The sequence below is a fragment of the Triplophysa dalaica genome, chromosome 8, assembly GCF_015846415.1.
Source record: "Triplophysa dalaica isolate WHDGS20190420 chromosome 8, ASM1584641v1, whole genome shotgun sequence".
NCBI classification, from domain to species: Eukaryota; Metazoa; Chordata; class Actinopteri; order Cypriniformes; family Nemacheilidae; genus Triplophysa; species Triplophysa dalaica.
In genome coordinates, this window is record NC_079549.1 from 11,277,150 (window position 1) to 11,394,359 (window position 117,210).

Here is a 117,210-nt window from a genome sequence, read left to right on the forward strand (position 1 = left end):
CGTAAATTAAATGCAAAGATGAACAACACTCTCCACAGGTACAGTTTGGGTAACTGTCTTGCAGTCAAATAAAAGATCGCTACTTTAAAACAAAGTATTTGTTTAGATTCCATATGGATCGTGCATTGATATACAACAAGCTCTTTCAAATGATGTCAGAACTGAGACACATTTAGATGCCTCGAAACGAAGTCTTCTATATTCAACAAAGCTGTCTAGATAGGCAGGTCACTAGGTTTTAAGACACAGTCAGAGTCACGAGTCACGACTCCGGTGAGTACAAAGACCGCATTTTTCTCTGGGTGGGTTAACAGTCGTCAAGATTAAAAAAACCTGCGTGCTATAGTGATTTAATTTTCAAAACTGAATGCTGATAACTGTTAAAATTGCCTCACTATTTAACATATGTTATGATGTTGTGTCTTAATTTATTGCTTTTTTTAGCAGTCCTATCAGGTTTTATTGAAAGGCCTTGATATAAATTATATATATAGATAATAGGGGCCTGTTTTCCTGGGGTTTCTGTCAGTTTTTGGCATACAATTCTAATATTAAGCATGAGAGTCTTTATTTGATATCGCTTTCACAACCTGTATTGTTCACTCATTGTGGCAGATGTGTAACCTTTTTTTTAATGGTTTCATATTCGATTTTGTCGTTATGTTTTTTCATTGTTCGAAATGTGCATTAGGCACACACTTCGAAAACAAACCACACTTGTGTTTTAAAGGCTTGCAGATCCGGTACTTTAAGATTGACTCAGGAATGAGTTGTTTACAGTGCTGGGCAAAGGGGGATCCTGGGAGGTTGCTATTTTTAGCTCTTATTTCATCATTGCTCTGCGCAGTGCTGTAAGCTGCCTGCTGCATTACAATGATTTAGAAGTAGAGCATCATGCTGCAACATCAAGGATCCATTTTCTTTAATAAATCCACAGATATAAGATCAAAGATACAATCAAAGAGGACATAAGCATGTAAGGTCATGGCCCTTTTTACATCTGCTTTATTTTTTGCAGATTTTGGGGGGCTTTTGTATTCTACACACGTGCAGACAATCTCGTGGCATTAATGTTTGACAGAGGGATGTCTCTTGATACTAAACACAATATATACAGGCACGGATCATTTCACAATGTTTCTTTCAAGGTTGTCATAACAGCTTGAGTTAGATTGGTATCTAACAGCATCAGCCTGACCTTAAGTTTGTCCTATGTCTTTAAAGTTTCCATCCCATATGCAATCCATCAGATATTTTTCATCACAATAGACAAAACCTTTCTCTCAGCTGAATAAAGGTTATCTTGCATGCAGGACTGTAGATGAGGAAAGTCTGATGGCAGTGATCTTAACCTGAATATGGAAAAGCATATACATTTTAGAAATTCTTTCAACAGGTCAAATCCCTTGTGCTTGTGAGCACGATTGATAATAAAAGCGTATTCAGATTCTGTATCTTATCATTTACATACGTATTGCTGCATTCAAGTGACATAACAGTTCAACATTTGTCATAGATTCCCTGATTTGAATGTCCATCCAGGGATGGTGGGGTTTCCAATAAGCTTTAATACACAAAAATGAAAAACTGACAAAACATTTTTTGTTTGTTTTATATAGATGAGCCGAAATTTCAAATCTGTGTATTTGTATATACAGAACACTGTAAAAATGATTTGAGTCTAGACAAATCATGACAACGTTAATATTTATAGCCTATTTTGATTTACAGATTGGATTATACTTCAAATTCAGGCAGCAACTATTTTACTGTATACATGGAAAACCAGTTCAGGGAAGAGAGCAATAGTTTAAGTTACAGCTGAAGGAATATATAAAGGAAGTTAATGTATCCAGTTTTATGTAGCTTTTCATCACTTCATGCACCTTCAAAGTCAATTCAGATGCGCCACTTCAAGGTTTTTGTTCTGCTTTAACATTAACACCTTTCTCCCTAGATGTTAAATTAAAGATCTTAGACAGCTGCTTAAGGATAGGGACAGCAGTTTATAATGAGTTCTCATCCAACCATTTTAATAAAAAAGTTCTGAGACATTAGGATGCAATCGGAGGGCAGGGTGCCAGCTCGCCAATACTTTCCAACATTAACACACTGTTTGGGCTAAATCACTGCAAACCCAAATAAAACTGAATTATAAGCAATCACAACAATTTTTTTAAATAATATTACATAGATTAAATATGTGTAGGCTATAATATATAAATAATATTGATTTATTAACATTTAATATTCAGACATTTCTAAAGTGTCAGTAGGGCAGTCCTCATAGTTGAGTTGACTGTACTTTGGGAAAAGGCCATTAACAAAGCATTTGAAAGAATCTCCGGTATTCCAACTTGGAAGCGGAGACTGAAGATCGGGTATGGACAGCGAAAGTGTACCGGGTGGAAGTTGGCTGCAGGGGCTTTGTTTCCAATTCCATTACAAGGCTCCTTAAAAAAAGAGGGGATCAGAGGACAGGCCCAACGGACGGTAGTCAAAGATCTTGCCACTGTCGATGAGAAAAGCAGCCACTGGGTGTGGTTGAAACGGAAGGACGCAATATGGGCTGCCAAGTGACCACGTAATAAAATGGTGTTGGGTGTTGTATTGTTATGCCATACGGGACCGGGGGAACTGAGCTTGCATTAACAAAGCCAGTGGGCTATAAAAACCTTAGCCAACGGGTTGGCGCGAATGGTTGCATTTCAATTTTTGGTAATATTTGTAATGGTATGCCATACGGGACCCGGGGCGCTGAGCTTGCAATAACGGAGCCAGTGGGGCTATAACAGTGTTAGCCAACGGGTTGGCGCGAATGGTTGCATTGATTTTGGGTATGTGTGGTAATGGTATGCCATACGGGAACGGTACAAAGGACATTATCACCAAAAGGCATCTTTCACTTAGGATAATGTGATGAAATTGGGACACACAAAGAGATGTCTCTCTGTAAAATATGTTATGTATTTCTATAATAATTTATGCCCCAAACACAGAGGATGCCTATCCGACGAACCAGTGAAACCTCAGACCTCCTTTCTTCTATTTATATACTTGACTGCTTACCCCTGCATAATGCGTGGTAACCTGTCAAATGTCATTAGAACGTAATTAAAAGATATGAATTAAATAAAGTTGTGATCTGGCTTTAACCCAATGCAAAGAATAATGTTAAAATTTCTTAGCCGACATGCATGATGTGATTCCACTTTTCTCCATTGAGATGTTAACAAGCATTCCAAGTACCTTGTAACATGTAACATTGTACAACGCTTGTAACATTCCCTGGGAGGTTTCCACTGCTATGGTGACAGCAATCTGCTGATGTCATCCAGCCCGTGTCACTGGGGTTGGAAAAAAGTGGGCTTCAGTTTCCCCTGCTTTCATTTCCTCTTCGTTTATATAGGGACCTGGTCGGAATAGATCGATCGGAAGCGTAATTATTACAGAAGACTCAGCCCAAAAGCCCTTAAGTATTTTCTGCATGTCAAATCATGTAAAAGTGTGAGAGTGATAACGGCTTCGATCTTTTGAATCCCTTTTATTCTTTCTTTGACTGGAAATTAAGTCCTTCATAATGAGCCCAGATGCATTCTAATCACATTAGTAGCGTATTTACAGGGAGAAGAGGACACCAAGGTGTGTATTTACACAGGGACAGCTGGAATATATCAATAACAGGGAAGAGAAAGAACAGGAAATGTTTGAAGGAAATGTTCTGTTGATGTACTTTATGCATGTCATTCTCATTAACTTGCTTGAACTTTCACATTTCTCATTACAAATTACTGTGATCTATTCCCGCACGGCCTGGGCTTCATATTATACCAAATGTCGCAGTAATTTTATTATTCAGAAGAAATAATGGATTGAGCACCAGTATTCCAGATTGTAGTTGAGAAGCCACAGCTAGATTTTGGTGCTGGGTTTTAACCCGTTGTAGGGTCATATACAAAGATTTTCTAGGTTGATTTAACTAAACAGTTGGGTTTGTCCATTTTTGACCCAACGTTGGGTTGAAATGACCCAACATTTTTTTTATGTACTTTTATACGGACAGATCAACTTAACTATTTAAAAAGAAATGTTGGTTTGCACAAAAAGGAAAGAGTTTGCACGAAAGTAATTTGTTTAATAAGATTTTTAAGTTGAAAGAAATAAAAAAATTTAGGCAAAATTTAGGCCTACCTAATGTAGGTAACCCAACATTAAGGGTTGGGTTACAGATGGGCCTTCAACCAATGATTTGTATAAAGGTACTTTTCTACTATAAATCTACTCGTTACAGTGTGTTCCAAGCTAATTCCTATGAATTTAATACAATATTATTGTAGTACGATCTGCTGTTGCGCATGTGATGGTCACATATTCGGGGGCTGAGTTTCAGTATTGCTTTTTTCCAATTTGTCGTACCTTTTTGTACGATTCACAACGTACAAATTCATATGAAAAAGCCACCTCGAAAAATAGTTTGATTTCATGTGAGATCAGGCTGGACAGACATTCATAAATTCTGTTTTTATTCTTTTAACCAACTGATGAAACACACACACACACCCACACACACTCACAATTGTAGGATATCAGGCAGTGGAGGACAGATGTTGCTTTTAAATAATAGAAATCATCTTTGTCATGTGTATTGTAAACATCAGCTTCGGACGTGTCTTGTTCTCTTTTTGCAGGCAGCATTTTTTTAGGTTTTGGACACAGCCATGATCTCTAAGGCCAGATATTTATGAAAAGCAGATTTAGCACAATAATTCATCTCCTTTTAAGGACCTTAAAGAAAAACTGCTATATTTACACAGAGTCAGAGCTTAATATACTATCAGGGCATTCATTAAATATACATCATATTTCATGGAAATTAATACATGAAGAACACAGCTTTTTATTCATTCATTTTTAACCTTAGCATCGTAGAGGCATACTGAAAAGAAGAACTAGACAAAACTCACCCAACAGCTCCTCATATGCACCAGTGTTTAACCTTGTGCCCCACAGCTTGTGTTTTACGGGAGGGCAACGACCCAAAGTCAGTGTATTAATCATCATAGGTTTCCCTTTCCTGCTCAACTTTAGAAGGTGATAACAACTACACACCTGCAGGGGAATCGCCTCCGCTGCCACCCCACCACAGGCAAAAGGTAACCTGCACTTCGAAAATGTTATTCCCAAATTGCATTCCTTGACTTTCCGGCTCCACTTAATTACTTCACCCTCAGCAATAACATATCCATCAGGGGTGGGTGTAATGATTAGGTGTCAGTGGTTTTTGTCCCTTCGCACCGTGAGGTCCCGCTAAAAACCATGTTCTTTACACCCACCCTCACAGGCTGAGTCAGTGCACGCCTGCTGCAGTCTCTCAACCCCTTCTCATCCACATCCACATAGGCCTAATTCTATTCTTGCACATTGCTTTATTGCTCATTTACTTAGATTATTCTCAAAGTCGACTCTTAACCCCGCAGATATTTTCCTCGCCCGCACTACAATCTATCTCAATAGACACAAGTTCCTGCAGTCTTCTTATATCCGTCCACATATGGCTCTTTTCTCAAAGTGAAACCAATTATCTGTGGGCCCGTGAGCAAACAGGGAGACAGTGGGTTGGGTGGCAGTAAAAATGACGCAACTGTGGAAAAGTAATAACGTGCGGGATAGTGTCCAAACCGTTTGCTTTGTTGTAAAAGTAAACAGATCTTTTTAGTGAAGGATGATTCTCCATTCATGTATTCATAGAAACTTAATGGGTTGCAAATCTGATTTTCGAGGATACAAATATTAAGAGTTTGCGACCAGTGACTGAGACTGGACTCCATAGAGAAACCATAGAGTAGGATAGCAATTTTTTTTATATTATAAGTTTATTGAAGAAATCTGAGGTTCCACAGATAAAGTGCAGTTTTAAGCTTTAAAGCTTGATTGTAAAAGGGAGAAGTGTCATGCACATCAGTTTTATTCATAGAGCCCCAGCTGCATTCATTTCTCACGTCTTTAAATTTTCAAATGCAATATCTACTTTTTAAATCCAGATTTAATTATTTAAACCACATGTGAATTATTAAAATTGACACATAAGCGTGGCAGCTAGCTATGGTTAAATTATGGTAGAAATTAAAATTTAAATGTAGAATTTTATTACATTTTTGCTCATTTTCCATCCCATATTTTCGCCTTCGGCAAAAGTGAATCATCTTCAAATTCATGAATTTAGAATTCGTTCTTAGCTTTTATAACTTTTAATCATCACTTTACCACATTTTATAGATGAGTTCAGCATTCACATGTGCCTTCACAATATCCATATTAAGTCATTAAGTTAAGGGAAACCTCACATATCTCCAAAAAAAGGGGCATGTGGTTTAGGGGTTTTCCCTTGCATTGTAGGATACTCTGTTTATTTGCATGCTTATAAATGTGGCTGCAAATATATTGTGCACAGCAGACCTACAGTTTACCATTCATCACTGACATATACATTGATTTTCAAGTCAGAGCAAATATGTACTGATAGATTCCCTCTCAGTGTTTGGACTTATGTTATTCCTGGTCCCTTGGGGGGGCAGTGAGATTCAAATAAGTATAAGTTTAACTTTTGACTCATTCTTTAGCTGATCAAGTGATATTAAATGAAAAGTAAAATTGTGTGAAATGAGAAAAAATGTATAATTGCGGTGTTCTTAAGGGATACTTCTAAGTCTGGATTGGTAAACGGGCATACAGGCCATTTTCTCTGGCTTTTTGGTCCTACTCAAGCCCTGGATACTTCTCCCAAAAATAACAATTCTCTCATAATTCACCTGCTTGACTAAATGAAGATGTTTTGAGAAATGTCTCAGTGGTTTTGTGTCTCTACAATGGAAGTTAATGGGGTCTAATATTAGAATTGGTAATTAGTATTAGTGTATATATTGTACATATATATATATATGTAGCTCAGTGTTAAGAGCATTGCGTTAACAACGAAAGGTTGTGGGTACGATCCCAGGGGATTGCAAATGCCTATATAAAATGTATAGGATTAAGCAATGTAATTCGCTTTGGATAAAAGCGTCTGCGAAATGTTATGTATGTAAATGTAAAAAAATAAATCATCTGACTGAATGACAGTCAAAGTATTTTTACTCACGTAAAGCGACCGCTGATGCTTACATTAAAGAAAATACTGAAGTGAGAGCAGGAGCACCCTGCAAAAGAAATCCAAACCTCGATGCAGATGTGTGCATGACTTTGGAAAAAAATATTTTGATTTGTTATTGGTCTGAAGCGAGGGGAATTTCTGTTTTGTCTGTGGTGTGTGAAACAAGAGATTTTGTTTGAAGTTTTTAAAGATGCCCTGAATGTTTGTAGAATGAAATAAAATGGTTTAAATAAAAAGCTGAGAATGCACTTGAGAATAATTAATGCTGCTTTAACTAAATATGTATTTTATAATTGATCCACATGAGATCCGTGGTTTTAAATTTTGAATGTCATCTTGCCTGTGAGAAAATAATTTAAATAATAGAAGAATGTTATAAACACATTCAGTGTGTTGTATGCGTGTGAGCTTTGTGTATGTGAGGGTGGATGTCAGTAAGATGCACTAAATGTAAAGTAAAGGATCTGTATGTAGTGCTATTAAAACAAAGATTTTTTTCTTACTGACAGCGTTAAAAGATGCCAGACATGTACTGCACACAGTACGTAAAACTAAGTCATACATCTGTGTTTTGTAGGCAATCAGCATAATGTACAAAACACAAAGGGATGATGTGATGATGTGTTGCTTGCTCGGGCTGTAGTTCCGTCCCACCCTCCTCACTAGTCCCACCTCTAGAAGCTCGTATTTTTTTGGAAATAATCGTACAGCTGTATCTCACTTTTATAAATTTGATAAAACTAAATACTCTTTGAAGATACGAAGTATACAATGCTGTATAGGCACTCAAGATTAATATAAGATTGGCAGAAACCTCCTGTGATACACAATCTTTAAATATCTTTTAAAAATACACCCATCTGTTACGCTATCCTGTTCCGGGAGTTGTGATTATAATCTCCTTGGATAGGTCTGATGCCTTTTAAAGAAATGTAAGTCAGCTCTGTTATATTTGTTTTGTGTTGTCCCTGTTCGTAATGGTTTCTCAATCTCCCCCCCCCTCTTCCTGTCCTGGGGTCTCTGGGGATGTGCCTGCCAGCTTAGTGATGTGGCTTTGGATCTCATTATAGGGCAGAGATCTATTGGAGACACAGGGGTCCTCTGTCACAATTCAGCAGTGTGCATTTTACACAGAACTATATGTCCACTTCAGCCTCTGCTGGCCATATTACCTGATTATTTTATTCTTATTTCAGACAAATACATAGTCAATGGGAGAAAAAATGAATGAGGTCTGTATTTCATCTTAGCTTAGCCTTCAGGACATTCCTCATTGTTTTAATATTATTATTTGCTCTAGGTTTAATAATTAATACTGCGGAAATGTGGAATAACTGTTTTGTTTACATTTCAGTCAGTTCAGAGTTTGACATTTATATCTTCCTTTTGTTGCAGAAATATTCTATGAAACAAACCATGAATCCTTATTCCAATTTTGTATTTTACTAAATTACAAATCACAAGTTGCTTTAACATAATTAGCTGTCTTCCATCTTTCAGTGTCCCTAAAAATCTTTAATAAAGCTGTAAGAACTGTAAGAAAAAGGTATGCTTGTAATTTTGCTCATTTTGCTTTAACTTCTTACTTTCTCATAATTAACTTGTTTTTTAATACAATCGCATGCATAAAACTTTTCTCAAGTCATCGATGGATCTGTCAGAGGCTCCTGATCTTGTCTTCTGAAGGATTTCTGTTCCAGTTAAGTCGGATAATTAGGACACCATATCATTACTGATATACATCTTTTGACAAACTCATGCAATGTAATGAGTTTATAAAAAGAAATGTCACACAGAAAAAAACAAGAATGGACATTACTCATTCACTTGCATTGGTTTTATATAAAAGTGAATGGGTATCACAGTTGTTCGGTTAATAATATTCTTCAAAACACTATTGTGTTCTGCAGAAAAAAAGAAAGTCAAACAGGTTTGAAATGACAAGAGGGTGAGAAAGTGATGACAGAATTTTCATTTTTGGGTGAACTATCCCTTCGATCACCTCTGCTAAAACAAGTACACCATGTGTCACTTAAAGGCCTTTTGCATAAAAACTTAAGCAATCAAGTCTGCTTTTATCTTAACCATGTGGTGAGGAGTTGCATGCAACGTCTTGCAGTTCACACCCCACCCACACAATCGCACACATGCTGCACATGTTGCTTCGAGTATTTAATAGATGGTGAAAATTCAGGGAAATTGACTTTTACAACAGGGTATCACAGACTGCGTGGTTCATGCATTGTTGTAGAGAAAATGAGAAAAATGTGAAAAGCTGTACATTTTTTCCATGATGAATTTCACCCACCCATTCACCCAGAATGAGGTGACCTGTCCCAGTGGACCCACAGTGGTTAGGCGAGAAGAACAGTGTTTCCGCTCACTGGGGAGACGGGGCGGCCGGAGGGATAAAAATAGAAAATGGATGAACCCTGCAGGCTTTCTCTCGTCTGTCTGTGTGAGGTTCTCTCTCTACCAGCTGTTCTTGCCTCAACAGTTTTAACCCATTTCTGGATAAAAAATCCTGTTTTTAATTTTTCTCCAAATGTACACACAGTAGCTATAGAATACATAAATGGATGGATTGATTCTATGTTATACAAAAAATTCAAAAGGTTTTACACTCGAATATTATATCGCATGAGGTTTTTCATTCATAAAAACATGTGCGTTGGTTCATAACAATGTTTGCTCAAACAAAGGACAATAAGATACAAAAAGACAGGAAGTGAAAGCACTCGCTCTGCTGGCATAAGGCTACGCCTTCATCTCTAACAGTTAAGGGGAAAGTCCCCTCAGGGAAGAGAGAGAAAACTCAAGAGAAACAGACAGCATAGAGAAAGTGCAGATACGTTACGTAGAAATACATCAATTTCCTTTTTGCATTTCTCTCGCCTTGACTGAAATACTGTGCGTAGTGCGAATTTACCAACACAAGATTTATATGTTTAGGTGTGCATTGCACAACTGCATGATTCAAGTAGATGATGCGGTTCTTCGCTGTTACCTGCAGCTCTCTGTTCTTGGAAACACTGATGTCTTCTCATATCAAAACTCCTACACATTTCCTAAATACTGACCACTGTATACAAAAGACAATCAACTCAAACATATTCACGGTAAGGACAGTCTTATCAATCTAACCTCTTTTGAATACTTCCCTTTTTGATATCTGAGCATCCTCTGAACATCACACAAATGTGTTCTATGTTTTTTTTTGTTTTGTTTTTAGTCTTGATTTGTATTGGAGGTAAGAGTGTGTTCTGTTAGTGTCCTTTAAAACCATGTTGAAGGCTTTAGCGTCAGCTAATGCTCTCTGATTTTAAACCACTTTCCTAAAAAGGTCTTCTCGAGCAAATTTGCGATTGTTTTTTCCTCCAAATTAGAAAAGAGGGACGGCTTACCTGTGTGAAATATAGGCCAGACTAAAACAGTCAGCTTTTGAGATGGGGAGGAGCACTTTACAGGCTATTTTTGTCCCTTTGTATGTTCCTCAAATTAAGTGATGGAGAAATGATGCTGGGGCTTAATTCTCTCTGGCTGAGTGAAATTTGGTTGTTGAGCTCTGACACCATCCCATTTGTCCTATACGGGACCATTATATCATCCTAACATGACTTAATAGTATTTACCTTAAAATATTACATTTCTAAATTCCATTCACATTTTCTTTCTGCTTATTAGAAACCAGAATTCAATTTGTTTGATTTTTATTGCTTTTTTTTATTTACATAAAAGCCTTCATGTCGAATTCAATTGGGAAAGCCTGTGTATTATGCACTCAACCCTATCCTTTTATTCCAGTAATGTAGAGCATTGTGTTGTTTAATGCTGTTGTATTGTGAGGTCTCTCTGTTTGGGAGTGTAAACAATAGTTTTGAATTTACTAGAATGGTATGGTGAGTCCTGCTGTACAACACCTGCTCTCCTAGATGATACAGGGTTATGTAAGGCTGTTTTGTACAGGAGTTTCTCGAATTACTTCAGTAAAAAGTTAATTATGTCTTGTGGTTGTGTCTGGCTTTGAGAGTAATAGATAAAGGAAATGAAACGGTATTTGGATGATGTCACGGATTTAGTTATAAATAGAAAAAAAAGATGTTCGGTCTTGTGTCAGCAGAATTTTTGTAGGAACTTTGATATCATATTCGTAGATGTGCAGCGATACTAAGAGCTCTTTTCCACCATCGCGCCGAACCGTTCAAATAGAATGCGTTCAGAGATGTTATAAAACAGCCTCTTGTGTTACAAAGGAAACACGTGACGCGTCTGTTTTTACATTCTAAAGATTCTAAAGATGTTTCTGCGATGGAAAATTATGGCTTGTATCGACCGACAATGAATATTGACCGATATCTCGGTACACCTCCATAAATTAGAATACATTTTATAATTCAAGCAACTGGAAATCTTAAAAATAGAAATGACACAATCATGAAGCTAAATATGTAAGACGACTAGTCAAAATTGTGTTCAGGAGTAGTTCATTTCAAAATTTGCCCCCATTGACTTTCCATTGTAGGAATAAAAACTACCATAGAAAGTGAATGAGGCCAATTTTGAAGTGAACTACTCCTTTAATTTTATTATTTCCCCAAAAAAATTCACTCATAATAATAATTCTAAATATTTGAAACTTTTGCCTGTAATACAAATTGAAATATCTACCTGAATTTTATGCTGTTAATTGTTTTCCAAATCGTAAACGTTTTCTATATATTCTATACCGTTTTTTATTTTGTTAATCCAAAAAACAACATAGCAGAAGAAAGATCCGATTAAAAAGAGAGTTCCGTATCGTGACAGGCAAGAGGTGCTAACTGTGATGGTTAGGGGAGGGCTGGCTCTATGAGAAGCACTTTGATATTGTGCTGTTGATGAGAGAGAGTGTGTGTATGAGTGAGCAAGAGAGAGAGAGACACTGAGAGAACAAGAGGGAAACAGAGCGCCAGAGAAGAGCGCAGTGTAAACAGGCTGTCAGAAAAGAAAGTGCAGGGACATCACTGTTACAGCCGTGTGAGAGCAAAGCGGAGAGCTCACCCAATGATAATCGAGAGAGAGAGAGAGAGAGAGAGAGACAGAGAAAAGGTTTAATTAATTCATGCAGGATGGGAGGGATGTCTCTGTTGCTGAGTGTGCTGGTTCCAGCTCTGCCTGAGCTCTGCTGCCTGTAGCGTTTTGTTTGTGAGCCTGTAACGGCACTTAGACCAGCGAGAAGCCCCATCAGAGGTAGGATGTGATATCTATCTTTCATTCTCTCTCTCTCACACACACACACACACTCTGTTGTGATCTCTCTGTGTTGTTGTTCATAGGGTACCGATCAGTGCTGTCTGCCGATCATGTGTTTTCAGTTTTTTATCTCTCACGGTCTCATCTCTATAATTGTATCTGTCGTACTGCAACACTGTAAGCATGACCATCAGCTCTGTCGCTATGACGGGCAACATGCACATTGATCTCCAGCTTTAACCTCTGAACCTAAATTGATTTGGTACACTTTGTCTTTTTTTATTCTGTCTGATCGGCACGAGACCTTTGTAACAAAAAGCTTTGTTATTGTGCAGGTCACAATTGTTTATTTAGACATCTTGCAGGAGGTGATTTAGGTGTTTCCTGTATCGCAGACCTGATGTGCTGCTGGAAGATGCATGTTGTGGTCGTTGTAGCTAACACTTACTTAGTCTGCCGAGTGCAAATACCGTATACTTCACACCTTTCAGTGAGTTCAGTCAGCATCTGTGATGCTTCGAATTAGCGTCTGAATAACACATCAAAACACATAATTTACCCAGGAATCGAAACCCTTGATCTTCATCGGGTCTCGACAAAACCTGAGATGCAGGAACAGTATGGACAGTGCGCTGTGGTTCTTCATCTGCTCGAGGATGCAGTACACATCCTGTCTGTTTGGAGGGGACAAGTTGAATGTTTGTGTTTGTAGTGTTTTCCCACTAATAGACATACTCACAGTCATTATTAAAACACTGTGCATGAAGCGAATTAAAGATTGCTCGTGAGACACCACTCAAGGTCAAAACAGCAGGCAGAGATTGAGTACCTTAATGGACACCATGATAAAAACGAGTTTAAATAAACAGAGATCATTGTGTTTTCTTTTGGCTTGCGTCTCATCTTTACTAGGCTACTCTTGGGTAGATGAATATTTGACTGTCTGTTAGAGAAGCACTGTCATTTCTCCTAACATCCTTACAGGAAGCACACATTGTCAGGGACAAATTTGAGAATTGTGCTAGAGGGAAAGTTCTTGTAAACAAATAGAAAGAAAAGTATGGCTGTTATTAAGAATACAGCTATATAGCACACATTAGACTACAAAATCTTACATTTAAACGACATAAACACTGAGTTTGTGACTTATTATACTGTCATTCCTGTAAAAAATAGAAAAAGCGCAATTCATAAACGTATATTTCTTTACTATACCCATTATGTAAATAGGTTATATTAGATGCTTTAAATTGATTGGTTTTATTTAGATATTATTGTTTATTTTATTACATTACATAATCATGCAACATTACTTTATAATATTATTTACTTGTTTCAAAAATAATTGAGTATTATAAGAAATGTTCTTCAAATATCGTCGCTGTCGGACTGAAAGCTTGAATCTTCAAAACTGCCTGTTTAAAAACGTAACACTGTGTTCTCAAATTTTACAAGCTCTTTTTAATACTTATAATTGGTCAAATATTTGGAAAACCCACAGACAAACATAAATGGTGACCAATAGTAATGATTTATGAAAAAAATACAAATAATAAAAATGGAGAGACGAGGTTTAGTCTGACAGCTACGATATCCAAAGTGCTGGTTAAACTCTTATCTACTTCTTTGTTGAGAAATTGAATGCGAGTAGTCAGAGAGCAGTTGACTTGTTATTCCTCAGCTGATGATTTTTAGTACACATTTTGATTGAAGGGCACTAGGTTTCCTTTAGCTGGGAATCAGAGCAGGTCTTGCCTGGCTTTTCCATGTCATTGCATAGCAATTTTGAACCAAACCCTCCTGTTGCCATGGCATCCAACCCCAATGTAAATACTCTCAGGATTTTTTGAGGATGTTGGCCCCTGGAGGGGGGGTGTTAAGAGAGTGCCTAAGAGAGTTACTTATGGAATGGTATAAGCGGCTGATTTTTTTTTCTCTTATTTGTCTAACATCCCACAACATGTGCAAGTAATTAGGAATTGCTCAGTTTTTTTGTTTCGATATTTAAATATAGCATGGAATCCATCGGCTGTTGCATGATAGCATTTGGACAATATTACAAAAATGCTTGTTCTCCCCCCAAATAAAATTCTGTCAACTCACCCTCAAGTTTTTCCAAATTTTATATACATTTCTGGTAGATTTCCTGTAGCTCAGTGGTAAGAGCATTGCGTTTACGACGCAAGGTTGTGGGTTCGATCTCAGGGGATTTTCAATACCAATGTAAACTGTTTAGGATAAAGCACTGTAAGTCGCTTTGGATAAATGCCTAAATGTAAATGGTAAAAAACAGAGACAAATATTTGGAAGAATGAGAATTGTTTGCTTCCCTACATTCTTCAAAAAATGTACAAAGAAATGTATCAAGCATTTTTTCCAACTATGGTATGTGGTGGCCAAGAACTGTTTGGTGACAACCATTCTTCCAAATATCTTTCTATGTGTTCATCAAAACAGAGACATTTATTCGGATTGTGAACAACTTCCGGGTTAGTAAAGGAAGACAGAATTGTTATTTTTGGGTAAGCTGTTCCAATTTGATGTGGTTTTATTTACAATTTCAATAAAAAAAGTAATAAGTCTCGCTAGTTTATTTCATAACTTCATGCTTTTTTTAATAACAGGAAATATGTTTTATAAAACACTAAAACCAACCTTTCAGATATCTTTCTTCATTTTGCTCCAATCACAAAGACGTACTGGCCGTAAATAAGTGGAGATCTGTGTTTTAAGGGTGATTGCTTAATTCCAGCAGTGCACGTCCGTTGCTTTACTCATACTGTTTTGTTTTTCAATAACACACTGTACTGATGTACAAGTGGTAAAATGCAATTGTAAGTAATTTGCGAACATCAGAACATCACATGTTTTTTGGTACACCGCTATTAGAGTCATTGTGTAGTGTTTGACATGGGAGAAGAAAACTCTAAAAAGCGTTTTGTGTAAGTAAATTAAATAGGCTCAGTAACAGAGAAACAAACATTGTATTCAGTTCAGAAATGTCGCCTAAGTGCTATAGGCTGCATTTTAGACTAGTATGTGCTACACTGCTTCTGTTTCCATTAAATCAGTAAGGAAAACTCACCTTTACCCAAACAGCATCTCACTCAGACAGTAGCATGCACAGAGACGCGCATTCATTAAATATCCTCGATCAATGGTATCAATCAAAAATAGTTTGTGCTCATGTTGTATGTTTGAGATGTGCAAGAAATTGATTTGACCGTTTACCTTTGCCATGCAGTTCCTGCCAGTTCAATGTTTCATTATCAGGTCCACACCAGCTTACAGTTTGATGATGTAAGAAATGTAGCTGCCACTCTCATCCATTGGCTCAAAGCTCCTTCTCTCATGCCGCAGAGACTGAGGAGACTGAGTTTGAGACAAAAATATTACCCTGCTTATCCTGCTTGAAACAGTTACATGCAGTTATCACATGGCAAAGATGCTGTTTGCCCTGACCGGAATGCTGTCCAGACGTCCGACAGAATATTTAATTCTATAAAGGCTCTGTTAATGGAATCAGAATTTTTGTGGTTCTGTTCCATTTCATTCTCGGCTTAGCTTGCCACTTTCCGCACACTCTTCATCTATCATGATGATCGTTTGATCATAGCTGTGTATAAATGTTCTGTGTGTACCTGTCCCTGATGGAACAGGGTGACAGGGGTGCACCTATCTCTCTTTTTTAGTATCCCTTCAGAATTAGAATCCTAATTTGGCTGTGTTATTCTGAACACTATGGCTCAAGAGACTTCTGCGGTGGTCAGATTCAGTAGATTTACTCAAATAAGGAATGGAAAAATCTTTCAAAATTAATTGTGTAGAATAAATCAAGAGTTCATATACAAAAATAGATAACTTCCCTTTCTGTCTCTCTCTCAACGTTGTGCTGAAACGACAGAATGGGGGTTTGATCTTGAGAAACTGTGATCTCTGATTGTACTTTAAAAAGGTCAATTGACTTGGCGAATGGAATAGCATGCCAGTCTTCGCCCGTACATACGTCCATTCATTCCCCATTTGTTCTTCCAAACCTGCTGAGCGCATTATTACTGATTATATCCTGGATTCTACGATGCAGAGCAACGGATTCGTCCTGGTGTGCAACTTCCCTAGGGCGTTTCGGTAGCTAGCCGAAGGTGTCTACTAGAGCAAATTTCATAAAAGAGCTAAAACACCCAAGTTTCAGGACATTCTGCACCGGGGAGCGAGGCAAAATGCTCCATTGCTTTGGGTCGAGATCGCCACCCTTCTGGTGAAGTACGCCTTCCCCCAGTGAGCCTCCTTGCACAGGTCCTGTGCGAGGTCAGGAAGGGGAGCATCAAGTTCTGTTGGTTGCGACCTATTGGCCTAACCAGAATTGGTTCTTAGAGCTAAAGCTTCTGACGATAACTCCCCTCTGGCCGATTCCCCTGATGAAGGGCGTTCTTTCTCAGAGGAAGGGCATGGACTGGCACCTTAGACCAGACCTCTTGAACCTCCACGTCTGGCTCCTGAACTGGACGAGGAGATCCTAAGTGACCTGCCTACGGCAGTCGTGAGCACATTTACATGTGGCCCCTCTCCTCGCCTTTGTGTTCTTCCCGTATAGGGAAGATCCTCAGAATTGTGCGATCAGTGTCGTGCTGTCCTTCCTTCAAAAAAGTTGAGAGAGCAACCTCAGTCCCTCCACGCTCAAGGTATATGTCGCCTCCATCGCTGCACATCGCACTCTTGTGGCTGGTTAGTCTCTCGGGCAGCACAACATGATCATCAGATTCCTGAGGGGCTCGAGGAAGGTTAATCCTCCCGACCGCAGTCCGTACCCTCTTGGGACCTTAATGTGGTCCTTGTGGGCCTGGGAAGGGTCCAGTTTGAACCCCTAGGGAAAACCTGTTTTGCCTCATCTCACGATGAAGACAGTTCTCCTGGTGCTGCTTGCTTCCATCAAGAGGGGGATCTGCATGCACTCTTTGTGTCCAATAGTTGCCTAGAGTTCGGGCTGGTCGACACCCACGTGATGCTGAGATCCCGGCCTGGCTACGTGCCCAAGCTCCCACCATTCCCTTCAGGTACTGGGTGGTAAACTTGCAGGCGCTCCACTCTGGGTAGGACGACCCCAACCCCTACCGTGTTGTGTCCAGTACGCTCCCTGCCCCGCTACTTGCAATTCATGCAGAGCTTCAGAAGAGCTATTTGTCTGTTTTGGAGGACGACAAAAGGGGAGATCTATCTCCAAACAGAGATTTGCGCACTAGATCGTGGACACCATCACATTGGTGTACCGATCCCAAGATCAGCTTCGACTGTGAAATGGCATTGGCTCTCATTTTTCTTTGTTACTGGTTGCATCATTACGTTCACTTACGTAATGAAACAATATTGGATGTCCTAAACTGGAGTGTACACGCCACTACGTACGTACCATTGAGCCCATTCGTCGGTGATTAGAACCTACTGTGTATGATATCGTACGGCTAAATAAAAGATTTGGAATGCACGGGACCAGTTTGTAAGGTTTTTATACTGTTTTTGGTGTGTTTTAATAAATGCCCTTGGCTGACTTCTATTTGCTTGTTGCTTGTTTTTAATTGTCAGAGGTGGGTATAGGTTTAGGTAACAGATAATAAACATAAATAAGTACAAATATTACGTATTAATGAAATCGTCTCAGTTTTCAGTGAAAAAAACTGTGTGTCATGTTCACGCCTAAAGAAGGCAAAGCGTGACACTGACAAAAAAATTTGAGTGGACCAGCATGTTTATTACAGGCTTTAGGGTGATACCGGGTTAGTGTGTCCTCTTTGGGATCACGGGGGCTGGTATTCAATAAACACATTATAAAAAATTATAAAAATACACAATTGGACTTTTGTAAAATATTCTTGGGCTGATACACAGCACCACAGATAAGTACATATGTTTCCTGTTGTGAAATGACCAAGTTGAACAACATGGCGTAGTGTGCGTCAAGTGTGAGTTGAGAAGCTTCTAGATCTGGAAAATTTCATTGACTAATATGGTTATAAACTTAGCATTGTGTCATTACAGCATATTTGCTCTGCTTGGACATCTTTACTCTTGCATACATTTCACCTTCCCAGTGTAACATGAGGTATACATTTGTAAGCAGAATATGATATTTATGGACTGTGTATAGTCATTTTATATTCAATGAAATTATCCGCATTACGGTTATTTGATTGGTGTAACAGAAAGAAATCATAAAAAAAAATGTATAAATGCCATTCTAGCTCCTCTCTTCTTTAATGCATAAACACACCGTGGACTTTATGAGCCACACTTTTACCAAATACACCGTATATAATATCATGTTAATTGAACTATGTACATTGCACAAAAATATCTACTAAAATGCACATTATTAGCTCACAGTTTAAGTGTTGATAAAACAATGTTCGGTGGGTTCAGGGTCATGTCGGTTGGATACATGTTGGATTTTACTGCTAATTACGTTAATAATTATTATGGTTGATGCTTCTCCGAATAGTTCAAATGCAATTTGGTGAAACCCCTTGTCAGGGTTTTGTCTTTGGCAGAGTTGGAGAAGACAGAAAATGAGATATTAAAACAGGCCTCTGCACACACTCTGTTATTCAAAGCTCGAATATAGATCATTAAGGTTTCTGATGATCACAAACAGCTGTCTGCTGTTTCACTAAACTACAGTCAGATCGGTAAAGTGTGATTCCATGTGGGTAGCGTACGAGTCCATCGCATGCATCTTTACATCACACTTAAACTGTTAGATAGCACCCACATCACAAAGCCACAAAGAACATTCACAGAAATCTGATGAAAGCCTTTTTACATGTTACATTACGTGATAGACAAAAACAGACTTACTGAACCTTTCTGTGCTAATTAGATTTTAATAATGAATCCAGGGAGCAGAGCCGATCCTCCCTATACGCAGACTACGCAGGTTGCGTAGAGCCTCTGCACCCCCAGGGGGGCCCCTTGAGGACCTCATCAAAAACACTATAATGTTAACAAGACGCTATTTTTATAATTTGCGGATTAATACTAAAGATTAACCCTTAATTTATTTAATTACTTTGACATACTCAGACATTGTGTATAGCGCGACAGGTGATGACATGCGCATGACTTGATGATGCATGATTACAGCCATGGCTATTTATCCATCTGTAGCGGAAAACAAAACGCCATCAACGCGAAACAAAAGAACAAGAAGGCATGTGTTTTTGTACTATTTCAAAGTCTAATTTAGTTTTGCCAAATTATGCAACTACAGTTTTACAAATTCAGTATTTATCCACTGGCATAAAGTTGGTTTGACATTGGATGTTCAATAGTCTGAATTTACCGACCATCTCCAAAGTTATATAGGCTACACATTAAAATACACGTTTCAAACTTCAAATGCATTTTAAAGGAATGACTTACATTCACAAAACCAGCTGTACAGTATTCATGTGGGTGTCAGCTATAATGCACAGCACTGCAGTCCACTGTATGTTTGCCCATGATAATCTGCAATTTTTGTGTTATCACATTTAGAGAATTATTGATGTTTTCGCATGCTTAGCTTTCTTGAGTAAACTGTATTTATTATGTTAATCACGCAATTTGGTTAGTAAAAAAAAAAAAATGTGTGTGTTCAAAGTAGTAGGGTAGTGGCATAAATTCTACATGAAATGGAGATTCATCAATTGGTTGTTTACGGGAAGTGAGAGAGGATGAGAGATTGAGAAGAGGATGTAATATAGATGGCTACAGAGGAAGGGATGTGAGGGAATGTTATAAATACTACCAGGCTGGAGCATAATGGAGTGTCAGTCGGAGAAAGAGGGGTAAATGGAATGCGGTAGGCTACATGCATTTCTGCGCTGCTAGACATAAGAAAGAGAATAATGAGGCTGAGACTGTGTAATGGGCCTGGGAGATGATATAACTCTTGGTTAGATCAGTTTTCACAGAACAAGCCTCTTGCTGGATAAGATGTTATGTGTCCCAGTTTAGATCCTGCTACAGTCCATTCTGCAGGAAGTGACCTGAGATCTCTGGCCTGTAAGTCAAGAGAGAAAGAAAAGTTTTATATCATAATACCGTAAAAGGCTAATCAGAAATGTGCTGGGTTTGCTGTGAGGAGATAGGAATCATTGGGCATTAAGTTGACAACTTAAATATGGTGTACTGAATACACCCTGCATAGTTCCTTCAGATACTATACTTCACAATAAATAGATGATAATTTGGGGCTGATAAAGCACTACGGTGGCTGACACAGAACTAAGATGTCATCATGTTTTTGCTTCTTTGCCGAAGGAGATTATATATTTACGAAACGTGCTGTAGCTCAGTTTGTTCGTTTAGGGCTATAGTATACTTAAGAGAAAACATGGCCAATTCCAATTCCAAAAAAACAATGCTTCATTATGAAAGGTCTTTATACACCTCAGAAGACACAATAGATTAAGTTGCATTTCTGTCAAAAGATCCCCCAAAACATTACATACAGCACCTTTAAGTCATTCTCATGTTATTCCAAACCTGCATGACTTATTGCATGAATGAAGATATTCTGAGGAATGATTGGCAACCAAAAAAATGGACTCCCCATTCCATTGACAAAAAATCACTCAGACAATTCTCAAGATGTCGTTTTGTATTCCACAGACAAACTGTTTGAACCACATGAGGGTGAATCAACAATGGCAGATTTATCCCGTTAAGTGTAATGGAAAATCAGTTTCTCCATTTTGAGTATCAGATGTTATTTCCAGAAGACGGGGAAGATAAAAATCTCTATTGTTTCTTATATCATAAACCCAGGTATTGTCAAAGCAGCATTAGGCTCTGAATCATTCTATGAAGTACAACTGATATCATCATCCATTTAGTTGTTTTTTGGGCATAGAGTGAATGAGAAATTCACATTGCGTTTTTCATTTTAGTGCTGTATTTGGTTTTGTGGCTGCAATTCGTCTTGATATGTGTTTTACTGTGGACATAAACAAATATCCTCATGTTCAGTTCATCATCTTGCTGCACACTTATGACGTCAAGTTGCCAGGCAACTGAGTGAGCAAACAGAATCCCTCTCTGCACAGAGGGGAGGCCCCATCCTGTTGACCAGCACGTGGCTGGAGCTCATTAACACACACACTTTTGCACTATACAGCCATTAACGTTGTCTCTTGATCTTTCCTCTGTACAATGTCCACATGGCCTTAACTGCCCTATTAGTGTATTCTGTCCTTGACACTAATAACGTTTGACTGTATAGCTTACATTGTTAAGGCAGGACACTGGAGAAAAATACTATGAGTTATAAAGTCGACCTACACTGGAAAGAAAAAGGCGTTTTAAACCGTTAGTCTAGTATGTGAGACATAAACAGTTTACAGCGATATGAAGATATAAATTTCCCTCAACCAGAAATGGAATTAACATATCAGCAGATGACGGTTATGTATCATAATGTCTGTTCTCCTTTTTAATATTTTCACCTTAAATGTGCCTCCTGTTTGTCACCTTTTTCCACTGAGCACAGCACCATGTTTCATGAGGCCAAAACTGGCGGATTCGACTTCGCTTATTGTCCTAGCAGAAGGAAACTATAACACCTCGATAAAAACTAAATTTTCAACCTGTCAGTTTGACGCACCACAGATACCATGATGTCATCTTTGTAACAAGGATGTAACATACTGTACTGAACTATCTGGAGGTCTTCTGCAGGAAAATATATTTTTTATTTCACAATGGAGTATCTAAACCTTCAAATTAGGAATTGTATTGTGAAACATTATTTATTTTAGAAACTGGCATATGTAGTTTTCTCTAGAACAAAAGTGTTTCACTCAAAAATTATTTGGCTATGATTTTTAATTTTGTGCTGATTTTTAATTCTACACCCGGCGTGACTTGACAAGACATTAGAAACATATTAGAAACCATTACAATTTTAAATTTTGTCCGCACTTGATGCGGCACGACAAACCCATTAATGGTACTTTCACATGGGCTGTGAACGTCAACATTGCCTTATGCAAAAAACCTAGTGCAGGCACTAGCCAATTGCGTTCACACAAGACCGGAGAACAATTTGATTGGCTATTGTCACTATGACGATCGCGTCAGCCACGCTTCAGATATGCCCTACATTAAGCATTGATGCTGAAGCCCCATGTGAATCAGGCTCAAGAACAAGCAGGTTGTCATGTTGTGTTACACCTGTTGCGTCCGATGTAGACACGGTGTATTTGCCCAAGCTCTTGTGTATTGATATGTTATATTTGATAAGATCTAAGGAGAGTTTTATTCTGGGAATCTAAAATATTGTGTGTTTAATGAGAAAAAGAAAAGAACTCTTAACTCACAAAAAAATCACATTCTTGATATATGAAGTAATAAATAATTTACAGTTACGGTAAATGAGGTAAGGAGAGAATCAATTATGTCTTATAATGGGATATTTTATTAATTGATACAACATACAAAGCTGGTCACCGTACTTGTTAATATATAAATGATTTATTACTGAATTATTTGACCTTCCATTATTTCCATACTTCCAGATGGCCTCGTGTGATTCCTCATTATCGAAATTAACCATTTAATTATACATAGATAATGATAGGAAATCAAATTTGAGCTAAGCTGTTTTGATTAGTATCTTATTTCTAAGCTTTGCTGCTGTTTTATTTAACATTGTGGAATACAATGTATTCAACGAATAACAGCACATGGTCAAAGAAACAAAATTCTTCCTAAATCCAAAATTATTGGTTTCTATTAAAATCATTGTGATTCGAAAATTCCACTAAGATGTCTGTCCGCCCTAGTAAATTTTAGACATTATGTTAGGTTTCATGCTTAAACTGAAACTTAATACAGTCAAAATGAACATATCAAAAGAATTGACTATATTGACTTTGAATATTTACAATGTAGTCCACTAATAATCTATAGTGCACTATGCTCTTGTAACTGTTTTCCATACGCAGTCCACAAGAAAGTTATATAAATAACTAGACACTTAAGCAATATCACACTCACAAGCGTTATGGCTTATCAGCATGACTGGGAAGTGGCTGAAAGCACAAGATAAACACAATGTGCTGATACACCGCCATAACAACATGGTCCAGTGTGATTCCCTCTATCCAACAAACTTCATCAAACAGTTTTCAAACTTTCTCCCTCGGCAAGTCCACATCCTGTAATTTATGGTAGCCCTATCAGCTCCATCGATTTTTTGTCTTTTTACTCATCTCTTCCTCTTCTCATCATACAGTTTTTCAAGCTTTGGCTCCTTATAAAGATTTTATGTCTGGTTCTTTACTTCCCTTCGGAAGTGCAGGCAAACTACTGTTGATTTTTCTATCTGCCTTAACTCAAAGCGAATATCTGGACAGGGAGAGAGCTATGAGACAGAGAATCAACTAACCAGAACAGGAGTATTCAGCAGACAGAGACATAGAGACATTGATTGGTGCAGCGTGCTGAGCACGGAAGCAGGCCGAGCCCGTGATGTGAGTCATTTGCTGAGTGGCTCTTTGAACTCAGAACTGTACAGAGGAGCTTGGCTATGCTAGTTTAACTGGATTCATTGGCCAAATAAAATGAACTTACTGTTTAAACCATGATCAATTCAATTCAGTTATATTTATATACCAGTTTTCACAATGTTTCAGTGTTTCAAAGCAGCTTCTGCTTCTGCTCCCCTGCTGTATGCAAAATATGACGTAGAACGCTTACACATTTGCTTTGGATGACATCAAGACAAGCAATATGGCGGAAAGCGCAATTACATCTGCAATGCCTTATCCAACCAAAACCACACACTAACTGTATGAAATGTTGACATTTGATGATTAATCATGTGCATGCATATTACTTACAGACATAAACATGGATATAGGCAAAAACATGCATTCAGAGTACTTGTATGTGATAGACAGGCATGTCAAGATCAGCAACCAGGTTGTCATTCAAATGTGCGATCTGTTTCTATCCGCTCTAAGTATTGTCGCACGTAGGACATACGAGAAAACACTGAACTCACTGAGAAAGACACCGCTATAACTTTCTTTCATTGTAATGAATATGCTTTACAGAAATTATATTGGTCACAAGTCTTCTGAACCGATGGGCTCGATGCGTTTTACCACTAACGTTACAACATAACACCTGTCTTTGGATCATGTCTCAGGTATAGCCCGCGAACATGTAAACAACAGCCGCTAACGTGCTAAACACATTATTTAAGAAAGGCGATTTAAGAACGATGTGTAATACTTACTACTTCCGGAGATGAAGCTTGAACGCGAACAGCTGTGTATTGATCCACTCTTGAGATTTTTTTTTGCCGAAACCCATGTTATACTGACAAGCCACCGGGTCCTGGAGCTTTCATTTTTTTAAACCTAGGGGTCGCATTGACTCTCTGTACTTTTATGTTCCATTTTACATCCAACAACAGCACACATATGTTGTTTCTTAGTCTATGAGTGGTCATTGGCAGGCGTAAACAATGTGACATCAGATTGTTAGGGGATCGCCTGTTTTATAAAACTATTGTGGTTTGAAGTAGATTACAAAAAGAAGAGTAGATGGATTTCTATAATTACAGGGTGTTTCTGCACACATGCTGGTGACTCAATTTCTGCTAGATAAACATTTAAAAGTGTATTTTCTGTGATTGCGGCCCTTTAAAATATCAAGGATCCATCTTTCCTCTTGGTTGTTGACGGAGATTCGCTAAGCTGGGAAGCTCAGTTAAATCCACAGGTTCTCCCATGAGGATGGCATATAATGATCAGCTGGTACTGGTCTGATGTGTAGTTTCCTCTGGATGGATATCCCAATGGTCAGTCAGTCCGCAGGATCTCACAGGAGGATGACACAAGGTGGTCTTACTTGAGCCAGCATAATCTGTGGTTACCCCGGGATGTGAAAGTGAAGGGCAGCAAGAGAGAAATTAGTGAGGCACATGTTCATTTTCGTATAAATAAGAGATAATACTGGCATGCATCATTTGTAGCCTTATTAAAAGCCACCTTATTAAAAACAAAAGGATGTGATACATAGTTATTTTTTAAGCTGTCTTCACATTGGCAAATCTTAGGTAGGGGATGATATTAATACTTGTCTTGGACAACACAAATATAAAATAATGCTTATATGGGCTGGTCTATTAGATGCTGAAATTGTAGCAGAGAAACGAAGCATTTACAAACTTTTTAGAAGTTTTAGAGAAGCACATAAGGGGATTTATATACAGTATTCTTTGGAAGATGTTGTGTACTTACACATCATACACAGATGATGCATTAACCACTAAATCGTATATCAAACACATATTACATATATCTACACTGGAAGCGGCAAAAGACAATAAAAAGCATTAGAACCCATTATAATTTTACATTTTGTCCACCCTGGATGTGGCACGGTGTGACAATCCCATTAGAAAAAGGCGTGCCGTGTCGTGCCGCGTCTGATGTAAATCACCAAAAAAGCAACATTAACAATTATATTACAATAAGAACAATTAATACATTTCCATGTGTAACTAAAATTATAAGTAACAAAAAAACACAGTTTGCCTGTTTATTTTGATTTCAGCACAGTTTTTGCCTGGTCCAATATGTCGGCGCCATTTATGTCCCGTACGATTGTACTGCTAGTAGGGCATCTTGGGAATGTACAGTTTGTGGTGGTTCGCTTTGGATGAAATTTGGCTTTCTAATTTCATTTATGCTTAAAACTCAAGTTTGTGTGATCTAAAATGTATGTAGTACGGAATGATAACACTTATACAAGGTCTTCCCTAAGCCCAAGGATACCAAACTGGAAGACACGAGGTGACAATGTGGGTACGCAAACCATTTTTAGACAATGTGTGTGTATTCCTGACAGGCCAAAACATAGTGTCAGCTCCTTCTAGTATAAAAACATCACATTGCTAGTGATAATGTTAAATAAATGATCCAAACAAATAGTCCAGTCAAAAGAGTACCTCAGAGATTACGTATTTTTTGTATGCGAAACCCAGATGCCAGTTAGCATTTCCGGTTCGATTGCCACAAAGTCAATGTTTTTTTTTAATGGGTTTTGGTAAATCGCCTGAAATAAGGTTAACCAAGCCTCTAAATATTTAACTGTTTTAATCTAATACAAAAAACACGCCAGTTATAACCCACTTGTGATGTTTTAAACCTTCATTGTGTCTTTAAAATGGCGGTTACTAACAAGTTGCTAAAGCATCTTTTGGCAGGGATGTCATTGCTCATTTAAATCTCACAAAAAATACAACATGGCACAAATCTCTAAAAACAGCGGCAGCTGCAGCGTTGTCCTGTTGACAGACACAGTGATTACAGCACAGACGAGGATTCCCGGTCAAGAGGGATGCCCGCTGAAATATGTCCACATAGTCAACCGCTGTTTGACAGCCCTGCACAACCTGAAGCTCCATTTTCACATTGAAGGAAAAAGCACCCCAGATCATGAAGGAGCCTCCAACACTGTGCCGCGTAGAAAACATCTCCAGTGGGATCTCCTTGTCATGCCGGTTATATTGGAAGCCATCAGGAGCGTCCAGGTTACATTTTTTCTCATCAGAGAATAAAACTTTTTTCACCTGCTGATGTCTCACGTCTGGTGTTCCCTTGCAAATTCCAAACAGGCAAGCTTGTAGTGGAAGGAGACATGGGATTTTTAGTCTACAACTTTTATCTTTTAAGATACTTGCAATGACTGTCGTCCTGCCAACCTCGGCAGAGATGGCACCTAGCGAGAGCCCTTGCTTGCGCAGCTCAACAATTCGGCCACGTTCAAAAACCGAAAGCCTTTTTGCCTTTGCCATCTGGAGTTGCTTAGGGTGTGACTGCCTGAAGAACAATGGCATTAATATTTTTGTGCAGATTTTACCTTTTTAAGGCTATGGTCTTAAACTTTTATCAGCTGATGAACAGCCTGTTTGAGTTTCAATGAAGTTTTCAATAAATTGCCTACTCTCTGTTTTTTGTCTCTTGCTCCTGTTTCTTGTTTTGGCATTTTGAAGCAGTGCTTACAACCTGGTTACAATCCACCAGTGAGAAATGGGAATACTTGTAATGTTTCCCCTGGTTTTAAGATTTTGTTCAGGAGTGTATATTATAGAGTCAATAATCTTTTAATCATTCATGAATTATCACAACTTTTGGAAGGATTTCCTTTAGAGCATGAAAAGTAAGTTTTGATATTTGTCCCATGTCGCAATTGATGTGCAAATATGCCCAAAAAAACGATGCAAATGCAAGAAATGTATTTTTGATTAGCTGTCCACCACAGTAACCTCTATGCTTGAAAGGGCGAAGTCGATTCTGAGACATGACTAATACTGTTTTCATATTTTCTCTCCACAGATCACGTAGGTTGATAGGTCATCAGTTGAACTTACTGTTATCATCCGTCTGCACATGCCACCTCACATTTGCATAGCTCCTCAAATCACAATTCTGGCGTGGCACATATGTTAAGGACGCCACCTTTGCTCTGCCCTCAACCTCTCGCTCCGTGACAGGGACGCCTTTTTGCCATCTGCTCAAAAGGAGAAGGAATTATGATCATACCCGACTTCACCTTCTCCTTCTCATACCTCACCTGAGGAAAATCATCTTCTTCCCCTGTACTCGGCCCAAGCACTCCAACCGGCGAGATGGGAGACTGGGTGTGTCTGAGCCCAGCCGAGTTCTCCCAGCTACAGCAGTACAGCGAGTGTGAGTATGAGTGATTGATATCCTTCGTCTCCAAACGTATGCGTAGCTGAGATTAAATGGTTTCAGTGATGCTTATTCTGGGCAAAAACATCAGACATCAGCTGGTTAGGCTGAGACCAACCTCACACAAACTGGCTGGCTGATTAGAATTGATTTTTGTTTTTGTTAGGTGGTCAAGAATGGGTGGTTGGATTTATCAGTCCATTTGGTTGGTTCTTATGTTAGATTTTTGCTGATTACATCAGTCGATTCGCCCATTTAAGGTGACGTCTTTCTTAGAGTATTATTTAGGGTGATGTTTCAGGACGTGTCAACATTTCGAGGTTGAACCACTGGACTAGATGCACTGCTGGGAATGTAGGCTATATTGGCATAATCTATCGATGTACTGCCTGTGCTCTCTGCTTCTCTATTGATTTGCAACGTTTAATGCAGTTATTGATGCAGACCACTTTATAAGCTAAACAGGCATATGAGATTTTCAATAAAGGATATTAAAAAGTGATGGCCTTGCTTATAAATGGACATCATTTTAATTTTACAAGGGAATTGGGATATGGTCGTTTTGAGGGAGTTTAAACTGTTTGTATTGATCGTATGGGGGAACAGGTCAAAAGTGATGCCAAGACAGGATCAGGTATTCATTTAGTACATATTTATTATAAAGTCTTCCAGAAAAGTGTGACACATCTGTTGTTATTGTGCTGACTCTACCAGCACATATTCATGCACAAGTTAGGAGAAGTTTGCCTCATCTGGTCAATAGAGACCTGTGTTTTTTTTTCTTTTCTATGAACTGCTACAATAAAACTGAAAGCAACCTCTGTTTAGGTTTTTTGCTTGGAATTCTCATCGCTTACTTTACGAAGCTAATGACAAGAATGCGCATGTCATGCAAATGGAAATTACCAAGGCTGGTTGTTTATTTTAGGGAAAAACATTGCATTTTGGAACAAAACATTTTTCTCTTGGGCAATTTCAGTGTTATGGGTGTGACATTATCAGCCAAAACATATACATAACTAAATATAAATACTCATAGAATGAGATGTGACGGTTCACTTACCTGTTATGGAAAAAGGTAGTGAAGAGGTACCTTAAGAAAGAGTTATTAAACTATCAAATATTGACATCTCACCCATCAGTAGAGTAAAAATTTTTGGTGAAAACAATATCTTTAACAAGATAATATCTTTTCCATAGTCAAACTTGATCTCTGCTGGGTAAGAATAACCTTTAGTTAGTAATGTGATCCCAAGACAAAATAAAAACAAAGTTATCTATCAGATCTCAGATCTCATCTGTGTGCATTTTTCCTTATAGGTTGTTTGCAATCACGTTTTTTTATGATATTTTCATTTGTTTATTACTGATCTCAAACATAAACATGCTTTTCTGTAGCTCAGTGGTAAGAGCATTGCTTTAACAATGCAAGGTTGTGGGTTTGATCCCAGGGGATAGCACATACCAAAGCATAAATGTGTAGGTTAATGCAAGGTAAGTTGCTTTGGATAAAAGCGTCTGCCAAATGCATAAGTGTAAATGTAAACACCTTTGATTGATTTGAACAGTCAAAAACAACACAAAATATGGGTATTTTGTGTTTGTTATAGTGAATTCCTTTGGAGAAAATCACTTACTGCCCTCCATCTGCACTTCGCAAAGTGCCATGACGTCATGTGCAAACACTCTCTTGTCTATATGGGTGTTTTTTCACCTATAATTAATAATATTTTCAAAATCTTACTCCCAGTTTTATTTCTACAATGTTGCAATGTTAAGAGAAGCCTTTATTATCTACAAAGCCTTAGTCTGGCCATAGAATGTGAATCCAAAAGAGACCTTTGGGTCAATTGTTAAGAGGGTACCTCAAAATTACCTTAAAATTACAGTGAAATGTGTTTCCAGATGGAGTATCTTTTATGCCTTGTGAGGTTAATTGGCTTGAGGCATGCAAGTAATAAATCTAAATACTCATAAAGTCTGGATAATTACTTTTCTTTCGTGGGGTGCGACCCCAGGTAACACATTTGATTAAAAAGCCTTAGGGAGCTCTGAATAATCAGTCAGAAGTGCCGTTGCCCTGAATTCTGCCAACATGCCATACTTAAGTTATAATGTCTTTAAAAATAGCACATATATTATATGAAGTCTATTCGGGAAACCTGGACACATTTCCATTAAGAATTCAGCAGGTGAGAGATGTAGTTAAGTCTAAGATTAATGCTTCGTTTTAGAGATTAATTGTCTGGCATGTCCGGCTATAGCAGAGATTTCAGCATCGTTTTAATTATTCTTGAGGGACACAATGAAAAAAGTGGCGAAAACTTTTAAATGCTCTAATTTATCTCTGTTTTCTTTCATTCGAATCATGGAGAGTAGGTCGGACCTCAAATAAAAGCTTGTGTATGCTTGCCTCTTTATAGTTTTAATTCAACTTTGCTTAGAATCAGTGGAATACATTTGTCATCTATCTGTAATCAGCTGCTAATTGAAACTCCATTCACATTCACAGATCCCCAACTATTAAAACACCCAGACATAGAAGTCTGTTACAAAAAGGATGTGTCTGCCCACAGAAACCACAGAGAGTTCAGAGTCTGGTGTCAGGTTTTAAATCAAGTATCAGTCTCTCCAGTTTAACATACTGGAGATGAGGGGTGATGAGGAGAAGTGGGTAGGTGTCAGACTGACGCAGTCCAAAGATCTCATTTTATACGTCTGTGTCTAACATCTGACATCATGCTGTGTTGAGTATGAATTGTGATCTGAAACTATACAAACAGCTCATAGAACTTTGATTAATAATGAAAGGTCAACGTTTGTCTTTCCTACCACAAACATCATCAGATTGCTTTTTGGGGGTTTTACCTGTTGAGGGAAGACTCCTTTTGATGCTATTAGGCAGAGGGTGAAGTCATGAGCTTCTGTCACATTACACACAGTTATTTTTGACCACTGAGTTCTCTGTGTAGTTACTCACAAACTGTTGTGTGGTTGCTTTTCATTTGAGTGTCTGAAAGGAACAGTTCACCCAAATGATGGTATTTTTCTGTGCAATAGACAATATCATTATTGCTAAACCTGTATGTTGTTTATTCCATAAATTAATAGTTCATGAACCTCACATAAATGTACAAGTCATACTTTCTTATCACAAAATTTTCCTTTAAGTGAGCTGTTCCTTCGTAACATCATGTGAGAGTTTTAATTTACCTTAAAGAGTACATAACTGGGGATTTTTATGGTCCTACTTTGGTTTATTTTATGTACATAGAAGGTATAAAAACACAATTATTTCGTAGTAATAGGCAGTTATTCTTACCTTACTTCTCGACTGACACTCAAATGATTCGTTTCGCGATTCATCCGTCTATCTCCTCCTTTCGACTAGCCCAGTCTGATATAATTGGTCAGATGTTCCAGTCTGCTGTGATTGGTTTACCGTGAATGAGACTCACAAGGTACAGTGTTTGGGGGAGAAGAGTGAAGGTTTTGTGGGCAGTCCTAGCAAAATGTAGCCGGGGACTATATGTAGTCACGTAAATCCACGGCGGTTCGCGAATCGGACTAGGGATGATTCATTTGCGTTATTCAGAGTTGACTCCCTTTTTTCAGAGCCAATCACTTTTTTATTCATTCACCTTCGGATTTACAACTTGGCAGACTGCTTACTTTCAAACACGGCAACATTACACATTGCATGAAGTTTTTCCCTTTTTTCACTGCATTTACATGATCTCATGTTATGTACTCTTTAACATAGATGTGACCATATAGCGAACTTTTTTAGGCTGTCAAACGATTAATCGTGATTAATCGCATCCGGAAAAAAGTTTGTGTTTCCATAAAACATGTGTGTGTTCTGTACATATTAACTTTGTTTTTATAAAAACATACACATGCATATATTTAAGAAAAATATTTATTGGGAACATATAAATAAATACATGTAAATAGATATTTATACATCTATGTACATGTGTTTATAAAAAATTGTATACGCAAAATACACAGACATATATAATGTAAACACAAACTTTAATTTTGGATGCGATTAACTGCGATTAATCGTTTGAGAGTCGAAGTAATGAAATTCAGAGGAAATTGAAACAGGTCATGTGATTAATAAACATTGCTGCATGGTTGACACAGAAATAACCTCTTTCAAAGCAGTAAGGAGAATAGCATGTGCATGTGAGGAAAGCATCTTGTTCTTCCTGAAAACAGCAGTCAAAAACATGACTCCGAGTCTGTCTATAACAATCAATTCCTTGCTTAGAGAAAACAGAAGTGAAGCCAGGGGCAGCAGACTGCTTTCTCCTGTCCTAATGCAAATAAGCTATGGTGACATTTTCTGCTGGGCTATTATCCCTGCTTAATTAGCCTATTTTGTCAGATAGCGCCATACTTCTAATGTTCCTAGTGTTAGACACTAAATGGAAGCCTCTTTAAAAACATGTTATGGCTAATGATGCATGTAGTTTCAGTTTCAGGAAATTTCCGTTAGAATGAGGGTTTAAGGATCAGCTTCACAGACTTTGTGAAATATAAACACATTATTTGGTCCATCATCACTTTGCAACAGTAACAAACAGTTTGTTCAGTATGTAACATGCTAAATTACATAAAAAATAACGCTTCATTGCATTTCTGTCAATAGATCGTTCAAAAATTTACACACTGGACCTTTAAGTGTGTAGTCCTGCAACATTATAAACAAACTTCTTGAAGCCTTACACTAAGATGCTTTTATTTGTATTGAAGAAGTTTTGTGCAGGGCTATTAATGACTTGTATTGTTTGGTCCATGTCGCTCATTTCAAAACAAGATTTTTTCTTCTGTAATGAAAGAAATATGTAGGACCAATTATATTGTTTCTTCTTATAGCTCATTCAAACATTCAGAAATAGGTTGATTAAACATTCACGTTTTTAATAAGAAGACATCATTGTGAAAAACTAAAGTGAACATTAATGAATACATGTGGATTGACATCTAAGTAATCAAGCATTGCGTTAGTTCATGCAGGTCACATCAGTCAAGTTCGCATCAGCTGACCGTCAGTTGTTCCTTATGCGTACCAATCCAATTTCGACACACATCATAGCGGTTCATTTTAAATCCCCATTAATTCTGCCATCAATCTTTTGCTTATTGGCATGCTGAATTTACTCCCCCCTCCATCCCCAACTCCACTTTTATCTATTTATCCATTGTCTGTGGATTTTGTTGATTTGTCTTGTGATTTTTTTGTTATAGCGCTAGTTAGTTTGCATAATTATTGGATCTACAGTATTCTGTTAATCCAGGTTTTATACGACTTGCCACTCTCCCCGCTCTGTCCAGGAATTATTGCATGAATGGGTGGATGGAGTTTGCCCAGATCAGAACCATACCGCCAACACCAACTAGATGCATTATTATTTTATAAAAAAGAAATTGACGAAAGTGGTATAAAAAACTATAAAATTATGTAGGTCAGTTGCATTCAGTGATGTCATGTGGATTGCTTTAGTATCAATATCAAGTCAACACTGTTAAACATCATCTATCTTTATTTTAAATACATCTTCTTTTAGGCACCCAGTGCAATCAATTGATCTTGAAGAGATCAAGAGTTTTCCAAAGTTAGGTTGTGTTTAAATTACATTACCAACTGACAGTTTTTTTCATTTCTCTCCTTTGCAGATTCCTCCAAGAAGCTAAAAGACGTACTGGAGGAGTTTCATGGAAATGGTGTTCTCTCCAAGTACAACCCTGAGCAGGTATATTATCACAAGTGCGGCCGTGAGCTCACCTGATTAAATGATCTGTTTAGAGGCAGCGAAGCCTCTGGCTGTGACTTGACAGAACACCAATACGACTCAACTCATTACAGGAAATGCTTAGTCATCCGCTCCCAGAAACAAGGTGCCCAGATATAGAGAAGGTCCAGGCTGACATCATAAAGTCCATGCATCACGTTGCCCTGACAACAAAGTCCAGCAGGCAGCCCCATCTATAATTTGCTTTATGGAGTGTCACCATTATATTTCTCGACTCTCCTCTGTACTGACATAAATAAGAAGGCAGTCATGGTTCGGCGCCACAGGTTGTGACCCAGAGGCTCGCCTGAATCAATAGCGAATCAGCACTGGTGGATGAAATGGGTCCGAAGCTGACGCCAGGTTGGCAGCGATGTGACTTCGCATGCTTTTCATTGTCCACCTGTAAATCTCGAAGCCTGGATGTAGCACAAAATGTGGGCGACATGCCATCAGTGCCCCATTGTCGCCGCTTATGATGACAGAGCATTGTATTTCACTCATGTGTACAGTCGTGATTGACCGTCGGGTGGCTTCTGAGCTGTAAATATCCCTTTTCTGTCCTCTCAAACTGCTGCAGCTCCTTTGGGTGTCTTGGCATAATAAAGTTTAATGGCAGTGACTTTGTAACCTTTATAAAATGACGTGTGCCAGTAAAATTGGGCGAGGGAAAAAGCTGAAGTAAATGGTTCATTGTTTTTGGCAGACAAAAAGTTTATCTAATACTAATGGTTGGCCATGCTATTTTAAAAGGGTAAAAGATGATAACTCACACAAAAATAACAATTCAGCCATCATTTATTCACCCTCATTTTTTTTTCAAAACCTGTCATATCTTTTCCTCTTATCTATGTATTTTAAGAAATGTTTGTGTCCATACAGATACAGTCAATGGGCGCCAATGATGTTTGGTTACCAACATTTTTCAAAATATCGTCTTTTGAGTTCTGGAGAAAAAATCACTTATAAAGGTTTGGAATGACATAAGAGTATATAAAACTAAAGCTAAACTATAAGCGAGGTATCTCGTTACAGGTTCAATGTGTATTTTTTTGTAGGATCTATTAACAGAAATGCAATACAATATAAATATCTATGTCTTCAGAGGTGTCGAAGACCTCACATAATGAAGCCTTATATTGGTATTACCTTAGAATAAGCTTTACCTATCAGCAGACAATGCAGGTTCTTATATGGAATCCCCCACCTTGTTTCTACAGTAGCCCAAACCGACAAACTGCTCTACTGAGCACATATTTTATCTCTTTCGGCAAAAAGGTGAAAACGTGACAACAGCTTCATCCTGTGTTAGCGAACATAGTGCTTCGAAAGGGAGGGGTTGCAATTTGCTACCTCACCATTAGATGGCACTAAATTTCATACACTTGACCTTTAAGCTCTTTCTAAATAATAAGTCCAAAAGTTGTTTACTTATTGTACAATCTCAGAGACTCAAAAACAGTTGAACAAGCTTAAGGCACACTTGTGGATATCTTTTGAAACTGCTATTTATCGCCTGAAATTCTTACAAGAATTTTGATACCGCTAACCTGGCTGTAGTGGAGTAGGCGGAGCGAGACCGTGGTTTGAGACGAGCGACCGGACCGTCGATGAGAGAGGACTGGGCCCGAACATGTTTTGTAGATGTATGTATGTATTTTTTTTTACATTTAAATTTTTTTAATCAAAATAATAACAAAGTAAAAAGACAGCCGGCAGCCCCTCACGGACGACTGCCAGTGAATAAAACATAAATACAAACATAAACATACATACAACCATAAAACATGTTCGGTCGCTTGTTCTCTTATATGCTCCCGATCTCCTACGTGATACGAGACCGGTGTGTGCACAGCTGGCGCTCATTAACAATTACTTACAGGTCTCGAACCATGGTCTCGCCCCGCCTACTCCACTACACTGGCCAATTTAGGCAAATCAAATGTCATCCTCAAAGTGTCTGATTGAGAAAGTACTTTACATTTCTGTTTGCAATATTCCAGTGATTGGATTGTGACTGAGCCCTACTGTAAATCTACTTTCATGCAAACAGCTCTTGTTTTGGTGTGCATCTTTTTGTTATTCTATTTTATTATTGGGAGCAAATTACACCCTAAAGAAGTCAGGATTACGCATATATATCAGTGCATTTCTTTTAGCACGGCAACATGTCAACAGTTGGACTAATTCCATACAGCCTTACAAATGCAAAAGGTTGCTGAATTCATTCCAGTGACAGAGGATGTGAAAGGTAACATCATTCACTGAACCCTTCCCTTTGCACCAACACCAGCTACATTATATATAACCCCCCCCTCTCTCCCTCTACCCTCTCCATATATCTTCTGACGCCACACAGATGCAAGATGTTCTCAACCAAGTAAGCTGTTGCCTTCTGGGTTTGCATGTTTTGTGGTTCAGTGTTTCGACGGATTGCATGCCCAGGCATAACCTGCCTCTGTCTAACACGAAAGTCACGCTGGGGTCATAATGTCTTCTGAGGGTCAAAGGTCCTGCTCAGTGCTTTTAGGTGTCACCCATGTGTTTGTACTACTTCTAATTTCTTTGGGAGTTATACAGTGTATACTGTCTTCTCGTCATTGTATTTATGTGACCTTGCAGATTTATGCAAATGTATCATTTGGTTTTAATGTATGTCAGTGAGCCTTCTTTGTATTTTTGTTGCTGTGTGTCATAATGGAGTTTCTTTCATGACAATTGATTGTGTCTTTCATATTCAGTCAGGCCTGTATTCTGTTTCTGTATTAAATGTTTTCGCTTTTTTCTCATTATCCTTTCGTTTGTCTTTGGCAGCCCATTGACTACGAGGGCTTCCAGCTTTTCATGACTACCTACCTAGAGAATGACATCCCGGAGGAATTGTGCAAACACCTCTTCACCTCCTTCAAGAGCAAGACAGGAGGAGGAAACTCCCCTGATGCTTCTCAATCTGGAGCAGGAATGCTTGGTAAATAGTCTGTTTAAATACCTATTAGTCGATTTAATTTCATATACAGTTTTACATTTAGTAATGTAGCAAACACTTTTATCAAAAGCGATTTATAAGAGGTTTCAGGGAGCAATAAGTTATATGCCATACAGGAGTAATAATACAATATGTGCTAATACCAAGTTACTATTTTCAACAAAAGCCAGAACACTTCCTGTTGCGAGAGTTTTTGAATGTTGTGAGAGATGCGGTTGACCGGACTGAGGAAGGAAGAATGTTCCACCAGGAAGGAGTTGTAAAGGAGAATGAGCGGGAAAGCAATTTACTGCCCTGTCGAAAAGGCAATACAAGACGCCGCTGATTTGCTGAACGCAAGGTTCTTGATAGGGTTTAGGAGTGTGGGAGGGTGTGAAAGTTTGCCTGTGCCAGATCCAGTGACAGTCTGTAGGCAACCATTAGTGACTTAAATCTGATATGGGCTTCAACTGGTAGCCAGTGGAGAGAGATGAAAAGGGGTGATCATGCTCTTTTTATTCCATCAGGTCACTAAAAAAACAAAAGTGATGGGAATTTTGAGTGTTTTCACTGTGTTTTAATAAAAGATATGAATCATGTTTTTGTGTGAAAAAAGCACAAAAATATAAAAACCAGTAAAAAAAACTATTTAACATCCTAATGAGTGGAGTGAATGAGGTAAATATGGTAAAAAATAATAATAATTGCATATCTTGAACATTTTAACATTAAACAAACAATAAAACCTTTTTTGTTGTTGTTTACATTTATGTAAAGTATCAATGGAATCCCAAAGTATCCAAATTTGTCCACTGTCAGCAAATTAGTGCAGTTGTTATTAACAGCACTTGAGGGTTACATGTTCATTCATTACTTCAGTCTGTCTTTGACTCAGGAAAATAAGCAGATTTTAAGATTTTTTTTTAGAATAGCACACTCAAGTGAAAGGGTGCTGGCAGGTTTGCTTCTGCATTACACTCTTATTGACTTGAGATCATTAAAACTAATGCAGTTGAATTTGAGAACGCTTCTGCAGCCAGCAGCGCCATCTTGTGCCAGACTGTCTCCTTCATGACCTGGAAAATATGCAAAACATTGATTTAATTAATTTGCTGCAATTTATTAAAGAGGATTTAATGGTTTAAAGAAGCAGAATCTGTTCTTTCTTAAGTACTTTTGGTAGAGTATTATTGAAAATATAATTATAATTAATAAAAGCTTTTTTCTGATAACATTTACACCGTATTTCAACTTACTCTGTGGACTGCTTCTGTGTCTTATATATAATATAGGACTGCAGACCTCCTGATATGAAACAGTATGCATTAATGTTTTTGGTATAGTAGATCACCAACTGTGGTATTCCGTTGTGCATGGTATTCATATTGCATTTTGCAAAATTACAGATTGGTTTAGACTTAAACTTGCAAAATTATTTTTGTTCCTAAATCTACGCTGTCCCTCTATCCATTTTGTTTTTACTCCTGTTCCACTTTATTTTACTTTGACCCACTGTGTCCGCAGAGCCGAGGTCCATTGATGCAGTCATCTCTATACAGACCGAAGTGGCCTGTGCACCCATTACAGGTAGGCTACCACAGCAAGTGTGGTGTGATGTCATTGGGCAGAGCAAATTGTGACTCCTTCCAAACGTGTAACGTCACCAGGGGCCCGTTTCAATAAGAAGGTTCGACCAACACCAAGTTAAAATGTGAACTCTAAGTTGATTTACACAGTGATGCAAAACTTTGAGTTTTTGGTTTCAGAACAGCGTATTTGAGTTAGTTCTATCAACTCTGGGTAGAGTTACCTTGAGTTAAGCGCGTGCACCACAGCTACGACAAGCCATGATCAATGGAGCTCCGATATTACGATTCACGATGGCAATTGCACCAAAATAAGCAACATGGCGGCAAAAAGCATTTGAAAGCGAGGCACACATTCAACACTGTGTCTAGGACACTTTCGTAGCAAATTCAGACTGATCAGTGGTATGAACCCTGCTCAGAGCAGGTTTGGGAAGAAATGGCTGGACATCTAAATTAATTGTTCATTACCTTTATCGTTTCAGTTCTTCATTTATGTCTGTATTTATTAAGGCTCTCCTGTTTTTGCCAAGTGGTTGATATCCTCAGGCCAACATCATGTTGGGACAACATTTAATTAAACCAATCAGATTTCAGAAATATGTTTTCAGTTTATTTTAAATTTAATCTTCCAACCAGGATTCCAACTAGATGCTTCTAGATGATTGTCTTTCAGTTATCATTTCCCTCTGATTCTAGGGTTTGCCGTGAGTTTAGGTTTTATTTATAAAAATGCTGTCCTTAGGTCAACAAAATCTATTGTCCTGTGGACATCAACCACTTGGCAAAATCAGGTTGAGCATTTATTAGTTTCTTTATTCATGCACTTTATTTAAACACTTTATTAAGTAATGTCTTATCCTCCATAGAAAACTACCATTTGTGAGAACAAAGCTCAACATGATTTTGCCAAGTGGTTGATGTCCTTACGACAACATATTTTGTTGACCTAAGGACAACTTCAATAAATAAAACCTAAACCCACACCAAACCCCAACCCTAACCATAACCTACCCCTAAAACCAGAGGGGAATGATAAGTGAAAAACAATGGTCTAGAAGCATCCTGGTTGGAAGATTAAACTTAAAATAAACTGTAAACTTATTTTGGAAATCTGATTGGTTGATTTAAAGGTTGTCCCAGGGTCAACATGGTGTTGCCCAGAGGATATCAACCACCTGGCAAAAACAGGAGAGCGGAGAAGCTATAATGGAAAGAATATGCTCTGATGTAATACATGGCCATGATGTTACTGATCTAAGGCTGTAAGATATAAATTATTACATATGTAATTCACTTTTAAGAAAAAGGGTACAATTTTAATAAAAATGCAAAGGGAAATTACAAAATTCCACTTGGTTCCTAAATGGCTCTCCTGCAATTCAAAGTACGTCCCTCACATCCCTATGAATCAATGCAATCTCTTCGGATACAGAATCCTCTAAAAGCACAAATTACATTTTAGTCACTGAGATGGTCTCTGTGTGATCAAAATGTGTGCAATTAATGACTTTATTAAATGAATGAGGTACACCACTTGCACTTTAAAAAGGGCAGGAGATCGCAAGAAACTCTGGGTTTTACCAAAAAAACCTGCTCCCGACCAGGTCAGGTTCACAGAGTAAGTTGCTATGGTTACTGACTCAGAATATAAGTTACATCTCCTTTAGGGCTTGAGTTATCCCGCTTTCTCAAGTTTGACTAACCTCACATTCTTAAATGGAAAACCTAGAGTTTCTCTCATTTCAGGGTTATTATAGTCAGAGATTTCATTAAACCTCCTTTCTGAAACGGGCCCCTGGTGTCTTTGTATGTTGTCCTAGTGTGTTGCAGTTGTTTTGCTGTCAAACAAAGCAATCTGTGTTTTGTGTTGTGCATATTGTTGCACACCTTGATAGTTCTCAGCGGTGTCGGTTCAGCCACCATTTGACTGTGGTGACAATTGTGATAAGCTTCTGTGAGCTTCTTGCTGAGTACCCTCTGCGAAAATAAACCTTTCCGCTTTGATTTTATCTTCTGTGGCTGTTATAGAGTTTCCTCAAAACTGGGTATCTACAAACCGAACGGTTTTAAAAGGGCAACCCAAACAGTAGCATTGAACAATATTACCTTCATTCTCTGTTCTTTTTTCTGTACAGTAGGCATGAATGGGAAAAGTATTTTGAGTGCCATTGGACGACACACACCAGAACACACCGCAGGGATTACTCCAGGCTCAGGGGCAACCACATCTCCCTGCTCCTCCCGCTCCTCTTCACAACGCTCGGGCACAGGAGGTCACACTCCCAGTGGACCCCACAGGTCACCCGGCACGCAGCCCAAACACCCAGTAGGCAGCAGCAGCAGTAATGCTTTGGCCCCCTCCAAGGCCACCAACTCCCCACGCCTCTCTCCAGGTTAGAGTCACGTACAATGAACAACCTTGACCTTCGCCATTTTTATCATGTGTAATATCTGATGAAGGTTGTATTGAAGGAGTAGTTTGCTTTCCCTCATATCAATCCCATTGAGTATTCTAAATCTTAAACGGCAGTGATTTGAAGAAATGAAAACATGATAATATTATTTACAATATTTTGAATTGCTTACGGTCACAATATCAGTATCAAATCAGTTATCACGATAGATTGTATGATTGAAGACAAGTCTAACTGCTGACATCATATCCTGTGGAAAAATTCGCAAACAGAACTGTTGTTGAGATTATTAATGTGATGTCATTACTAATGTGATAATATGAGGCAAATGTTAATTGACTTTCATTCCAGAGCGAAGTCAATCTGAAAAGTGCACATCTCTCCGGAGGAGTCCATCTCCACAGAAGGCCTCTCCTCTGCCCTCACCTCAAGTGGTCTTCCTGAAGGACATTGTGTGTTACCTGTCCCTGCTGGAGCGAGGGACGCCAGAGGACAAGCTTGAGTGTAGGTTAAATCAACTTTTTCCTTTAGCCATCAATTGTTTGTTGTATGTGTTGTGAGTATTATTCGAAAATGCTGGATGCATTTTTTGATAGTTGATCATATTATTTTTATTAAATCATTCTTAAAACCATGTTTGGAACAAATGTTGGAACAAAGACAAATCTTTCGATTGCAAATTACATCCCTCAATCCAGTCGTACCAAACCACAGAAATCTCATTGAGGTATTTTAGTAGTCAGCTCATTCTTACAGCTGTGACATATTTAATATTCTGATTCAAAATGCATAAATGCAGCATGACACGGGCAGATATGGATCCTTGTGAGGTTGTGTTAATTAAATTTTACCTAATAGGCCTCGTGTCAGCAGACATTCTCGTGCCAGCGCTAGTAAAACCCTCCTACATCACACTTCTAGAATACTAGACATATTGTAACACATTTTTCTTTTCTATTTTCTATTTCTTCAAATTCTGCCAACACTTGCTGTACTGTAAGCTTCCAGAATCCGACTCGCTCCTCAACGACTTATCTCCCACCTGTCCTTGTGTGCCATGGAGTTAGCACATCTTTAGCCTGTGATGTTATTTCCACCCAAATCTAATCCTGACTAAATATCTCAGTCAGCCCATTGATACCAGGGCAGCTGAGTCACACTCAAATGTGTACCTGCTCTTAAAAAGAGCCAGGGGTCATACAACCTTGAGGTCTACACTTGACTTTAGACCTTATGACTAAACTTTCAGGTTGAAAATACACTACAGTTGAATGAGTTCTCTTATTTCTCATTTCTTTCACCCTAAAGTCATGTTCCGGCTGTACGACACAGATGGAAACGGTCTGCTGGACAGTTCAGTAAGTCCCTTCCGTCTGTTGTGAAGTATAATGATGATGCGATATGGCATGTAGGCTGTTGCCGTGTATGATGTCATTGTGTTGGGTTGCCATACCATGAGTGTTAGTCTTGTAATCTTGCAAAAGCAATATTGCTAAAAAATTTTAATTGATTCTATTCTTGTATCTTAAAACTGTTTCACATTATTGACTCACATTATTACACAATGTCTTTGTTTGGAAATAAACTACCGTGCAGAAGGAACTGTACTGTAAACATCCGTCTACGGGATAAATTTGCAGTTTCACTTGACTGATTTTTTTAAAAGTGTTTGTGTTATAGTCTGTCCAAAGCTGTCTAATGCATTTATGATTGTTGATATAGGAACTGGACCGCATTATAAATCAGATGGTCCATGTAGCTGAGTACCTGGAGTGGGATTCTACAGAACTAAGGCCGGTATGAACCATGCAATCCAAACATAACAACACAGTCTCACAGAAATTTGTGACATTGTCACTAAAATGTAATCTATTGATTTGAAATAATAGACACGAATATCCCTTTTCTTTCATGCCCAGTACGACTTTCAATCTAACGTATTTTAATGTGTGGTTCCTTTCATATAACTATATATACACAATGTGATGGAAATTCATACCTTCTTCACAAGGTGGCTCATTCACGTAAATTCCTACAATCTCATTTGTATGTTTAAATATGAGACGTTAGGTTTAGGGGCGGGGTTAGGGTGGGCCATAATGTAAGTGACCTATTTGTCAGGCATGGTGACCCATACCCGAAATGTGACCACTGCATTTAACCCATCCAGTGAGTAGTGAACACACGCACAGCAAGTCGTGAACACATGTACACCCCGAGCAGTGGGCAGCTATCACTGCAGCACCCAGGGAGCAAGTGGGGGTAAGGTGCCTTGCTCAAGGGCACCTCAGTCATTACTCGCTTGCCCTGAGAATCGACCCCGCAACCTTCTGGTCATGAATCCGAGTCTCTAACCATTAGGCCATGACTCCCTGTGCATAATCGTTGCTTTGCCCCTACACTAAAAAAGGCTTTACAGCACTAAAATTAGTTATTTGCTTGTAATAATAGGGGAACCACTTTCTAATGCTATTTAGCACCATATCTTGGGGCTTCATTGGTTCTTCAGAGGTTCTTTGGGCTGACCGAGGTGCTATATAGCACCATTTCCATATAAGAATCTGTTAAGCCCCTGTATGGTTCTTCAGTGGATCTATATAGTACCTCAGTCTTCCCAAAGAACTGCTGAAGAAAGACTGAGGCCCCAAAATATGGTTCTAGCACTAAAAGTGGTTCCCCTATGATTACTAACCTTTTAATGCTATATAGCACTTTTTTTGCTAAAACTTGTGCGCTATGAATACAAATCAATAGATTATAAAATACAAACAACGGAATCAATATCCATTTTGTTGTTTTTTTCCCCAATATTACAGATTCTTAAGGAGATGATGGAGGAGATCGACTATGACCGAGATGGAACGGTCACACTAGAGGAGTGGATCAGAGGGGGAATGACCACCATACCACTGTTAGTACTGCTGGGAATGGAGACGGTAAGCGAGAGTAACTGTAGGTGTGTAAAGAGAGATTATTATAAAGGTACAGGTGGTATTTTAATTTCTCTTTCATGTGCATTCAGAATGTACAGGAGGACGGGCAGCATGTTTGGAGACTGAAACATTTCAACAAGCCAGCCTACTGTAATTACTGTCACACTATGTTGTTGGGAGTTCGGAAACAGGGCCTCTGCTGCGCAAGTGAGTGTCTTCTATTGATCAATAAAGTACACTATATGGACAAAAGAATTGGGACGTCCCCTTCAAATAAACAAATTCGACTAGTCATTTCCGTTAGCACTAATCTTAATGTGGCATGAGATTATGATATTCTAGTGTATTGTGTGCTTTTAATTCTATAGCAACAGTTTGGTCAGGGTTCTTTTCTATTCCATCATTACAATGCCCCTGTGCACAAAGCAACATTCACCTGGGAGCATATTTTTTTACAAAACGCCATTTTTTTAATTGTCTTTTAATTGTCTAACACCTCTCTTGTAGTTTTTATAGATGTACTAAAATGATATGGCCTATATAGTTTTATTGTTTCAGTTTTCTCTTCCCTTGAAACGCATCTCTCACTGTTCTGTGTTCTGTTTGGCAGTATGCAAGTACACAGTCCATGAGCGCTGTGTGTCCAAAGACATCGCTGCTTGTATAAGCACCTACGCCAAGTCCCGTAGACACACCAATGTAAGTCAATAAACTACAAACTACCATTACTGAGAGCTGTTTTCCTGTTTCCTAACATTTTGGTAAAAATTTGAAAAGCTGAGAATAAAATGTCCAAGCTGCTGTATTATACAGTAAGAAAAGTGGTGGTGTTTTATATTGCTAAGCTTAAAAAAAGATTGCAATAAAAAGTTGAATGCAACCCAGCTCAGTTTTCAACCAGGGCACCTTAGTTTACTCTAAATGTAACAAAAATTGTTCTATGGATATGTCAGGAGGTAGTGAGAACTTCCTGCGTGTACCGCGCCGCAGCTCTTTCCCGCATTAAGAATCATAGAGGAAAGAGAGAGATCAGGCAACACGTCAGTCTTTGTCATAATGAATCCTTGGAACTAGATTTACTAAGTGAAGTTACAGCAAATACAGAATGACTGTTCATTTCACAGCAGAACATATGGGTTTCTGTTTCTCTAGGCTATGCAGCATGTTTGGATGGAGGGAAACTCTCCAACAAAATGTGACAAATGTCACCGCAGTATCAAGTGCTATCAAGGTCTAACAGGCCTTCACTGTGTTTGGTGTCAAATCACGGTGAGTCTCTACTGACATCTTGTGGCCAATTCTGTATTTGAAGATACATGTCTGTAAATGTATTTTGAAAAAAAAACGTTTTCAAACATCAAACATGAACAAAATGTGATGCAGCATTTATTTGTCTGCTTCATGAGGCCATGAACATCAACAAAGATGGGAAATGCATTTTTAAATAGTAACATTAAAAGCACTTAAGATTAGCACTTATCTCTTTCATTTTTAAAAACCAACGTACTGTTTTTGATAGAATTTTATCGGCCATTTTCCTACTGTATAAAGTATTTTGCATATCCCTGTTTAACTTTGAGATCTTTTATAATCCTGCAATAAGGCCAAACAGTGTTGGCAACAAAATTCAGAGCATCCCAAGAAAACACTTTCTATTCGCTGGTAACATCAACATTTTCATTTCAGGTGGCTCAGTTGATGTTTCATAAATGTATCGCTTGTGCAAGAGTCTTTTCAACAGGCATTTGTGAAATGTAGCCTACAAAAACTATATTTCAAATCAATTCATAATTTTGAGTTGAAGAGGACTGAGTTTATTTACAGTGAAGCAATGCATTCACATATAAGGATAAGGAGATATATTTGTCCAATACATGTTACTGCACCCAGACGTTTTCCATTTTGCAAGACAAGTGCGAAGACATTTTCCTGTATATCCTGGTCTCACCGCTTGGGGGCGCCCCACACTAAGTTTACATTCACCGTTTTAGTTGATGGTTTTAAAATAGCCACAGGTAATAAAGATAAGTGACAGCACTTAACGCTCATTCAAAAGACTTTCTCTCAACATAATGACTTTTATGATCACATTATATACCCCTGCGCGCGCTCTGGCGTCGTCGTCTGAACCATCTGTCTAGAGCTGCTTTGTAAGTTATTTGCACAGCGTTTACAGACAGTCTCAGCTCTAAAGCAGCAACTCTTTTTTTTATAAAAACTGCAGATTTATTTTCCGTTACGGTTCATAAATGTATTTTTCCTGCATTCGAGTAATAGGGAATAAACCAAAGTCACGTTTCAGTGTCTTTGTTTATCAATAATCGGTGTTTATCTCTTCTAGCTCCATAACAAGTGTGCGTCCAATGTGAAGGCAGAGTGTGATGGAGGCCCTTTAAGAGATCACACACTCCTGCCCTCATATATCTGCCCTGTTGTTCTGGTGAGATCTGTCTCTAGTCTTAATAGACATTTATGATGTATCATATAGCCTATAGTATGCAGTCCGATTATTATTGGCCAGCATTCAATACTACTTCCTGTATAATGTATAATGCACAATATAATTGTGTCAGTACAATGTAAACACAGTGTCAAAGTCTATTCTTAGATGCTTAGGGTATTTTATGGCTTGCATTTTACTGTATGTGATGTTAATTGAAGTTAAACAAACCTCACACAGTGTGATGGTTGCAGGTTCACAAGACTCAATAAAAAGAATATAAATGCTTGCAAGTTTATAATATTTCTTTAAATACAACTGTTATGAATTTTCTTCAGGCATTATCCCTAAAAACTTAATCAAGCCACTGTTATGTTGAATATGTATAGGTACCCACTGTTGTGAATGAATAGTTAAAATGATAATTCTTTCATTTTTACTCTTGCCATTTCATATGTAATTTATTTCTTCAGTGAAAATGAAATCTTTTAATAAATATTGATCTTGCTCTTTTCCATATAATGACAGTTCACAGTGGTCACAGCTGTCCAGTTTCCACAAGGACAAAAAGCATCATAAAAAACAGTAGCCCAGTCTTATATCATGATATAATTCATAAGACCGCACTATATTCCGATTCTGCTAAAGCCAAATGACAGCTTTAAGTCACTATTCACTTTAAATCACAACCTTGCCACCGTTAGTATATTGATTAAATATTCACGTATTCAAACTGTGTCCAGAGATGTATGGCCCTTTTTGAGCTCAACAGTTTCTACTGTACATGCAGTGTAGTGACCAAAAGTGATGTTCCAGAGGGAATATTTGTAAAATATTTGCTTTTAAAACCAACAGAGGTTTAATTTCATCATAAAAATATGAGTGGAAAAGTCAAACGACAGCATATCAGGGAATATAGCTATATTTGAATATACAAAAAGGCTTACTAGAATGAAATCATGCATTGGCTAAAGTTTTATCCGTCATTAATGTTTTTTCTTTAATAGTTAATGTGATAGTTTACCCAATACCATCTCGTCATTTCAAACTTGTATGACTTTTTCCCCGCAGAACACAAAAGAAGATATTTTAAAAAGAGTGTAACCAAACAGTGCTGACACCCATTCACTTCTATTGTATGGACACAAAACCAATGCAAGTGAATGGGTGCCAGTTAACAACATTCTTTAGAATATCTACTTTTGTGTTCTGTGGAAGAAAGAAATCATAAATGTTTAAAATGACGAGAGAATTTTGATTTTGGGGTCAACTATTACTTTAAGTAGATAACAATGTCCGGTTTTCTACGGGTTTATAAACATGATGGTAATGTATCTGTGTTGCTTGTAGGACCGTCATTCGGCTGTAAAAAGAGGTGAAGGAGAGTCATCGCCCACCACCAGCCCAGACGACACCGGTCAGTGTTTCAAGTTTACCGGTGATGGTCAAGCACTTCAGGTGAGCTTGCCCCATACAGACTTATAAAGCTAAACCGCACTCGATTGTAACTTTGTTTTTTGCGTGTGCCTTTTAGATCACCCCTCTGCCGGGAACGCATCCTCTCCTTGTGCTAGTCAACCCTAAGAGTGGAGGTCGGCAGGGCGAGAGGTAAACCTAAATAATGAGCAGCTTCATGCGTTCAAACCCTCTAAAGTCGGTGTAATCTGAATGCATGTGCTTAATAAAAGTCCCACTCTTTCACTTGCTTGCAGTGTCCTAAATACATCAAAGCTAGCAGGAGACAGCAATGCTTTTTAAGGAGGAATAATGTGGGTGTTGTTTCAGCTCTCACCGCCCACCCCACATCCTCCGGGGGACCGGTTTTGGGATTAAGCGCTGGCATCGCCATAGCAACGCAGTTTTAAATACCATTAATTGGCCGATTATCCTCCATTATTAGACATGCGCTCAAACAGAGACACTGTACTGTAACTGCCCTGGCCCCCAAAAAAGATGCAAACAAAGGAACAGAGTGGTCACTATTTATTCATACTTCACAAAATTACTTTTTTCCTTCGCATTTGGCCTGCATAGCGTGCTGAAAGCCAATTGGCCGGGCTTGACACTTGGCTACGTGCTTTTGTTCTTTGCATAAGCAAGTCTTCAGTGTTGATAAGTGCTCAAATTATCACCCCTACATTAAAGCGTGGCTTGTGACGCACCTCAGACTAACAGCCCCCTGTATTCTGTCGCTCCATCGCTTTCTCTCTGTGTTTTTGTACTTTAAAGGAGCAGGAAAGCTAATGCAGTTAACAGCAAAGGACATTGCTGAATCCTCAGAAAATAGTTATTTTATTGCCTCAAGGTTATAGAGGAGGAATGCTGAAATGGTCTGCAGAGTGTGTATGTGTGTGTGCTGTTTTGGCCCATTTGGCTGTTTTTTGGTATTCACTCGTTCCACCGGCTGTGTAGATCTGTTAAAGGAACAGTACAGCCAGAAATTCTAATGAGGTCATCATTAACCCGATCTGATACTGTTAAAGGTCCAGTATATGACATTTAGTTGCATCTAGCAGTGAGGTTGCAAATTACAACCAGCGACTCACTCCACCCCTTCGAAGCACTACAGTGGCTGACACAGAACTATGATGTCTTCACGTTTTCTCTTCTTTGCCGAAGAAGATAACATATTTTCGAAACGCACTCTTTAGAGCAGTTTGTCCATTTAGGGCTGCTGCAGAAACCAACATTGCGAATTCCATACAAGGGGATCCACGGTGTGTGTTGATTGAATTAGCTCATTCTAATAAATAAAAGTAATAAAAACATAAGGCTTCTTTATGTAAGGTCTTTATACACCTCTCAAGACATAGTTATTTAGGCAACTCTAAATAGGACGCAGACATAGTTTTGTATAATATATTGCATTTCTGTCAATATATCCTCCAAAAAATGTCACATTGGACCTCTAAGGCCGCATGAGTAATCTGGTTATTACAATGTAATTTTTTTATTACTTGATTTATCATGTGCTGTTTTTTCCTATTTATCCTCATCAGGGTGTTGCGGAAATTCCAGTACCTGCTCAACCCCAGGCAGGTGTACACTCTGGATTGTGGAGGACCCACGGCAGGGTAAGGCAGCTTAAAACGCATTATCAAAGTTTGAGGGAGACACATCATGTAAAACTAATTTTATCCGTAATGACAGGGAATTACTCAAAAACAGTTTGACATTCTCACTGTTGTTTTGTTCTGCCGTAATTTCCTCTCTTTTTTATACCTTTGATTTCACAAACGTGCAATACTGTGAGCTAGCCTGCAATCATGTAGTCCTGAAGAGGAACCACTCAGAAATTGGAAGCGACTCTTAGAGACCTATAAGACATTAACATGACTCAGACAGATTCTGCCGAAACCCCCTGCTGAGTTAATGTATTCAAATGAGTGCTAAATGTACTTCTGAGTGTCAGTCAAAAAAGGCTTTGTCTTTAAACTAATATATTGTACTAAAGCCCTTCACACACAAAATTCAAAGCATTGCTCAACTGATGGTGCTAGCAAAACCAAGTTTGGGGTTTTGATTTATGAAGAATACACATATAGCTTGAATGCACTGTAGGTCGCTTTTCAAGAGTTTAAGTGACAATGTAGTGTGGATCAAATGTGAAATTGCTTAGTTTGTCTTGGAAGATATTGATAATGTCTGTGAAATGCCCACCACATGTTTACTCTTTTATATTTATTTTTGTCTTCTATACACTGCCGGACAAAAGTTTAAGAACACTTGAGTGAAATGTTTCGCATTATCTCAAACTTTAAATTTGAAGGTACTGTATATGCTTAAATGTCTAAAACAAGCTTCATAGTCAAATATATATTTGTGCAAATATAAACTTTTTTCATTACGAATTAAAATTGTATTTAATAAGAAAAGGTTTTTGAATTGGATGTTCTGTCAGGACCACTGTCGTCCAATATTTAAACAATAGCAATATGTGAGGTTTGCGGAATGAAACTGTTCTTGGCAAACTTTTTGCTTGTCCATGCAACGATGCATGGACAGAGTGGGGAGCCCAGCAATACACCTGGGGAACCATAACAGTTCACGATGCATAACAGGATTAAATTAAAATGATCTGACAGATATGGAGGAGATGGGGATGGAGGTGGGTTTAAACTAGCTGATAAGGAGCAAAGAAAGGCAACCTAAATAGGACGCAGTCTAGTATGTTTTGTATGACTATTGGTTAACGTTGATTAGCATCTGATATGATCGGCTGATGCAAGCTAGACTCTTGTGACCTGCCAAAACTGATGCTACGCTTTATACTTTGAGTGTTATTTAAATTTAGAATGGATTACGGGCCGTGGCAGAGAAATTGCAATTACTTTTAAAAGATCACCTAGATTGCTGGCGGCTTTCAACAAACTACTCTAGCTTACAACTCAGGGTTTTTGAGCTAAAGTCTCCTTATCCAGTACTGTTTGCTGTTGTCTATATAATTACTTTTCTGACTTTTTGGCTGGAATCATGCCTAAATATGATTGAATTTTAATTGATGGACATTTTAACATTCATGTTTGTTGCCCTAATAAGCCTTTGGCTATAGACTTTTTAGACCTTATTGAGTCCTTTAATTTAAAGCAGTTTGTGCATAGCCCCACACATCAGCAAGGACATGTTTTAGATTCGGTTTTATCGCGTGGTCTACCTGTCTCTAACATGTTCTGAAGCATTTTCTAACCACTTGCCTGTTTTATTTGATTTTTGTTTTATTCGTAATCCGAAAGCAAATGTCCCAACACGTCACTGTCGGTCAATTACCCTGTAACTATTGAGTTGTTTTCTGATGCCTTTGACAGCATTGATAGGGACTATTTTGTGTCCTCCTGTGGTCTAAATAATTTTGGTTACAATTGCTCCATTTAAGTCTATTCAACTTAAACCTAAAGTTCAACCATGGTTAAATGATGTAACTCGGGTTGTCAGAACTGAATACAGGAGGGCTGAACGCAGGTGGAGGAAAGATAGGCTGCAAATTTCTCTGAACATTTTAAAAGGCAGGTTGCATAAATTAAAAAAACTGTTAGATCTGAAAAGTCCAAGTATCTTTGAAAGATGATCTACAACAATTCCCACAAGCCTTGTGTTCTGTTCAGCACTATTAATGCTGTCTTGAATTCTCCCCAATCTATTTACCTCCAGTCCTCAGCCGAGATTTATTAACAAGATCGAGGATGTTAGAGCAAATATCTCTCTTCTCTCTACTGATCCATCTGTCACTACTATGTGTCCTGCTCTCTCTGATCATTTTGAGCTTGTATCTATTAAAACTTTTTAGAGAGAAAGAGGCTTTTGGAACTATTGGATCTAAAACTTCCAGCATTCCTGTGGCTCAGTGGTCAGAGCATGGCGCTAGCAACTCCAAGGTGCTGGGTGCAAGGTTTGATCCCAGGGGATTGCACATAGTCTGAAGCAAAAGTATAATGCAATGCAAATGTAAAATTAAAAATATTGTAAATTGCAAGCTTGCTATGGGAGTGGTACCTCAGTCGTTTAAACATGCAATTGTGGAACAAGTGATTAAAAAATCTAATATGGATTCATCTTGCAAATTTTAGGCCAAAGTTCTCTCAAAAATACTAGAAAAAAGTTGTCTATAAACAACTGTACTTATACAAAACGTACATTGTCTTCATGAGGTATTTCAGTCTGGTTTTAAATCCCTTCACAGACAGCTCTATTGAAAGTTTTTAATGATTTACTACTTACCACCGATTCAGGCGACTATGCTGTAATTATGCTCTTAGATCTCACGGCTGCATTTAACACCGTAGATCATGATATTTTGATCTCCCGGTTGGAGCATTGTGTAGGCATAAAGGCCACTGTGTTGGAGGGGGCTCGTATCTGTTTGGGAGACGTTCTTCTGTTCGTCTTGGGGATATTATGTCCTCTTCTACGTTTCTCTCAGGTTGGGTGCCCCAGGGCTCCATTTTGGGGCCTATTCTATTTTCTCTATATATACTTCTTCTAGGATACATTCTTAGGAAGTATAATATCGGGTTCCATTGCTTTGCAGATGACACACATACAAACTCTATACCGCCACTTTTGTGTTGTCTTGAGGGAATTAAAGCCTGGATGACTGTAAATTTTCTTTAATTGAACGAGAACAAAAGACGGAAGTTATACCGCTTTAAACCAGGGGCTCCTGTGGGGCTCCTGACCTGGACTTGGTTGTTTTAAACAATTTTTGAAGCATTCTGTAAAATTCTGTGTTTTAATGGATAGCACTGAATAGATGGAAACTTCCCCTCTGTTGTTTAAAATGCATCATAGGGTAAAACCCCAAGAAGATGGATGACAAAATACCAACAACATTTCTGCAAGAAAATATGCTAAAATATAATAAGTCTTGTTTTTATTTTTTAGTCTGAACATAATTCTCATAGTTTCCTGTGTGTTATTTTACAGTTTTGAGCTTTCTATTTTTTAAAACTGTGGAAAAAATGTATATATGAGTAAGTGTCCTAACACTTTTGACCGGAAGTTTATATCTTGCTAAGGACACCAGTTGACATAGGACTTCCAGTTGTGCCCTGCTCAAAGAAGCTGGTACATGACGGCCCTTGTTAAATAAATATTATTTGTAATTTTTCTTCCTCGTGGCCTCTCACTTTCACAGTGGTCTACTCATTATGAGTTACACATAAACCCACTCAGATGCATTAGTACATTGTGTTCGGCACCCTGCGGTTGAGCAACAGTCACTCTCATTCAGGAAAAAGGAGAGAGAGATAGAGAGAGAAAAAGAGACAGAGAGAGCAAAACACAAAAGAAGATAAGCAGTGGTGGTTGTTTCACAGGAAAGCATGCTTTACCCTATTCTACCCCTGACACTACACAATGTTCTGTAGTCACGAGACACCTAGACATCTTATCATCCTGAAGAGCCCATTCACAGACAGAGAAAGTTTGAAAGATGTGACATCACTAATTTCCACACATGGAAAAAAAAAGATCATGTATTATATTCACATCCTTGCACACTTTTGTGCCATAACCATATGCCATGTATACCTTTGTTGTTTCCTTTTAATTATGTGTCATGTTATATTATTAAGCGTCTGCATGTTCCTCATTTCAAATATTGTTTGCAGAAACATCTTATTTAAATGCAAAAAGTTTTTAAGGGTCCAGTGTGTTATTTTTTGGAGGATCTATTGACAGAAATGCAATATAATATACATATATATGTCCTCAGAGGTGTATAAAGTCGCTCAGAGATTACATATATTTGTATGCAAATCCAGGAAGCACGTTAGCATTTCAGGGCTACTGTATTCCATCGCCCTACAGTCTATTGAATGTTTTTTTGGTAAATTACATGAAATAAGGTCTGTAGTTAACAAAACGTTTTAATCTATGACATAAACACACCAGTAATAATGCTTTTGTTATTTTTTAAACCTTTATTTTGTCTTTAAACGGCAGTTGCTAACAAGTTGCTTAAAGCAACAACATCCATTAGACGTCATTGCGCATATAAACCTCACAAAAAATGCAATATGGGCACAAACAAAACACGTGGATGGGGATTCAGTCACAAAATAATTACTTACCAGGGAACACGTGCTTAACAAATTTGAAAAAGTTGTCTGAGGCTTGGTGGTGGTCACGTTGATATGGACTGTTAATAGCCTTGTGTTAGCTTTTTACTTCTGAGGATTGTATTTATGTTTCAAAAATAGCAAATAATGTGTCAATCTGTAAAAATTTACTTGACAGACAAACGTGTAAACATCATAAACATTTCTTAAATCCCTACGCTTATTTTTTTGCGATCCTCAATTCAAAACCTTACCCTTAGATGCCGCTAAAATCTTCACATTGCTCCTTTAAAGTATAGATCTGTGACGCATGGTACATATACCTCATAAATGAATACATACGGTTTATGAAAAAATACTGTATGTAATCTATAATCCAGTCTTCCTGTAGCTCAATCGGTTCAATTTTCAGAAAACACACACAGTAGTTTATGAAATATTTAAATGCCGTCGCTTTGAATAAAAAAGCCTGCCAAATACTTTTGTGTGTATTGTAAACATTTATATGTTACGTTGTGATTATGTATTTTGGATATTACAGAACAAACCGTCTAAGCAAATTCTTGCTTGAGTAATGCTAATCTTGGATTAGCATTCGATTTTTGTGTCTCATTCTTTCATTCTATCCCTTTTGTTATTTTATTGCTAATGATTGACACTCAGGGATCTAAGTGAAGATCAAAAGATGGAGCGATGAAAATTGACCCGAGTGCTTATTTTGCTAAGTGTTATTGCTGAAGAGGCCACTCTTATAGCTTTATATTGAAAAACACAGATTGAACAAGTGTTTGTCTTCTGCTGCTTCCCCGTCATTGTTAACGCAAACCTCATCGGTACAACAGGAGCGTGCTGTGCCATTTTAAACAGACGTGGTACATTGTGAATTCAGCTGAGGCAGATAGCATTTAGGCAGGATGATTTGGTCGTGTTTGTTCCAGTTTCTGAGCCATTGAAGTTCAATGGAGTGCTTTGTCAGCACTGTGTTGATGACACTGTTGACATAGTTTTAGCTAGATGAAAATGCTAAAAGATTTAAGCGTTTAAACGACTGCCTGATTGGTAATGTGCCATAGCAACGACCGTTCAAGACTGAAAGTGTAACCACGTTGACTGCGTTGTTTGTAGCATTTGTTTTGCCTTCATGAGGCATACATAAATCATGCTAAGTTGTCAAAGCTCATGCAGAGAGGATGCACTGAATTAATATTTCAGACAGTTGTTCTGTTAGTATTTTATGCTCAGTGCTTTAGCAGATCCCTAATGTTTATTTGAACAGAATGTGTCTTCCTGATGTCACCTTTGAGGTACAGTGCAAAGCCCTGACCAACAGAGGGCAATGTTTTCTTCAGCTTTGTCCTGCTCTGTTTTAATTTCGGTTTAATTATATTATTTTACCCAACTAAACAGATTTGAGTCAATGTCCATTGTTAACTGTGTGATTCAACATCAATGTCACCACCACCAAGTTTCAATAAGCTTCCAATTATGCTCGCATTACTATTTATATATATTTAAATATGGCATTTAAAGGGATAGTTCAACCAAAAATGAAAATTCTGTCATCATTTACTCGTGCTTAGGTCGTTCCAAACCTGTTTACATTTCTCTGTTCTGATGAACAAAAAGGAAGATTTTGGAAGCATTTTAGAGTAACCATACAGATCTCATCCCCCATTGACTCCCATAGTGTTTATTTTCCCTACTTAGGCAGTTAATAGGTGTTGAAATCTGTTTGGTTACTGGCATTATTCCAAATATCTTCATTTGTGTTTAGCAGAACGAAGAAATTTATACAGGTTTGGAACAACCTGAGGGCGATTAATCGAAGACAGCATTTTTTATTTTCGAGGTAACTATCCCTTTAATGTCCATGCACAGACTACTGTATAGTGGTGGATATATGAAAAGGTATTATTACTCTAATGTGTACATTAACAAGTGTATTTTACAGTGTCTAAACAAGTGTAGTAATGATTTATTAAATATAAAATAAAACTAAAATAGAGAGCTAAAAATACTATATAATTTAAATTCTATAAAAATACTAAACAAAACAGTAAGAATCAAGGGCTTAATCATGTTGAATTTGTGTTAAATTTTGTTAATATGTGACCTGGGTCTCAAAACCAGTCTTAAGTAGCATGGGAGCACTTTTAGAGAAAGCCACCAATACGTTGTATGGGTCAAAATTATAGATTTTTATTTTATGCCAAAAATCATTAGGATATTATGTAAAGATCATGTTCCATGAAAATATTTTGTAAACTTCCTACACTAAATATATAAAAACTTTATTTTTGTAAATGGATGGCCTGCTACAGTGCCTCTGGTGGACAACTTTAAAGGTGATTTGTCAATGTTTCGATTTTTTTGCACCCTCAGACTCCAGAGTTATAAGCATCTGTATCCCCGACAAACATTGTCCTATCCTTCAGAACTCCTATATCAATAAAAAACATAATTATAAGCTTTCAGATGATGTAAAAATCTCATTTTTCAAAATTTTGGGTCAAAATTTCTGGGTCACATATTTTATGGCTGCATTATAACATGAAATCAAAGATATATAATGCCATATTATATGTTAGAAAGTTCATTTTCCAAAACATACAACTTAACAGCATTAAAAATGGTCAGAAATTAACCTTCCATTAAAATCCAATATTTGCCAGTTTGCCAAAAGAAAGACATCCTGAAAAAAAACTATAGAACCCTGACCAAACAGAAAATGTAATGGATTTAATGGTTATCATGGGAGTTGTACTGGCTTTAATGGAAACTACAGTGGTGTCATCTGGAAGATGATGGATTCTATTTGTGGGGAGTTATCTGGCTGAATTATCCTTTTGGAATAATGTCCAAAACACACAAAAACTACTTTTGTAATGGTTCATAGTGATGTTTTAATTAAAACCATTAAAATGTTCGTGATGGTTTCAAGGATTTATATTGTTTATGTTAACATCAACAAAAACATTGTTACACTGCAGAAGCTGCACGGCATTTTTTTATTTATACTTTTTAACATTAAACTATTTATAGAAATAGTACAAAGAACGTCTCCTATCATTAAAACAGTGAATGATGATTCTCGCAAAAACTCCTGTCATAATCCATGAAACTGACTACACTGTTGTTTATGATGAACTCTGTGATGATCGCGCACTTAAACTCTGCTGCACCAGAGACTCGTATAGAGGTATCTGATTGGGCATTGCATTCCTAATCTCAACAAAACCGTCTGTCACTGTCACAATGCTAAAACCAGCAAAAACGCTTTAACTCGTGCAGATCTACATGTAATGCTGTAATCGACATTTTCACATTTAATTTGAGTCACAACGATCGTAATTTATTTTGATGAAATGCGCATGAGGCGTTTCTTGCTCATTTATCATATATTTGGGGCATTTTTGTTCATCTTGTTTTTTACCTTAGTTGACTTCTGGTTGTGCTAGTAACTTCTTCTTAAAAGAGCACACTGGGACACAGAATTACCTTGAATTTATTACCTGCATGCTGCCACATTAGCAACAATAGTCTGGTAAATGCATTTCTTCTGAGTGTGTAATTTGCGGCTGGTGAAATAACTGAAGACACGGAGAGAAGTTGCGTGTGCACCCCCATCAAGTACCTCTGCATACTGCTCCATCCCCGCCACAAATTTGATTATAAAAAATAGCCTATTTTTTATCGTTGCTATGGTAGAAAGGTATTGTTATCTATTATAATTAATACTTTTATAACTAATGTAACTTTTTCTGTATGACCAGAAGGGCACATTTACATTATGACAAAAGGGGCAGGCTCCTCTCCTGTGCACGCCACTGCTACTGTGTTGTCCCATGTAACAACTTGTTAGCAACTGCCTTTTCCAAGACATGTAAAAGGTTTATAAAATCATGACACAACAAGTGAGGTCCTACTGGTGTGTTTTATGTTGTGGAGTAAGACTCAAAAATATCTTGTTTGTCTTCTATATTTTGTTTGAACCACAAACCTTATTTTACTCATTTCTGGGTTTTGGGATATAAAACTTGGTTTGCACTTTATGGTGGGACTATCTGTTTGATCAACCAGTGGCAGATGGAGAAAGTATTCTGAAACCTGTTTGAACATAATCAATACATTATTTGCAATTCAATTTGTCATTACTGATAATGTAAAAATGACTCCCTGCACCAGCTCCTTTGGATATTTTGATCATCTCATTGTATTTTATCGTATTGTATTGTCCCTGTCTACCAGGCTCAACTTTTTTCGGGACGTGCCTGACTTCCGTGTGCTGGCCTGTGGAGGTGATGGAACAGTGGGGTGGATTTTAGACTGTGTCGGTGAGTATGCACTCGTGCTTTCCACAGCTTTAATAACCTTTGCTTAATACACCATCAGACAGTCATTTGTCCATAGAGCAACATTTAGTCAATATAACTCTCATCTTTCAAATTGAATGTCTGCTAAAACGACCAAAGCAAATTATGTAAACATCCAATCCTCATTTGTAATAAATACAGTTGTTCCTTTATTGTATTATTGTACTGTGATTGCACTTATCCACATTTGTTTGCAATTCTGAATCTGTATTTCAACCCACTAATCTACAAGCATTTGAAATGTCAGAATTTCCTTTAGTGATGCACAGGTCTGACACTTTTTTAAGTCCCGCATCTAACGGTGATCTTTAAAGTACTCTGAAAGATTATAGTTCACAAATCATGGTTTCTAGGAAGAGCACTGAATCTTCTGCGACCTCTTTCATTCGAGAGAATGCAGGAAAGATAATGGCCTTTCCCCACTGACAGCCGTATTGATGTTAATGGATGAGCACTTGAGAGGAACTTGCTAGGAGGTTTTAGATATTTGTCCATAAGAGTTGAATCAATTTTGTCTCCAAACCTTAAAAATGACAATTGGTTGAAAACGTTGAAACCCTAATTCAGATTGATGTGTTCTTTATCCCCTTAGATCCTCTTTAGCCTGTCTATGCGGAAAGTTAGGAAGGCACAGTTCAAGTTGGAAACAGCCCTAGAATACAGATTTTGGAACAGCTTTTTATTGCTTTTATATCTAATCTTGTCTGAGAGCTGCTCTGCGATCGGTCCTTGCTTGTTCTTAAACCCTTTAAGTTTGACTGGTATTCAAACATGCCTGCTGCTGACGATTACTCACAGAGCCCCTGCGGTTAGGCAGTAAATCACGCCATACGGACCAGTGCCGAAAACAGCCTCCCTGTACACACAGCAATAAGCCACACAGGGACCTTCAGCGCGAGGACAAAACAAAGCAGTTCAACACGCTGCCTGCCTGTCTTCAGCAGATGTATCCTGCCGTTTGCCTCCGAAGAAGAGAATCAGATCTATAATGAATTATGTGTGATGTTTTATGCGTCAGTATGTTGTGTAGGAGGAACATAATTTATGTTGTCACAATATCAGGTGTTCACTCACCGGTTTTCATGGGCAAATTAATTCTCGGTGACTTTGGTATCACGGTATCTATTGTGAAAATGAAATAAAAAAAGGAACGAATGAATTGACCAGTCAAATTCATTTGGTGTTTTTTGTTTTGAGGGATGGAAGTTACAGACAGTTTGTAACCATCCTGGCTCTTATAAGGCAAACATTTTAATGGGTGTTTTTACTTTAGATATCACGGTTATTGTCAATACCAATTTAGTGTGACCAAAGTCATTTTAGCTTGCAAAAAAATCTGTTTATTGGAATCAAATAAAATACTGGCCTTAAATTATTTGGGAAAAAATTGAAATGTTGCCTCAGAAATAAATTAATAATTTACAGAAACTAAAATGAAATACAAGATCTTATCTTGTATCTTGATTTTATCTATAAGATATAAAATCTTATACAGCAACATAAAAAATCACCAAATGATAAAAGTATATAACAAATTGCTAAAAGAAATAAAAAATTTGCCTAAAAGCTAAGAGCCTACAAATAACGCAGATTTGTTAGTTGAAACTAGCTGTGCCATAGCCAATTTCCAAATGTTCTTCATTTTTCAGACATACATAAAGTCTTCCCCAAACTTACACTTCTGTTTCAGTCTTGGGATGCTTTTGGATGTTTCAATGTACATTTTTCACACGTTTCAGAGAAATAACATTACAAGTGGAACTTGAAGTTTGATAAGGTGAAAGTTGTAATCGTTTTTTCTTATTGTTCTACACCAGATAAAGCCAATTTTGCTTGGCATCCACCTGTTGCGATCCTGCCACTGGGTACCGGAAACGACCTTGCTCGCTGCCTGCGCTGGGGTGGAGGTGAGAAAAAAAAGACACTATCCACCAGAGGTTCTGATTAAAATACTTAATGACTTCAAGGTAAAATTTATATATAAAGGGTATAATCATACATTGGCTTTCAGTCATCTTAATGTTCAGTCACGTAAATAAAGAAGGTGTTGCTGAACACAGCTCTGAATCACAATAACCCATGTTAACTTATGATTTGTTAAGTACACTGGAAATCAAGATTTGATTTGACATGTTCTTGACCAACAACTGTAACCTGTTGCAATGAATGTATAATGAATAAAATGCATAAAAAAATCCAACTGGACCACCATATCAGAGATGAATGTGCCATGTATTTGTTATTTTTTTTGGAATTAGTTTATGTAGTCGTCAAGTGAAGACGTGCTAGTATGATCATGTGTTTGTAATTAGATATGTGGGTTTTAGTACAGTGGGTTATGATGGAATGATACACATCTGTGATCTTGCTTGCGTGTGCCTTTAAGACAGGTGTGCGTGGCCTAGTGGATGCTGCTAAATTAATTAAACTCATATCATTGTTTCCTGTGTGTATTTATGTGGTTTGTGTGAGCGTAAGGATTTGCATCAACGTGTTTGTAATTTCGTATGGATGGTGGGCTTGTTTATCTTTGCATGTGAGACTTTGATTTACTGAACATGTGTATCACCTGTGTGCCGTATAAGACAGCGTGCGAACTTAACTTCATGTAACGTACAGCTGGAAGTGTCTGTTACACATTTGTTCAGATAGAAAGAGTGATTTCTGGGTGTCATCGCACATGTGCGTTTCCTCCTTTGGTTGCCAGGCGGGAGTTCGTATCCCCACCTGATTCACAGTATGATATCCCTCATTAAAAGATGCCTCCTTCATGGTGGTGAGGTAACACGCAGGCCTAGCATCTTGTTGGTTGATCTAAGAAGTAATTGCAGTTCATCCACCTTAGGGATCCTCTATGTGGCACATAGACATGATCATGTTATTTGGACGGGTTGCCAGGCGTTGAATAAATCCTACAAGGACACAGAGTTTAGTCTATTGGTTGTGTTATTAATCAGTTGAGTTTATTTCTCATGTCATGGGGATGGATTATCTTTTATTTTAAAAGGAACAACTGACCAAAAAATACAAACTTACTATTGTGTCATTCCAAATAATTTTTCATTTGTCGGACAAAAATAGAGAAATTTAGAGGAACATAGGCCTACTTGTGGCTTTTTGGTGCAGGTTCAAAAATATTTTTAAGCTTTCTGCATACCCCATAATGTATTACAAGTCTTTTAAACTAATTGAGGAACAGACAAAAGATGTTTATGAGTACTGGAGTTCTTGGAAGTGACATCAACGGTTTATCATGAAAGATTTTTTACAAGACATATGAACCACTTCACTGAGCACCCAGTCATGCAAGTTTAGTGTTTTCAGCACGTTCATAGTTTTACAATATTGTATTTCTTTAGTCTGTTTATCTGATCTTGCTTTGTTGAAATTTCAATTAAACTACATTAACTTTGACTTTGTGATGCTATTCACCACCATAGGCAGAATGGAAGACTCATTGTGTACTTATTTTATTCTTTCAAACTATTTCAAACAATATTTTAGATAGATAGAAGTCATGTGTGTTTTATGTGACGGCATCTTGACCGCTGGTTGTGTGTTCTGCTCAACAGGCTATGAAGGAGGCAGTCTGGTGAAGTTCCTCAGGGATATTGAGCACAGCACAGAGGTGCTTCTTGACCGCTGGAACATTGACATCATCCCTGACGATAAGGAGGAGAAGGGCGACCCTGTGCCCTACAGCATAGTCAACAACTATTTCTCCATCGGAGTGGTGAGATTCATACTATACATGCTCATGGCTCACAGAGGCTTAAAGGGATAGTTCACCTACAAAATGTTTGTTTACGTCCCTTAATGTCATTCCAAACATGTAAAACGTTCCTTGTGTAGAAGACAAAAGCTATTTTGAAGAACGTTTGTAAACAGACATTGAACCCTATTCACTTTTATTGCATAGACACAAAATCACCGATTCATTTCTCAAAATATCTTCTTTTGTGTTCCACAGAAGTAAAAGTCAGATACAGGTGTTGAATGACATGAGGTGGAAAAAAATGCAATTTTCTGTTTAGGGGGAAATATCCCTTTAACGTTAGAAGACTATGAAAGTCACTTGCCTACGGTTAAACCTAAAGCTGCAATATTTTACTGAAAGATGCTAATGCTACCTCCTCAAAACTCCCTCTTCCTTCATTCATCAGTCAACGTCGCTCGCTCCTAAGTATTTTTACCCAGCCTGAGGCTAAACTTTTCTTTACAGTAATTTATGATTAATTAAACGTTGTTTTCTCATGAAGAATTTGGATTAATTATCATTGTCAGAGGAACAATAACATGTTCAAACTTTACTGATGTGATTTAATGCGTCTGAAACGGTTTCACGCCTATGACTTGATTTATTATCGCACAGAACTCACACACAGTTGCTTAGCAACCCTCCACTGTTCAAATGTTATATCCCATGCTGTTGTTATAATCAAGCATTTATTGAGAGCAGTTGAATGTCAAATCAATATTTTATTATTATTTTTGTTACTGGACGAAACTTTGTCTTTCACAAATTACATGTACTTGTTTGTTATAAATCAATATGTGAGGCAGCTTGCATAACGATAATAATAAACTGTTTTACAACTAAGAACTGATCAGTTATTGTGCCAGGTAGATAAATGGTCAGTACTACAGGGACTTACTGCGAGAACCTTCAGGAAATAATTAATGTAATAAATAATTATCTTTAGATGAAAACAAAATGTAATAATGCAGGAGATAATGCTTATCGGGTCATGTTCAAATAATGCTGAATTTCTGTTCGGTCGCTGGCACCTTGCCCAGGTGGGTCTCGGTGAGCACATCTCCCTCGCCTTGTTTAGCTAATGATTAATTTTTGTTCTGTTTTTAGACTGCTAAAAATAGTATGTCTGCTTTCATATCTGAGTAATGTCCAACAGTCTATTATAATCAGGCAAATCCCAGGTGTGTTGGATGAACGCTGCTTTATCTCTGGGTGCCGGGTAGTCCACATTTAGAATGGCCAGAAATAACGTGATCTGAAAGGGCCATCTGACCCGAATGAAAAAGGTGTGTGGAGTGGCAGGAGGTACACTCACAAGAATAAGGGCGTACTCACATTTAGCCGGTTGCTCTCAACTGTGTCCGAGCGTGATTGACCCCACTCCCTCGCTGGCCTGCACTCACATTGTACTTTACCATCCGCACCCGAGCCCGCTTTCATCATTACAATGCGAATGCTTTGAAATAAACATAAACAAAGCAAACTCTCTCAGTACAACGGAATCCATCATAATGTTCAGTTTGTGGCTTATTAGGTGTGTTTAACTTCATGCGCACGCAGCACAGACAGATCCGCTTATGTCATTCGAGAGTGATATGAGAGTAACTAGCTCATTGTGCTTTCAAATCACCCCGCTTACGTTTTTATCGTAAAGCTTATTGTTACATAAGTTACACTATGTTTGACAAACCTGAAGTCGTTTTGGCTGCGCTGACACTAGCCTGCACTGCGCTGTGTAACAGTTTGTAAAGAGACCACTAGTCAAATTAACCGTGCTCTGGGCATCAACTGTACTCGGTCACAGTTCAGATTGCCTGGTGAGAGTACCCCCTTAGACAAGGTGGGATGAATAAAAAAGTAGGAACGAATGTGCCACTTTAGGGCTGTTATGTAACTCGGCTTAGCATCCCACTGTTTCCAGTATGGGCTGTGTTTTCATCAGCCAATGGAGCAGACCGCAGAAATGTTTTTGTTGCTGAAGCCGAACTGAGAAATTGTTGATGTGTGTCTGTGACACAAAATAATCATTCTAGTTGTTTTTGAAAAGTATTTTTGGTAGCATTTTATAGCAAATTTAATAAGTGAACATTACATAATGCTAAGTACTACTTAATATACCTTTCAATACAAAACCATAAATAATTATTTAAGGGTTAAATACATTTTTACTCTCAATTTGTTTGTACATTAGCTGAAGATCTGTTAAGCATTATAAATATAAAGTTTGCAATTAACATTGGAAATAAATACTATATATTAAAATTGACAAGCTTTTGTTATGTAAGAGGGAATCGTATTCACGGGTACATCAGGTAAGTGTCAGAACTGAAAAAGCCCTTGTTACTGAGATTACATCAGTCATTGACACCAGTGATTACCAGGTCTGGAATGCACCTTTCTATGACGACATTGATAGGTTGAACACCGCCTCCACAGAATGAATATCAACGACCACTTCTCTAGCGCTGCCCACTGGTTCGCACATGACAATTCTGAAGTAACACAAGTCAAGTGGCGAGGAACCAGATAGAGTGAGCAAGCAATAAACAAACATGCTGTTAAAGATAAAATATTAAAATATTGTGCCATCCCTGGTTGTGGAAGAACACAGCAGCTGCATAACCGTCCTCCAGATTCTGACATTAGGAATGCGTGGTTAAAGTTTATTTTTAAAGAAGTTCCAGCTCATGTGGGAAAAACATGGACCGTTTGTTCGTTTCATTTCTTCGAGGACTCTGTCACAGGCACAGGTTGACGCTGGATTTGTGGAGAAACTAAAATTAAAAAGCAGTGCTGTGTCATCAATATTGGATCCAATGGGAATGAGCAGCAATCTTGTTTCAGTAAAACGTCTTTGTACTATGCATCACTTTTACTTTGTTAGAGATCGCTTGATGTGTCCTGAGCACTATTTGCACGAGATTAGTATTACCTGGGGACCTCTTGTCATTTGTATTAATTGCAGATGTTGTCTGTGATCTTAAGCTCGTATGAATCGGGATCTCTGTGATTTGGCGGGCTCATATATAATTTTTCAAGGTTTTATCCATGGTTTGCAAATAACGGAGGCTGTTTTGAAGTGTTTTGGTATTATTTCAGATGCTGGGTCATATCCATAAATTACCAGGAGTCTCCTGTTTGTTCAGTTATCAGGATAACTCTCGTAACATTTGAGGTGATCAAATGCGGTTATCTTTTGTCTGGTTCGCGATCACGGGTCTCAAATGCTGACAGGTATGGTCATATATCATTAAAAGCAAAACAACTATAGCCTTGCCATGCCATCACATCCGTCAGTAAATTTGAGTAAATCATCCCATGCGAATGCGTCACATGAAATACTGATGTTGGGAGGTAATTTCTAATTTCACCATCTCATGTGATTGGTGCTAATGTGTAACCTAACCTTACGTCTCTTACCAAATTCACAGAAGTCTCCAAGTTTCATACGCGAACTGCAATCCAATCAAAGCAGTGGGCGTTTACTTCCAAGTCCTCAATGCTTTACTCCCAGTAAAACCGAGCATTTGTTTAAAACAATAAACAAGCCCAGTTCAAGAGACCTTTCAATTAAAAAAGCATTCATTACAATATAAAAATTATATTGATGCAAAGTTAGTCGAATTAAATGGAAAATAATAATCTGGTGTGTAATGGTGGTTGGGTCTGTTTGATGATGATAAAGTTTGCTGGTTTAAAGAGTCTGAGTGCTGAGTATGAATGGACAATGGCCTATACTGTGAACCCTGAGTCTTGTGATGTGGACTGACTGTGCCATGTGGGTCGGTGCGTGTCTTGGCACTGGGGCTAGTTATATTATACAACATTAGTTATAGTTACAACGTTATATTTTGATATAACTCACTTTATGAATGTTAGTTTCAAGTGTAATATTTTCACCTGTCTGAGCTTAATTTGTAGAAGCATTGCAAAACTTTTAGAATCTAAACAGATTTGAATAAAATGGGCATGTTAAAATTAAGAAGAACATACATTTAGAATGTCAGATGAAATTATGAATGTTTAGTAGTTGAAGCCACTTTCTGCTCAGTTGCGAAGGAAGATTATGTGCCATGTACGTTTAGATGCACTGGTGGTTTGACATTGTCAGTATTAACTCTACAGATTATTACGGGACTCATACACTGAGATTTTGAAAACAGCAACTAGTGGCATGGGTTTGAGGTGGGATTTGTTTGTGTTCACCTCCCCTTCTACACCTCTGTCTCTCTCTGTGGGTCTCTGGAACTGTCAGTCAGCTTTGAACAAGACCGACTTCATCCATGCTTTTGCTAGTCAGTCTGACATTCACATTCTAGGTTTTACTGAGACATGGATTCATCCTGAAGACTCAGTCACACCCGCTGCTCTCTCAACAAACAACTCATTCTCTCACTCTACCCGCCAAACTGGAAGAGGAGGAGACACAGGTTTGCTTATCAACAATAATTGGAAATATTCCACACTATCTTCTCTATGTAACAAGTATTCATTTGAATACCACGCTGTTAATATCACTTCTCCCACTCAGCTCAGTGTTGTTGTTGTTTACCACCCCTCAGTTCCTTTTAACAACTTCATTAAAGAGTTAGATGTGCTGCTCTCATAATCCCAGAGGATGGCGGCCCTCTTGTAGTCTTGGAGAAACCCTATGCATCTGATTTCCACACCCTCACCGCCTCGTTCGACCTCACGAGCCTTGCCATAGCCGGTACTCACAGATCAGGAAACCACACGATCTCTTTGAAATCCCTAACTGCACCACAGATAACATTTAAGTCACACCTCTTCACATTTCTGACCACTTCTTCTTCACTTTCAACATGCTCCTTCATACATGCACTAAACCCAACACCACCACCAGTTTATTTGATACGGAACCTTTGCTCTCTCTCCCCTAGCACCCTTTCTGCTAAAGTGACATCCTCTCTTTCCTCCAACTTTGCATCTCTAGATGTAGATGTAGCTGTAGCCACCGACACCTTATGCTCAACACTTACATCCTGTCTAGATAACCTTTGTCCTCTCCTCCAGGCCAGCTCGTGCCACGCCCTTCTGCCCTTGAACACTAGACTGTCTGACATCCTCTGTGAACAACGGAGTACACTCAGGGTTGCTGAAAGGAAATGGCACAAGAGAAAGAATCCTGCTGAAGGGACTACCAGTCACTACTCTCCACTTTCTCTTCTAGTGTTACCACAGCTAAAACGTCTTTCTATACCACCAAGGTGAGCAATGCACCTTACACTCGGCAGCTTTTTAAGACACTTAGCAGTCTTCTATTCCCCACTTCTCCTCCACCCAGTTCATCTTTGACTGCGTAGAACTTTGCTGTATTTTCCACTGAGAAAACGTCATCCATCAGCAAACAATTCTCAGCACCTCAGCACCTCGGTACACACTACTCTCCTTTCAAACATTGAACTCTCCTCTTTTGCCCCACTGACTGACACTGAATTCACGAGACTTCTCTCCAGCCACCCCACCACCTGTCCCCTTGACCCAATCTCCTACCATCTTCTTCAGGCATATCCAGCCCACTCACACCTGCACTCACACACATCATCAACACCTCCCTGCTCACCGGCACTTTTCCGTCCATATTCAAACTGGCCTAGGTCACGCATTGCAAAAGCACTTGAAAGGGCAGTTTTCAACCAGGTGTCTTCCTACCTATCCCAGAATAAACTAATGGATGAAAAGCAGTCTGGCTTCAAAACAAACCACTCCACTGAGACTGCACTGCTATGGGCAACAGAAGCGCTTCGGCTAGCCAAGGCGGAATCTTAATCATCAGTCCTGATTCTGCTAGACTTATATGCAGAGTTTGACACTGTCAATTACAAGATACTGGTAGCAACCCTGTCATCTCTACGAATCTCAGGCACTCCTTTCCGCTGGTTTAAATCCTAAATTTCCGGCAGATCCTTTAGGGTGTCATGGAGGGGCTTGCTGTCCACTGCTCACCACAAAAGATCACTGGGGTCCCTCACGGATCGGTGCTTGAACTGCTGCTTTTGTCCATCTACACAACATCCTTGGGACCCGGTGCAACACAATCTCAACATCCAACTTTGCAATATCACAATCAATCCTTCCAAAACAGTCAGGAATCTTGGAGTCATATTTGATGAGCAGCTGTCCTTCAATGATCACATTGCAAAGACAACGTGGTCATGCCGATATGCCTTATCCACAGTAGTAAGGTTAGACCCTATCTCACTGAGCATGTGGCACAACTCCCTGTCCAGGCCCTGTTAATCCCAAGGTTGGACTACTACAATGCTCTCCTTGCTGGTCTTCCTGCAAAGGCTATCAAACAACTCCAGCTCATTCAGAATGCAGCAGCAGCCCTCGTCTTCCAACAGCCCAAAAGGGCTCATGTGACACCCCTTTTCTCTCTCTCCAATTGCTACCAGTTGAGGTCTGTATCATTTCAAGTCACTAATGCTTGCAGGACAGGACTATCACTGGATCTAGACTCACCCCATCAAGAACCCTGCATTTTACAGCCATCTTGTATTGTCTTCTCAAACGGAAAGTAAATCGCTTTCCCGCTCATTCTCCTTCACAACTCCTTCCTGGTTGAATATTCTTCCTAACTCAGTCCGGTCAACCACATCTCTAACAACATTAAAAAGACTACTTAATACCCATCTCTTTTCTGAATACTAGACAGAAAAATAAGAAGAATGAGAATGAGAATGTCTCTTAACATGTATTGGTCTGGCTTATGTTGAAACTAGTAACTTTTTATAGCATCTATTGTATTATTGCTCCTGTATGACATATCGCTTATTGCTCCTTGAACTCTCTGTAAGTCGCTTTGGATAAAACCATCTGCTAAATGACTAAAGAAAAATATACAAATTTTAAAAATAATTCCTTGCTCCCGGATGGCTTTCCCTACTGTCGAGCTCATCTGCCTGGAGCAAGAAGACCATTTGCTGGAGGAACACACCAGGGCCTTTTTAGATCTGGCATGCCTTACAAACTTCCCTGACCGCTCGCTCTGTTTTTATTATCACGACGGGCTGAGCGAGTGGTGTAAGGCATGCCTCCCAGCGAACGGCTCCCGTGAGAAATCTGCAACTTTTGTGTAGTGGGTGCTTGAGAATGATGGACTCATTTTTTTCTATTGCCCGTCCAAAAACATCTCCAGCCCTGCTCCCAACCCAGAGACCAGCCAGCAACCATCACCCTGCGACATGGAGCATCTGCCAGAGCCCCGCGCAGACGGAGAGCCTGTGTTCGCTACGACGCAAGAGCCAGCCCATGACTGAGCCTGTCATCGCCCCTGGGGCCTGAGTCTCAACTCTCACGTCTGACCAGGTGCGTTAGCTGGCAACACTGCGTGCTGCAGTGGGAGTACTTGTGGAACTTGACGGGTTAGAGGGAAGCCCCACCCACACTCCCATCGCAAAAGGTGAGCTGTTATTAGACTCTGCCAAATCTGAATGGGTGAATGAAGAGGAATAACAACCAATAGCAACCATGCTGCCATCCCCCCTGGTCCTGCCCAGCTCTTCCAATTCCACGCTGGTCCCAGGCAGATTTTCGTCAGGCAACACCACCTCTTCAGCCTCCAAGCAGGTCCCTCCCAGCCTCCCTCCTCCTCTGTTACTGTCAGCCAGTCCGTCTGTCCTTGCTTTGTTGTCATCCAGAGACCCCTCAGCTCACTCTCTGCATGCCAGCGCCGTTGGGTCTGATGAGCTTCGGGATCTCCAGCCGCCTGCTACCACGGGGATTGAGTATTCCATGTCTCCATCACTAGCCTACTAGGCCCAGACTCCACCTCGGCCCTCCGACCCAGCGGCTGCAGGTTGGGTCCTATCTCCCTCATCTCCACCGTGGCCCATCATCCCACCAGGCTCACTCATCCCTCCGGCTCCTCCTTGGTCAGTCGTCGACTACCGCCGTCTCCGGGCTCCAATCCTCCAGCTCCACCTTCATCCTTGGTCGCTCTGGCTCCGCTGCGTTCTTCTGGAACCCCATCTCCGCCTTGGTCGCCGGAGCTGCCGGCTTCACCTTGGCCCTCCGGGTCCTCGGTGTCACCCTGGCCCTCCGGGTCCTCGGTGTCACCCTGGCCCCTGTCTTCGCATCTCCATTCTGGGCTCCTCTTCCATCGGCATCATCTCTGTCACTCGGCCCCCTGGTGTCGCCGGCCATCCCACCTGCACCATGGCTCCTCCCTCCGTCGACACCCCTGTGGGCCGTCACCCTGGCTGGTCTCTAGACCACCATCTGGCTCCACCTGCTCCAGTTACTGGCTCCTCCCAACGTCCTCACCACCCTGGCCCCATGGACTACTTCCCCTCCCGATTCCCTGTCCCTTGCCTGCCCCTCGTCCACCTGCTGAACCCCCACCCTCCCTCCTCAATTGGATCTTGTCGGCGTAAAGACGTGCTGTTCCGGAGGGGGCGTAATGTCACAGTTAACTTCTGTTTGGTTTTGTCTTCTGCGTTCATTGTGAGTTAATTTCCCAGCACCTGTTTCTGTCCTCCTTGATTATCTTCTCCATTGTATTTTAGCCCGGTGTTTGCCTGTGTTCATTGTCCGGTTTAACTTGTGTTACTTGTGTTTTTAAGTATACTTTGTTTTCTTGAGTATACTTTGTGGATTCATTAAAACTTCATGTGGAATATACTCCTTGTCGTGCGCCTCAATACCCTACATCCCGTAACAGAACTAACATGGATAATTGTATTGGCATTAACTAACATTAACAATTATTAATAAATGTGGAAAAACTATATTAACGTCCACATTAGCCAATTTATTTACTAATGTTAACACAAGCAATCTTATTTTAAAGTGAATGGAAACATGCAGAATGCTCACTCCATGTAATTCATATAAAAAATCTGGCATTTGTAAAAGTCATCATGGATAAGAGGGTCTGCGGTAAATTGTAGTAAATAGCACATCATAACTGACTATTCAGCAAGTGATTTATGCTTATTAGAGTTTCTGTTGCTCAACTGGAACTTGTAGTGTTTCTGCTTCTAGTAAAGAATAATACATACAATGGCAAGGTTGTAGGTACAATTCCAAAGAAACAACCATAATGAATTTAAATGCACTGTAATTTGCTTTGAATAAAAGTGATGGCCTAATGCTCAAGAGCAAATGCAAAATAAGATTGTTGAGTAAATCAATGATTGATTTCAGTTTTGGTGGATACAGGAAGTATTGTAGAAGACTACCAGCGTCTTTGCTCAGTGACTGAAATCCCGATGCATGGTGGGGCATGGCATGATGCTGGAGCAGAGGAACAGGGTGCTGGGAGTCCAGGAGGACAGGACAGATGGCTCCTCATTGGGAGCCAGTGACACCTGAGTAAGGCAGTGTTGGTGACTCATGCACTGATGTCATCATTAGTAATGCTGTTTCAGCCGTAAACATTTTCCAGAGACTATCCGTTGAGGTTGCCATGGCGTTTGCCATTATCATCACCTCCATGGTTACTTGTTTCGTCATTTGTGACAGTCACAGAGCTCTTTTTCTGTTTAGGTAAACTAATTACCAATTTGTGGAATGAGAAGGAATGTTCAGTGCGTTGGTGCATTATAGTGCAGTAAATATCTCGATAAGTCAATATGAATTCTCAGTTCGAGAATTTGTATTCAAGGTTTGGATAGTTACAACTTAATCGAATTGTGCTATTAGACTACAAATTCAAGAAAGTATACTTTCAGTCTATATGTTCTTCTCAAAAACTATGAAATGTTTGTTTGCAAAAACAGATGACACAATTGTTTTTTTCGTTATTACTAAATCAAAACATCCCAACTACAGTTTGATTGATATCACTTGGAATTTTGAATCTTTATTCATGTTTTAAACTGTTTTTGCAAATGAACTCTTCATATACAAACGTTACTGTACTTGACTTAATTTAATCATTTAATCTTTTGGTAATCTTTTTGATCTTTTTTTATTCTTTAACTTTAATCTTCTCAAAGTACAGTTAAAGGTGTATTTGAAGTATTATAATTGGTACCTAAAACACTTTTAAAATTATAAGTACATATTTTTTATAAGGAAAAATAAAAGCCAGATTGACTAAACATGGCAAAATAGCTTGACAGCCCAGTTTAAAAAAAAGCGACAGGAGAGTAAATTTCGGTCCTTGATATACTGTACTAACAAGACGCATATTAAAAAACACATGCGCAATATCTCATTCCATTAAGGACCAACGTAATCTACCAAGAGCAGCCCAAATTAGCGCTGTGCCGGTGCCAGTACAATGACGAGAGCATGTGTGATTTATTTAAATACTCTCCTCCTATAAAGTTGTGTCTGAACAGGAAACTCCAAAATGCCATAAGGTCAGTGTCAAAAACATCTGTATGCATGCCTTTTTATATCTCAATTTATATAGAGCTTTTCACAAATTTTATGTTACAAAGCAGCCGTACGACACATATTAACTGTCAGCAAAACATACAATTTATAGAAGGAAAGTAAGAAGAACAAAGTAAACACACTCACCGAACACAAAACACTCACACACAGATTCATAAAGAACCACATGCACACATGCTCAAAACACAGACACACAAACACACACTCTACAAACTTGACAGTGCTTGCACAACTAGGCTAAATAAAAATAAAATAAACATAGTAATAAAAATAAAATAAACATAGTAATAAAAATAAAATAAACATAGTAAAAAGGTACAAATAATATTATCATTAATATTCTAATAGCAGTTCAAGTTTTGTAGTGTGTCCTATGTAAATACTGTCAGTAGTTTTTTTACACCAAAAGAGGCGTTTAAGTAACATAACCTAGAAGTTTACCAAAAGCATTCTTTAATGTATTGTCGTAAACTAAAAAATGTGCTACAAATATTGAAGTGGGAGTACAAATTAAAAACATAGTTGTAATAAGTACTTTTATAAACAATAAACTGGACCAATTTAGTCCTAAATAGTATTGCAGGACAAACTACACTTTTCTAAGAGTATTGATAATGGTATGTTTGCCACCCAAATCGGTCACACTTTCTTTCAAGGTCTAATTCTCGCTATTAACTAACCGTTAACTACGACTTTTGCCTAAATAAACTCTTAATTTGGTGCTTATTAAAAGTTATTATGATCGTTTTTCGATTAAGTCATTGGGTAAGATTAGGTGTGTAGAATATGGTCATGGAGAAAATGTGCTCTAGAACTACTGATAAACAGCCAATATTATAATAATATGCACGCTAATAAGCAATTTGTTAAAGTGAGAATAGGTCCCTATACTAAAGTGTTACCAAAAAAGTTAACTTCATAAAATGAACTTGACATGCAATAATTTTTAAAGGGGTACCTTGGCCACTTCATGCCTTCACCATCAACTTCACAATCTAGACTCTAGACCCAAAACAGCACCAATCTTCTTTCAAAAATTGCTTTTTTTGACAAAAAGCTCTTGACAAAAGCGCATAGTTTTTGTAATATAAGAAATATAGATGAGTGACAAGTAGTGCTTTCTTGGGCGCTTACTCTAGCCAAACGACTAGGTATTATAGGTATGATAGGCCTCTTTGCATGAACCCCCAGCTGATGGTGATTGTTGGGCAGTGTTAGGCATCAACGTGAGTCTGATTTCTGAGACATCATATTGCTGACGTGTCATTGGGATCGTACGATCGGGTTCACCCTGGAAAGAATCTCTCGTGGGGAATTGAAGACAGCAAAGACACCTCGTCAGCAGTCATTAAAGACACCGCACCATGTTAAGCTCCAGCCTCTCCCCCAGGCCAGAGAGCTGAAATCTAACCACCTCACTTGACATCAACAACTTATCTGCGTTAGCCTCCCACCCTCCCCAGGGAGACGCTGCCCCGCTTCCATCATGTTCTCGCTGGTGCGGTGTCATACCACACCTTCATCTCCAATGAAACAGATAAGTGTGTTTACAACACTGCTGGTATTAGCTTAGTCCAGAGTCATGCTGTCTTATATCTTACCCAGTGATTAAAGGTGCAGGTGAAATGTTTTAAAGGGAAAGTTCTTCATTATTTACTTAACCACAAACCTTTATGACCTAATGCAGTTGCATGACGTTCATTTTGGTGTGAAAGGTGCGACGGTCATGCCGGTTCAATGGGTCACGGAAAAAACAAGCGATTTGTTTGATCGTTAAACCCTATCTGTGTGATAAGAGTGTTTATTTTAGAAGCTGTCAGCCTTAGTATGTGTGTGTATTTGTGGGTTCGGAGGGCTGTAGTACTGGCACAGACTGAAGGTCAGGGGAAGTATCAGTGACAGGAAGTTTTTGGCTGCCAAAAATCAGGCCAGGTTACCACCATAATGAATGACCGTGCTGAGTGACACCTGGCCAGTCTTAAAGATAGAAGGAAAACGACGCTCGTTCACCTCACATATGCGTTTTAGACAATCATACATACAGCATTTACATGATTCACGCTCACACTTATGTGGACGGCCTCACGACTTCGGTGCGCACCTGCTCCCTGCCGGGATGACAGGGGCACAGATGGGCGCTGACACAGGTAGCACGCTACAATAACCCTGTGCAGACACACCAGTCACAGCGGCCTGAATATCACCTCACTTTATATTCCTCACCTCTTCACCCTGTCGATAGACATTCTCTCAGGAGGACAGTGTTGTGTTAATTGTGTGTACCAAATTAATTTTTCCTACATACAAACCACTTGCAGTGCATTCAATATACACATTTTGTTGAATACTACAATGCTACATAAATATTTTTTTTGCGATATGACATATGTTTAATCCTATTGGTTGGTCTGCCAATATCTGACCAGCATGCTCATAAATAATGTTTATATACCGTATATATAAATATACAGTATATGTATATATTCTGTATTGTGCCATATAGTACTTTAAGAAATTCTCTCTAATGGTTTAGCTTTCTTGATTCCTTTTATTTTAAATTTACGTTAGTAGTTTTTTTATTTCAAGGAACGGAACTATTACGTTTTTAAAAAGTTTACATACAAATGTTGCAACAGAATTTATAACTTGAATTAAGGGTGTCACTGTGTGACTGGAAAATAACCAAATGTGTTATTTAATAAAAACCATATTATCGACATTGTGTTAATGCTACACATGTGATGATATTGTGCAGCACATATTTAAAATTTGCTTTAAAGTGATATTTCACCCAAAAGTTAAAATTATGTCGTTGTTTACATTTACATTTCGTCATTTAGCAGAGGCTTTTATCCAAAGCGACCTACAAATGAGGTTAACAATATATAGAAGCAATTGGAACAACATAAGGACAACAAAAAGCATAAGTGTATACAAATCTAAGGTTGTTTTGTGGGTTTTTTGAGGGGATAAAGAGGTAAAAAGAAATAGAAATCATGAATGTTAACTAGCGCTGTTCGGTTACCAACTTTCTTCAACATCTTCTTTGTGTTCTGCGGAGGAAAGGAAGTTATAAAGGTTTGAAATGACAAAAGGGTGCGTAAATGATGACATGATTTCCCTTTTTGGTCGAACTATCACTTTAAGAATCACAAAGGTTCTTGCTCCACCTATGCATACTTGAATATTATTCACTGGCCAAATAATTTATTTAAAATATATATAAAAATTAACAACATTAAGCTCATTTTGACTATTGCATTATTAATTATTTTTTAAATGTAAATTTTACAATCATTTTAATTGTTTATTCTGTCGACAGCCAATAGTAGTGAAGATCTGACATAATGACAGCCCTAACTTAAATGTCCATTGCTATTTTATAACAAATTGCATGGACAGGTCAAATGTTTTCAAAATTGTTAATGTTCAAAAAGTTTGTTATTTGATCTACAAATGACATAAACTCTAAGATCATGTACAACCTTTAGCCTGATATCAAAGAGAGAATGCCAAGAACAGTTAAGCCCACAGTTTCATGCCATAGGGACAGGATATGTCCTACTGGAGGACATGGTGTCCCTGTTCTCCCATTGCGCACAGTTTAGGATGAATCATAATAATGCCCTGGAGGACTTTTGTATCTGGTTAGCGAAACTGTTTGAAAATCCAAAACAAATAAGAGGTTGAGAAACTAAACATAAGCTGTGTCTCAAAGGATTATGGTGATATTATGGTACTGTTAGATCTTGACATTCTTTGCTTGTGTTTTGAGGTTTGTTTGTTGGAGTCAAAGTTTGACATGAAGAATTAATGTCTTGGTCCATAAAAGGCAATGAGAATGTCAGTTGACAGGAGCGGTGTATTTTGAGGACGGCATCCTGGATTGTGATAATTGTGTTGTTCTTTTTAGTGAAGTATCGAGCGGCGCTCTGTCTCATGGTATTCAGTCATTGCCCGTCATTCACATGTCTCATTCCTGATGTACAGTACGTTCTGTCCTTTTCTATTTCACATTTGTAAAACACCTGTGTGGACTTTCTAGAAATCCAAAAATATCAAGATAAAGAGAAAAACGTAACTTTTTTCACCTGACATTAAACACTTAAAAATCTTTTTGGATAGCAGTGCCTCCTGATCTGCTTGCCTTTAGGGCTGTCAAACGATTAATAATAATAATAACAACAGACGTTTGTATTTATTACATAATATATGTCTGTGTACTCGGCATATTTATTTTTGTATTAATAAAACATACACATAAATGCATATATTCTATTTAAGAAAAATATATAAATTAATAAATATTTAGATATAATTTACATATCCGAAAATAGAAATAAATAATGTAAATATTTTTCTACACATGTTTGTGTAATGTATGTGTTTATAAATACCAAATTAATATGAACAGTACGTACACAAACTATTATGTAAACACAAACATTTATTCTGGATCCGATTAATCTTAGTATAAACATCCCTAATGTAAACATTTAATGTAAACAGTCTCCCTGCGCTGTAGTAAAACAAAAACACATAAGCAGAGCTCAAAGCTTTGTATCTTAAGTTTGGATATTAGCGGGATACGAGTCCACCGGCCTTTCATTTATCCCCCCCCACGCACACACTTCCTATATCCTCTCCCATGTGACCGCTATGGCACCTGCGAGCACGGGCAGGAAGCCAGCACAGGTGCTAACGGAGTATCGTCCGCTCGTGGCTCGATAGGCGTGCCAGCAGCTATCAAACCCTGAGAATCTCACCCTTGCACGCTTCCTCCCTGTCTGAGCCAGTGATACGGTGAGCATTAGACGGATAAATTCTGAGACAGGTGTTATGTGCATGCGCTGGGTTCTGGGCCTGATAAAGGATGTGGTGGCTTTGAGCTCTTCTTTCTTTATGTGTGCGTGTGTAAATATAGAAATCATCAGTTGCGGCTGCAGACCTGATTCATCAATTAGCTTTTCTGTTGTGCCGCTGTTGCTTTGATTTTAATCAAGGCTGCTTCACTGGCAGCGTGCTTCAGGTTGCCGCTGCAAATGCAGAAAAGCTTATGCATTTAAATTATGATGTAATATATCTATTACAATTGCTTACATTAATCTTACTTTAAAATATATTACTAGTACGCCAAAGGGGGTTGCATTCGGAAACTCCGAGCTGCGCACCGTATAGGACAACTCTGCTATTAATATGGTAGAAACGAGAGGTTTTCTGTAATAACGCGCTGTTTTTCTGTTATTCCCAAACAGATAAATACAATCTTGCAGTTTATGGTGAAGTCAGTGTGTATTAAAGATGATCTCAGTCAAAGAACATCTAATTTAATGTTAAATTAAGCGTGGCGCGTTGTGTCGCTTCAGGACTCAGAACAGCGCCCTGAGTTGTAGAATAGGCTCGGCGGGCCCTTAAGAGTTCTTCTTGCTAGTAGGCATCGTGGAATGCTTTTCACCTGGAATGTATTTATATAAGCACCTTAATTGCCACCAGCCCTTGTTTTTTTTAGCTGACAATAGCACTTGATTCCAGGAATATGTGAAACAGTCTATGGATTTAGTGGAAAACCCTTGAAAGTGTGTCATTCAGGGTAACAATCAAGTATAGTATGTGTCTGATTGGGTTCACAGTGCTGCTGTAAAAGCTTTGTAACTTGTCATATTTTGTTCATTTCTCTTTCCTCCACTCTGTCATTCCTGGAAAGCCTTTATCCTTTTGATGCCATCATTTATACATCCTGCTTCACTGTAGAATTCAGGCACTCCAGTACTGTGGACCCATTTATAGAATTGTCTACTTTATCTGAAAGGCCTATCTGCTTGATTATCTTAACCTCGGCCTCCACGGCAACAGACCCTCAACCCCCTCAACTAAAACCTGTAGACTGCTAAATACCTGAGCAGCTCTTATTTTCTGGTTATATTGTACAAGAGAGTAAATTACCCCTAAAATTGATTTGAAATGTGTCGGTCCTCTCAATATGCCACTGTAAGGTGGATTTCAAAGCACTTTCCACTTTTAATATTTAACAGATTTACCTGGTATTTCTATGCAGTATCGTCTGGGTCATGTTTAAATGACTTTATGGCCCATGGGTACTGTTTCTTCCAGAATTAACATGGGGGTTCTGTCTGTGCAGACTGTCAACATAAACAAACGTTACTGTGCATGCACACGTTCGTGGACAGCCCTTAACTACACACTCGCAAATAATGTGAGATGGTGGTCTAGTGGGTTAAACCACTGAACTGGTAAATCAAAGGTTGCTGGTTCGATCCCAGCAACCACCACCAGTGTGTCCTTGAGCAAGACACTTTACTCCATGTTGCTCCAGGGGGATTGTCCCTGTAATAAGTGCACTCTAAGTCGCTTTGGATAAAAGCGTCTGCCAAATGACTAAATTATTTTAATTATAATAAAGTGCCTGTAGGTTATTTCTGATAACAAGCTAAAGAACCTGTGTGGAACCGTTACTTGGCTGAACTTACATCTCCTATATTTTAGAATTTAGAGTGAATATCAGGCTCAACCGCTAGTCCCGTACGGTTTCTTCTAATGCGGTAAAGATACACCACACACTCAACAAATTGTTTATTTTATCAAATTAACATACAACAAAATTCATTTTATTTTATTTTATACAGTTTTTTTAACATTTAACAAACTTTAATAAAGTTAAGCAAACAATAACACTGGAGTAAAAACCGGCAGCCACCTCATGGTCGAATGCTGGCTACACGAACATAAATACAAACTTAAAACATATGTCCGTGTCCGGGCCCGGTCCTCTCTCGTCAGCAGTCCCGTCGCTCGTCCTCTCATGCTCCCGATTTCCTCTGTGAGATATGCGCCTCACGGCTTCCTCACCACAACGCCCAACTCGTTTTTTGTCAAGTTGACCATGTTAAGCATGAGATGACAGCACGTTTAACATTGTAAAGAAGTTAGAATGCATGACACATTGATGCAGCACCCCTTTAATATGCACAGCACACAGATATACATTGGGTAAACACAAACTTTTATCCTTGATGCGATTTATCGCATATAAAATGCTTAATACTAATATTTAATACTGTTTTTTATCTTTTGTTAAGTAAAAGTGTAAGCCTGTGTTTCTTGTTTTTTGTATAGGACGCATCCATCGCACATCGCTTTCACTTGATGAGAGAGAAACATCCGGAGAAATTCAACAGCAGGTAAGAGAAAACGCATGTTTGTTGATAAACTAATGAAGACAGCGGAAACATTTTGAGTTGAAATTAATTATAAAAATACAACACTTTAAAACACAATTTAAACATATAATTATTTACTGAATGGTTGTTTGACTTTTGGATTTTTTTTCCAAAAAAGCAACTTGATTACTATCCAACTGCAAATAGTTGTGAGTATCAGGCCATCATGTAATGCGCAATTTCTTTGGCATTCATTTTAATGTAAATTATGCCTCAGTTTATTGATAAATGTCAGAACTGAGTGTAAATAAGGTTATTTAGGCTGTTGCAGGGCGTGAAAAGTATAAGTTTTACTTATACAAAAAGTATAAGTACGTTTTTCTATTCACCATGACGGCCATAATTCGTCAAACAGTAATCAAATGACGTATAAGAATGGTAGAACCGGACATAGTTCAGCATTTCAAAAAGCTGAAATACCAGGACTAAACTTTCCTTGTCCTCAGAAAACCGTGCAAGATGCAAGTCACAGGATCAAACGATGTCATTCTTGCTGTGTTTTAACATGTTTGACTCTTCCGGTCTAGACACACCTTACAAAACGAACAGAAAGGTTTTCTCTTTGAATCAGTGCGATGTCCTCATGTTCAAGTTATTTCAAATGTAAGTTTTGCCGTTTGACCTTTAAAAAGAGACTTCCTTTCAGCCAAGGAAAACCTGATGAATCACAATTTTATCTTATTCGTCTCTTAAAGCTGCGTCCGTCAATGTCAAGTCTAATACAATGATGGCTAGCTGACTGTTTCCATTTCTTTGCTAGCTGGAGTACAGCTGGTTGAAAAGAGTATTTTTAATTAAACGTTATGTAACGCATCTCTGTCAAGGCGGCTGAGAGTAATTCGGTCATCTGTCCTTAAGAGAAGGCCATCGAAGGGTAGGATAAAGAAGAGATGGTCTTGGTTTAATATATTCTGTTATCTCCATTCATTGTGTTGGACTGAGAGACCAGAATGGATTAGAATGACGTCTGAGTGGGGATCTGTTCAACATGAGAAAGGGAAGCAGTGAAATCATCAGACGTTTGTAGTTTAGAATTTGCCTCCATCAGACTTTTAGCAATGAAAGGATAACAGCTTCGAACTGACCCTAGAACAGCATTTTGGGTCATTCAAAACAGCTCCATAAAATATATTTTATCTTAAGAAAGCGTCACTCAGAGCCCCTGGTGCACTTTACAGTAGCCCTTCCCAACAGCCTTTGATGTAGATCTCTTTCAAGTCAGCTCTACTGTTCTCTGCCCCCTTGCTTGATGGCTCTATTGAGAAATGCTGTAAAAAGCTTGTGTAGCCTTTGGCGGCAAAACTCTAGAAAAAAATAAAGCTTTTTTTGGTTAAGGACTTCAGCCGTTTTACAATTACAATGTTGTACATGCCATTTATTTTCTCGACAAAGCATACCAGTTAAAAACTGTATATTAAGAACAATGTACCGTTGGGTTTGTATTATCTGTGTAAAAAGTTATCTTGTAAAAGTCAATATTTAGTATCAAAACACTGACATTTTACTGCTTGGATCACTCCCTGATAACATACATACATCTCAGAGACGTCTATTTGATGTCTGCTTTTACATATATATATTTTTTTATTGTTTGCTCAACGTCAGGACAGACGTTTCCTGTCAGATGTCATACAAACATCTAGAAGATATCTGTAAGATGTAGAATGTATATCAAACTGCCTTTTCTAAGATGTTTTTACACAGCAGATGTATTCCAGATCTTAATCAGACGTCTTACAGACATAACTGTGATATGTGGGTTTGCTGTGAATTAGCGGAGAATAGGTTTCAATATTAATTCTTAACTTTGTATATTACAAGCATAAAAACTTGCTGTCGTAGGCTACTGAATATCAGCACAGCTTTAATAATCGCTTACACTTGGTTGTGTGCTCTTACTTAAGTGAATATTAATGGTTATTTTGCTCTCTTGCTAACAAGATCCATGAAAACATCCCTCAGAAAAGGTCATTTTTGCATGCACCATGCGATTTGAGGGGTAGCAGCAAGTAGATCATATAATTTTCATGCAACCTGTAAAACGAACTGTCTTGCACAATACTAAGGTTATTTAAAATGGATGAAACCCACCCTCGCACTGTTTAGGTATTAGAGTGAAATTGTCACGGCAGGACCACTTTTTAATGCAGAATAAAAATAAGACGCTAATGCCTCATACACAATCTGAATTATGGAACCTGTCTGACTGAATTAACTACTTAATGTTTCATTTCTTGGTAATTCAGCACCTCGATTTCAACACAGAGCTGAGTGTTGCTATATGATGCTGTATTCGACAAACAATCCCACCCGTGGTTTCTTCTCTGTGTTGTGTTTTGTAATCTTAAATGATAGTTTCAATCCAATATTTATGTGTCTTTTAAATGATGATGGACAGAGATACAAAATTGAAATATAGCTGCAAGCAGCATTTATGGGTTAAAGCACAACCACGGCCCAAAGGGAAATATTTTGGAGATGCCAGATGATCAGATTTTGAAATCCAAGTTTAAAAACATAGGGCAAAGCAATTAGAGCAAAAGAAAATTACTTATACTTATAACACCAAATCTTTATGAGGCTGACAAGATGGGCCAGTGATGATGCATACCAAGTTTTGTGTCAAAACACAAAAGTGTTGCGAAGATACTGGCACATTACCCTTTGGCGAGCTTGCCTTAGAATTCCTTAGAATCCAACCAGACAGAGAAACCATGTATAGTAAAGATAAACTGACAGCGTATACATCTGATGCCTGTGTATGCCAACAGTGGCAAATGTTAGCAAATACATTTACTTGAACACAGACCTGACACATGACATGGGCCTTCTCATTGTTCCCTCTACCTTTATACTAATGCACTTGTGACAACTAAAGAAAAATAGATGACAAACAGTTTCCTTTATGTTTAGTTTCTGGCCGACAGTTAACTGCTACTTGTATAACTAACAAAGTTAGCTACCATACCCTATGCGTTCAAAAGTTAACGCTACGTGAAAAACAACCTTGTTCCCCAGTTTCTGATTTGGGAATACGGGACATATTTTAAGGCACATAACCAAATCACAATCCAAACAAGACAGTAGTTTTTTAATCTTAAGTGTTATGAAGTGAAACACAAGCAATTTTGATGATCGTTTCTGTTCAGTCCGCTTGATTTATTGCATTTAACTACATCTGTCGTCAGTGTTTTTGTTTGGCAATGGCAGCAGGTATTTGTTAAAATATCAAATTGGAGACTGTTTTCTATCGATTGTGGCACTAAACAACAAAACAAGATGATATTTTAAACTTAATCCTTATGTTGCCGTATCTATGTGGTTTGTATTGGCCACCTCCAGTGTTCCCTTTGTTTTGCTTCCATGCCTTGACGTAAGCATGACGTTGGTCGCAAAAGGGGTCTATTTTAAAAACTTTTTGTCTGCAGTGTCTTTTGATTCTGTATACCAAATTTGGTCTGACCCCTAATAATGGAATTATGTTCTCAAATCATTCAATGTTTATTCCTTATTCAATAACGCAACATAAACATTGCTCAAGCAAATGTTTCATCTGCGTTGCTTTGTTCACCTCATTTAGGAGAGCTGGGCAGTGCATCTGTCAGTCTGTTGGGTTTTAATGAAGGCCATGCTTAGCATTTCAAGATTTCAGAAAGAATTTTGTACTGCTGTGTGCCACCAAATGCTGCTTAAATGATGTTGCCATGGAGCCCATCCATCTGTTATGTTTTACTTCTCTAGATTTTGTTGTCAGATTTTTGTATGTTAAAAATAATAGACATTGATTATGTAATCTTTTGTTTAAGGAAGAGCTCCCCAGAACAGCAGAATGATGCAAATGAATGTAAACTGCATTTTCTCAAACATTTCAACCGTTTTATAGCATGTGGATGTGCTTGCATCTGCACATGTTAGAGTGTGATACACATGAGGCGTTGTACATCAGTCAGTGCTCGTGATTTTCATGGCAGGGTATCAGGAGTTGGTCTGCAGGGAACACGCAGCCCAGGTGCTAATGACCGCTAATGCACAATGGAGTCGGGTCTCTCCCTCCGCTCCCCCCCCAGAGGGGCAGCCAGAGGAAGTTTTGGATTAAGAGGTGTCAAATTGCCCTGTAGAAATGAAAGGAAATCTCCTGGATGCCTTTGTCTTTTGATTAAAATAACAATGACAGCTTGGTGGACAATCGGTTTCTCAGACAAACAATTCTGTGAAGATGAGAGGCAGTCATGGGACACAGAGAGGGGGTGGGGGTACAGGGGTTTTGTTTCTCTTAATATCATGTTAAATTCCCACACTTTGTCCTTGGATTTGCGTACAGCTTTGAAGTGTTTAACCCACAAAAGTTAAAGATCGGCACCTCTTCCAATTTAAAATGTACAGTTTTAAGTACTTTACCGTCATGATTGTTATACTTACAAAATTGAAGCTTCAACAGAAAAAAATATTCTTAGTTAAGATAATTAAGTATTTGTTTTTCACAGCAGGCCGCCGGCTTGAGGTCCTTTACCAGCCCCATCCCCTTCTCTCTCTCACCTCGCTTTCTGTCCTCTCGATGATGCACTGTATAAAAAACATAAAATGTTTACCAAAAAATATATAAAAAAACGACTATTCGATACGGTCAAATTTAAAGTAAAATGATTTTGCTCATATCACTGATGTGTCATATTAAGTGTTCAAAATAAATAGCTGAGTCACTAAGAGAAGGAACATGGACCATGCAGTAGAATAAACAGCTCAAAGGCCGTATGGCATACGTTCCTGACTTGTATTTTGCCTATGACCGGCTCCACAGCAACAGTGTGTATATGTGTGGGAAGAGGTATTAGGGCAGGGGGTACGTTCTGTTGGGCTGCTCTATTGGCAACAGCCAGAGACAGTGAAAAGGGGAAGCATATATTTATCCCTCCCCACCACAGGCATGAAACAACAGGGAACAACAGGTTCCAGAACACAGCCACGCTGGGTTTCTGCTGAGACCCGGCACACACACATATGTGCACACCGAGGGATTTGTGCACACACACGCACGCACACCCACGCACGCATACGGTCCACGCACTAAAATACACAAGCTAGCAGAACACACAAACATCATCACTCGCATAGACATAATCTAGACAACTTCTTTTGGTTATGAAACACATGCTCACATGCTGAGGAGACAGACGGACACTTGGGCCATGACCATATTTGGCCTTTTCCTCTGACGGTCAGGTGGTCAGAGGAGGTGCGTTGCAGCACAGTTTAATCTTATGACATGTATTATGTTAAATTGAAATATTTTGCTAAGAGGAGGATACTCCAACACATAAATGTTTTGAATACCACTGACATTACATTAGAACCTTTGACATGAACAGATTATGTAATGTCAAAACAGCATGTTTTCATTTTTAGCTGCCATATAAAATAAATGTCACACGTAGGATGGTTACATGAGAGATCGATTCTTTTCACAGATCAGTGTGAAAATACACTAGACTAACCGATCAGCTTGTTGACCATTACATGCTGAAGCACATACTGATGATCAATAACCTGTGTTAGTATGTTGTATTGTTAAAGGATTTGTCAATTTGTTAAGCCAGAAACATTGTAACCGTAAACATTATAACAATCATTCATTTAACAATCATCTATTTACATTATTCAAAAAGCAAAGCAACCAGAATTTCAAGAAAAAGGTACAGAACAAGTAATACAGATAGTTTTCCCAAAAATGAACTTTTATTAGTTACTCGCCTTCATCTCATTCTAAACCTGTATGACTTTCTTTCTTCTGCAGAACACAATAGAAGATATTTTAAGGAATGTTGCTAAACAAACAACATTGAACCCAATTGACTTCCATTAAATGGAGATAAAACCACTACATCATTTATCAAAATAGCTTCTTTTGTGGTCCACAGAAGAGAAAAAGTCATTCCGGATTGGAATGACACGAGGGTGATTAAATGTTGACAGAATTTTTATATTTGGATCGACTGTCACTTTAGAGCTGCAATAACTGTTGCCTCTCTATCGCCACCTCTGTTTAAAACTGAAATTTGCAGGTTATTTTACATATTTATCTCTAGTTCTCTCAAAGTGACATTTTCTGTGAAATCATATCTACTTCTGGAGAGTTCTATTATTCTTTGATTTCTAAACCTACTCAGTAACGGATTTTTGTATTAAAAAGGGTAAAAGATGTAGATTTAAAAATGTGGCAAATGTTTTAAGCATCAACATCTCTGCTGTTCATTTATTTCATGTTTTGTTTTTTTCCCATACATCACTATAATTAGGTTATGTTTGTCACATAGTTTTGCAAATATCAAACCAATAAAAAGTAAGTGCTTGTAAGCTTTGACAACACAATTCCAGTGCAAATTTTCTGCGAATTTAGACATCAAAGGTTTCGAAAGAACTCACTTCACAAAATTTAGTGAATCATTATTATGAACTTGATTTTAATAGCACATATTTGGAGTATATACAACATTAGCATTGATTAAAACAGATGAAACTTGAGTAAACCTTAGTCTCGCCATCCGTGTCCGGATCGCACACAACAGCACATACACGATAAAAAATGATGAATCGTCCGAGTCCACTACACATACGGCGCATGTGTTGAGCTCGTCCATCCACGCTCATCTGCGGTTGAGTATGCATTGGAAGCTATGCAGACACGTGTGTGAGCTTGACAAAGACTGACATGGAAAGTTCGGCTTCACTGAAGTACAAAGATTATGCAAAGTGCTGAACAAATGCAGAAAAATGTTATAGACAAATGCCAAGCAATAAAATGTTATGAAACAATGAAAGACACAAATGGGTTTGTGTTGTGTTGGAAAGCAGACGCATCGACCCATCTGATGCTCAGTCCTGCCAGATCACAGTTTGCATATTCATTTCTTCTCATGTTCCCCTCACAAAATGTTCATCACATCTTATCTTTAACCCTCACAGCACCCCGTCCTTAAAATCACTCCCATTTCAGCTGTCAATCAAAGGCTGTATCAGAGTTGCGATCAGTTGTGAATGATTGCCACAGTGATACAAGGGCAAAGAGCTCACGGGTCAAAAAGTCATCAGTCTCTGAAGGGATTATGGGAGATGGTTATCTTAGGCCGATGACCAGCAGGGGTGTGTGGGACGGTGTGTTTGTGATTGTGTTTGAAGAATGAACGTAAAGGGTCGCTGACCCTTAAGATCTGCGTTTTATTGAAATTCATCAGTGCATTTAAGCATGAAATGTTAAACCACACCCCTTTTTTGCTGTTTTGTGGAGTGTTCTGTAATGATATAAAATTCAAATTGTCAATTTTACTTTTGTTGTAGCAAAATGCCTTTAAGGAAGGTCAGATCATGCAGAAGATCTTGGTAAGACTTATCCACAGATATAGATCAGATCCTGGACAGATGTAGAACTAAAATCTGCAAAACTGTTTTGGTTTCAGTGAAATATTTCAAATTTTCTGATTGAAATTCCAATGGTTATTATAGTGGCTCAGTTAAGACGTTCACTCAAAATGACGGTTCACTTCACTTTCTACATCCGCCATGTTGAGTTGTACAATTTCTTGTATTTATTTTTGTACTATTGGCCTGTCTTCCCCTCCCATAATTTCTCTGGTTTAAGTCTCTGAGTCTGAACTATCACACAGGTGTTCATCTTCTCCACGCATGTCGAAATGTTAATTTTTGGCAGGCAGCCCAGACAGCCCCCAAAACACAAACTTGATCCTCATACCAGGAAGCCTTTGGTTTTTACAGCTTCCTCGATGTGTTTGCAAAGCTCAGAAGATGATTCTACACTAGGCCACTAATGATACTTTACTTTTCTAGGCGACTTTATTATACCGAGCTTAGTGGAAAAAAGAGCAAACCAGGGCTAATTGTTTTCTTCTGAGTGTCTCAGATGGAGTTTAGCTAATGAGGTTAGACAGCTTGACCCTGTTGAGAATGCAATGCGTGTCTAATTGTGATCTCAGATCTGCTCATAATCCCTTAATTTGACAAAACGAAGGTTGCAAGTTGGTGAAGTAGAAACTGAGGGAGCGGACGACGGAAGGAGGTCTTAAAGAAACAGTGCGGGACAGTAACAGAAGTTGATGTGTTATTTACCGATAAATAAAAATTCTTTCATCATTTCCTCAATCTCACCTCATTCCAAATCAGTATAACCTTCGTCTGCAGAACACAAAAGAAGATATTTTGAAAAATGTTGTTTACCATTGACTTCCATTTTAAAGACACAAAACCTTATGGTATTTCTTAAAATATCTTCTTTGGTGTTCCACAGAAAAAAAGAGTCATATTCAGGTTTTGTATGACATGAGGGTGAATAAATAATGACAGAATTTTTATTTTTGGGTGAAATATCCCTTTAATTTCATTAAGCCCCGTTCACTGTGACTGTGATTAAATCACTCACACTTAAATCACTATCACTTGATCTGGTTCTGTTTGTTGCTAGTAAACTCTTATACTTTACTGTATCCGGAGGTGGAGAACTCTGCATTTTTTATTTGTTGTCATCGCATTGTTGTTCATTTGCATAAAGGCCACTTTGATGCCTTGACCACAGTCTCTTATCATACTGGAATTCAAAATCTCTCATTGAAAATGAATTAGCTCCTCCTTAGTTGTGGCAGTTTAACCATATTATACCTCCTTTCGCATATATTTTAAAGTCATGTATTGTCTGTGACAATCATTTCTTCATGCCTTAAAATCACTTGAATGTAACTCTACACCCTCCTTTCATTTACTACATGTGGATTCATGACTATGCAAATTAGTCCCCACATCCATTAATTATAGGTAGGCCTACATAGATGCCCTATTCGACGTGTTAGCAGTGAGTACATGTGTCGCAGAAGCCGAGCTGAAACAGCAGCGATCGTTTCAGTGCCGACTCTTTGTGCCATCCTTATATTTCTGCTTGAATCTATGGTTCAAATCTGTTGATGTGATCGGTTACAGGGTTATGATGTCGTAAACAGAGGCTCTTTTTAAACAGCAGTTTATACAGAAAATATTCCGTAATCGTTTAAAATTCAGATTTTGCACGTAGTTTATCTTAAAGCAGGGCTCCAGACTGGGACTAAATAGTTCAGTTTTCGAGACAGCGCAAGGATTTTTTTAGAGTACTGGGGCATGTGCGACATGAAAATTTGGAATTTCTTCTAGTTGTTATTTCATTTGAAAAGACGAGTGGAACGCGACTCGCCACCAGTGCAGGCTGTGTGTGATAGTGAACTGCACGGGTCACTCGCGTCACAGATGCGCACAATCCAGGTCGTCATTGACAAGTTTACCAGACAGTGAGTGCATCATTGGAAAGTTGCTCTTTGCTGTGACAATGCCTGAGGACGAACGATTTGAATTACACTCACCTAAAGGATTATTAGGAACACCTGTTCAATTTCTCATTAATGCAATGATGGTGGTCGTGTAATGGTGTGGTGGATGTTTTCTTGGCACACTTTAGGCCCCTTAGTGCCAATTGGGCATCGTTTAAATGCCACGGCCTACCTGAGCATTGTTTCTGACCATGTCCATCCCTTTATGACCACCATGTACCCATCCTCTGATGGCTACTTCCAGCAGGATAATGCACCATGTCACAAAGCACGAATCATTTCAAATTGGTTTCTTGAACATGACAATGAGTTCACTGTACTAAAATGGCCCCACAGTCACCAGATCTCAACCCAATAGAGCATCTTTGGGATGTGGTGGAACGGGAGCTTTGTGCATCCCACAAATCTCCATCAACTGCAAGATGCTATCCTATCAATATGGGCCAACATTTCTAAAGAATGCTTTCAGCACCTTGTTGAATCAATGCCACGTAGAATTAAGTCAGTTCTGAACGGCGAAAGGAGGTCAACCACAGTATTAGTATGGTATTCCTAATAATCCTTTAGGTGAGTATATGAGACGTTTAAAAACTAACCGCGGAGGAGTTCAGAATACGCTATTTTTCTGTTGATTTCTTGAGATCATTTCAAATCCGTTCACAGCAAGAATGAACGACAGGCGCATGCTCTTGTTAAGTTTTATTTTATGTTCTATTTACAGGTGTTGTGAACTCCATAAGGAAAAGAGTCCTTAGTACATAATAAAATCATTGTAAGAACATAATAACATGAGACCTTTCATTTTGATATGATGTGTAACACTGTAAACGGTTAAATATATACTTTTTGATAAGCACAATTTCTGTTGGTTCAAATGAATGCAAATTACAGTCTCTCTATTAGCACCAATTAATAACAAAGCTTCTCTGTAGACTGCTTCTTTATAAATAAGCTGAACCAAATCTTCTGTCATCATGTAACTCATTTGTCAGTATCAGTGATACAGTTGTTTTGGGGGGAAATGTGAATAATTGCATTGCAGGCTAATTTAAGGTTAGCCCTACATTTTTAGCTTGCGCTCCTAAAATTTTCAGTCGGGGCTCCAGTGCTCCTCGTAAAAAAAGTTAGTCTGGAGCCCTGTAAAGCATATTAAATTAACAACATTAAAATCTTAATTTTCACCACAGGGGGACACACACAATTTACAACAAAAAATAGGTTATATTATGCAACGGTTCCAATTCTCGAACCTGCGCCCATCTCTGATCAAATGACCAATTCTATTGTCACCCTCCGTCCTTCCTCTAGTCTGCTTTAACGTTGATTTGCTGCGAGGAAAGTCGAGGCAAACAGGTGTGAGAAAAGATAAGCGACACTGAACTTGGCTTCAACTTTTATGAAGAAACCAGAACCAGTGTTTGTTTTACCTAAAGCATTTGCATACTTTATTGAATTGTCAAAGCTTTTTAGTCACACTTAATTCATTTATGTTACATTTCATATCTTTTCTTCAATTTCAACATTTTACCATCACTCATTGGTTTCTATCATACATGTATGGCTTATACATGAGAGGATTTAATGCTTTATTTAGACGATTCAGCCGTTTGCTCCTCCAGCCTGGAGAATCCCCCATTGCACAGTCTATTATGTAAACAATTGTGTTGTCATTATCAGCAGTACACCCTTTCGTAGGGTCCTGTCACCATCTGATGAGTGTAAATTGCTCTGTTTCATAACCAAAGTGAAAATGCAACACATTCAGAATAGAGAGTGAACTGATGGGCTCCCAGGGTGGATTTTCCTTTTCAGGATTATATGTGCACTCAGCTCAAGAACATCTTTGTTATAAATTTCGACCCGTCCTGCTGTGATATATTGGCACCGTCTGTGGTTCTCGGCAACTTCATCTCAATGCCCCAGAGTAAATGTCAGATTGCAGTCGGGTTCTTGACAGTGGCTCTGATTTCTCGATGAAAGTTGAAGCCAAGTTCACCGTCACTCATGTTCTCTAACACCTGTTTCCCTCGGCTTTCCTTGCTGCTGATCAACTTTTAAGCAGAGTAGACAAAGGACAGAGAGTGACAATCAAATTGGTCATCATGTGATCAGAGATGGTCGCAGGTTCAGGGATTGGATCCATCGCATAATATAACTTCTTTATTGTGGTAAATCCATGTTACGGTATATGCTGTTTGAGGCACGCCTGTGTGCAGGTTAGATCTAAGATAGGTTAACCGTTTTATCTGTTGACATCCCAAGGTTCTGTAATATTTGTCATCACACCAGCATTAGCATAGGGGTGCGTAAACGCAAACTTGTTTGTTGTTCCAAACAGAGAGCAGCTGCAAGCTGACTCATCATGAGCAATATAGTTTACCATTTATTCTTTTTTGATGTCAGTTAATGCCAAAACACTGGTACACGTTAGTTCGCTGTGCATTAAGTAACGTTAACAGATACAATATTGGATTTTAAAAATGTATAAATGCTGAAATGAACATGAAGTCAGATTAATAAATGCTGTAGAAGTTCATTGTTCGTGTTATCTAATGCATTAACTAATGTTATCAAATAACCTTATTGTAAAATGTTACAAAATTGTATAACTTTGTAACTTTTGTCTCACCATAGGATGAAAAACAAGTTGTGGTACTTTGAGTTTGGGACCACGGAGACCATCTCAGCCACTTGTAAAAAGCTGAATGAGGGGATTGAAGTTGAGGTGAGTTCAGCCCTGTCGATACTCAAACCTGCTTTGTCTGACAGCCAATGTTGTCATTATATACAGAAAGACTTTTAACCGTGTATCAAGGTCAGCATGTCAGCGAAACAATTCCTTAACAAACCGATTCAGTAATGCAGTGATGCAGTCACTGGGTATTCTGAACTTCAAATTCCTCTTACACCATTGGATACCAATTCTGTGTTTGTATATTACCTTACCTTACTGCATTACCACTCTGTATTGTTCATCCACCAATTATTAGTAGTCGCTTTTCGGATAATTGCATCATTAAATGATGTCAGTATGTCCTCGGTAAAAGCAACCGTATTGATGGTAGCACCATGATCTTAAATGTATCCACCAAAAACCAGCTGACTCACAAACCAGTTTATGTTCCAAATAATTTGCTTTCAAATCTGATGTTACTGAAAGTCTTAGTGATACTGTTATTAATTAATAATAAGTCTGTGAATTTTTCGCAGATTGACACAGATAGTAAAGCAAATCAGATAGAAAGACACGAATGAGGTGCTGTAGTGTTAGGACAGATAAAGTGCTTCTTTCTCTTGTGTGGGATCTAATGTTCACTAAAGCTTCTCATTATGTCATAAATTTGTCAGTGTTTGGCTCCTTGTACTTTTCCACTGTACTGACGCCCACGGTCTAATTCAGGGTGGTCTTTGACATCATTTATATTTTTGGCATTTTTGGACTAGTTTCACATCAATTGCATCTGAAATACGATTGTTATTCAGATAAATACTTCTCATTATATGAATACAGGTTAGATAAGTTTCTCATGGTTTGGTTTTGAATTTGAACATTTTTGCCTATCTATATTAACTTTTGTCTGGGTTTGTGTCGCAGTGTGATGGCATCATCTTGGACCTCAGCAGCACATCTCTGGAGGGCATTGCTGTGCTTAATATTCCCAGCATGCACGGGGGCTCAAACCTGTGGGGCGAGACCAAGAAAAGACGAAATTACAATCGCATGAGTAAGAAAGTACCAGAAAGAATGACCGGCATCACTGTTACAGACGCAAAGGAGCTCAAGTTTTGCGTGCAAGGTGAGTCAGAGTTAAGGAAGGTCCTTTATTCACACATGCCCTGGTTTATTCCTGAAATTTCTTCACAACTTACAAGTTTCTATTTATATTAAGAAAATATCCAAGTCAGTCTTTCAGTTACAGTTGTTGCCTCTGGCTGTTTTATTGTAAATCTTTGAAATTGCGATGATGAAATTGACTGAAACCTCTAATTACCTATCACTTGTACTGCATTTCAAATGACTAGCCATCCTCAGAAGATCATCACCCTGTGTTGAGCAGTTTCGTATGCTATGACTCATAGCTGCTGAGAAGCAGAAAAACGTTAACCATCTCTAATGAGCGAAAGGCTCTCTGGATGCTTGTTAGGATGATGTTCGCTCTCACTGTGTTTTGGGACTTCCTGCATTAGTTTCCCAAAGTGTGAAGCTCTATTAGCCGCGCTAATTGTGATTTTGGGAAATCGCTTTCTATGTCAGAGGAGCAGCTTTTCCTCATCACACGCTACATGTGGGTGTCACCGGCATTCTAAACATCCTCCGGTGAGACTAAGTCACCACAAACGCCCCTAGTGATGCCAGTCCCGGGCCCGGCGTCACCGGCAGCTGTCTCTTTAAAAAACGGGGAGTTCAGCTGTGCCTGTGCTGCCCAAGGTCACAGCCACAGAAGCTGTTTCAGGTAGCCGTGAATTATCTCTCAGTTTAAGGCCTGTGTTTTATTCAGCTGTTTGAGGATCTTGACTTCTTTGTTTCAGTTATTATTAATACTGGATTGATTCTGTCTTTTGGTAAGTTGTGGCAGCATCTCTTTTAACGCATTTCCTTGAAAGGATAGTTCCCTCAAAAATGAAAATTCTGTCTTCATTTACATTCTACCTTTTTGTCATTTCAAACCTGTATGACTTTCTTCTACAGAAAACAAAAAAAAGATATTTTGAAGAATGTTGTTAACCGAACGATTGCATTACCCATCGACTTGCATTGATTTTGTGTCCATACAATAGAATTGTTCGGTTACCAACATTCTTCAAAATATCATCTTTTGCAATTTCATGTTTGACTGAAGTAAAATAATCCATTTGTGTTTTGTTTAAATATACATAAAAGTTATTGAGCAGGTACATAAAACGGCACAAAGTGGTCTGCAAAGCACAACCCGATTCACAACGATAAACTTATAATAATACTTTATTAAATCATGTTAAGTCATGATGTGATGACTTGTAATTTCATTATACTATTTCAGGCATAAAGATAAACTTTTTTATCCCATTTAAGGGCCGATGGATTGGAGGGGGTTAAAGGAATTTTCTTGTTGTGAATTTTTTCCTCATTTTATCCCATTTATTTATGATCCATTTCAGTTCTCCTCCCATTTTACAACTCTCTATTCCCTCCCTCCTTCTTGCTCTGTCTCTCTCTGGCTCTGTACTCCACTTACTGAACTCACATGAATCCTGTTACCATGGAGACCCTCAGGCCCTTCTGAACTGAGAAACAGCACAGGGATGGAAGAAGAGGGAGGGAGTGGGCTACTGCTAGCAGTGTGACTCATATCAGTAATCTTTAACTGCCCTTCAGGCAGAAATACTCAACCCAGCACATACAGTAGTAGAACAAGAGCTCATCTAATGTCCTGCTCTACTCTCTCTGGTTTACTGAATATTTTTAATTCACTTTATAAGACTACCAACTTCCTTCACTTTGTTGTCACGATGTGGAAAGGACTCATAGTTGTTTTAGCTCTTATACCATGAGCTCATCTCCAGCTCTAAGTGTATTTTGATGTTTATAAGAATAGAAAAACTTCCTCGCCCGCTCTGTACAATAATTTCCATGTGACTCAGGGTCTAATGGATGTTGTACTGTTACCCATCGTCAGATTAGTACATTATATTTACTGTGCCAGCGTAATTGTTGTTCTTCTTCTTCACTTGATCTGATGTTATTTTTGTGAAAGCTATAAGGTTTAAATCCATAAACTATGAGTTAGAACTATTTGGTAACCTTTATTTTCAGTTATTCGATCTGACAATTTTACTTGGCTTACGGTAGGTTACAGTACTAAGTTTAAAGTCACCATGAAAATCTAAATTAACTATTCATATTTTATGTAATATTGCAGGGTTTATTTTACGTGATTAATCCGTTATTTAATATGTTGTTTACGTTTTATGAGGTGGTGTAGTAGACCTATAACGGTAAACTGGTAAATAAACAATATTTTTTTATAACACAGATGTATTGTATTTTTGCTATTGTAAACTATATTATACTGTTTTTTGTAGTATTAACTATAGTAATTGGATAATTTGTAGCGAATACTGTAGTATACTTTATAAAGTAAGACTCAAAAACAGTACTGTCAATGAATTTGAGTAAAGTTTATTGTAGTAAATACAAATGTACACTAGAATTTTTTTCACTTATTCAAATGTCTATCAAATGTTATTTATATAGCAATGTTTATAAATAGAAATGTTTGGCTTACTTTAAACTTAAACGGACAGTAGATTTTTTTTACTGAGTCAGTGAATTATTCAAGTCCCTGTGAACCATAAGCTAAGATAGTTTTTGCTTACGTATTCTGACACATTTCCAAGTGAAAAGAAATTTCATAGGAAAAAATGTGTGGCCATGTCTTGCTTTTTTCACTGGAATTGTTTGGATGTGTAAAAAAAGGGGGTGCATTGATTTTGAAATTAAACTGGCTGCAGACTGACAGTTGAAGGGGAGGAGTTAACGAATGCTCCGGCCAAGCCGTCTAATTTACGTCATTTGAGATTTATAGTCATTTTAGGGCAGAAGTGCATTTTCAGGCTGCATGAATTTAAAAAAAGAAAAGGACTCACATTGATAAGCTATTTACCACAAATGCTGCAATATTTCATGAAAAAATAAAAATTGTCATTTTTAATTTCACTGGGACTTTAAGAATGAGTGTTTTAGTGAATGACTCACTGAATCATTATCTAATCCAAGAAACCACTTCTAAAAGAGAAATTTTAATAAATGTTAATGTGCATATGCAACATTACTTACAGTACTATGATACTGTTTAAAAAATAGAGCGACATCGCGGGTATTTTGAAGCTTTAGCATCGCGATGCTACTGTAGCACCAGTATACCATGCAAAACTTTTCTATAGTGGCTGTCCAATTGCCAGGCTTCCAACTTTCAAAAATCCAATCAATTTAAGGACAAAATCAAGCCCCACCTGCCATTATTTCCCAATCCGTTACACTCAGATATACGTAACAGTTCAAAAAATATTTTGCTCAAAATTACTGGGGGTTTTACCTTGAAAAACATTAAAATAAGCTTAAATTGTAATGTCTCTTTCAACTCGTAACTAAAACTAATATTATATATGACTGAAATATTGGCAGGTGGAAATAATAAACCCATTTTTGTGTGTCAGACAGCATACTCGACACCTCTTATCTCAAATTAGCTGTTCCTTTCCCTTTCTTTATTTCAGAGTCACAGAGGAACAGTCATTTTTGTCCTTTCACCTGCATCCCACACCCTTTAATCTCCTCTGTACTTCTCTTTACGTCTGGTGACACCCTTCCGAGGCTCACATTGCCTCATGCTGTCAGTTATTTCAGGTCCCTACAGTCACAGGGCCTTTCATTGTTACATCCCACAAAAAACATGCACGTACACACACCTCATAAACACAGTGAATGATTTGTGTTTTATTTCTCAACTCCTGTTGCACATGACAAGAATAGCTGTGAAAGTCTCCGCCCCAGAGCATTATGGGAATGTGGGGATTCAGTGCACGAGAGCGACACTTTCCACTGCGCCTCAGCGGCCAGAAAGGCCAATCGACAGCTTCGCTCTCGCTTTAGCAGAAGTGATGGACGTTTGAAGAGTGGCTCTCACCCCTCAGGAGTTCAGAATCATTGAAGATGTTTCTGGCCGAGGGGCCCTTTCCCATGATCTGCATCATGAGAGCTGTGATTGTTGGCCTGCTTTGTGAGAAGAGCTTTGTTTGTGAATGGCATGGGAACAGAGGTTGGGAAAACTGTGAGCTCTTTTGCATGGAGAAAGCCGCAGTGAATGGAGTCTTCTACAGCAGGCAGAGCGTGTAGCGCGTTAAAATATTATGTGATAATGAGAGTACAAGCATGTCTCATTTAACAACACCCACCTTGATATATGAGTCATGACGAGTTATGAAATGATAAACAATATCGTAATGAACACTTATCGTTGATTGAAAGCTAATAAGATGCTTGTGGAAATGTGAGACTTTTTAAAAGATGTCACATTGACATAATGAGAGCAGCTATAATGAATCGAAAGCATGGGAATGAAGCGTGTCAGGAGAAGCGTGTTGTGTAAGTAGAACAGGACAGAATCGAGATCGGAAAGAAGACATAAGAGTCTGGGAAATAAAGTATACCAGGGAAGATGAGCTTTGTACACTGTGTGTTAGAGAATATTCAAGTTCACTTGGGTAATTTCTTGGAGGATCTATTGACAGAAATGTTATATAATATACATAACTATGTGTTTAGAGGTGTAAAAAGACCTTACATAATGAAGCGTTACATTACATTAGCATGAGTTTTTCTATCTACATACACCACAGGTCCCCTTACATTAAATTCGCCATGTTGTTTCTTCAGTTTCCCTAATCGGACAAACTGCACTACAGAAGGTGTTTTGTAAATACATGATCTCCTTCGGCAAAGAAACTAAATTGCGACGACATCTTTGTTTTGTGTCAGACACCGTAATGCTACAAAATTCACACTCACCCCTAGATGCCGCTTCATTTCATACACTGGACCTTTAAGAATATGTAAGAAAAACACTAGGATGAAGAATGCTGCAGGAGAAAAGAACGAGTATGCTAGCAAAGAGGCAATTAAGAGGGCGGTTTTGAATGAAGCAACAGAAGTGCACATCATGTTATAAAGTGTCATAATAAAGAGTCTTCATTCTCTAAAATGATGTGCAATGTTATTCTGCACCGAAAACCCAAAACTGTGAGTGCATGGAGTTTCTCATGCTCTGTCCATGTGCCATATGACCGGCCTCCCCCGCACCTCTAGCAAACTCTCCAGCTCCCTTTGACCATCTGCCTTTACTTCTGCTGGCCCAGGACACTATGGAGATTTTACATTGCAGAGGGAACCGGGAATGCGGTAAATACTGGCTCTCCTCGGCTATGTGGATGCCCACAGAGCCCAGAGAACACTGGGAGAACACTCAGACCACATGAGACATGTACTGGAATAAATATTCACAGTCTTAGTTTTGGCAGACATTTTTATCCATAGCCACTTTAAATGCATTCAAGGTACATAGTGTCTGTTTAGAAAGATCTTGAAAGATGAGCTCAAAGAAAATTTTGGGTGAGATAGGGTCACACAGGTAAACAGTGAGGTAAACTGGTTTCGCAGACAAGCCTTAGTTGAATTAAGATATTTATCCAGCTTTTATAAAGATGCCTTAGAAAAATACATTACTGGTGTGCTTCTGAGACAAAACAATGATTTATTTTAAGATTTTTCTTGCCATGTAATATTTAGTAAAGACCGATCAAACATTCATTTTAGCCTGGGACTAGCCTTAAGCCTTGTCTGTGAAAACTGGCCTTTGTGTATAAATTGTAGCCATTTGGATCATTTCTTAAAGATCTAGAGTGGGATTTATTGTGGACACTAGAGGTGAGTTTGAGAATGGCAACCAATCGCTCAGTCCTCCACTCACCCCTCCCTTTCGAAACATGATGGTGGCCACCACAGTACAAAAAGATGTCGTCGGCTGACGGAGGGAAGAGATCATGAGGTCATTAGAAAGACTGTAGAAAAAGCGATGTCTTATTTATTAATAATAAAATAAAGGTTCTGTGGATTTTAAGGATAAAAAGAAGCATAAAAGTCAGGAGCTGCATTATTATTATAATGACTTTCCAGCAGTGACGTGTTAGGACCCACGGTACTAAGGCGTTTAGCGGAGATACTCATAGATATTTATGGAGAAACTTTCCAGCAGAGAGACGTTTGAAAAAGATTGTCAAGAAAACATTCCCAAGGAAGTTGCTTTGATTCGGATCAGTGTTTGGGTAACATTGATTTCATGTTTTTAGAAACAAGATATGTTGTTGTTGTAATATAAGCTGTGTAACTAAGCAGTTTTGAGGCTCATTGTTTATCTGGAACCAGTGTGCTGCCTTTATATACAGTAAATAGTAATGCTGTTAAAGGCGTTTGATATGACAGCAGATAGCAGTTATGAGTAAGTTAGTAGATGTTCCCCCCCCCCTGTGTAAAGTCAGGAAAAACCAGACAACGCACCGCAGGGTAGAGGGAGAGGAAACACACTTTGTAGACCATTTTGTCCATTTAGGGCATCTGTACAAAACGTGGCGGGGCAACATGGCGAATCCAATGTATGTAGATAGCTTATTTTAAGGTAATACAAACAAAATGGTTCATTATGTAAGGTCTTTATACTCCTCTGAAGAAATAGTTTTGTATATTATATTGCATTATATAATAAAACTCCCACATTGCTCCTTTAAACAAAATGTAATTGACAAATTATCAACTGGTTCAGAAAAAAACCCACTTTATAATAGGACTCCTTTTCACTAACAAACTGAAGACTGCTCACAAAGAAACTTTAATGACTTTTTTATACAGATATAAGATAATGTTAAGCTTCCTTAAAAGGAATACAAAAAACATTGTTAGCAGTCTGTTAAATTCATAATACACTCTAAAAAACTGTTGGTTCAACTTAAAAAAAGTTATCTAGTTGCATTAAAATTTTGAGTAAATTCAACTTAAAAATATAAATAAAAAAAAAGACAAATTGTTTTTTAAGGTGTAGTGTATATAATAGTTGCAAGTAAAAAGTGACTGTGGCAATGTAAAAATGTCAAGGTTTTCTAAAAGCAATCTAAATTTCTAATGACTTGTTACTGATGTATTTCTCGATTTCACAAATTAAAAAATGTTGAAAACTCAACGTTGCCAATTTAAAAAAATTGATGATTGTCTTTAGAAAATTTTGTCACAGGTTTCATATTTTAATTTGTTTTTCATTTTCATCATGGCAGGTCCAAATATTTAAAACATGGCTGTGTGATAAATTCTGACCTTTGTACTGTAGTGTTCACTTACTGCCATTGAAATTGCAGTTAACTGAGAAAGGATTCAGTTTCCACTCCATTATTGGCAGTGATCAAATAAAGTTGTTTTTTTATGATAAATGCGGTCAGTGAGGTTCATGTAATTTGTTTAGATCACTGTAATTTTGTAAAACCTCTAACACGAGGCTGCTTAGCCGGGACATAATGTCTTCCACACAATGCATTCTGACTGGTTACGTAAGAAGGCGTTTGGGAGCTATTCTTAGCGTTGCCTTGCTGTGATGCGCTGCCTGAAATAAGAAAGCCCAAACCTGACAGAGCGGGAAACATTTGTGTCGTGAGGAAAATAAGACTGTCATCAGTTTTTCCCTCCCTCTTTATTATGTATTTTATCTTCTACATTAGGTCAATGAAAAAGGGGCTGTGCATTCGATAATGATAAGTTTGCTTCATGAGACCATAGACTAGGCTGGCAGTAAATGCACAGTTGAATATAGCATTCAGCACATGTGAATATATGAATAAATCTTGTTTATTATAGATTTATATAGTTTGGATGTTAACTGGTTTACTGTATTTTTGCACAAACGAACTGACAGAATGAAAGGAGTTGTAGTATGTTGCATGGTGGTGCTCAGGCAGTACAGGTTTGAATCTGGCTTGCAATTTTTCCTTTTAATCTTTGTTTTCTACCTAAAATATCAATTTATCATGTATCCTTCTGAAGAAACATTTTTTATATAGTGTAATAGTTTTATTATTGACGTGATACACTATATGAATGAATTTAGTCTTTAGAGAGACGCCCATCACTTCACTTCATAGAGTCACTATTGAACTAATCTACCCTCTTTAACTCTCTCTTCCCTTCTTATCACCCTTAATCCTATTATTCTTCCTGGGAAAAATCCCAAGATGTTCATGGATTGTCAAGATCTTTGACATGCCTACTTGTGCCATTGAGAATGCTGATAAAGAATAGCAGGCACATATTTCTCTGTTGGGGCATTTTGTAGCTCTCTAAGCAAAGTATGTTTTGTTTACCTCTCAGCAAAGCTCTCCTGTCTGACCTTTCAGAGGAGATTCACAATATCCTCCGGCAAAGCTGCATAGTCAAGCACGTTCAGACCTCTCCACTTCTCATCAATCAATAAACACTTTATAATCACTGGCAGCTTTTTCTCTTCAGCCGGGTCATGACTCGACAAAAGAGACTTACAGGTCAAACCACATGAAAACCAACAGATTAGAGTCAGGAAATCACAGTTAAAACATTATACATTGCAAAAGTTAGTTTAAACGCACATCTCGAAAGGGTTTGTTTGATTTACTTTGATCAGTGAAGCTTCAGTAATGAAGAGGGTGAAGGACGTGTTCTTATGGGACACACAATGGCTCTCATTCACTAAGCATGCATACGCACAAATTTGTGCGTGAAAGTGTACGAACGTTTTCACGAACAAATCATAATTCACTGAAACCTTCGTACTAAAAATGTATTCTATATGAGAAAAAAGATTGGAACAGCTGAAAGCACACGTACGCAAAAATCACGCGGCCACTCATTTAGAATACTCCAGATTTGTTTAAGAACAAATTCATGTGCATGCACTTGTTGTGAATTTGGCGGAAAGTTTTCGTGAGAACTTCAAATGTGCGTATTAATATAAAAAATCTAGGCAATTATTAGTGAATGCGAACCGTTGGTTTTTTTACACAAGTACACAAAGCACAGCTGAAAGGAACCGAAGGGTCATGAAACACATTTATGAAAGTTGAATAAATATAAACATTCAGCATGATGCAACGTCCAAAGATCATCTGATGCTGTAGCTTGAGCTTTCAGCCAAATAACCAAAGTAACAAAATGGCAAACGGGCCTAACCATAGTACAGAATAAAACCTTGAGAAAACTTCAATTTCATTTTTCTTTCTTACATAAAATCTTACATAAGACTTCAATAAACTTTTTCTAGAAGAGGCATGCAGGCTACTGCTTATAATGCATAAATGAAAGTTTTTCAAAAAGCTCTTGTTGCGCTTGTAGGCGTTTCTGGAGTGTACTCGACAAAGTTTTAAAGTTGGCAACGTTCACTGAAGACTCTTTCTGTGACACATGCCACGAAATTTTCTCAGTGAAATATTAATACTTGACAGGGACTGACTTACTCCCTGTGTAAATACAATATTCAGAGCTGCTGAATTATTGTCTTAATTTAAGTGGCCGTTAAACAGACAGTTTCTGCATATCTCATTTTAATCTTGAGTACTTAAAGAATAGTAACGCACCCTTCAAATATCCAAAGAGTCTTTAATTTGATTACATTTTAAAATACAGATACAGCTGTGCGATTATTTCCGAAAACATATGATCTGCACACGTGCGGGGAGGGCTGACGCTGGGGTGCGGAACTAAAGCACATGTGCACATCCCGTCTGGCATCTTTTAGCGCTGGAACTACTTCATCGATCAGTTTTAAACTGCAAAATCCAGCGTTATATCCACCGTTTATATAACATTCCTCACCGTAATGCAGTGAACAAACAAGCATAGCTGAACTTATTGCTCTCTCTCTCTATCTTGCTCCAGCTGGTTTACGTATGCGCATACTCCTTTTGTTTCCATGGTTGATGCGTGGGAGTGCTATTTCTTCTGGGTCTGCCGGGTAGACGCCTCGGCATGCTTTTCAAGGAGAGTTGTCCAATAAGGGAATTTAAAAAGTTGTTACGAAATGGATTTTCATTTTCGAAGAAAAAAAATCTGAAACCTATACGAACGCTGGGGGAGTGTATCGAGCACAGAAATACCACGTCATATGTCTAACTCGTTTTTGACAAGTTGACCATGTCACGCATGAGAAGACAAAACGTTTAACATTGTAAACAAGTCAGAATGCATGAAACACCGTTGCACATCCCCTTTAACTCTTTCACCGCCACTGACGAGTTATCATTTTTAAAAAAAACGCTTCCCCGCCAAAGACGAGTTTTTACGGCAATCAGTGTTTGTAGTGTTTTACAGCAGGTGGTGCTATTACACACCTTTGGGAAAAAGTACAGAATCCCAGAACCTAGAACGTATATGTTTTAGCGTTTTTTTGTCACACAACAGAGGGGCAGGAGGAGATTTGCAGTGTATGGGCAGAACCAAAGAATAGTATAATTGACCGCTACATGAAACATCTGTCTATCTGTTGTCTATAGCAAATGTGGATGGAGGTTTGACCAGGTTCAGTCAAACGTCTTACATGTTCAGATTGCTCTCTGAAAGGCCTGAAATTGGTTGACGTCACATTCTGTACAGGTTTTACAGATGCCACATCTTGAACCTGGTTGTGTTTATTCTATTATCAGCTCTATATGCATTCACACTCCTGTGATGGGTTACATGTAAATGCAGTTTTCAGATGCTGAATTGATTGGATTGACTTTTGGGGTAATGATTCAAAGAAGGAGACTTTCTTAGAAGAGAAGATGATTATAAATCACTCATTTAGTGTGTTTCATTTCCTCTACTCTTCAACAGACATATAGCCACAGTGTGTGTGTGTGTGTATATGTGTGTGTGTGTGTGTGTGTGTGTGTGTATGGGACTGTGTATATCTGTGCTGGCGTGACTGAAAGTTAATGAGTGTGTAAAGGGATAACAATGTTCTGCAGGAATTTACTAAAGCTTGGCCTTGTTGTAAGCTTAACTGCTGTTTTCAAGGCGTTTACTTTATCAACGAAATGTGCTTTACTTTTGTCATAAGGAGAATGTTGTCAGATCACACATCTGATGTCTTCACTGCAAAAACAAACTTATTTTTTTTTTTGCATTACAAATATAAAAACATTCTTAAATCAAGAATTGACCAAGAAAGTGACCTAATGTATTAAACATTTGTTTAAAGACTTGAATTAAGTACTGAATAAAGAGGTAAAGCCAGTATACTAATTAAGTCATGTCTTAAAGGGGTCCCCAAAAAACAACAAAAATATATTTTAAACTAGTTTTTATTAAAAAATATTGAAAATACTAAATATATTATTCTTTATTCAGTTCTATGCAACAGAATCAGATTTTTCAATAAATGATCCAAATTGTCAAAGATGTGGCAAACCAGTACATGACATCATGCGTTTACATTTTTAAAGAGGCATGATAAGTCACCTAAAAACAGATGTACTAGTTATTGTAAATAATTATTAGTGTTATCTGCACAAAATTCAGATTTAACTTTTTTTTTCTAAAATTTTTACTTCTTATAGGGAGTCCATAATTCCTTATGAGGGGTCCTGGAACCCCCCTCAATTCGAGCACTTTGTAAAACTCTTATTTTAAATGCCAAAAAAGGCTTTTATGCCTTTTGTGATAGAGTACAGTGAAGAGTAGATAGAAAGGTATTGGGAGAAGAAAAAGGAGCATGGCCGGCAAAGGACCGCTGAGAACGGCAATCGAACCCGGGTCACTGTGAGCTCAGTGATGCTTTTTGTTGGTGCACTAACAACAAGGCTGTCGTTGCCGACATACAGTTTATTTTTAAGTTTATTGGGAGATGCTTGTTTTAAAGGGGCCATTTCACGAAAATCTGACTTTTTCCATGTTTAAGTGCTATGATCGAGTCTACCATCTCAAAAAGTGAAAAATGACAACCCAGTAACTTTTTATGTTCGCCTATCTCTACAATCAGCTGGCATAGGTATCCGTTATATTACTGCCATTTTTGTTTTCGCAAGCGACATATGTGAATTAGTTACGACAGAGCAAAAGCATGCTAACTGTTCTCTTGTTCTCACAGGAGGAATGGTTTATTTGTTTTCAATGGAAATCCACCACACTGAACGAGGCAAAGATGCAAGTAAAGACATTGTACTGGTATTTTTACGTTTGTCCGTTCACACCCATCTCCCGCCACGCTCCCGTTTTGTTATTTCACCCGAGAAACCCCCGGGATGCGATCGCGGGTCTCCCCCCCGAAACCGGTCATGACCAGTGTTCTGCCAAATTGTGCTACCCTGTCGAATTTTGCTACCTCCATACCAAACAGGAAAAACCGCTCACCCAACCCAATCTCAACAGGAGGGTAGCAGAATTTGATGGGGAGCAGAAATCGACAGAACACTGGACCAACGGGGACCGGAGCGCCTTCGCGAATGACCCTGGGGGAAATGAGTATGCTTATAGAAAACAATGTGTTTGATGTTCAAAGACGAGACACAGTGTTTCCAATTCACTATATGTGACCCTTCTTTCATGGGTAACGTTACTTTCACCTATAGAAAGTAGTGTAATACGCAACCGGTTTGTCATGTGTACTTCCGAAAATAGAAAATGTGACGCCTGTGTTAGGAGTCTGTTCGCTTATAGAAAACAATGTGTTTTCAGACGAGACAGAGCATTTCTCATTCGCTTTATGTGACTCTTCTTTCTTGTTTTGTTATTGGAAGAATTGGCTCACAGTCCTGGCTGTGTTTTCTGCTGGATAGGGGGCAGAGACTAGCAGTTTATTTGCAATTAAAGAGAAACACACCAAAACAGTGCATTTCTACTCGCATGCAAAACTGGGCAATTAGATAGAGCATGGTGTAATTAAAGATCTGTGGTTTATTTTGAGCTGAAACTTCACGGACACATTCTAAGGTTTATATTACATTTGTGTAAAAGTAGAAAAAAATCTCTCCTTTAAGCATTTATATTTTCTTTCAGAAACCAATATTTACTATCTTAGGTTTCCTTGTCAAGAAAGTGTATCTTGAATTAAAATTATTAGATACAAAATTAGACAAAAATACTTCGGAAGAAGATTATCTTCTGTGTTGCAAGGTTAAACGAATGGAGATTTATCTTGAGTGTCAGATTCCTCTACTGAAAGAAAAACAGCAGTCATCTGACATAATTCTATACATACAAGTTATATCACAAACAGACCGTATGAAATTTTAGAATGAACGCTTGAACTCATTTAAAGATCAACTGATCAAAAAAAAGATTTTTACTTCAATTCAATGAATGTGCAAACAATTGTACATTTTAATTTATCCAGCTAGTAAAAAAATGGGTCAAAGTTCGAATAAAGGAAGCGGAACTTAGAATTTCAAACAGTGTTCTGCAATTTTTCAAGCTCTAATCTTTCAATTTCTCTTTTTCTCTCTCCCTCATCGATTTCTTCCTTTCTTGCTAAACAGATCTGAGCGACCAGCTTCTAGAGGTGGTAGGTTTGGAGGGAGCTATCGAGATGGGTCAGATCTACACAGGTCTCAAGAGTGCTGGAAGGCGCCTTGCGCAGTGTTCAAATGTCACCATCAGGTCAGTAGCTGTGCCCTTCCACACACATGCGCTCACACACATTGACCGAGAGGTCAGTTTTTGTTCAGATAAACACACCGACTTCCTGTATTGCTCTGAAACGTCTCTCACCCTCAGTAGGGCACTCTCTCTCTCGGCCACAGCGGACAATAAATCAGACCTTTGACCTTTGCCAGCAGCTTTCTGAGAAGCTCTTAGCGGTGAATAATGATGTTTGTAGTACGTCCTGACTTATGCTAATGAACTGCTGGAGACTCATCAGGTCTGAGGTGCCACTTCACATGTTTGTGTTGCTCTGACCCGACTCGCTCCATAAAACCTTCATAATGACCCTAACAGTTAACACTAAATTGAATGGAGCTTTTTATTCACAGGTCTCGCTGTCATTTTACTCACATGTTTATAGGACTAGCCACATAATACTGCCCAAAATCTGCATTAATAGAGCATTCAACTTCGTCATTCTCCACTGCCGTGCTGTTTTAACTTGAAGTGCCTTCAGTGAAAGACTAAACTAACTTTTTTGTGTATGTGTGTATGAGCTACTCAGTGTATGAGTGTTTGCGAGTCTGTTGGTTTAGAGAGTAAGGGGGCCGGATGGGCACAGAGATGTGGGAACAAAGGATGCAGTGTTGTAGAGCAGCCTCGTACCCGTAGCCTGGTCGGTGACCCGACCCCTGACGGCTCTGTCTGTGTCTCTCTGCTTACAGGACGTCCCGGCTGCTGCCCATGCAGATTGATGGTGAACCGTGGATGCAGCCTCCTTGCACGGTCAGCTCATATTGCCTTGCTTTCATTTGCAGTGTTTGGAACAGAAACACAGGTTCTTTCATGACCCACACCTGCCTGAGTAAAATCAAGCACTGTGACAAGACTAATGATTCAGTTGCAAGACGTTATTGTGAAGATGAAGATGTTTATGGTTCGATTTAAATTGAAGCTTTAACATTTAACTGTTACTCCCAAATTTTTTACAACCTTAAAGCAGCATTAATTCAAATGACGATTAAATAAAAAAAAGGGAGTTATAAGCGGGGAATATATGTAAATGTGTAAACACTGCTTGGATTTTGATGTTTGGATTACAGTTAAAGGAACAATTCACTCAGATTAGAAAAACTCCAAAGCATCTCAGAACCTTCCTAAACTCTCTTAAACACAAACAAATAATTGTATATTCTTATATTCAAGATGCTGCTGAGCCTTCAAAAAGCACAAATATCTATGATCGAATGAATCCAAATGATTTAAATGGGGTAATAAATGTCTTCTGAATTGAAATGATCCATTTTTTGAAAGTAGCAATTTATATTTCAAGCTTTTGAGTCATTGATATGTTGCGTTTCCATGGTAACAGACAAACCAGCACTATAGACGGGTTCAGCGCCAAAAAGATAAACAAACGCTTAAAAAAAAACGTAACTTCAAGTAGACTTGAAGACTTTGGGCCAGGCACATCCGTCCGATGAACCATATATAAATTAAATTATTTCTAAAATCTTTTGAATCTCGTTGGTTGAATCATGTCTCCCGGCTAGTTATCAAAACACTACCATGGATATGCGAGACAACGCAAGATAATTTTCATATTTGGGTGAACTATACCTTTGAGAAAACTATGTCAGATTGTGGTCGTCTCTACAGTCTGGAACCAGTCTCAGTATAGAGAATTGTGCAAATTGTGTTTCATTCTGCAAGCACATTTGTGCCGTTACCCGATTTGCATAATTGAATTTGTGAAATGGGTGCTAAATAGCGCTATCAGCGGGTGAAATAAATTCACTCTGAATTTCTCTCGTACAAGGTTAGAGCCACGGCTCACGTCTGCAATATGAGTTTAAATCTGCCTTCTCAAATCTTTCATCCACTCTGTTCACAACAGGGCCAAAAGACTTTGTGTAAAGAAAATTCAGATCTCTCTGCCCTTAAATATTCGCAAGAGCATCAAGTCTGACACACCTTACACTCCATGGAAGCAAATTGCCTCCTCTGGTCTGTCGGAGCTTTGTACATTCATCCGTCCCAGCGAGCAGCCTGTTAATTAAAACACTGTCATGTCACACCCTGCCATTGACTGATTATGTCATTAAGAAAGGGGAATAAACATGCAGGTTTCCATCTGCACATAACTCCAACACAATGTCCTCTGCTATATATACATCTCCATCAGCACAAGCAGGGCTCTATAAAAAGTGTGCCGCTGCGCCTCTAGTCCTCTCTAATTTGCCCAACTGTGCAGAGGGGAATATTAGATGTTATTTCAGTTTCAAGGTCAGCTTGGTTTTGTGCCTGTTAATCTGCACATGTGTGACTTCTGTCAGCTCATTTGCTGAATGTGATGGAGAACAGTGGCATGGTCGCTTAAAGCACGAGGAATTAACAACCAGAAGGATTTAACCAACTGTTCAGATTTTCTTTCTTCACATAACTCATGTAAGCTTGGTTCTGAAATCATAGCGAGCCGCCTGCTTCCAAGGCGCCATCCCGACAATGTTAAAACTCACACGTGAACAATTTGCTGCATGTTACTTAGCTAATGACATCTATAAGCATACATATATACACTTCACATAGTCATTTCGATTTTTAAAGAAATTGAAACTATTATTTTGTAACACCGTTTTAGTGTTTTTCACCATCTTTTTGTATTCTCTTTTGTTTTCTAGACCCTAACAATGCCTAGCAACTAGATGAAACACCCTAGTAACCACCTATAACACCTTAACAATACCTAGCAACAAGGTTATAGACCCTAACAACACCTAGAAACAAGATTAAACAACCTACAAACCAGCTAAACCACCTTAGCAACACCTAGCAACAAGCTTATGAACCCTAACAACCAGATGAAGCACCCTAGAAACAAGATAAAACACCCTAGAAACCAGCTAAACCACATTAACAAAACCTAGTAACAAGTTTATAGACTCTAGTAATAACTAGACCAGCTACAATCCCATAAACATGTTAGCATCATGCAAATTACGCCAAATTACACTAGCATCCACTGAAAACATGCTAGAATCATGTTTAATTGTGCTAGCATTCTGTTAAAACATGTAAGCATAATTATAATATTGGGCTCTGACTTTGTCATGGTAAACACCACTTCCCTTACGAAACATAAATATTTCGAAATTTTCTGGAAAATGCAAAAAAAAACTTTTCATTAGAACCAAGTATTTATGTCAAATAGAATTTACTATTATATAATATTTCAAATAAATTATTTAATATATTGACAGTAAATGTATAGGAAAATGTATTTTCTTTGCGGAAGGGTCCCATTGTACCCATCCATTTTTTTTTTCACGTTGTCTTCTCCACATGGATACATGTAAACCTAACTTAGATATGACATAAGTTTAGCAAACAGAATAGTAAAGGTACCTTTTAAATGGTTGAAACTGTCTAAATTGCGTCTTATTAGCTTTTGAAACATAGAAACTGATTTAGGAAAATAATCTTGTCTACTTTCCTGTCACTCTTGCAGATACGGATCACACATAAGAACCAGGTGCCCATGCTGCTGGGACCACCACAGAAAACACCGTTCTTCTTCTTTAAGAAAAGAAACAGAAGTCGGGACTAGATATGAGACTCCAAAAATCCCTCAACCTTCTACAATCATGCAAACGCACGCAAACATCTCCACCCAGCCTCTTGTTTGTCTTTGGGTCTTGAGGACCCAACGAAAAGGCTGCAAACCTTTACCTTTGCAACAACAATAAAACAGTGTAACGGGCCTTGTGTGGGCAATGGACTCCATCTACCAACATGGGCTGATCTTCTCAGTCTGGACCAGTTGAACGGATTCTCCATGGGTGTAATGACCACTTCCTGTGTCTTAAGAACATCTGCATGACCTGTAAGCGATTTAAACTTCCCTCCCTACCAGTAGGCCTTTGGTGGAATAAGCCCAGGTTTAGCCTAGAAGGACCATGAAGCAAACTTTCCACATGAAGGGACTGTACTGAATTATAGATCAGTGCATGCAAACAGTCATTCCATAGCTTCTCCAAGGCCCTACAACAAGCCACCACTAAACAGATGAAACGGCAATCTTATCTATTATGAAGATGTTTCTGAAGGTCCATGGGTTGTGACAAGTCGAACTGAGCTAGAAGTGATCCAACATTTCACTTTTTTGTGTTTTTGGTGTTCACCCTGAGGCCTCAGTATTGACCAGAGCAATATAATTGGTTGGATTATTTAATCCCATAATGAAGTGCTACCTGCTCCATTTACCCCCTTTTCCACAGAAATGTTGTTGATGCTCAGCCAGTGGACCTTATAAAGCTCCAGAACCGACCCGCATTTCCACTGACTTGATGATGTAACTGACCATGTTGATACATAACCACAACCAAACATGCCACATTTCTCTAAATTGTATAATATATAGTATTTATAAGGTGATGTTTGTTTATAGAAAAAAAATATTGAAGCAACAACACACAGGAATTTACCTGCCAACACTGTTTTGGCCGGGAGTCTCCCGTTTTGTTATTTCTCATGGAAACTCTCATAACATTTGAGACACGGTGAGCTTCCGTCCGGTTCGCGATCGCAGGTCTCAAATGACAGATACGGTCATATATCATTATACACCATACAACTATAGGCTATACAAACTATATGCAAAGCCTTGCCATCATATCTGGTAAATAAATCCATCAATTTGAGTAAAAGTACAGGCTTCACTAATCCTGTGCGAATGCGCCACATGAAATACAGATGTGGGGAGGTCTTTTCTATATCACATGAGGTCCCCAGATAATACTAATCTTGTGTGAATAGGTCTTATGTCTCCCAATACCAGTTGAGATGTCAGGAATTATTGTTGACACTGCCTGTGAAAACCCAACAAGTTATATTTAGCATTTACTGTTTGGTACATAAAATCATTCTTCATAATGTTAAGAGCATTCTATGAAAATATAACCTTGATATCTTTAATATTGACAGAGTAAGGCCATGTCAAACTTGAAATAATAGTGAAATTTATGGTTGAAAGCAAACTTTGATGCTTCTAATCTCATAAAACTTTAAGATGGATTTCACAGACAGGGATACATATTTAAAACTGACTTCAGTCTTAAAACTTCCCTGTCCTCTGTTCTTGGATGTTGTTGGGTTCAAGATTACTGACCAGATTCACGCTATGGATACATGTGGAGCGGTTCAAGACAGGCCATCAGCACCCTTTTAGTGGAAAAGGGGCAGTTTTGAATACCATCTACGTTGAACGAGCCCTTTAATTTGTGAATCTGTGTTCTGAAGACAATTTTGTAGCAATTACCAATTATTTTCCATGTGGCATTTTTTCGTTTTACAAAAACGGTGCCCTCTAAAAGCTTTGTAATTCAATGAATGCCAAATCAAATCAAACATGGTGCCATTACGTTTTAAGTGCAAAATACTTCTGTATGATTCTCCCTGACATGTTTTAACCTGGCATATTTCATTCAATCTTGTTTCTCCTATTACCCTATAATAATAATACCTTGAAAATGTGATTTGACATGATCACCCGTTACTGGAGACCGATCTGAGAAAAGCGAGTCCTTGCGCTGTGGCCTGGAGCATCTCCATCCTCCGCGGGCTGTAATGGATCCAGCCCTGGTATTAACACTGAGATCTGTGGTCCACTCTCACAACAAGCTGCTGCAGTGAGGTTTGATTTACTGCTGCATGGACGGAGCCTAAATTTAACTTCCTATTTCAGGGAGTGTCTATCATGTGAAACACTACTCCCGATTGCAGTATGAAAACATCAGATCGGGATTTCAGGTCGACGGTCAAAAGGGAGAAAAGCGGCCCAGGAAATAGGAAAAATGAAAAGTTGCTTATCCTAGGAACAGTGACTCCATGATCCGAAAGTGTAATGGAAGAACATCATTTAGCAACATTAGAACTGAGCGTTTTTATATTTATTCTGTATAAAAGGGCCCATAGAATGTGATAAATTATCCAAAATAAAGATGCACACTATGTAAAGGGCCTTGTGTGCGTATAGAAATGTGTTTAAAGGTATGACTTAGAGGTCAGAGGGAGCATCAGACGATAGGAGTGATACCGAAAGCGTTACATGATTGACTGTAGCCATCAGGCATATGTCCCCAATATAGCTCAACACAGTGATCCTAACATAAATGTGCTGTGTGATGTTGGATGAGAAGATGGAGCAATTGCTCATGCAAAAATCTGTGTCGGAATTGTATATATTTCACCAACACAGAACTAGGGTCTTATCTTGTCATGGATAAAGGTTTTGAAACTGATCTCAGCTCAGGTCTGGGAGAATTGCAGTCTTTGAGCGGCTCGCAGATGGCTGAGCTCTTCACAGAGTTTGCAAGTTAATGTCCCTTTAAAGAACACTGAACCGCAGAAGCTACACCAGTGTCCTAAACATGACCATCTCTCCATATGACCACAGGGATAAGTGAAGGTCACATCCAGTTTATCATGAATAGAGCCCCATTGTTTCTGTGGTCTTTGGACAGATGGTTTATGCTGAATGACAGTCTGGCGGTTCGGGTTAAGAGTGCATGTTTACAACTACTTTTCATTTTACAGTTTAGAATGATTGAAAACAGTCATGTTTATATAGATATTGTTTATATTTTATCTAAAGTTTGACCACCGCATGCCTGCTGAAACAAAGACGTCTGCCTGAAGAGACCACGCTGATTGTTGCCGTTTTATTAGTTCACACTAATAAGTATATTTTTGACCCACAATCCCTTGAGTATCTATCCACTGCACTTTTCTAATGATCTGTTAGTAGCATGTTCATTGTAAATGTACCTCTGTGGCTGTTCTTTGTTATGTTTTGTATTTTGTAGGCAGAGGTTTGGCACCAATATTGAATGCTGATCAATAGGCAACTGAGGAATGTCGTGTCGATGTCACCTTTTGTGTTGTTTCTGTCAAAATAAATAACTGATAGGCTTAACTAACCAATACAAACTAGCATTTTGCCTGGAGCAAAGTAAGACTTGCAATACGAGCCACTGAAAAATCAACCAAAACTGAAACAAGAGGTCAACATCTGTTTTGCTGTGTTGCAATAATTCATTGCTATCAATGTCATCATAACTGCCTACTCACTTTTAGTAGAAAAGGGATGAAAGTGAAATACATGGATGCTGATTTGTGGACTGCATATTATTTTTGATGTCGTCAGATTTTTTCAAGCTCTTCTAAGGCTGTGATTATTGAATCCTCACATCACTGTCTCATTTCTCATAACAATGATGTGATTTTATCGGTAAAAACATGCTGCCTCTTGGGACCAAATCAGGAAGAGTTATAGAAGAGAGAATAATGAGCTTCATTATTAAAAAAAACAAATTTGTCAATTAACTATATCTGATATCCTTGCCACAAGAAATTGCACTGAGAACAATTCGATTGGCCAATGAAATACATCGTCCCAACAAAAACGTCTTAAAGGGATAGTTCACCCAATATTAACATTCTCCCATCATTCACTTACCCTCTTTTCATTCCAAACCTGTATGACTTTCTTCTTCAGACCACAAATGAAGATATTTTAAAGTATGTCGGTAACCGAACAACGGCAGTGTGCATTCACTTCGATTGTATGGACACAAAACCAATGGGAGCGAATGGCTCCCGCAGTTGTTCAGTTACCACCATTCGTGTTCTGCAAAAGAAAGAAAGTCCTACAGGTGAGTGTGGAGTAAAGGATGACAGAATTTTCATTTTTGGGTGAACAAAGCTGTTCAACCTTAAAAAGCTTAGTCTTGGTTGTCTCAGCACATTGATACAGAGAGAGTATTTTTTGACATTGACAAACTGACACACTTCAGTGATGAGAAATCCGACAGAACTGATGCCCTCATGTCTTACCTGTCTCTTAGAGACAGCATGATTTCCATCAGTGTAGCTCTATTCTTAGCTGGGACAGAGGAACAGAATGGAGCGACAGTGACGCGTAGAGTCCATATCAACCGTGAATGTGATGTTTTACACGTATGTAAAACTCACTGTCTTATTCCTGCCTTAGGGTTAGTGTGGTTTGTAGCAGTCCATCCGTGTGGTAGGCAACAAAATTCAAAGACAAAGTCAGATTCGTGTGTAGAGATCGGGCCAAAGGGCGAGACTTCATCGAGCCCGGTTAGCCTCTGTTACTCTGCTTCTTGTCAGCTGTTGGCATCCATGTTGATGGACAAAAGAGTTTTATTGAATAAAAGGAGAGACTAAAGCTCTGTGTCTGTGTTGTTCATTGTCGAATGAGATGCTATTTCACTTCCAGCCAAGGCGCATACAGTATGCTGACACCATCTTTTACTCATCGTGATTAAAGATCTGTTTAAACAATAAATCACATGCGTTAATGCTTCTGGGTTAATTATATGAGGTTCTCGGGGGAAAAGACTGTGCGCTCTTACAAGAAGGTGGTCAAGTTCTGACACCGATTCCATAGAATAAATATTTTTGGTTCTACAACGAACCATGTGAATAGGTCGGATGCAAATGCCTCTGAAATGATCAGTTTTCTCAGACTGATGTTTATATTAAAATTTATTTTACTTTAATGGCAAAGAGGACTTCATATTCCATTAAAGTGAAGTCTCTGCACCTGAGCATAGGAGCTTAATAAATACGCAAATTTTAGAAGAAAATTTAAACAGCAATTCAAAATGTGCTAAAGGTTTTTATAAGAATCATCTATATTTTTCATAATCAAGAGAACTTTTGTCCACTGCAAAAAAAAATGCTATTTGTGAAACAGATAGGTCATTTGGATGTTCTATATAGAACCAGCCAAAAATGTTTATGGCATTTTATAACACCTTTGCAGGGCTTTATGATTATTAAGTTAAACAAAACCGAGATGCCTTTTCTCAACCTAGCATGCTCAACATGACTGGCTGATTTTACATAACTTTAGAGTGATTTAAGTAAGTGTATATACCAAGTCACAAGCTAAAGCCGCAAAGTATTATTTTGAGCGGTTAAAAATAATTAAAAGAGGAAATTAAAACTTGGATTACCACAGTTTTCTTTAGCCTGAATTATCAGAAACGAGAGGGAGCCTCAATTGCAGGTTAAAACAGTTTATTGAAACAGCAAGGCAATAGAACAATCACAGCACTGGGTACGCCAGACAACAGGAGTTACAAGGTGGACAGAAAGACCAGACTGATGACCAACGGAAGACCTTGGTCGAAGCTGACAGGGAGACCCATTTTATACGGCAGCGTCAGCAGAGTAATGGACGACTGGTCAGGTGCCGTGTCACTGTCAATCCTGCTGATGGCAGAAGCAGACCCGGGTGGAGAGAGCAGAGCTAGAGGTGGCAAAGCTTGGCTGTGCTGGAAGGCCTGTGGAGATTGGCTGAACTGCGGAGACTGGAAGCCAGGGTCAGTGGGGTGAGGTTGGAGGGCAAACAGAAAACAAAAGAAATGGGGGAAAAACCTAAAAGCAAGAACGCGCTACAAAGTAAAACCAGTATAAAAATACCAATGTACATGTGGACAGATAATTCTATGAACAACACATTTAATCAAAAACACAGGGAACCATGAGGGGAATAAATACTGTGCTCAATGAATGGGAACCAGGTGTGGTAAATTAATGAATGGATTAAGGTAAACAAAGGGGGCGCGGCTACTAACGAGAGAATAGAGCACATGGTGAGCTGTCAAACAGAAACCATGTGCCCCACACATAACAAAACACAACCACAGTTCCTGACTGAAGTAAAGTAACCTTTGCATTAAAACTATGTATATATAGTTCATATTTTTTCTGTTATATTATTAATTTTTTCCTTACTTCTATATTTTTATTCTTATGTATCTGCTTTCTGTAGTAGGCTAATATGTATTTACTGTTAAACTGGATTGTAACAATGCAAAACTGTGAACATAATGTAAATTGAATTGAATTAACCTGCAAAAGACAGGCAAAATGTACAGATTTTAACTTTACCTCATATAATTGTATTTGCTGATTTGTTTTTTTGACAAACTATGTGTCACAGACTTCGTATACATTTTCATCAATCCCCAATCCTGAATTATGCACGTATATCAGGAAATTCATGAAAAACATAAGTAATATTTCCACAGCATCATACCATTAAGTGTAAAGCTGAACCAGGTTTTTTCACTGCTAAAATATTAAAAGGACGTCTTGTCAAGTAGAAAAGATCACAAAACAGATTAACTTTCTACATCATATATCAGATAAATGTCTCATGATTGCTGTATGGTTGTTTGTTTTTATGAGGCATCTCTTTTACATCTGCACTTATACAAAATACAGCCCTGAAAAAAGAAAGATTACACAACAAGAAGCTGTGCGCTGGGCCGAAGCCTACGCATCTTGTGTGTGCAGAGATAATGAGACAGGAATTATCTCCACATGAACTATTAATAGTCATCAAGTCACATCTTGTCTCTTTGGGAGAGCACCAAGGTCCTTAGGCTGCTTTAGCCTTCATTCCTTCTTTCAGTGTTCATTCATTTTTTATCTTATATAGATCATACAAGATTTAGAGGATTGGGTATTTCTTTGTGTTACATGTGATTGAACCATCAACAGAGATGCCAGAATCAGTTTACATTTGCTGTCACGCTGTTACCTTTATCTGTCACTTCTCATTTGACTTTAGTGTCATGTGCGGTACATCTCCTTCCATGTAGAGGCTGGATTAGCCCACTTTTCCCACGAAGGGCAGACTGCCAGAACTGACCCAGTCATGGACACAAATAACCCCTTCTGATGAGCAAAGAAACAATCCAGCATATAACAATACTCAACAGTGAATCACTTAAAAATGTAACGTATCATAGTAGATAGCGAGAGCTGTGCTGCTGTGTAGTGATGCTGTTGTGTCATCACCCTGGATTAGAAATACAAGATGCTCTTTGCCACCCCCCATCCCACCCACCACATCTACAAAGGATCAGCGGAGGTGCTATAAAAAGGAGACCCTGGCACCTTGGTAGAGCTGAAAAGCCTATCTTTATCTGCACCAGGTACTGTAGGACAAACAATGACACTGGTAACTGCATACTGCATATCTCTTTCATGCTAACACTGTCTTCCTGTAAAAGTGGGCTCT

At 38.4% G+C, this 117,210-nt stretch overlaps 1 protein-coding gene across 6 annotated transcripts; it reads left to right on the top strand.

Moving 5' to 3' along the window:
- The first annotated feature begins 12,087 nt into the window (after positions 1 to 12,087).
- On the top strand, positions 12,088 to 114,333 carry LOC130427354 (diacylglycerol kinase beta). Of its 6 annotated transcripts, none has more exons than XM_056754767.1 (27): positions 12,088 to 12,379; positions 27,769 to 28,122; positions 33,814 to 33,890; positions 36,289 to 36,309; positions 36,744 to 36,897; positions 38,419 to 38,481; positions 40,619 to 40,876; positions 41,249 to 41,401; positions 42,206 to 42,255; positions 42,620 to 42,694; positions 43,714 to 43,833; positions 43,920 to 44,037; positions 44,441 to 44,529; positions 44,983 to 45,099; positions 46,172 to 46,270; positions 47,621 to 47,728; positions 47,805 to 47,878; positions 49,270 to 49,344; positions 58,075 to 58,160; positions 60,017 to 60,106; positions 61,772 to 61,932; positions 79,462 to 79,526; positions 91,559 to 91,649; positions 92,520 to 92,721; positions 105,986 to 106,106; positions 106,817 to 106,877; positions 109,600 to 114,333. In XM_056754767.1, exons 2-27 carry the CDS (start codon positions 28,062 to 28,064, stop codon positions 109,696 to 109,698), a joined length of 2,688 nt encoding a protein of 895 aa, XP_056610745.1. In that variant the 5' UTR covers positions 12,088 to 12,379; positions 27,769 to 28,061; the 3' UTR covers positions 109,699 to 114,333. The 6 variants fall into 6 exon arrangements, with proteins under 6 accessions (XP_056610745.1, XP_056610746.1, XP_056610748.1 ...); XM_056754768.1 differs by having other exon boundaries at positions 40,622 to 40,876; XM_056754770.1 differs by lacking the exon at positions 38,419 to 38,481.
- Positions 114,334 to 117,210: the final 2,877 nt, after the last annotated feature.

What these genes read in the sequence shown, in the direction of transcription:
- LOC130427354 (XM_056754767.1), top strand. Translation starts at nt 28,062, where the DNA reads ATGGGAGACTGGGTGTGTCTGAGCCCAGCCGAGTTCTCCCAGCTACAG. An exon ending in GCCAGAGGACAAGCTTGAGT is followed by an intron (nt 41,402 to 42,205) that starts GTAGGTTAAATC and finishes TTCACCCTAAAG; the next exon opens with TCATGTTCCGGCTGTACGAC. An exon ending in CTGCCTGCGCTGGGGTGGAG is followed by an intron (nt 60,107 to 61,771) that starts GTGAGAAAAAAA and finishes TCTGCTCAACAG; the next exon opens with GCTATGAAGGAGGCAGTCTG.